The sequence below is a fragment of the Bos mutus genome, chromosome 9, assembly GCF_027580195.1.
Source record: "Bos mutus isolate GX-2022 chromosome 9, NWIPB_WYAK_1.1, whole genome shotgun sequence".
In the NCBI taxonomy this organism is placed as follows: domain Eukaryota; kingdom Metazoa; phylum Chordata; class Mammalia; order Artiodactyla; family Bovidae; genus Bos; species Bos mutus.
Window position 1 is genome coordinate 88,209,250 of NC_091625.1, and position 144,179 is coordinate 88,353,428.

At 40.7% G+C, this 144,179-nt stretch overlaps 1 protein-coding gene across 3 annotated transcripts; it reads left to right on the forward strand.

Moving 5' to 3' along the window:
- The first annotated feature begins 921 nt into the window (after positions 1-921).
- CCDC170 (coiled-coil domain containing 170) lies at positions 922-96,752 on the forward strand. Of its 3 annotated transcripts, XM_070376876.1 has the most exons (12): positions 936-1,328; positions 30,149-30,277; positions 31,544-32,110; positions 32,740-32,996; positions 36,779-36,920; positions 41,959-42,144; positions 60,050-60,367; positions 70,747-70,947; positions 78,098-78,271; positions 81,125-81,367; positions 91,610-91,846; positions 93,983-96,752. In XM_070376876.1, the coding sequence occupies exons 3-12, from the start codon at positions 31,994-31,996 to the stop codon at positions 94,181-94,183; spliced, it is 2,076 nt and encodes a 691-aa protein (XP_070232977.1). In that variant the 5' UTR covers positions 936-1,328; positions 30,149-30,277; positions 31,544-31,993; the 3' UTR covers positions 94,184-96,752. The 3 variants fall into 3 exon arrangements, with proteins under 3 accessions (XP_070232975.1, XP_070232976.1, XP_070232977.1); XM_070376874.1 differs by lacking the exon at positions 31,544-32,110 and having other exon boundaries at positions 922-1,078; XM_070376875.1 differs by lacking the exon at positions 31,544-32,110 and having other exon boundaries at positions 922-1,078; positions 78,119-78,271.
- The last annotated feature ends 47,427 nt before the right edge of the window (positions 96,753-144,179 follow it).

Here is a 144,179-nt window from a genome sequence, read left to right on the forward strand (position 1 = left end):
GAGGTTCTGCTATAAACAGTGGGACCTAAGGCAGGTGACTCCCTTCTCTGTGCTTTAAAGTCTGGGGTCTCATCTTCATTCCGCCACTGACCAGCTGTATACACTCTTGGACAATTTATTTCATTTCCCTGTGATTGTTTCCTCAGCTTAAAAATGGATTATTCTAATATCCACTTCATAATCTTGTTTTTACTAATGAGATCATATTTGGAAAGCACTTAGAACAGCTCTTGAGAGAACACGTGTAAATGTTTTATAACTAGAAGCTGTGGCTGTTACCAACACTAGTCTTACTATTATTTATATTTCCCTGCAGGGTTGTTGAGAAGGTTAAATGAAAGAACTGCTCACCAGGACAGACTACATGATTTGCAGGTCCCAGTACAAAAGGCAAATGTAGGGCCCTCTGTTCAAAAATCACTAAGAATTTCAAGAGTGGAGTTAAAACAAGCGTCGGGCCCTTCTGTGCAACTGCACGGGTTGCACACCCAGCTGGCGGCGGCTGGGCGCTGGAAGAAGCAGAAGCGCTGGCACACAGTGGGCGCTAAATAAATGCTCATGCACCTTCATGACAGCGCACGCCGTCAGCACGGTTATCAGTGACCCCCCTCGCTGTCACTTGTCCCTGACCCGAGGACAAGACCCGGAACTGCGCCCGCGGTGGAGCCCGGCGGTGAGGACCGACCTCCGGCCCCGCCGTCCCCAGTCGCTCAGGCCCGGCCGAGCCTCCGCCTGGCGGGATGCGGCCGCTCGGCCGCCGCGCCGCACCGCCCCCCGGGACAACTTCAGGAGGATCAGGGTCTGCCCGGCGCCCCCCGGGCTCGTCTCGGGGGCCCGGACGCCTCGCAGCCCGGCCGAGGACTCCGGGTCCCGCGGGCGCCGCCAGCGTCCAGGGCCCCGCTGGCCCGCCGCAGTGTTTACCGGTTGCCCGAGGAGACGCGCCCGCGCGCACCGCCGGCTCCCGCGACTGCGGGTCTGAGCGCGCCGCGGGACCCCGGCCGCCATGAGCTCCTCCGGCCCGCGGCGCCCGCCGCCCACTGGCCCCGCCGCCTTCGGCGCCTCGTCGCCCGCGCCCGAGGTACCGTCGCAGCCCGCGGGCGCGCGCCGGGGCGGCGCCGGCGGTCGGTCCCCTCCCGGGAGAGCCCCGGGGAGGCTCGGCCCGGGCTGCGCGCGACGCTCCTCGCCGGCGAACTCTCCTCTCCGTAGTCCGGGTGGATCGTGGTGGGAACGTCCCCGCGTCGGAGAGGGACTTGGTATTGCCAGCGGCCGGCGAATTTGAGGACGTGAGGGGGCAGGTCGTGAGTTTGTGAAATGCGGCTGAACTTGAGGTTGTACCAGTTCGCGTCTCTTGGTCATCGATTCGGGTGACATTCTCAAAGCGGTGTGTCTGGCTCCTGTAGACCCTCCCCGAACCCCCGCCCCTGGAGCCAAGAATTCTTGCTTTTATCTTAAACTTCTTAGCTACTGAGAGACGTGGTTCAGAGCAGTTTCTTCAAAAACCTGAGGTGGTAAGGTTAATAATAAATAATACATACAGTCTTGAGGGAAGTCGCTGCTCTTTTCATTGCTAATCATTTCAGAAACGGTCATTCCGTTGTCGGATCCATTTACTCGTCTACTCCCAGGTGGTACTTGGGCATCGCGGACTTGCAGGCTCAGCCTGGGTTAAGTGTCCCCTTCTGGACCCCGCGCAGGGGCCCACCAGGCAGAGCGTTTGTCAGAGGTTCCCCACGAGGGGGGAACTCTGTTCAGTCGAACTGCTTGCTGACCCCAGAGGTGTACTCAGCTCAGCTGACCACAAAAATCCCTGGGGCACGCTGTTAATTCAAAACTTGGGCTGGATTCTCCAACAAGTTGTAAGGAATTCTAACATTCAGCAGCTTTGATGGCTGCCTTTACATCTGACCGGATAGTGCCTTCCTTCTATTTAGATTTTTTTGATTCTTGATGTATTTGTGGAAAACTAGTGCCATCTTGTACAAATAAAATTAGTTTTTCTTCCACTAGAAAATTTACATATTTTGTCCCTATCTTGTATCCTTTGTGCATTAAGAATATTGGCCCATGCATAAATACGTAGAGTTTTTGTACTGCTTATATTTGTTTGAGGGAACAAATTGAAAGTAAATGACAGACCTCATGGCCCTTCATCCCTAAAAAAATACTCTGGTGTGTGTCTCCTATGGAGAAGGCAATGGCACCCCACTCCAGTACTCTTGCCTGGCAAATCCCATGGGCGGAGGAGCCTGGTAGGCTGCAGTCCATGGGGTCGCTACGAGTGGGGCACAACTGAGTGACTTCACTTTCACTTTTCACTTTCCTGCATTGGAGAAGGAAATGGCAACCCACTCTAGTATTCTTGCCTGGAGAATCCCAGGGACAGAGGAACCTAGTGGGCTGCCGTCTATGGGGTCGCACAGAGTCGGACACAACTGAAGCGACTTAGCAGCAGTAGCAGCAGTGTGTCTCCTAAGAACAAGGGAATTTTCTAACCAAAACACAATGATCAAATTCAGTGTGTTTAACATCCTTATAATATTACCTAACGTCCACTATCTGCTATTTTGCCAGTTGTCCCAATAATGCCATTTACATTTTTTTTTTTTTTTTTTTTTCATTTCAGGATCACACATTGAATTTAGCTGTGTCTTTAGTCTCTGTAAACCTGGAACAGTTCCTCGGTCTTTCTTTGTCTTCAGTGATATTTTTGCAGAATCTTGTTCAGTAAAATAGGTTTATCAGATTGTTCTTCATGATGAGATTTTTGGTAGGAATACTATCTAAGTGATGTGTCTCAGTTCATCAGAGTAGGAGGTTCATGATGTCAGTTTGTCCCACTATTGGTGATGTTCCTAATTGGTGGTATCTGCCCATTTTCTACTGTAAAGGTGGAAAAATAATTACGTTTTAGTAATAAATAAATGATCATATTGAATAATCCTACTGATTAATACTGAGATTTTTAGGGTAAATTTTGCCACCTTATCATAAAGGAAAATATCCACCAAGACCAAGACTTTTTAAAAAATTATTTTTGGCTGCTCTGGGGCTTCATTGTTGTTCTCGGGCTTTCTGTAGTTTTGGAGAGCCAGACTACTTTCAAGTCTTGGCGCATGGGCTTCTCATCGAGGTGACCTCTTGTTGCGGTTCCTGGGCTCTAGGAGAGCAAGCTCAGCAATTGTGACTCACAGGCTTAGTTGCCTGTGGCATGTGGGATCTTCCGGAACTAGGGATTGAACTGGTGTCCCCTGAATTGCAAGGCAGATTCTTAACCACAAGACCACTGGGGAAGCCCCCAAGTCCAAGACTTTAATTGACCCAAAAGGCCTAAATTTTATTGAGAAGCAAAATGCTAGCATTTACTGTAATTACTTTTTCAGCTTCCAAAATACTTATCTGAGACAACCTTATAACTCAGATAGGCAGGGCAGGAATTTCCCATTATACACAATATACAGCTTGTTCAGTTAGCAAATAATGGAACAGGAACTTAAATACCTTTCTTTTGAAAGTTTAGTGCTTTTCCTGCCATACCATTATGCACTGAAAAACAGATTAAAATACTAAGTGGGGATAATAACCAAGTGTCTGAGGAAGTAGAATACTGCAGGGACTGGAAGTATTAGCTATGAGTTCAGGCAGTCCTGATTACACCACTTAACTGTGACACTTTGAGCAAAAAAATGACAGTGTCTCAGAACTTAGTTTCTTCATCTGCAACATGGGATCATAAAGCTTATGACATAGCGTGGTTTGGAGATTCACTGTCAATATATGGAACGCTGCCAATGGAGTGACTGAATACATCACGGTTGGGAATTTGAGCAAGTTTCTTTCCTCTTGGTGAAACAAGAGTTAGTTAGAATAGCTGCCCGATGGAGTTGTTATGAGAAGCAAAGGTAAATAGCAACACGGCCTATCAGCAGCTATAGTTCTTCAAAGCAAAGAGGACTTAAACTGGTCATGTATAATTATGAAAGAAGTAAAGTCAGTTTTTCTTTATTTCCCCACCATTTCAAACATTTAAAAAATTATGGTAAAATACACATAACATAAAATTAACTGTCTTAGCAAAATTTAAGTGTACAGTTCAGTGGCCCTAAGGACAGTTGTTTTATTGTACAACTATCATCACCGTCTGTCTCTGAAACTCTTTTCATCTTTCGAACTGAAATTCTGTGCACACTCAGCAGTAACTCCCCGTGCCCTCCTCTCCCCAGCTCCTGGTAACCACCATTCTTCTTCTGTTTCTGAATTTGACTGCTCTGGGCACCTCGCGTAAGTGGAATCATACCGTATTCATCCTTTTGTGACTGGTTTGTTTCACTTAGCATAATATCCTTGACGTTCATCCATTCATCCACGTTGTATTATTAATAATACGTGCATTAGAACTTCTTCCCGTTTGAAGGCAGAATGATATTCCATTGCATGTATATGTCATGTTTTGCTTATCCATTCATCTGTACAGAGACACTTGGACTATTTTATTGTGAATAATGCTCTGGGTACACAACACATCTTCAGGATCTTGCTTTCAGTTATTTTGGGTATAAGAATTGTAATTGCTGGATTATGTAGCATTTCAATTTTCAATTTTTTATAACTTTTTTTCTTTTAAATATTTATCTATTTGGCTGCACTGGGTCTCAGTTGTACGTTTCAGGATCTTTAGTTGTGGCATGCAAACTCTTAGTTGTGGCCTTGGAATCTAGTTCCCTGACCAGGGATCGCACCTGGGCCCTCTGCATTGGGAGTGCGAGTCTTAGCCACTAGACCACCAGCAAAATCCCCAATTTTCAGTTTTTTTGAGGAACTGCCTTACTGTTTTCCATAGTAGCTGCACCGTTTTACATTCTTATCAGCAATGCACAGATGTTCCAATTTCTCTACATCCTTGTCCATGCTTGTATTTTCCCTTCTTTCCTTTTTCACTTCCTCATTCTCTCCTTCCTTCCCTCCCATCCTCCTTCCTTCCTTTTGCCCACTCTTCTTTTTTTTTTTTCGTATAGTCAGCTTAATGGGTATGAAGTAGGAACCATTTCCACTTTATTCCACTTCCTTTCTCTTTGATTTGTTCTGTTCTTTTTTTATTTTCTCTTCCTTTTAATCAAACTCAAGTTAAGAAAAGATCTGACTCTAATCATATGTCTTCCTGTTTCTTAAGTCAGAAACCTTGGTATTCTAGGTATAAAGGAAAATAACCTGAAGCCTCCCACAAAGGTAAGAAGTGAGAGAGAAAAAACAGAAAAACCAAAGTAAAAGAAAAAAGGATGACGAAAAGAAATATGAATATATCAGTAATTACAATAAGTATAAATGGATTAAATGCTCAGTTAACCAATAAAATTGTCAGATTGAATTTTTTTTAAAAAATTCAGGTATATGCTATTTATGAAACACATATTTAAACAAAAGTGTTTAATATGAAAAGATTGAAAGCAAGATATTTGAAAAGATTTTCCAGATACATAATAAGCACAGGAAACCTTATTGGATATGATAATATTATACAGTACTTTTAAAGCAAAAAAGCATTACTAGAGGTAAAGAAACTCACAATGATGATACAAATTATATCACTGCCACATAATAATAGAAATTCTTATTTATCAGAAAAAGTTGCAACAATTCTAAATGTATATGCATCTAATAAAATGGCCTCAAAATATATAAATCCAAAATAGAAGCAAAAACCTCTGAGGAGACATAGGCAAATCTTCACCTACAGTAGAACAGTTTTAATATACCTCTGTATGTATCTGAGAGACCCACCAGACAAAAATTTGGTAATGGAACTATTAAAAAACTAAAAATACAAAAATGGTTAAGTCATGAAGAAGAAGAAGAAAAGGATATTAAATATTTGGGCTATATATGGCTGTAGAAATTAACCAGATGACTTTTTTTCTTTGCTCAAGGGAATAAATACCTTTAGACTATGAAACAATCAACTGGACAAAGTCCTAGAAAGTGTATTGGTAGAGATTAAACTAGATAAGTAATTAAATGTTTTTCCTTGTTTCAAATAAAAAAGAGCTTTATACAATTAAAAATTACTGATGACAATCTGATCATGAGTTCAGTTCAGTTCAGTCGCTCAGTTGTGTCCAACTCTTTTCAACCCCATGGACTGTATAGCACACCCCGGAGCTTGCTCAAACTCATGTCCATTGAGTCAGTGATGCCATCCACCCATCTCATCCTCTGTTGTCCCCTTCTCCTCCTGTCTTCAATCTTGCCCAGCATCAGGGTCTTTTCCATTGAGTCAGTTCTTCGCATCAGGTGGCCAAAGTATTGGAATTTCAGCTTCGGCATCAGTCCTTCCAATGAATATTCAGGACTGATTTCCTTTGGGATTGACTGGTTGGATCTCCTTGCAGTCCAAGGGACTCTCAAGAGTCTTCTCCAACACCACAGTTCAAAAGCATCAATTCTTCATCACTCAGCCTTCTTTATGGTCCAACTCTCACATCCATACATGACTACTGGAAAAACCATAGCTTTGCTTAGTCTAGCCTAGCCTAGCCTGATCTTTGTCAGCAAAGACATGTCTCTGCTTTTTAATATGCTGTGTAGGTTGGTCATAACTTTTCTTCAAAGCAGCAAGTGCCTTTTAATTTCATGGCTGCAGTCACTATGTTCAGTGATTTTGGACCCCCCCCAAAATAAAGTCTGTCACTGGTTCCACTGTTTCCCCATCTATTTGCCATGAAGTAATGGGACCAGATGCCACGATCTTAGTTTTCTGAATGTTGAGTTTTAAGCCAGCTTTTTCACGTTAGACAAACCCACCTTGAAGGATTTTCTGTTAAATAATTGGCCAATACTCTTCAAAAGTGTCAAGGTCACGATTGGCAGAGACTAAGGAGACAAGACAACTAGAAGCAATGTGAGAGTCTGGGTTGACCCCTGGACCAGAAAAAGGACATTATTAGAAAACTCGTGAAATTTGAATAAGATCTGATGTTAATAGTATTATAGCAATGTTAATTTACTTATTTTAACATGCCTTGGATATGTAGGTAGTTAACATTAGGGGAAGTTGGGTAAATGGTACACAGAATCTTTCTGTTCTAATCTTGCAACCTTTTTCGGGGTCTAAAATAACTTCAGAATAAAAAGTTAAAAAAATGAGTGACAAGCAGTTAATTCTTTGTATATCCAACTTTTAACTGCAACACTTAGTTTCTCTTCGTATCTAATTATTCTTGGACCACCTGGCTGAGGGGAAATGTTCAAATAACAGGTGAATAAAAGAACTTTTTGAACACCAAGCAGAGAGCATGATTGATTTTCCCTTCGTATTTCAAAAAGGTGGTGTGAATCTTTACTTAAAGTTGCCAAATGTGGTGTACAGGATATTTGAAACAATAGTGAGTGCTTCTTGGTTTGTACTTGAATTAAGTTGACTAATTATAAAGACTTACTTTTTCTGTGTTCAAGGACAATTTAAAAATTTAATTGAAAAAGGGAGTAACATTTGCTGTACTTAGAATTATTTATGCTAGGTTCTTTTCCCAAGATTTCTTTTTTCTTTGTTTCGCTTCCAAATTTTTTCCTTTGAAATTGGTGCTTTGGTGGCTTTGATCTAAGGCAGAGAAGTTCAAAGGCATTGCTGAGGTGGACCAGCAGCCCTATACTCTTTCTCTTATTGATACAGCACTGCTATTGATTGTGGCTTCTATCTCTACGTGTTAGATAGTGCTTAAATAAAATATTTTAAATATTGCTAGTAAAAGGAAATGTATGAATTCTATTTCTGAGTAACTGAAATAACTTCCTTTTTGTTGACTAAATTTACTCTTATGCTGTCCCTCCTGACTCTTCTGCATTAGCTTTGTACTGAAATGTATTTTTCAGCATTTCTAGGTCATCATCATCTAATCTCATTGTCAGTGCAAAGGGGAACGACGTCAACCCTCGACTATAGTCACATTTCCCATAAGTCTTTTCTACTTCAGGGTAAATGAAATGGGTAGAGTGGAGAAGCAAAAAGGAAGTCTTAATGTTGAAATTTTGTAACTATTTGGAGTAAGCAAAAGTGAGAACGTGGGAGGAAACCTGAACCAGAAAAACTCTGCTTGGTGAATCATACATTGATTGAGTCACCCTGTGGTGAGTTTCAGGGCACCAAAGATAGGCAAATTCTTTGCTTCAGCAGTTAAAAAATCAGGGTCAGTTCTAAAACAGATGCTGTTTTAGATAAGGTTCCACTCTCATAAAAGTTACATTTTAGTGGGGGAGATAGATAACAAAAGTAAACAAATGGGTAAACAAGGTAATTTCAAAGTGTGGTTAACACTAAAGTGGGATAACAGGATCAAGACTGACTGGCGTAGAGGGTTTGCTTTGGATAGGGTGGGCCCAGATGACTCCCCAAGGAGATGACAGGTATGCTGAGTTGTGGGTGATGCTGGGAGGGAGTGTTTTTAGAAACAGCTTCCCTAGGGGAAGTGTGTTTAGAAAGAGTACACTACCATGTGTAAAATAGATAGCTAGCGGGAACCTGCTGTATACACAGGAAGCTCAGCTCAGTTCTCTGTGTGAACTGAAAGGGAGGGAGGTCCAAGGTTCGGGGGGATATGTGTATATTTATGGCTGATTCACTTTGTCATACACAGAAACTAACATGATATTGTAAAGCAAGTATACCTCAATTAAAAAAAGAATATAGTTGGTAGCACGTTCGTCAGTTTGGGTGTGTCTCATGATTTCTTATCCCTAGATTCAAGTTAATCACTTTTGGCGTTTATCGGTGATCCTATATGAGAGATGGTGTGTTCTCAGTGCATCATGTCAGGAGCCTTACGTCAGTTTATCTCATTGTTGATGTTATAAAAGAAAAAGAAAGGCTGAGAACTGGATTCAACAGACTAACGATACCTGATAATACATGTAATGTATTTTTAATTGCTCTAAGGAATGTTATTGAGATAACTGGTGAGTACTATGGTGTCATTATTAAATTTCTTGAATTTCACAGCCGTATGCAAAGGAAAGTCCTTGTCCTTAGAAATACAGGCTGAAGTATTTAGGGGTTGAAGGCTGTGATGTCTGCGAATTACTCACAAATGACTCAGCTGTCATGATTGTAATGGACAGAGAGAAAAGACTAGATCAAATGTGATGAAATGTTCTCATAGTTGGTGAATCTAAGTGTGGCATATACTTTATTATTCTTGCAACTTTTCTGTAAGATTGAAATAAAGCTTTAAAAAAATTATGTACCTGTAACAAATTAGGATATTGAGTAGAAAATGCTCTTTCTAACTATTGAGCTCACAGTATAGTTAAGTAAATAATAAATGAGATAATAAAGGCTTGGAAAAGGAAGAAGGCAGGTGTGGCTGGAGTAAAGATATGGTGTCAGGCAAGGATCTAGAAGGAAAGGCAAACAAGCAGTTACGGGAGGTGCTCTACTAGATGGGGGTGGGGAGAGCAAGGGGAGGGGATGCTTTGCTGAAGTTACTGGGGCCAATGATGGTGGTGGTATGGAGATGACATTGTCTTTGGAGTACTAACAGGACCTGTAGGTGATGTTCAGTAGCAGTTGGAATCATGAATCTCTAGCTAGAGATGCAGATTGGGGAGCCATCAATTATTGCAGATGGTTGAAATCTCAGGAGAGCATGAAGTAGACCAGTAAAGGTGTCTTATGTGGTGAAGAAGAAGGATTGATGATGAAGTCCAGAGAGTCGCAGGTTAACGAGTGGATGAAGGAGGATGAGCTGCAGGAGGGACTGGGAGAGGAGGGCCAGATGAGCAGAGAAAGGAAAGCTGCTTGGCAGAGTGGTGGTCATGGCTCCCTCCAGTTCTCCTTTTTCCGTATATTGGAGCACCCTTCCCCTGGGTTTATTTAGAATTGACAGAATTTGGGGAGTAGCTGCCCAAAACAATGATTATGGTTTTGTCCATATTGATTATTAAATGTGTCTTTCTGATAGTAATTAGCTAAGTATTTTAAGGCCATTTCTGGTCCATGGTTTAAAAACCATGCCATTTGGGCCAAGTATGTGTATATATATTTATATATGGCTTCCCTGGTAACTCAGTGGTAAATAGTCCACCTGCCCATGCAGGAAATGCGGGTTCAATCCCTGGGTCAGGAAGATCCCCTGGAGAAGGAAATGGCAACCCACTCCAGTATCCTTGCCTGGGAAATCCCATGGGCAGAGGAACCTGGTGGGCTACAGTCCATGGGGTCACAAAGAGTCAGACACAACTTAGGGACTTAACAACTCTCTCTATATCTATATCTATATCTATATATATTTTTTCTAGTTCTGTTTCTCTGGAGGACCCTAATACACAGGATAACTTCACTAGTCCTACCATGCTTGAGGAGGTTGTTAGAACCAGTGGGTTTGTAGTCCATCAGAAAGGACAGTGCAGCAAGGCCACAGGTGCTCAACACAGACACACAGGCTGGCGATCCACAGCAGGAAATTGGGGAGAGTTTGTCATGTCTCCTGCCTGATTTTCCTAGAAGGACAGGATCAACCTATCTATCAGAGGCCCTGGGACCACCTTTAAGGGACCCATGAGCATGTTTTAAACTCTTTTAAAATCAGGAGAGGGAGAAAAAAATAACTTTTAAATTGAGAAAATATTTTAATGTGTAGTATTTTGTTATGTTCATCTTCATGCCAGTAGGTTGTAGAATATAGCTTTAATATCTGTATGGAGGAAAGAGACCACGAAGGTATTAATAAAAGTGCACGGTTGTTGTTTAGTCGCTAAGTCGTGTCCCACTCTGCGACCCCAGGGACTGTAGTCTGCCAGGCTCCTCTGTCCGTGGGATTTCCCAGGCAATAATACGGGAATGAGTTGCTATTTCTTTCTCCAGGGGATCTTCTCAACCCAAGTATCAAACCCATGATTCCTGCGTGTCCTGCTTTGGCAGGCAGTTTCTTTACCAGTGGGCCACCTGGGAAACCCATAGGACCCACAAAAGTTAATGGGGTCACGTGGGGAGAGGAAACTGTGCAGAAGCATTGTTTCGAGAGCATTGTTAAGCAACAGGACAGGTGATAGTGAGACAGATAATAGAACATATTTTTCCCAATTTTACTGATATGATTGACATACAGCACTGTGGCATACAGCATAATGCCTTAAATATATTGTGATGTAATTACCACAATAAATTTAGTTAAATTAACACTCATCATCTTATACAGATACAAAAGAAAAAAAAAGAATGTTTCTTTCCTTGTGATGAGAACTTTTAGGACTTTTCAAAATATCGTATACCAGTGTTAACTATAGTCATTATGTTGCATATTATAGCCCCAGTATTTATTTGTCTTATAACTGGAAGTTTGTACTTTTTGACTATCTTCATCCAGTTCCTGCACCCCACACAACCCCTGCCCCCTGCCTCTGGTAACTGTAAGTCTGATCTCTCTCTTTAATGAGATTTTTGCTTGTTTTAGATTCCACATATGAGATCATACAATGTTTGTTCTTCTCTGACTTATTTCACTTAGTATAATGCCCTCAAGGTCCGTTTATGTTGTTGCAAAGTTTCTTCTTTTCTGTGGTTGGGTAGTATCCATTTTTAGATATAGATATATTTAGATATAAAAAGTTTGTTTGGTTTTCTGTACTATCTAAGGAAAAGCCTGAAGGAACTTTTTGGCCAACCCAGTGTAGTGAAAATTGCTCAGTCGTGTTGACTCTTTGTGACCCCATGGATTGTAGGCTGCCAGGTTCCTCTGTTCATGGAGTTCTCCAAGCGAGAGTGCTGGAGTGGGTAACTGTTCCCTTCTCCAAGGGATCTTCCCAACCCAGGGATCGAACCCAGGTGTCCCGCATTGCAAGAGGATTCTTTACCATCTGAGCTACCAGAGAAGCTCCAAAATATTGGAGTAGGTAGCCTATCCCTTCTCCAGAGGACCTTCCTGACCCAGGAGTCAAACTGGGGTCTCCTGCATTGCAGGCGGATTCTTTACCAGCTGAGCTTCCAGGGAAGCCCCCTAGTTATAACTATATCTAGAGATAGAGATGGGTATAAATATGTCACATTTTCTTCCTTATCCATTCATCCATTGATGGATACTTAGGTGCTTTCATGACTTGGCAATTGTAAATCATGCTTAGAAAATTTTATCTTAAAATTACTTGTTCCTTCTCTTAAAGGTTGACATAAAATGATGAATATTGAACTGAAGTCCAGCAAAATTTAAATCTCCCTACGACAGTTTTATTGCACTAGAGAATTGCTCTTTTGGAAAATTGGTTAAACTGTATTTCAAATTCCTTCTAAGGGAAATATTCCTGAGGAGCCAATTTGAATAGACAACTTGTTAAAAGTTTTAAGCATACCACTCAGCATAGGAACTGAAATATTACATTTTGGAAAAATTTTCACTTTAAGATAATTTATCAAGTGTTTGATAATAGATGGAGTGAAAAAAACCCCACTTGAGAAGAAGTCTAGAATCATTAATATGTGAAAAGATATGTAGGATTCAGATGAATAAAATGTCCCGTTTCTTTGTCAACAGAGGTTTTCATTTCCCCCATTCCACTCAAAGAAGCTATTTGTGACATGTAACAATGTGACATGTGACAGTATTCCCAAATCTGCATTCATTATGAGCCTTGAAAGTTACACCCAATACCTCCCATGGAGCTCTATCCAATACAAATGCTGAGAAATTGTTGTCACTTAAAATAGGACCTGAAATTAATTAATTTGCCTGTGGCTTACTTAACTAAGATGTTATCTTGGTAAAGTGAACAGATTAAAAAAAAATTCAAAGGACTTTCAGTTCAGTTCAGTCACTCAGTCATGTCCAACTCTTTGTGACCCCATGGGGTGCAGCACACCAGGCTTCCCTGTCCATCACCGACTCCTGGAGTTTACTCAAACTCATGTCCATTGAGTCAGTGATGCCATCCAACCATCTCATCCTCTGTCGTCCCCTTCTCCTCCTGCCTTCAGTCTTTCCCAGCATCAGGGTCCTTTCCAGTGAGTCAGTTCTTCGAATCAGGTGGCCAACATATTGGAGTTTCAGCTTCAGTATCAATCCTTCCAATGAATATTCAGGACTTATCTCCTTTAGGATGGACTGGTTTGATCTCCTTGCAGTCCAAGGGACTCTCAAGAGTCTTCTCTAGCACCACAGTTCAAAAGCATCAATTCTTCAGTGCTCAGCTTTCTTTATAGTCCAACTCTCACATCCATACATGACTACTGGAAAAACCATAGCTTTGACTATGTGGACCTTTGTTGGCAAAGTAATGCTTTTAATATGCTGTCTAGGTTGGTCATAGCTTTTCTTCCAAGAAGCAAGTGTCTTTTAATTTCATGGCTGCAGTCACCCTCTGCAGTGATTTTGGAGCCCAAAAAAGTAAAGTCTGTCATGGTTTCCATTGTTTCCCCATCTATTTGCTGTGAAGTGGTGGGACTGGATGCCATAATCTTAGTTTTCTGAATGTTGAGTTTTAAGCCAACTTTTTCACTCTCCTCTTTGACTTTCATCAAGAGGCTCTTTAGTTCTTCTTCACTTGGTGCCATAAGAAGTGGTGTCATCTGCATCTCTGAGGTTATTGATATTTCTCCTGGCAATCTTGATTCCAGCTCGGGCTTCATCCAGCCCAGCATTTTGCATGATGTGCTCTGCATAGAAGTTAAATAAGCAGGGTGACAATATACAGCCTTGACGTACTCCTTTCTCGATTTGGAACCAGTCTGTTGTTCCACGTCCAGTTCTAACTGTTGTATCTTGACAGGCATACACTTGCCTCTCAGGAGGCAAGTCACGTGGTCTGGTATTCCCATCTCTTTAAGAATTTTCCACAGAAGACTTTATATTAAATGAAAATATAAGCTTCTAAATTGACTAGACCCAACCTGTACAGCATATATGAACTTGTAGAAAGCAGAAGGAATCTTTCTTAAATTTATTTTTTATTGAAATATAGTTGATTGACAAGGTGTTAGTTTCTACTGTTCAGCAAAGTGAATTAGTTATACATATATCCACTCTTTTTTTATACTTTTCCCATATAGGTCATTACAGAGTATTGAGTAGAGTTCCCTGTCCTATGCAGTAGGTCCTTATTAGTCATCTATTTTATATATAGTAGTGTGTATATGTCAATCCCAATCTCCCAGTTTATCCCTCCCTCCTAGGAATCTTCCAAAAAGTGGTTGGAAGGAGATTTATGAATTTATCAAAGTTAAATTTTGTGAACTTATCATTAATTTTGGAAATGCAGCTCTTTACTGCAACAACCTGACTTGCCTTGCAGAACAGCAATATTGAATGAAGTTCAGAAGAGAATTCAATTTAGGGAGAAATGATTGCATATCTATATATGACGATAACATAGTGATGAACAGTATAGGCTTTGGAGTCAGATGGGCTTTGGTTTGAATTCTGGCTGTGCCATTTCATTCCTTCCTTCGTTCATTCTGTGATTTTACTGACACCCGTTTCTGATTTTTTTTAGAGATGCGGAGAAGGCAATGGCACCCCACTCCAGTACTCTTGCCTGGAAAATCCCATGGACAGAGGAGCCTGGTGGGCTGCAGTCCATGGGGTCGCGAAGAGTCGGACACGACTGAGCGACTTCACTTTCACTTTTCACTTTCCTGCATTGGAGAAGGAAATGGCAACCCACTCCAGTGTTCTTGCCTGGAGAATCCCAGGGACGGTGGAGCCTGGTGGGCTGCCGTCTCTGGGGTCACACAGAGTCAGACACAACTGAAGCGACTTAGCAGCAGCAGCAGCAGGACCTTCACCCTAACAATGATTGAAAGTTATAATTTTTGTTCCTTCAAGATAAGCATTTTTTTTCAGATGTTTTAAACATTTATTCTCATCTGACAAAATGTGGATGAATAAATAATTCCTGGCTTTTCTTTCCCAGTATATCTTGGTCAACTCTCTCCTCTCCCTCCTAGTTTTTGCTGAAACTCTTATTTCTATTCTAGGTTGATCTCTTGGCATGACTGATTTTAAAAATATGAGACTTGCTATTTTCCATTTTTACAAGAGATGAGTGAAATTCCACCTATATTTGTTCCAACAGGACCATTGTTTAGCAATAATGAAAGTCTCGCAGTCATGTCTGACTCTGCGACCCCATGGACTATACAGTCCATGGAATTCTCCAGGCCAGAATACCGGAGTGGGTAGCCATTCCCTTCTCCAGGGGATCTTCCCAACCTTGGGATCAAACCCAGGTCTCCCGCATTGCAGGTAGATTCTTTACCAGCTGAGCCATCAGGGTAGTCCCTAAACTCACCAGCAGGACATACTTCCACTGATCTCAGCTGGAGGCTGGGTCCAGATGATGAGTCTTAATACAAGAGGTCTCAGGAATGCGTTTCTGATATTAACTAAGTTGATGTTGTCAGATGACATTCAGAGGGTTGACTAAAGAAGCAGCATTCATTCATACTCTGCTCTACTTCAGATTATCCCTGCAAAGTCAAAACTCAAGCGAGATGGCTAATTGGACTTTATTGTTTTGACCCTGCTACTGAAGTGCTTTTACTGAACAAAGGCTTGATGTTATGCCGTTCAGTTGTTCCACGGGTTTGGAAATTTGTGATTTCCTGTAGTGAGCAACTTGTTTGCTTTACGTCATGGTCCTGGTAGATCGTGTGACTCAGGTTGATCTACTTGGAAGAGCCAAGGTAAACTGGTCCATCCCTAACAAGTGCTCGGTACCAACAGTACAGTAAGTCCCCTACTGCAGACCTTTAAGTTACGAACTGTCAAAGATGTGAACATGCATTTGTGTGTCCAGTCATGTAAGTTAGGTCACTTACATACATTGTCACGTGTGTGCATCCTCTACAAGTGGTTGTGCTTTTACTGCACACTACTCTAAAGAGCACAGTACTACAGTGTCTTTGTTTCAAGCCCAGGATGTCTGAAGCAAATGCACAGGCAGAAGTGATGTACTTGGCACTACTGTACTTTGCAAGGTCTGTACTGTAAGATTAAAGGTGTTTTATTTTTTGTGTTTGTTTTTTTAATGTATTATTTGTGTGAAAAGTATTGTAAACCTATTCACAGTACTATATGGCCAATTGTGTTAGTTAGGTACCTAGACTAATTTTGTTGGATTTTTGAATAAATTGGATTCAACAAATATGATTTCGAAATGAAACTCGTTCATATGTAAAGGGTTTATTGTACGTCCAGGATACTTGCTTCCTCTTATTTGTTCTCTCTTTTAACCTTTCTTTCCTGCCATTTTCTTAATTCCTTTTTTTGTTTTTCTTGTTTTGGCACTGGTAAAAAATAAACTTGAGACGTTGGGTGGAAGTTAAAGCCTTTCTCTAAGATCTAGACGTCTGGTAAACTGTAAAGATTACAGGAAACACTAGTGGATTTGGGACTAGCCTTTAGTTTATGCTCCTGCCATGGCTTAGGAGAAGCTATTCAGTGATTAGCTCCCTGATTCTGGGAAAGATTGAAGGTAGGAGGAGAAAGGGACGACAGAGGACAAGATGGTTGGATGGCATCTCTGACTCAATGGACATGAATTTGAGCAAACTCTGGGAGACATTGAAGGACAGGGAAGCCTGATGTGCTGCAGTCCATGGGGTTGCAAAGAGTTGGACATGACTTAGTGACTGAACAACAGTAACAAAATTCAGTGATTGCAAAGTACGTTCCAGAACACCCACGGAGTCAAAAGCAAGACGTTTCTCTTGTCAGGGCTCATAGTTACGTGATACATCCATGGTTTGATGGATGTCAATGCTACTATTGGGCTTCCCTGGTGGCTCAGAGGTAAAAGAATCCTCCTGCAAAGCAGGAGACGTGGGTTCAATCCTTGGGTTGGGAAGATCCCCTGGAGAAGCAAATTGCAACCCACTCTGGTATTTTTGCCTGGGAAATCCCACAGACAGAGGAGCCTGACAGGTTATAGTCCATGGGGGTCACAAAGAATCAGACAGGATTTAGGGACTAAACAAAAACAACAATGCTACTATAGATGGACAGGCTCTGATATTGCAGAGTGGGAGAATCTGCGTGCTTCCTAAACCAGCCCATCATCCCTGGGGCTTGGGGTGCAGTAGAAGTCAGCCAACTCCAGAGGCTGGTGGAACTTGGCATAGCAGATGAGATTGGGGAGTGAATCACACGGGAGGATGGGATATTAATAAGAAGAGCAATATAGCATCCATTCCTTTATTCTGCAGATAATTATCGAGCATTTACATTGTGAGGTTCTGGTTAGGTGCTAGGTATGTCTTAGTGGATATCAAAGACTATTTAAAAAATAATTTTTAAGTTTGTTTTTGGCTGTGTTGGGTCTTCGTTGCTTCTTGGGCATTTCTGCAGTTACTGTGAGTGGGGTTTACTCTTCTTTGCAGTGTGTGGGTTTCTCACTTCGGTGACTTCTCTTGTTGTGGACACGGGCTTAGGGAGTGTAGGCTCAGTTGCTGCGGCTCCTGGGCTCCGGAGCACAGGCTCAGTAGTTACGGGCAATGGGCTTAGTTGCTCCTTGGTGTGTGGAATCTTCCTGGATCAGGACTCGAACTTGTGTTTCCTGTATCAGCAAGCAGATTCTTTACCACTGAGCCATCAGGGAAGCCCTATCACAGAGTTTTAAGGGAGAGAGACCTTACATACTTAATTACACATATCATGTATTCCTTACCACTCTGTAAGTGACCTGAAGGAGAAGCATAGGCTGCTATGAGAGAATCAGTTCAGTTTCAGTTCAGTTGCTCAGTCATGTCCGACTCTTTGTGACCCCATGCACTGCAGCACGCCAGGCTTCCCTGTCCATCACCAACTCCCGGAGTTTACTCAAACTCATGTCCATTGAGTCGGTGATGCCATACAACCATCTCATCCTCTGTCGTCCCCTTCTCCTCCTGCCTTCAATCTTTCCCAGCATCAGGGTCTTTATATAGTGGGAAGATAGTGGTGTGGTCAGGTGGGAATTTTGACTGGTCAAGTCCTTCTGAATACTTGCTGAGGCAATACTGACTTTGAAATGACACCTATAAGAAGAGTGAGAAGATTGCTATGAAGGTGAATACACTGTCTATTAGTTGATTTTCTTGGTGGTCTCCACCCCTCCTTTGATCTCCCCAACCTGCCTTCTGCAGAGCTCTTTATGGTGTGGTGCAGGTCTTGGGGAGGAGAGAGGGTGAGATTAGGGGGTCTAGCTTTAGAAAGGAAGGGCTTCCTAAACAGGGGTCTGTCCACTCTAGTAGACTGTCCTCTAGAGCGGGCTGAGGACATCCATGTCTTCATGATAACTAGTGACAGTTGCTAAGCACTACAATTTCGGATTTGGAATCTGCCTATAACCTGATTTATTCTGGACACAAAAGAGAGAAAAATTCCTTCTAAAAACTTACTGTAGATCTTGCTTTGTTCCCTTGTGAGAATTCTTATAGGGAGGTTAAAAATTATTTGGTTTCTTCCTAACCTGAAACCTGGAGAGATTACTTGTTGCTAACGTGTCCCACTGTCTTCTCATTTTTTACAAAATTTGTCTCTGGAGGGACTTGGTCGCTTTCAGAAGTGTGTATGCTGGAAATCGTGGCTTCCTTTTAACAGAAGAAATGCTGCTAGGGATGATGAAGTAGCATCATTTAGCTGAATTTTCTCTGGGCAGAGTTAAGGGTCACCCCAGAAGAGAGAGCAGGGATGTAGTTGCAACGTACATGTTATTTAGGTTGTTTTCTGTTTCTAATTTGTCCTTTGTTGGAGATCTTTTTACAGTTAATAAAAACATTAAGAATCATTGAATTCTTGTTTTAATCCTTGAAGATACTATTTTGGCTATAACATTGTATTATTCCATTCATTTTTGTGGTGAACTTCCTATCCAAGAAGTAGTCAAAACTTTCTTGTTGAATAAAAAATGCATTCCAAGCATTGCTGGAAATTCAGTAATTCTTTCTACCTCTGCGGTCTTGTGCAAGCTGAGGTTCAAGTTCAGGGTTTCCCACTGCCTCTGCAGCCGGTGAAGAATTTACATGGTATTCAGCTTCTTAAATCTAAAGATTAGGATGTTAAAATTGAGAACATACTGAATTGGACTCTTTAAACATGTTTCCAGCTGTCTCTTAATTAAAAAATTAATTTGAATATTACAATTGCAGCCACTTTTCCTTTAAAAATGAGAACATTACACATTAAGCTGCAGTATCTTTTGTCAACTACCACTAATCTTAATCCCCTTCCCTCATTCTCCAGAGGTAATTATTAAATACATTTGGTGAGTATCCGCCAGATCATTAAAAATACTTTTTGTGTTCATACTTATACCTATAGAGAATATTTTATTTTGTTTAACACTTTTTTAATTTTCCTTTTTTTTTGCTTTTTATTGGTTTTTATTCTTTAAGCTAATTTAAAATAACATGTATTTTTGAAACATAAATGGTATCATACTGTTAGTTTTGTTCTCTGATTTACTGTATTTGAAAAACAGTATGTTTTTGAGATCTATCCATGCTGCTTTAAATAGATTTAGTTCAGTTCTATTAATTGTTTTCTAGATTCCCATTTTATGGATGTACTATTCCATGGATGACTATTCTTATATAATAGTACATGGATGTACTATTCTTATGGATGACCAATTCCTATATTGATGGATACTGTGAACCATGAACATTCACGTAGAATTACAAGTAGAATTGTGTGTTCTGGGGTATATGCTGAAGTGCCTCCTGCAGTGTCAGGAACATTTCATATGCACATTCATTAAATGTCCTTTAAGCCTAACTTTTAAATTAGATAGCACAGAAAAGCTATTACTGCTTTCAGATCTACTACCAGTTGTTTGCTGTTTGAAAAAGGAATTGCCTTTTTAGCCCTTAATTGCCTCATTTTCAGATGAGGGTATAAGAACAGTCTCTACTCATAGGTTTGTTGTGAAGACTGAATTAGAATAGTTCCTGGGTCAGTGAATATTAGATATGTATATGATACATATCTAGTACATATAATTACATATTTAATATTTGTTAGAGTTACATCGGGATTAGTATTTGAAGCAAGCCCTCAGAAAGTTTGGCATCTTAAGTTTTTCTAACTGCGGTCCTTCCCATCCATGAAAAAATAATTCGGTTTCTTTTAGTGGAGCCATAGTATTAAGAACATTTTGGAATACTGTATTCTTTTCAATAAAGATATTGAGATAGAAGGGGTTTCAAATGACACCCAAGAAAAATGTGATTAGAGAACAGTGTCAAAATAATACATCAGCTTTTTCACAAAGCTTGATTTAATGCAGAAATGTCTTCCTCCAAAATTTGCTCCACAACTACTAAGATGATGACACACCGATTTGTTTCCTGAATTCCATACCCATCACACTGTCCCTGGCAAGCACTTAGGAAAACCCAGAAACCAAATGCAGATGTAAGAAAGAAAAGCAGGAAAGTCCTTCAAAGTCTGGAGAAGAACTGATAAGTAGTCAAAATTGGCATTGGTTGGAGAAATACATTTTGTTGAAGTTGTATAGTCACTCAGTCGAGTCTGACTCTTTTGTGACCCCATGGACTGTAGACTGCCAGGCTCCTCTGCCTGTGGGATTTTCCAGGCAAGAAGAGTGGGCAGTGGGTTGCCATTTCTTTCTGCAGGGGATCTTCTGGACGCAGAGATCGAACCCATGTCTCCTGCATTGGCAAGTGTATTCTTTACTGCTGAGCCACCAGGGAAGCCCATAAATACAGTTGCAGTACTTAAGTTATGCACCATGAATTAGGGAAAAAACTATGTGAGGGGAAGAAGTTAGAGAGTAGGGGAGAGAGTCTTAGCGAGGATTGCTCACTGGGGCAGCCCTGGAGGCTTGAAGAGGGAAGGGGAGAGAGAGGGAAGGTGATAGAAAGAAAAAGAGAGACCAAAGGACGCCTTCCCCTGTGAAAGTGCCTCAGTGACACGGTTGTGCAGTGTGGTATGGAATAATGCTGGAACAAAGAGGAGACTGGGTATGAGATGGAAAGACAGGAATGGATTTAGGTACTTTTGTGTGTCAGAGGTTGGCAGCGATTTTCTTCACTCTCTTTCTTTTTTTTTTTTCTGTCCATAGGAAAATAAGACAGCTAAACACCATAGAAGCAAGACTGGCCCAAGGCATTGTCCTCAGGCTGGGTAATTGGACACATTGTGTACCAAGTTATGAATAAGCTGATCTCTTCTTTTTGCCTTTGAGCTTTGAAACCATCTTTATTCTGAAAAGCCTATGAGCCACCCTGCAAGGCAATTTCAATCATTATCATAATATCAGTAGCTGAAGCAAATCATAGGTAGTTGGCTTTCTAAAATTAATGTGAAATTGCTTCATGGATTGGCTGGGAGACCTAATAACTTAGAGTGTCCTCATATGAGGACAAATGGATGAGTTTTAATCTTGCCACTTTGAAATTAGGGTAAAATTAGTTTTTTGTTAAAGTGAAGATTATTTAATATTTATAGAAAAGCTTTCCAAAATTTTTATTAACTCTAGGGAGGCTTAATTAAAAGAGCAAAACCCTGAGAGGTCTGGCCTCACGTACATTTCAATCTCTATGCTACTGGTGGTGTTTCTTTGCCCCTGTGTCCTCCTTAAAGATGCTGCATGGCAGAATTTGTAATTTTTGTGGATTCTTGTCCTTGTTCCTTTTTTCTTTTTTCATTTAAAGGGGAAATATTTACTCTGATTATGAAATTAATGCACAGTCACTGTAAAAGATTTAGAAAATATAAAAACATAAAGAAGAAAATAAATGTAGTTCTATAACTAAAAGATTACCTTAGTAACATTTCTTCCCAGTAATTTTCTTTTAATTATGCTTAATTATGTAATTAATGCATAAATATACCTTCTTGAGAAGAAACCAAAGCCATTCCCCTCCCCAGCTCCAGTACTCCTGTCAGCCTCAGAGATAAGGATTATTATACAGCTGATGTGTGTTCCTTCAGACCTTTTTTTCTTCTCTAAATATATTTGCAGAAAAGACACAGTACTTTCCCTTCATGTGTGCTTTAAGGGGAAAAAAGTATCAAACTATGGATCTATACTTTGTTACTTTTGTCCAGTGGTGTATCTTGGAGATCTGCTTATGCCCAAACATACAGGGCAGTCTCCTCCTGCTTATCGGCAGTATTCATAGTATAGGAGCGCCTTTTTCAGCAATTGCCTTGTTGATGGGAATTTGTATTGTGTCACCCCTTCTCTCTTTTTTGTTATTACCGATAATGGTGTAATAAGTATCCTAAGACCTACTGTTACTCACATATATGACTGTTTTCCAAGGGGAAATAATTGAGAGGTAGAACTGCTGGGTCATAGTACTTACATTTAAATTTTAATAGAGTGTGATTGAGAAGGTATCCAGAGGGCTTAACCAGCTTTATTTACATCTAAGACGAAGTGATACAGAAAGGTTGAAAATTAAAAGCTGGAACAGAGGTATATGTAGTCAGATACAAACAAAAAGAAATTCGGGATCATGATCTCAGTATCAGAAAGGGCTGAATTGTGAGCAGAAACGGTTAAGTGAGAAAGATAATGGCACATTATGGTGTTACGTGGTATAATTTACAACGACTATATGCGATTTCTGAATCTTTGCACCAAGTCAAACAGTACTAGTTTCCATTAAGCAAGAATGCAAGTGCTACAAGGTGACAGAGAATTACAGTAGCAATCAGAGGCTCTAACTGATCTTTCTCGAGCCCTGATCAAGTTAAAGCATAGAAATAGATAAGACTAGAAATGCCTAATTAAAATGATGAGCAAAGTAGAATGAATTAATCCATATTGAACTTGAAGCTCCAAAGAAAGAGACTATACCTTCTTTTTATTTTTTGTAGTACTTGAAAAATTTTTATTAGAGTGTAATTGATTTACAGTGTTGTGTTAATTTCTGCTGTACAGCAAAGTGAATCAGTTATACGTATACAGGTATCAACTGTTTTTAGAGTCTTTGCTCATATAGATCATTACAGAATATTGAGTAGACCTCCCTGTGAGATACAGTAGGTTGTTGTCTATTTCATGTATATAGTAGTATGTATCTGTCAATTCCAATCTCCCAATGTATCCCCCAACACCTTATCCCCTGGTAACCATAAGCTTGTTTTCTCCATCTGTAACTATGAGAATATACCTTCTTTTTATTTTTATTTATCCATTTATTTTGGCCCTGTCCCACAACATGTGGGATCTTACTTCCCCAATGAGAGATTGAACTCGTGCGTCCTGCATTGGAAACGTGGAGTGTTAACCATTGGACCACCAGGGAAATCCTATATCTTCTTTTTAACTACCCATTGGATGTTCATAAAACTGAGCATTCACAAAAACCTTGATGAATTCCCTGAAGTAGAAATAATAGAGACCAGGAAGATGGTGAAAATGTGTAATGACTGGTCTAATAAGGACAGCCTTCCAGTTTGAATGGACCCAGTTCTGAATGGAGACTGGTTCAGTCCACTGGTGTACACCTGTGAATGTCAGCCCAGAATGAAGATGGGTTGTCTGAGCACAGTGTGATAAAACAGGCATCCTAATAAATTCTGAGAACAGAAAGCCACAAACACAATGAAGCCTTTAAAACAACTCAGGTCAAAGGACAAACTCAGTGCACAGCAAAGGAAACTGTGCTGCTGCTGCTAAGTCGCTTCAGTCGTGTCCGACTCTGTGCGACCCCATAAACGGCAGCCGACCAGGCTCCTCTGTCCCTGGGATCCTCCAGGCAAGAACACTGGAGTGGGTTGCCATTTCCTTCTCCAATGCATGAAAGTGAAAAGTGAAAGGGAAGTCGCTCAGTCGTGTCCGACTCATAGTGACCCCATGGACTGCAGCCTACCAGGCTCCTCTGTCCATAGGATTTTCCAGGCAAGAGTACTGGAGTGGGGTGCCATTGCCTTCTCCTAAAGAAACTATAAGCAAGGTGAAAAGACAGCCCTTGGAATGGGAGAAAATAATAGCAAATGAAACAACTGACAAAGGATTAATTTCCAAAATATACCAGCAGCTCATACAACTTAACACAAGGGAAACAAACAGCCCAATCAAAAAGTAGGGAAAAGACCTAAACAGACGTTTCTCCAAAGAACACATACAGATGGCTAATAAACACTTGTAAAGATGCTCAACATCGCTCATTATTAGAGAAATGCAAATCAAAACCACAATGAGATATCACCTCACACTGGTCAGAATGGCCCTCATCAAAAAGTCTACAAACAATAAATGCTGGAGAGGATGTGGGGAAAAGGGGACGCTCTTGCACTGTTGGTGGGAATGTCAATTGATACAGCCACTATGGAAGATGGTATGAAGATTCCTTAAAAAACTAGGAGTAAAATCACCATATGACCCAGCAATCCCACTCCTAGGCATATACCCTGAGGAAACCAGGTTTGAAAAAGACACATGTGTCCCATTGTTCATTGCAGCACTATTTACAAGGTAGAACATGGAAGCAACCTAGATGCAAATCAACAGATGAATGGATAAAGAAGTTGTGGTACATATACACAATAGAATATTACTCAGCCATAAAAAAGAACGCATTTGAATCCGTTCTGATGAGGTGGATAAATCTAGAACCTATAATATAGAGTGCAGTGAGTCAGAAAGAGATAAATGTCATACTCTAATGCACATATTGGAGAAGGAAATGGCAACCCACTCCAGTATTCTTGCCTGGAGAATCCCAGGGACAGAGGAGCCTAGTGGGCTGCCGTCTATGGGGTCGCACAGAATCCGACACAACTGAAGCGACTCAGCAGCAGCAATGCACATATATGGAATCTAGGAAAACGGTTCTGAAGAATTTATTTACAGGACACTAATGAGGTAAAGCGTCTGCCTGCAATGTGGGAGACCCGGTTTCGATCCCCGGGTCGGGAAGATCCCTTGGAGAAGGAAATGGCAACCCACTCCAGTACTCTTGCCTAGAAAATTCTATGGATGGAGGAGCCTGGTGGACTACAGTCCATGGGGTCACAAAGAGTTGGACACGACTGAGCGACTTCACTCACTCACTCACTCAATGGAGAAACAGACACAGAGAACAGACTTATGGTCATAGGGGGAAGGGAGGAGACGGTGAGATGTATGGAGAGTAACATGTAAACTTACATTCAGTTCAATTCAGTTTAGTCACTCAGTCATGTCCGACTCTTTGCGACCCCATGAATCGCAGCACGCCAGGCCTCCCTGTCCATCACCAAGTTCCAGAGTTTACCCAGATTCATGTCCATCGAGTCGGTGATGCCATCCAACCATCTCATCCTATGTCATCCCCTTCTCCTCCTGCCCCCAATCCCTCCCAGCATCAGGGTCTTTTCCAATGAGTCAACTCTTCACATGAGGTGGCCAAAGTATTGGAGTTTCAGCTTCAGTATCAGTCCTTCCAATGAACACCCAGGACTGATCTCCTTTAGGATGGACTGGTTGAATCTCCTTGCAGTCCAAGGGACTCTCAAGAGTCTTCTCCAACACCACAGTTCAAAAGCATCAATTCTTTGGTGCTCAGCTTTCTTCACAGTCCAACTCTCACATCCATACATGACTACTGGAAAAACCATAGCCTTGACTGGACGGACCTTTGTTGGCAAAGTAATGTCTCTGCTTTTGAATATGCTATCTAGGTTGATCATAACTTTCCTTCCAAGGAGTAAGCGTCTTTTAATTTCATGGCTGCAGTCACCATCTGCAGTGATTTTGGAGCCCCCCAAAATAAAAATCTGACACTGTTTCCCCATCTATTTGCCATGAAATGATGGGATCAGATGCCATGATCTTTGTTTTCTGAATGTTGAGCTTTAAGCCAACTTTTTCACTCTCCACTTTCACTTTCATCAAGAGGCTTTTTAGTTCCTCTTCAGTTTCTGCCAGGGCTTCCCTGATGGCTCAGAGGTTAAAGCACCTGCCTGCAATGTGGGAGACCTGGGTTTGATCCCTGGGTTGCCATAAGAGTGGTCATTTGCATATCTGAGGTTATTGATATTTCCCCTGGCAATCTTGATTCCAGCTTGTGCTTCTTCCAGCCCAGCGTTTCTCATGATGTACTCTGCATATAAGTTAAATAAGCAGGGTGACAATACACAGCCTTGACGTACGCCTTTTCCTATTTGGAACCAGTCTGTTGTTCCATGTCCAGTTCTAACTGTTGCTTCCTGACCTGCATACAGGTTTCTCAAGAGGCAGGTCAGGTGGTCTGGTATTCCCATCTCTTTCAGAATTTTCCACAGTTTATTGTGATCCACACAGTCAAAGGCTTTGGCATAGTCAATAAAGCAGAAATAGATGTTTTTCTGGAACTTTCTTGCTTTTTTGATGATCCAGCAGAAGCATAAGATATTAAGAAGAGGTGGCAAGAATACATAGAAGAACTGTACAAAAAAGATCTTCATGACCCAGATAATCACGATGTCACTGACCTGGAGCCAGACATCCTGGAATGTGAAGTCAAATGGGCCTTAGAAAGCATCACTACAAACAAAGCTAGTGGAAGTGATGGAATTCCAGTTGAGCTATTTCAAATCCTGGAAGATGATGCTGTGAAAGTGCTGCACTCAATATGCCAGCAAATTTGGAAAACTCAGCAGTGGCCACAGGACTGGAAATGGTCAGTTTTCATTCCAATCCCAAAGAAAGGCAATGCCAAAGAATGCTCAAACTACCGCACAATTGCACTCATCTCACACGCTAATAAAGTAATGCTCAAAATTGTCCAAGCCAGGCTTCAGCAATACGTGAACCGTGAACTTCCAGATATTCAAGCTGGTTTTAGAGAACCAGAGGAACCAGAGATCAAATTGCCAACATCCGCTGGAAACTTACATTGCTGCTGCTGCTGCTGCCGCTGCTAAATCGCTTCAGTCGTGTCCGACTCTGTGCGACCCCATAGATGGCAGCCCACCAGACTCCCCTGTCCCTGGGATTCTCCAGGCAAGAACACTGGGGTGGGTTGCCATTTCCTTCTCCAATGCATGAAAGTGAAAAGTGAAAGTGAAGTCGCTCATTCGTGTCCGACTGCGACTGCATAGACGGCAGCCTACCAGGCTCCTCCGTCCATGAGATTTTCCAGGCAAGAGTACTGGAGTGGGGTGCCCCTGCCTTCTCCCGGGAAACTTACATTACCATATGTAAAATAGATAGCCAATGGGAATTTGCTGTATGACTCAGGAAACTCAAACAAGGACTCTGTATCAGCCTAGAGGGTTGGGATAGGGAGGGAAATGGGAGGGAAGTTCAAAAGGGAGGGGACATATATATATATATATATATACCTATGGCTGATTCATGTTGAGGTTTGACAGAAAACAACAAAATTCTGCAAAACAGTTATCCTTCAGTAAAAAAAAAATTAAAGGAGAAACTCAGGCTAAACACAAAGAACACTACGTAAGGGTCTGTGAGACAGAGAAGGAAGGGCTAAGAGGAAATGAGTAGGCATAAATAAATTCATGTGTTCTTTCAGTTTTTGTATTGTTTTTCCTTATCCTTGTAATCCTCTCATGCTTCTGTGCATTTCTTCTCATTTCAAGCTACCTCAGAGTGTCTTGAGGGAATGATTTCTGTGGTATACTCCATAGGTAAGCTCAGTGTCTGACCCAGAATACACTTTTCATAAACATTTGCTGATAAACAGTCTCGAGTCTGCTGGACTTTGAAAGGTGATTTAGACCCTAGCAACTGTCTTCTAAGGGCTTCCCAGGTGGCTCAGTGATACAGAACCCGCCTGCCAATACAGGATCTGCAAGTTCGATCTCTGGGTTGGGAAGATCCCCTAGAGGAGGAAATGGCAACCCACTCCAGTATTCTTGTCTGGAAAATCCCATGGACAGAGGAGCTTGGCAGGTTACAATCCATGGGGTCACAAAAGAGTCAGACACAACTTAGCAACTAAAGGGCAACCGTCTTCTAAACTTAGTAACCAAAAGAGTCTTCCTCCTGTAGGCCCTGTTCCAGTGTTAGAGGCAGTAGTATCTTAATGTGCAGTTTCTTTTGCCCATGAGCGTGTGAAGATGCTAATGCTTCTGGTGGTACTCTGTGTTATATTGTAATCTCCTCAAATAAAGGCCCACTTCTGAACTGTCTCAGAGGCTCTTACTATTATGGCCAACGGACACAATATTTTTCATATGAAAGAGATATAAAATTGAAGAATGACTATGTCATGTCCTAAAAAAATCATGTTTGTCAATGAAAGAAATAATCATAGTCATTGAGAAACTTATTTCCCTAAGGAATTTTAGAAAATGTGTGCCAGGCATGCTATAGTTCAAACATCTTGTGAGTGACCTAGGTCCTCACATGGCCTGTTTTGGAAACATGGCTGGAGTGGTTGGCGTGGAGAAATTCCATCTGAATACTGAGTGAGGTTGACAGGATGTGGTTCTCTTCATAGATGCAGTTAAACGCTTTGTGCCTTTACCCCAGGAGTACATACCTACCGTCTTCTTGAATGTGTTGTCATTGGCAAACACTGCCTGTTACTAAGTGCACTGAAGGTTTTGTTTGGCATCTTGTGCGTTGAAACACACTAGTCATGACAACGCTTGTTATGAAATTCAGGGCTTTAAGATGACTTTTGCGTTCATGAGTATTTCCAAACAGTAGTCTTTAGCAGTTCCGTAGCCAGGCAGAGTCATTAACAGGTTTTACTGATGTGGCCCCTGAGGACACTAGATATTCCAGGGAAACCCTCCTTTATATGACCTCTTTCATATTCTTTCAAAAATGAATGGCTTTCCTGTATGTCTTTCACAAAGACCACAAGCCCTGGAAACTTCATAGAAGTGGGTGTCTGTCCAAACTTGGGAATAATTCTTGCAGGAGGCAGATGTTATGGCACCAGCAGGACAGAAACAGAACCAGAGGTTACAGATGCAGACCTATAGTCCAAACTCATCAAATCTCTTCTGCAGATGTGTTTATTGGGATCGTGTTAAAAAAAAAAAAAAAAAAACATTTAAATTAGTTACCCAGTTGAAAAATCTGGGACTTTTTTTTACTTCAGAAAGTCTGGTTAGGACTTCCCCAGTGGCTCAGTGGTAAAGAATCTGCCTGCTGATGCAGGAGACACGGATTTGATCCCTGGTCCTAGAAGATCCCACGTGCTGCGAAGCAGCTAGGCCTGTGCGCCACACCTATTGAGCCTGTGCTCTAGAGCCTGGGAAGCGCGACAACTGCAGCCCCTGTGCCTTAGAACCCTTGGTCTGCAACAGGAGAAGCCACTGCAATAAGAAACCTGGGCACTGCAACCAGAGAGTAGGCCCTGCTCGCTGCAACTAGAGAACAGCGTGCGAAACAACGAAGACCCAGCACAGTCAACAATAAATAAATACAATTTTTAAAAAGTCTGGATGTAGGACTTGTCTTGAAAAATTAGAATAATCTGGCCAGGTTGGGATCCCTATTTTTGCATTGGCAGCCATGAGTGGGGCTGGAAGCTCTTCCCTTCTGGGTGGAGAAGAACTCCAGGCACCACCACTGTCTCTGGCCTCAGGCATTCATTTGAGTCAGCTTCATAACCCTAAGACAGGCGATGAGATTGAGAGTAGATGGCATTGTGGGTGATTATGAAGGAGACAGACTTCTACTCTTAAATCACATGGTCTTTTTGATAAACACTTTATTCAACAGCCCAGAGATGAGTTGATAATCTTTGTAGTCTGGAAACAGAAGAACTATGAAAACTGCCTCAAAGTTAACATCTGGTGGTTCTTTGTCAGTTCTGTCTGTTCTGGTCAGAGGTCAAATAGCACTGGAGTAGGGTGGAAGGAAAACTCTGTAAAATGGCAAAGGCCAACTCTTCACACAGCTTGTGGGATCTTAGGTCCCCAACTAGGGATCAAACTTGTGCCCCTGCAGGGAAAGCAGAGTCTTGACCACTGGACCACCAGGGAAATCCTGGCAAAGGCCAACTCTTAAATGCCAACCCCAGCTACCATCTGGGGAGAGCTGTCATTCATTCCTGGGGGACCCTATCATTGGTTCTCGGGCTGCGTCCTCCTTCACGTAGAATTTTGAGAATGAGAATGAAATAATCTGAACCAAACCCTTCTCTGAGCAGCCTTTCCAACATATTTGGATAACAAAGAATGCGTCTGTACTAATCTTGCGTTGCACAGCTGCACGGAAAATATTGTTTAACTCTCTTCTGTATATTTTGTCTTTTGGGGAACCCTATCAGAAAGCTTATGATCATCTCTTGGAAGTCCCGGTCACTCGGGAGCAGTTAAACCACTATCGGAATGTGGCCGAGGCTGCCCGGAGTGAACTTGCAGCAACGCTGGTCAAATTTGAATCTGCTCAGTCTGAGGTGAGAATCTGTCTTCATTACTCACAAATGGGCCTTGTTAGCTTCCCGTGGAGCGAAACAGAGTATAGGGGTGATTAGAAACAGGATGAAGGGAGGCGGGTTTAAACTTCTTGGTAAATTTTATTCTCTTTTTCTCTTATTGTGCCGCAAACCTCTGTTGGCTTCCCTGGTGGCTCTGTGGTAAAGAATCCGCCTGCCAGTGCAGGAGATGTAAGAGACTCGGGTTTGATTCCAAAGTCAGGAAGAGTCACTGGAAAAGGAAACGGCAACCCACTCCAGTATTCTTTCCTGGAGAATCCCATGGACAGAGGAGCCTGGTGGGCTACAGTCTGTGGGGTCGCACAGAGTTGGCAGTGACTGAAGCAACTGCTAGTGCCCTCTGGTTGGGAGAATTCCTGAAAGACTGTGCATTTGCTGGGCTGGGAGGTGAGGTGAGCTGGGCTGGATTCTGGCTCTCAGGGGAGCTGTCCTTCCTGAGAGCATCAGGGGCACCTGGGGACTTGGGGGGCAATGTGGGCATTGGAGGGCTCAGCATCCTGGGAGAAGCTTTCTTTAAGGTGGATTGCTTGCAATCTGCAGTTCTAGGGGTAGAAATCTGCCTCCCTTTTTTGTGGTGGTTCTGCTCGCCTGGGGGAGATTCTAGGAAGGTGACCAAGATCCATCTACCCTTGGGGCTGGATCCAGTCTATTGTGGAGTTTCTGGGAGATTCTTGCTAGACTCACTGCCCTTATAGACTAGTGGCCCCCAGGAATCCTAGGCTTGCCTGTGAGGTAAGTGACAGTCTCACTAGACTGTCAGGCTCCCATTGAAAGATGAGTTGATAATGTGTGTGTATGTGTATGTGAATAAATGTAGGCATGCATGGTCATAGTTCCAAAAAGTATGGTAGTAGTAATAGTGTAGTATAGTGAGAGTCTCTCAGTCGTGTCAGACTCTGCAACTCCATGGACTGTAGTCCGCCAGGCTCCTCTGTCCATGGGATTCTCCAGGCAAGGATACTGGAGTGAGTAGCTATTTGCTTCTCTGGGAGATCTTCTCAGTCCAGGGATTGAACCCAATCTGCACTGCAGGCACATTCTTTACCATCTGAGCCACCAGGAAAGCCCTTCAAAAAGTATATGTATTCATGAAATTTTCTAATGGGACGGATCTGATATCTTATAAGGCACATACTGTGTTCAGCATTTTAGTGTGAGAGAAAAGTTAATGTGTTTCCTTTGTATAAATCCTATAATGATTTTCTTTTTCTCCTATATTTTTTCCAGACATCCGAATATTATTTTTCTTTATCTCCTGCAATAAGGGTCCAGAAGGCTGGGGAAGAAATTCTGTAATATATTGAATAGTCTGTATTGACTTATGAAAGGGTCGTGGCCGTGAAATTACAAATGGCCTACCTGTAGCTTCCTCGTTTCAGCAGCAGCAGCAATAGCAGTAATACAGATTTAGAAAATGAGTTTCCATTGCAGAATATTTTATTCCTTTTTGCAAAACACACCACACCTGTCTCTTGAGTGAGATTCATTCATCACAGGACATTGCTCAATAGTTTTTTGACTGGAAATAGAACTGCCATAAGACCCAGCAGTCTCACTGCTGAATGTACACACTGAGGAAACCAGAATTTAAAGAGACATATGTACCCCAGTGTTCATTGCAGCACTGTTTACAGTGGCTAGGACATGGAAGCAACCTAGGTGTTCATCGGCAGACGAATGGATAAGGAAATTGTGGTGCATATACGCAATGGACGATTACTCAACTATAGAAAGAACACATTTGAGTCAGTTCTAATGAGGTGGATGAACCTGGAGTGTGTTATACAGAGTGAAGTAAGTCAGAAAGAGAAACACCAATACAGTATATTAATAGATATATATCGAGTTTGGAAAGATGGTAATGACAATCCTATGTACAAGGCAGCAAAAGAGACATAGATGTAAAGAACAGACTTTTGAACTCTGTGGGAGAAGGTGAGGGTGGGATGATTTGAGAGAATAGCATTGAAACATGTATATTACCATATGTAAAATAGATGACCAGCCCAAGTTTGATGCATAAAGCAAGACACTCAAAGCTGGTGCTCTGGGACAACCCAGAGGAATGGTGTGGGGAGGAAGGTGGGAGCGGGGGTTCAGGATGGGGGGACACATGTGTGCTGGTGGCTCATTCATGTCGATGTATGGCAAAAACCATCACAACATTGTAAAGTAATCATCCTCTAATTAAGAAAGAAAAACCATTGCTCAATAGTTTTTTGAAAAAGAATAAGAGGGCCCACTATTTAGGCATAATTTCCCATCTAGTAATACAGAAACAAATATGAAAAAAGAAAGTAAAGTTGGATTAAGTCATGAATAAAAAATTGAAAATTTAAATTACGATTTTGGTTTTTTTTCAAGGTACTTCAAACTTATATCCTTGAAATCTTTTCCCTCTGTTTACTTCTTTCCCATGTCAGCTTCGAGAACTGCGATCCAAGATGCTTTCTAAAGAAGTTTCCTATCAAGAGTTAAAAGCTGAGATGGAGAGCTACAAAGAAAATAATGCCAGAAAATCGTCTCTGCTCATCTCTCTGAGGGACAGAGTTCAGGAACTAGAGGAAGAATCAGCGGCTCTCTCCACTTCTAAAATTAGAACTGAAATCACAGCTCAGTCTGCAATCAAGGAGAACCAAGAGTTAAAGAAGAAAGTGGTAGAACTAGACGAAAAATTACAGTAAGGATATTTCAATATATTTTTCAATGGAGTTAGTGTTAAAACACTAACTCCTGATAGCAGAATATGCCTTTGAAGGTACTGGGGTTTTGCATTATTTGGCCCTGAAACTCCACTTAGGAAAAAAAAATCATATGTGTATATATATATATATATATATATATATATATATATAAAATTTAGAAGATTTCCTCTAAGTAGAGTTTTAACTGGAGGTTGTGGAATAGTACACAGAGCGAGGGGTTTATTCAGAAGCTAGTTGTAAAAATACCTCAGAAGCCCAGAACACACCAGACCACCCTTAACACTCCTCATTAAGTTTTATTGCCGGTTTATGCAGAGAACTCAGGAAATCTAGGTTTTCTACATGTAGTTCTGCCAAAAGGTGATTATTGAGATAAAATTGGGAGCTAACTGTTCTTAAAATATACTTTATAATTCTGTGTATAATAACTTAAATCCCTTTACTAATAAAACACTTGGTATTTATTTTACTTATTTCATCTTAAAAAGATTAAAAACAAAAACCCAGTGCTTCCAGCTCCTGTCCTCTTTCTCTCCTTCCATTCAGAGCAAAATTCCTTAAACATGTTTGTATGTACTCACTGTGCCAATTTGTCTCCTCTCTCAGATCTACTCTGCTGAAACCACTCATTAAGGTGACCAGTGACTGCACACTGCAAATTAAATGATCAGTCTTATCTGATCTTCCAGTACGTCAGTCAACAGTTGGCTTTTCCCCCTGAACCACTTTCTTCTTTTAGCTTCCAGGGCACTGCGCACGCCTGCTTTTGATCTTGCCTTTTAGCTGCTCTGTCATGATCTCTGGCTTTATCTGCCTCATCTCCTTGACTTCCAAGTATTGGTGGGCCCCAGGGCTCAGTCCTTGATTCTCTCCTTGAAAGTGAAACTCACTCAGTCGTGTCCGACTCTTTGTGACCCCTAGACTTCTCCAGGCCAGAATACTGGAGTGGGTAGCCTTTCCCTTTTCCAAGGGATCTTCCCAACCCAGGGATCGAACCCAGGTCTCCCGCGTTGCGGGTGAATTCTTTACCAGCTGAGCCACAAGGGAAACCCAAGAATACTGGAGTGGGTAGCCTATCCCTTTTCCAGGGGATCTTCCCGATCCAGGGATTGAACCAGGGTCTCCTGCCTTGCAGGCGGATTCTTTACCAACTGAGCCATCAGGGAACTCTCTTCTTGTTTCTATCCAAATCCACTCTTTTAGTGCTCTCATCCAGTCTCATGACTTAAAGTATGACCTAAATGCTCATGACTCCCACGTTTCTTCCTAAGACCTGCATATCTTATGACTTACTGGGCATCTTCACGTGGATGTCCAACAGGCATCTCAAATTAACATGTCCAAATTAGTATTTCCACAAATTTGTCCTGTGGTTTTCCTAATCTCACTGAATGATAATTCCATTCCTCTAGTTGTTCAGGGCAAAAATCTTGGATCATCCTTGCTTTCCTTTCCTAGATGCTTCAGTAAATCTCATCATTTATCTCTATCATCAAAATAAATCTAAATTTTTACTACTGTACATTGCCACTAATCTAGTCTGCATCTCCAATTTTACCCCACTCCCCCTAAATGTTTCTTACTCCCTTTTCTGCTTAATCTTTTCCTTCAGCCCTATAATATACTATGCATTTTTCATACATTTATTTTTTGATTATTGTCCATCTTCCCAATTAGGACCTAAGTCCCATGAGGGCAAGGATGTTAATCTGTTTCGTTTACTACTGTATCTTTTGCACCTTTTACAGAGCCTGATGCATAGTAAGTGCACAACAAATATTTATTAAACAAATGATATATTCATTTGTGGGATATATATATTCCCACAAATGTCAAAAAGAAAATTACTCAAAACCTTATGATTCCAGAAAAACTATAGTTCACAGTTTGTTGAACAGATATTCAGACAGTTGTACTTAAATGGCATCATGTAGTGAAATATTTTTCCTGAATAATATGTTATAGATACTAAAAAATTCTTTCATTATATCATTTTTTAATGGCCAGTAATATTCCATTGCATGTTAAAATCATAATTTACTTAACCAGTTCTTTTTGTTGTTTCCTTTAGACACTTAGGTTAGTTCCACTCAAAAAATTATTGTAAACCAAAATGCAATGAGGATCCATATATGTTCATATTTTCACATTTATATGATTATGTCATTATGGTGGATGCCTGGAACTTTGTTAGGTCAAAGTGAAATGCAAATAAAAGTGGTAATAGTTTAGAAGTTCCTGGAATAGAGAAGTAATATTGAAATCTTGGAGTAAATGTATTGAATCACATACATAAATTAATCAGAGCCATGGCATTTACTATGACTTTCATGAGTTAGAGACACTGAATACATACTACTTTTCATATGTTAAAAATTAGAACTCAGAATATTGATGTTGGTCTTTTATTGTTATACATTTTTCTAAATAGAAATATGGCATGATTTTGAGTATATGCAATTACATACTTTGTTAATCTTTGAATTGTGTGAAAGAATTTGCAGTAACATTAGAGTGTTGTTATAAACACTTAAAATGGTAAAAAGAGAAAGCAATAATCATGTTCATTATCTAGGGTACTAAAAATGATGCCAAATTATTGAAATGATTCTAATTTGCCTTTAAAATATGTCTGTTTTTTAATGTTCTCTTAGTTTTTAGCATTTAAAGCATTAGAAATAGACCATGCTATTTCAGCAAACCTATCTGAGATTCGAAATAAAATATTCACAGCAGGGCATAAATTGACTGATTTTCCTTGATTGGCCCATTTCAGTACTCTTTAACAATTCTAGATGTGCAAAAACTAGTTGTGATCTTTGCTGATGACTGAACACCTCTCTTCTCTAGAGGTGGGCACATCCTCTGCTTCTGATGTATTTTTTAATTATATTTAATCGACTTCCCTGGTGGCTCAGATGGTAAAGTGTTTGCCTACAATGCAGGAGACCTGGGATCGATCCCTGGGTTGGGAAGATCCTCTGGAGAAGGAAATGGCAACCCACTCCAGTATTCTTGCTTGGAAAATCCCATGGACAGAGGAGTGTGGTAGGCTACAGTCCATGGGGTCGAAAATAGTTGGACACAACTGAGCGACTTCACTTCACCCTTGGCCGTGAATCAAGGAATGCTCTAAGTAACCCTTATGGATCATTGTATAGTGACCAAAGCTTGGTCTCTAAGCCCACTGTAGCATTACTTTCTTTCTTCCCCCATGAAGCCTCAACTGAGTCATGGATCCGTGTTTGATCTAGAGCAACAGACTCCAGCCTTTTTGGCACCAGAGACTTATCTCATGAAAGATAGATTTTCCATGGATTGGGAGTGGTGGGGGTGGTTTCAGGATGATTCAAGCACGTTGAATTTATTGTGCACTTCATTTCTCATCTAATGCTGCCACTGATCTGACAGCAGGTACTGGTCTATGACCCAGAGGTTGGGGACCCCTGATCTAGAGGACCACCTGCCCCTTCTGCAGATCCTAAAAGGTCAAGGACAGGAGGCAGATAACCTGTCTTCCTTGCTAAGATGACATGAAGATCTCCCTACATTTTTGCAAAGTATAGGTGCTCCAGAGTTGCTTCCACTTTTCTCCTTCTTTAACTAGGCTTTTAAAACAATTATGTACTCTGTATCTGGGAAACTATGTTGTGTTGAAAATGATGATTGGTTATTTCCCAACAGAGGGCTCAAGTACTGAACTTTGATGAATGTTATCTTCTTTGGTGTTAAAACTTACTTCTTATTTGACCAATAGAAAATGTTTAAAGGAAAACGAGGAGAATAAGAATCAAGTCTCACAGAATTGCAGGAAACATGAGGAATTTCTGGCTCAACTTCGTGACTGCTTAGATCCAGAGAAGAATGAAAAAGCATCAGATGAAGATTTAATTCTTAAGGTGCTTGTATGAAGACTAAAATGACTATGCATTGAATAGTTGTTCTGATGTGTGCCATGAAGAGGAGCTGAGGTTAAGTCTCGGGGTGCAGGAGAACAGGACAGGAGCCAGTACAGCATTAACCAACTGTGTGATCTGGGAAAAACCATACCACCTCTCTGAGCCTCAATTCCAAGATTCTTTCTAGCATTATTTGGGATTAATTTTTCTCCACAAGTTCTCTCTGGCTCAGATGGTAAATAATCTGCCTGCAGTGCAGGAGACCCAGGTTCAGTCTCTGGGTTGGGAAGATCCCCTGGAGGAGAAAATGGCAACCCACTCCAGTGTTCTTGCCTGGAGAATGCCATGGATAGAAGAGCCTGGTGGGCTACAGTCCATGGGGTCACAAAGAGTTGAAAATGACTGAGTGACCAATACTTACTTACTTAATTTCCAGAAGGGATTGATTTTTTGCTTAAAATATATTTAGATTGTCAAATAAAAGTAATTATTCATTTAAATGATATATTTTAGGAAGATTTTTGTTTGTTTTAGGTACAGTCAGAAACACATACACACAACTAAAAACCAGAACCAGCTGCATGTCATTTTGGGGATACTTGTGTGTCAGGCTAAGATTAGCTCTATAGTACTTTTTAATTTTATGCTTAAGCCAAAAAATAAAAATCCTGCTGTGATGGTAGGTTGCCATTGAGATGGAAATTAATGATATCAACTGAATAATTCACTTGGCTTGCAGTGATTCATTAGGGAACCTGAAGGTATTTGAATGGGCACCATATCTCTGTACCTACCCTTGCTTCTGAATGGCTTTCCATGCAGCCATTCTTTTTTAAAACAGTGTTTTATTTGTTTATTCTTTAAAATTGAAGTATACTTGATTTACAATGTTGTATTAGTTTCAGGTATACAGTGAAGTGATTCATATACCTATAATTCAGTTACATATACGGGTGTGTGTGTGTATATATATATTCTTTTTCAAATTCTTTTCCCTTACAAGTTACTATAAAATATTGAGTATGATTTTCTGTGCTATACAGTAGATCCTAGTTTTATATACAGTGGTGTGTTTATGTTAATCCCAGACATTATAAAATACTGAGTATGATTTTCTGTGCTATACAGTAGATCCTAGTTTTATATACAGTGGTGTGTTTATGTTAATCCCAGACATTATAAAATATTGAGTATAGTTTTCTGTGCTATACAGTAGATCCTAGTTTTATATACAGTGGTGTGTTTATGTTAATCCCAGACTCTAGGGGTGAAAATCTCTAGGTCCATCAATGTTGCGGCAAATGGCATTATTTCATCCTTTTTTATGGCTGAATAATATTCCTTATATACATGTACCAGATCTTCTTTATCCATTCCTCTGCTGATGGACATTTAGGTTGCTTCCATGTTTTGGCTGTTGTGAATAGTGCTGCCCTGAACACTGGGGATATGGCCATTCTCAAAGGCCTCCCCTCAGTGGTTTATTAGTAAATATCCCGTGTGTACCCTGGGAGAGCTGTGAAATGATTTCATTTTACTTCAGGAAGTTCCACCTCACTGATGAGTTTTGGTTGCTCCGTCCCAGGTCCATCTAATTCCCTCAAGGTGCTAGATTCAGCTCTTTCTCCTCCTCTCTGTTGCTCACACGTGACCAGGAAGGCTGGCTGTAAAAGTCTACTTTGTACTGTAGTTTGGAAGCTTATCTTTAAAGCAAGTGGTGGGGAAAAGAGAAGACAATTAAAATGCTTCTTCCTTAAGACACCCTTTCCCACCTCACAGGCAATCTCCAAGTACTAACCTGTGTTGAAACCATATTAACCTCGCCTTTTTATTTTCTTCTAATGCCTTGACATCTGGGGCCTTGCTGACCTTGAGTTCCAGGGTGAGCCAGTTCCTAGTAAATGACTCTCCTGGGTGCACAGCTTTCCTATGCAAACCACCGAACTCAGAGCAGCCCACACCCCAACCACTTCTTCTAGCAGATTTTTACTCTCTGGGCCACTATCCAACCAATCACCCCAGAGCCAGGTGCCGGATAACTAGAGATGGCTCCCACACTCCAGAACCCACTGAAATTCTTCAAACTAGGCAACCCTAAGCCTGCCCACCCTGCCTCACCTCTTTCTTCCTGTGGAAAACATGTTTTCACCCTGGCTCCCTCTGTCTCCTGCCCAGCCCTGGTGCTCCCTGGGTGGCCCTACATGGCATGGTGTGCCCCCTTCTCTCAGGAGCTGAGAACAGCAAACTCTTTCAGTCTCTCCTGATTTGTTGGCCTCACTGTACCTGAATGATAATATAACCTATATTTTTAAACAGATACTGGGACCCTAGAGCTTTAGCATCTCAATCACCTAGCAACTCCTCACCTTATTTCTTTATTTTGGCTGCACTGGGTCTTCGTTGCAGTGCATGACGGCTTCTCTAGTTGCGGTGCATGAGCTTGGTTGCCCTGAGGCATGCTTCCTGACAAGGGATCTAATCCATGTCCCATGCTTTGGAAGGCCAGTTCTTAACCCCTGGATCATCAGGGAACTCCCGCTCCCCATCTTACATAGAAATCACTGGTCAAGAGTAAAAAGCCTGCTGTCTTCAACACTCACCAGGTGTTCCCTGAGGTTACCAAAACCTCTCCAGTTTCAAAACCATTCCCTTATTCTCTTCACCTCATAAATACATGTATACACACCCTCTAAGGAAACCTGCCTCTTGAGAAATCTGTAAGCAGGTCAGGGAGCAACAGTTAGAACTGGACATGGAATAACAGACTGGTTCCAAATAGGAAAAGGAGTACGTCAAGGGTGTATATTGTCACCCTGCTTAGTTAACTTGTATGCAGAGTACATCATGAGAAACGCTGGGCTGGATGAAGCACAAACTGGAATCAAGATTGCCAGGAGAAATATCAATAGCCTCAGAAATGCAAATGACACCATCCTTATGGCAGAAAGTGAAGAAGAACTAAAGAGCCTCTTGATGAAAGTGAAAGAAGAAAGTGAAAAAGTTGGCTTAACATCACTTCATGGTAAATAGGGAAACTATGGGAAACAGTGGCAGACTTTATTTTCTTTGGACTCCAAAATCACTTCAGATGGTAACTGCAGCCATGAAATTAAAAGACGCTTACTCCTTGGAAGAAAAGTTATGACCAACCTAGACAGCATGTTAAAAAGCAGAGACATTACTTTGCCAACAACAGTCCATCTAGTCAAGGCTATGGTTTTTCCAGTAGTCATGTATGGATGTGAGAGTTGGACTATAAAGAAGGCTGAGGGCTGAAGAATTGATGCTTTTGAACTGTGGTGTTGGAGAAGACTCTTGAGAGTCCCTTGGACTGCAAGGATTTCCAACCAGTCCATCCTAAAGGAAATCAGTCCTGAATATTCATTGGAAGGACTGATGTTGAAACTGAAACTCCAATACTTTGGCCACCTCATGCAAAGAGCTGACTCATTGGAAAAGACCCTGATGCTGGGAAAGATTAGGCAGGAGAAGAAGGGGACGACAGAGGATGAGATAGTTGAATGGCATCACCGACTCAATGGACATGAGTTTGAGTAAACTCCGGGAGTTGGTGATGGACAGGGAGGCCTAGTGTGCTGCAGTCCATGGGGTCACAGAGTCAGATACAACTGAGCAACTGAACTGAACTGAAGGAAAGAAAGATGGTAGAAAAGAAGGGTTTCTAAGAACTTATTTGACATCCATCCATCCACTTCCCAAATATTGAGTGAGTGATTACAATGTGATAGACAGTATTCTGGGTGTTGGGATAGAGTAGTGAATGAGACAAGATGAAGTCTGTGCCCACCTAAGAGCTTCCACTGTTGTGGGTGAAGATGCAGAGGCAATAAACAAATAAGTATACAATATTACCCCCCCGAGTAAAAGGAGCAGTGAAGAAGTACAAATCAGGTTCGGGGGAAAGACCATAAAGCATGTTAGAGGCATGGAATGCTAGTTTAGGTAGACTGGCTAAGGTGTGCCCTCTGGAATGGGGACTTTTAAGGGATATTGAAACCACTGTATAGCACGGGGAACTCTGCTCAATGTTATGTGTCTGGATGGGAGGGGAGTTTAGGGAGAGATTGGATACATGCGTATGTATGGCTGAATCCCTCTGCTGTCCACTGGAAACTATCACAACATAATCAACTATACTCCAATATAAAATTAAAAGTTTTCTTTCTTTTTTTTTTTTAATAAAAGGATGTTGGAAAGGAAAAGTGTTCAAGAGAGAGGGAACAGCTCTGATTCAGGAGCAGGGCACCATGTTGGCAAATTGTTGAGGCTAAAGATGCGTCACTTCCCCAGATTGTCCTAACACACATGCTGGCCATGTCTTGTGGAGTTTCAGGTCTTCCTACAGGCATCCTTGTGCTGTCTGCATGGCTGTTTCCCTGGGGCCAGGAGCCTGGTTGGTTTTATTTTCCCTCCTTCTAAATCATACAGATCTTATTAATGTTCCCAGCTAGCCCCTCAAATGCACAACATGGAGAGTGAAAAGCCCAGCTAGTCCCAATGATAACCACGGTTTGTGCATGTTATTCAGGACTTTTTCTATGCTTATATTAATTAGAAGGACTTTCTTTTGAAATAAAGAGAGTCCTGCCTTCTTCTCTGTATTCCTCCTCTGTGCCAGGTGACGCCTTATAATCAGTTGGTGCCAGCGGACGTGGACTGAATTGAACTTCCTTGCTTGCCTGCTGTAACTCTGTAGAAACATCACCATCCCTGGAGTGTTTAGCAGCCAGGGGCTTGCCAATGCCTGTTCTGTCTGAAAGCTTTTGGCTGAATGCTCATCATTGTTGCCTTGTAGCTACCTTTTGATTAATTTCAATTTGCCTATCCTGTCTGCCCATAACAAGAGAGTTTAGAGGCTGCCTTTGAAAATGTTATGTTTTGAGTGGATGGAGGAACAGTGCCTTTACTGTTTTCATGTGATAATGTGATCACTGGGGTACATAGATCAGAGTTGCTTAGAGAGAGTAGTATGAAATTACCAATTTTTACAGGACAGCTGTAATTGCTTTCTCTTCAGCTTGGAGAGCTGTGCAAGGAAAATGCATTTGTGAAGGGACAAATTGTTGCTCTTGAAGAGACTATAAATGTCCATGAGATGGAGGCAAAAGCTAGCAGAGAGACAATCATGAGGCTGGCTTCAGAAGTAAACAGAGAGCAGAAAAAAGCTGCCTCCTACATTGAAGAGAAAGGCCAGCTGAGCCAGGTACAGTATGTGGAGCACGTGTGTGCATCTGTGATCATGTTTATGAGGCAGAGACTCAAAATCAGGTGTGGATGAGCATACTGGTGTCACCGACCACAATTCCCAAAGGCTCCTCTCTGCAGAAGGGCTGGGGGGCACATGGGACTCTGTGACCTGATCAGGCCTCTGGATACAGCTTTTTTCTAATTAGAAAAAAAGAAATGCAAAACACTTAATAAGTAAAACATGTGTACTAAAGTGTCTTATTTGGTTGAATTATAAGGAGTAAAAATTTTTTTTAACTTATTATTATTTTTTAAACAAAGAGGCAATGCATTCACAAGATGCAAAATTCTAAGTGGACACAGGAGAATGTGGTGAGAAGTGTCCCCCAATCCCTTCCCCCCAACCACCCAGTTGCTCTCTCTAGAGGCAACCTCTGTTAATAATTTCTTATATACCTTTCTACAAATACTCTATATGCATATATTTATTCTTTTTATTTATTGTTTAACACACATGGCAACAACTTTGCACACTCAATGTTTCTCTGTTTATTTTGAAAAATTGGTAAGGTACTACACAGTATTATATACAAGGCCGCTAGGAATAATCCATCATTTTTCATATGTGAGACTCTGTCAGCAAGACAAAAATCCCAAAAGTAGACTTGCTGGCTGAAAGGATACAGGGGTTTTAATTTTGAGAGACATTGCCCAAGGGAAGTGACTCTTACCTCTGAACTTTTATTTATATAATTAGTTGCTTGATCTTTCCAAATGAGTGAGAACCTGTTTGAGCATGGGAATTAATACTGTATGTTTTTTTAAACACTATATAATCCTTTTTAAAATTTTCTGTCAAAGAAACTAATTGTGGGATTAATGATAGGGGTTAATTTCCAAAACCAAAAGTAAGCTAGTGCCATCAGTTAGTAAAATACGTAGGAGAAAATTGAAGAGTAAAGGAGATGGAGTTTAAAATGAAAGACTGACTAATGCTGAGAAAAAGAGGCTCCATGAGGGGTGAAGTTTCAGTGTGTCCCACCGGCTGTGAAGGGGGTTCTGGAATTGGCAGGACTCAGTGAAGGAGCTATCTTCGTGGGAAATCCTGAGGTCTTCCATGTCTATGGTGACATCACTGCCAAGGTGAGGTGACATGGGAAGTTGGAATGTGAAAGTGATCCAGTAATGATAATAATTTCTATTTCTCTCCAATTCCCTGCATCAAAGAGCCCTTCTGACCACTAGATTTCTTCTTCTGTCACATTAACCGTGTGAAAGGAGAAAAGATTTTTACCACCATTACCAAGTCACTCCAATCATTTCAACACCTTGTCTTAGTCTGCTTCAGCTCTCATAACAAAATGCCATACACTGGGTGGCTTGAAAAGCAGACATTTATTTCTCATATTTCCAGAGGTGGGGAAGTCCAAGATCAAGGGGGTAAGAGTTCTCTTCCTGGCTTGCAGACACCCACTGTCTTGCCGTATCTTCACATGGCAGACTGAATTAGCAAGATCCCTGGTGTCTTTTATAAGCCACTAATCCCAACACGAGGACCCCACCCCCATGGCTCCATCTGAAGATAATTATCCCTCAATGGCCCCATCTCCAAACACCATCATACTGGATGTTAGGGCTTCAGCATTTGAATTTTGAGGGGATACCATTCAAATAATTATTTTTTTTCCAGCTTTTTCTTAAGAAAAATGTCAAACACATATAGAAAGGGTGAAGGAATACAGTGAGCATCCATTTATTATACATCCAAATGCAACAATTGTTACCACTTTTCTGTATTTGCTTTATTACCTGGTACACATGTACACATATTTGCAGAATCACTTGAAAATAGGTTTAGACGTTATATGTATTGTTTCTGACCACTGAAGCTTAAGAATAAGGACATTATCCTACATGACCACAATATCATTATCACATCTAAAAGTCAACAGTGATGCCACAGTATCGATTACTCATGGAGGTTTCCAAGCCTCCTTTTTTGTACTCTTGAAAGGTGAAGTTTAATCTCCCTCCCCTTGTGGGCTGGATGAAGTGGCTCACTTCCTGTGACCGGAATATGTCAGAAGTGGTGGTCAAATCTCACTTTGGAGATTGGGTTATAAAAACACTGTGGCTTTTGTCTTAGATACACTCTCTTGAATTCTCTTGAGTCACTGCTTTTGAGGGAAGCCAGGTGTTACATGGGGGGCACTCAGGTAGAAGTTGCATGGCCCAGGAGCCCAGGAACTGAGGCCTATCACCTACCATATGAGTGAGACTGGAAGTGAATCCTCGTTCAGCTGAATCTTGAGATGATAGTAGCCCTGGTCAACAGTTTGATTATAGCCTTATGAGAGACCTTGAATCAGAAACATCCAGCTAAGTCGGTCCCAGATTTCTGGCTCATAGAGCTGTGAGATAATAGATGTTTGTTGTGTTAAGCCATTAAGTTTGGGCTAATTTTTTACACAGCAATAGATAATAAACATCTAATATTGACTTTCAAATGTAATCATTTTCTACAAGAATGTCTTTTATAGCTGTTTTTTTCCCCAAATTGCAGTACGTTCTAGGTTCATCCATTGCATTTTTTGGTTATTTTTAGGCTTTTATAGTTTTTTTTTAATAGCATTAAAAAAGATGTTATTGACTTCTCATACAGAGTACAAAGCAGTGGCCTGATTGTTTCTTCAAGATGTATTTAACTTGCTTAACTATACCCTATACAGGTAAAGTTGGATTTAGAGGCAGTATTGGATTCAGGTTAAACCTTTTTGGCAGGAATATTTCAAAGATAAAGTTGTAAACTTCATATTGAATTGCATTAGAAGCAAATAGTGTTAGATTGTTCCATTGTTGCTGAAACTGTTTGATTGCCCATATCTTCGGTGAAAAGGTACATTTTATTTTCTGAAGCCAAGTAAGGAGAAAAGGAAAGATATAAACATCTGAATGCAGAGTTCCAAAGAATAGCGAGAAGAGATAAGAAAGCCTTCTTCAGCAATCAATGCAAAGAAAGAGAGGAAAACAACAGAATGGGAAAGACTAGAGATCTCTTCAAGAAAATCAGAGATACCAAGGGAACATTTCATGCAAAGATGGGCTCGATAAAGGACAGAAATGGTATGGACCTAACAGAAACAGAAGATATTAAGAAGAGATGGCAAGAGTACACAGAAGAACTGTACAAAAAAGATCTTCATGACCCAGATAATCACGATGGTGTGATCACTGACCTAGAGCCAGACATCCTGGAATGTGAACTCAAGTGGGCCTTAGAAAGCATCACTATGAACAAAGCGAGTGGAGTTGATAGAATTCCAGTTGAGCTATTCCAAATCCTGAAAGATGATGCTGTGAAAGTGCTGCACTCAATATGACAGCAAATTTGGAAAACTCAGCAGTGGCCACAGGACTGGAAAAGGTCAGTTTTCATTCCAATCCCAAAGAAAGGCAATGCCAAAGAATGCTCAAACTACCGCACAGTTGCACTCATCTCACACACTAGTAAAGTAATGCTCAAAATTCTCCAAGCCAGGCTTCAGCAATATGTGAACCGTGAACTTCCAGATGTTGAAGCTGGTTTTAGAAAAGGCAGAGGAGCCAGAGATCAAATTCCCAACATCTGCTGGATCATGGAAAAAGCAAGAGAGTTCCAGAAAAACATCTATTTCTGCTTTATTGACTATGCCAAAGCCTTTGACTATGTGGATCACAATAAACTGGAAAATTCTGAAAGAGATGGGAATACCAGACCACCTGACCTGCCTCTTGAGAAACCTGTATGCAGGTCAGGAAGCAAGAGTTAGAACTGGACATGGAACAACAGACTGGTTCCAAATAGGAAAAGGAGTCCGTCAAGGCTGTATATTGTCACCCTGCTTATTTACTTATATATAGAGTACATCATGAGAAATGCTGGACTAGAAGAAACACAAGCTGGAATCAAGATTGCAGGGAGAAATATCAATAACCTCAGATATGTAGATGACACCACCCTTATGGCAGAAAGTGAAGAGGAACTCAAAAGCCTCTTGATGAAAGTGAAAGAGGAGAGTGAAAAAGTTGGCTTAAAGCTCAACATTCAGAAAACGAAGATCATGGCATCTGGTCCCATCACTTCATGGGAAATAGATGGGGAAACAGTGGAAACAGTGTCAGACTTTATTTTTGGGGGCTCCAAAATCACTACAGATGGTGACTGCAGCCATGAAATTAAAAGATGCTTACTCCTTGGAAGGAAAGTTATGACCAACCTAGATAGCATATTGAAAAGCAGAGACATTACTTTGCCAATAAAGGTTCGTCTAGTCAAGGCTGTGGTTTTTCCTGTGGTCATGTATGGATGTGAGAGTTGGACTGTGAAGAAGGCTGAGCACCGAAGAATTGATGCTTTTGAACTGTGGTGTTGGAGAAGACTCTTGAGAGTCCCTTGGACTGCAAGGAGATCCAACCAGTCCATTCTGAAGGAGATCAGCCCTGGGATTTCTTTGGAAGGAATGATGCTAAAGCTGAAACTCCAGTACTTTGGCCACCTCATGCGAAGAGTTGACTCATTGGAAAAGACTCTGATGCTGGGAGGGATTGGGGCAAGAGGAGAAGGGGACGACAGAGGATGAGATGGCTGGATGGCATCACTGACTCGATGGACGTGAGTCTGAGTGAACTCCGGGAGTTGGTGATGGACAGGGAGGCCTGGCGTGCTGCAATTCATGGGGTCACAAAGAGTCGGACACGACTGAGTGACTGATCTGATCTGATCTGATCTGAAGGTATCTGTAGGGTGAGAGTTGGCAGATTATTTATTTCTGTTCCCCCTTGAGTTACCTAGTGATGTTTTCATCTATTGGTTCTTGCCTGGATTAATTTATATCAGGGGTGGCAAAGTGGTAATATTCAAATTTCATCATTCCTTCTACTTATTAGTCAACATTCTTCCTAAAGAAAAGCTTTTTATTTTCTTTCTTATTATTTTCAAATCTATGGACACATGGAATTTTATTTACTTACTATTAATAATCAATTATTCTCCTTTTGGCTTTCCAAATCCTCCATGTTTGGCCAGAAGGAGTCCCTGCAAGATTGTCTCTGTGACCTTATAACTTGACTCCTTTAGTCTTTCAATGCTTCTGTGCTTTTAAACAGAATATATCTTAGGCTCACTTACAATTTTCAGACCACAGAACTGAAATCAGCCTGTTCTCTATGGAATTTTGGCTCCTTTTACTGGGGAAGAGTGCTTAGCAACCAAGATTCAGGCTTTAGGTATGCTCATTGCTATTGGGATGTCATTGCTTTTAGTGGATAAAGCTAGAAATGCTTTTTTAGAAATGAATTAATGCTGATACTTTTGGGAACTTTTTATTTGATATTGGAGTATAGCTGATTAACAATACTGTGATAGTTTCAGATGAACAGTGAAGGGATTCAGCCATACATATACATGTGTCTGTTCTCCTTCAAAGCCCCTCGCATCCAGGCTGCCACATCACATTGAGGATAGTGCTGTGTAATTCTCATATTTTTAATTAAAAGTAATATTTTAGAGTTTTCTTAATATCCTTTTACTTTATATGAGTTATCTTTTGGATCCTAATAATAATATTTACTCATTTGCTTTGTCTTATAAATATATATATATGTCTTATAAATAAATATAAATAAGATTATTTAAAAATGACACTTTCAGTATTTTACCTATAAGTAAACTTTCTTAGTGAAATTTATGACTTTCAGAGTTTTTACTTTAGTACTGTCAGCAATCATGAGTATAATAGTCACAATTTACCAATCACTTGGAAATTTGGAAAACTCAGCAGTGGCCGGCCACAGGACTGGAAAAGGTCAGTTTTCTTTCCAATCCCAAAGAAGGGCAATGCCAAAGAATGTTCAAACTCCTGCACAATTGTACTCATTTCACATGCTAGCAAAGTAATGCTCAAAATTCTCCAAGCTAGGCTTCAACAGTACATGAAGTGAGAACTTCCAGATGTTCAAGCTGGATTTAGAAAAGGCAGAGGAGCCAGAGATCAAATTGCCAACATCCGTTGGATCATTGAAAAAGCAAGAGAGTTCCAGAAAAACATCTACTTCTGCCTCATTGACTACGGTAAAACCCTTGACTGTGTAGATCACAACAAACTGGAAAATTCTGCAAGGGATGGGAATGCCAGACCACCTTACCTGCCTCCTGAGAAATCTGTATTCAGGTCAAGAAGAAACAGTTAGAACTGGACATGGAACAACGGGCTGGTTCAAAATTGGAAAAGGAGTACGTCAAGGCTATATATTGTCACCTTGCTTATTTGACTTCTATGCAGAGTACATCATGAGAAACACTTGGCTGGATGAAGCACAAGCTGGAATCAAGTTTGCTGGGAGAAATATCAGTAACCTCAGATATGCAGATGACACCACCCTTATGGCAGAAAGTGAAGAAGAACTGAAGAGCCTGTTGATGAAGGTGAAAGAGGAGAGTGAAAAAGCTGGCTTAAAACTCAATATTAAAAATACTAAGATCATGGCATCCAGTCCCATCACTTCATGGCAAGTAGATGGGGAAACAATGGAAACACTGAGAAACTTTACTTTTCTGGGCCCCAAAATCACTGCAGATGGTGAAATTAAAAGACATGAAATTAAAAGACTTTTACTCCTTGGAAGAAAAGCTATGACAAATATAGACAGCATATTAAAAAGCAGAGACATTACTTTGCTGGCAAAGGTTCATCTAGTCAGAGGTATGGTTTTTCCAGTAGTACATGTATGGATGTGAGTGTTGAACCATAAAGGAGGCTGAGCACTGAAGAACTGATGCTTTTGAACTGTGTTGTTGGAGAAGGTTCTTGAGAGTCCCTTGGACTGCCAGGAGATAAAACCAGTCAATCCTAAAGAAAATCAACCCTGAATATTCATTGGAAGGACTGATGCTGAAGTTGAAGCTCCAGCACTTTGACCACCTGATGTGAAGAGCTGACTCATTAGAAAAGACCCAGATACTGGGAACAATTGAAGACAGGAGAAGGGGATGACAGAGGACAGGATGGTTGGATGGTCTTACCAACTCAGTGAACATGATGAGTTTGAGCAAACTCTGGGAGATGGTGTTGGACAGGGAAGCCTGGCGTGCTGCAGTCCATGGAGTCGCATAGAGTCGGACACGACTGAGTGACTGAACAACAACAACGCCAATCACTTGCCATTAGCATAGTCATTTTGCTAGGTGCTCAGAGAGGTTATGTACTGTGCTCAGTATGCACAGCTATTAAGTGGCAAATGATTTGAACCCTGGTCATGATGTTGTCTTACTTTTAACAGTAATCCCCTTTATATATAGATTCACGGCTGCTTCCTACATACAAGTCTGGTGCCAAAAATTATTTGTCAGGGGAACAGTAAAGATGAATAGCTGTGCAAATTTCCTCAGTGAATGAATGACGTTAATTTGATTATAGATAGTAATTACTAACTTTTCAAGCCTAGAAAATTATGAAGAATTGAGTTTGTCTATAAAATGCATTTTTGGAGATGAGCAATAGGAAATGACAATATGTTGTAAGAGCACATTAAGAAGTATAGAATTTATTCCTCTTCTTATGTAAGTGTCTTTACCCTTGTAAATGACCGGTGATGCAATGTTGTTCAGACTTGTGAAACACATTCACTTTGGGATCAAGTTCCTGCCAAAATAATAAAAGTTATAAAAAATATGGGCAATAAAAAGCTTGAGGTCTTTAATAAAGTGCTCATTCATGGGATTATGACTCCAGAGATTTACTACTGAAAAACACTGTCAAGTGGTTTTACTGACACATTAACGGTCTCAGAGAGAACCTTCATAATGCTTTCTAAAGCTCTGTTTTTGGGGTAGGAAACTTACTTTACTAGTAAAGTCCTGAATGACTGCAGAGAAAGAAGTTTCTGAAGGGCTGGGTTGCTGTTTCTACCAAACTCAGCTTTTCTTATTTTATTAATAATTTGTTGTTACTTTATGAAAATTTCCCAAGTAAAAACCCAGGTAGTTTGTTATGTGTATGGAAGATATATTATTTGAAAATCTTTAACAGTTAAAGATTGCAGTACATTTAAAAAAGTATTGAAGTTTGGCACCTTTTTGTTGTCTTGAAGTAATCTAAAGCTGAGAAAAGGAGTCATTTTATCTATATTAGCCATGTACATTTGCTATAGACTAGATGTTTCAATCAATGAATCAGGAATTAAACTTACATAATGGATTTAAAACTGCTTATTTTCCTTCACACTGTTCACATTTTCTTTAACTCTAGTGGCCAGAATTGAAGCTAGGAAAGCATATTGGTTTTGGAGTCAGCAAGCTTGGTTTGGAAGGATGTTCCTTCTGCTCTCTTGGTTTGTTGTCCCGCAGCAGAGTGTTTGTAAGAAGGAAGAGGATAAGACAGACACACCGAGCCGAGTGGCTAAGAGGCCAGGCTCTTGGGTTTTTTTCTAGGCTCCAGAATTGTTTGACTGTGTGATCTAAGGCATATGACTTTACCTCTTTGAACTTCAATTTCTTTGTATGTGAAACTGGAAAATAATTTAAAGGTCTATCTCTTACAATTATTGTTAGGATTGAATGATGTAATATACATAAGGTACTCAAGACAAGCCCAGCATATAATTGATGCTCAGTGTTTTAATTTTCTTTTCCTCATTAAATAATGAGGAATAATAATAATAATAATAAATAACCGTATGTTTATTTTAATCAATACTTTTATCTAGGGATTAAAATAAACATATGGTTATTTTAAGAGTACAGACATATGGAAAGGGTTCCTGTAAGTGAGAAATTATTAGACAGGTAAATTACTAAAGAAATTAAAGATCTCTTTACAGTCCTAGAATCACAGTGTTGGAAGTGACCTTAAGACCTTTTAGAATCTAGCTTATCTAACTCTCTATGTGAAATAAGAATCATCTTTAAAGTGTCCCTCTATAGTTAGCATCCAGCCTTCCCTTGAGCTCCTTAAGAGTCAGGGAACTCATTTCTATACAAGGGGGTCCACCTTCTCTGTGAAGTTCTAACTGTTTGACACTTCTTCATTGTAGCAAGTCAGGATCAGAATCCCTGTAATTCATGTTGTCATCCTGGCTCTATCTTTTTTCTCTCAGTTTTATTGAGATATAATTGATATATGGCACTGTATACGTTTAAGATGTATAGCATAATGGTATGACTTACATCATGAAACAATTATACAGTAACTTTAGTGAACATTCATCATCCTATTAAAGAAATAGAAGAATTCTATTTCTTTAATAAACAAAATTAAATAGAAAAAGGCTTTTTCCTTGTGATGAGAACTCTCAGGATTTTCTCCTAGCAACTGTTATGTGTTACATACAGCAGTGTTATTTGTGCTTATCATGTTGTCCATTGCATTCCTAATACCTGGTTATGTTTTAAGTGGAAGTTTGTACCTTTTGAATGCCTTCCTCCAATTTCCCCTTCCCCTGTGTCCCACCCCTGGTAACCACAAATCTGATCTCCTTTTCTACGACTTCATTTGTTTGTTTTTGAGATATATTTGTCCTACAACACTATGTTAGTTCCCGTTATGCAACCTAGTGATTTGGTATTCCTATACATTTCAAAATGATCATCAGGATAAGTCTAGTTACTATCACGATGAAAAGATATATTACCTGTGCTTAGTCGCTCAGTCATGCCTGCTTCTTGCAACCCCATAGACTGTAGCCTGCTAGGCTTCTCTGTCCATGGGACTCCCCAGGCAAGAATACTGGAGTGGGTTTCCATTTCCTTCTCTAATATATTACTTAATTATTGACTGTATTCCCCACACTGTATATTTCGTACCTATGATTCATTTATTTTGCAACTGGAAGTCTCTACCTCTTAATCTCCCTTACCTACTTTTTTCCTTCCCTCATCCACTTACCCTTGGCAACCACCTGCTTGTTCTTTGTATCTCTGACTCTGTTTCATTATGGTTGTTCATTTGTTCTGTTTTTCAGATTGCACATATAAGTGAAATCATAAACTATTTGTCTTTCTCTGTCTGACTTATTTCACTCAGAATAATACCCCATAGGTCCAACCATGTTGTTGCAAATGGCAAAATTTCATTTTTTTATACCTGAGTTGTATGTATATGCATGTATATATGTATATCTCTTTGTTTATATATCTTTTTCTTTTATCTATTCATCTATATGTAGGCTCTCAGGTTGCTTCCGTATTATAAAAAATGCTGCAAAGAATATAGGGGTGCACATATCTTTTATAATTAGTATTTTAATTTTCTTTGGATAAATATCCAGGAGTAGAATTGCTAGGCCATATGGTTGTTCAATTTAAAAATTTTAAGGCATCTCTATACTGCTTTCCACAGCAGCTGCACCAGTTTACATTCCACCAACCTTGACCAAGGGTTTCCTTTACTTCATGTCCTCACCATTTGTTGCTCTTTGTTGTTCATTGATAACAACTGTGCTGACAGGTGTGAGATAATATCTCTTTGTGATTTTGATTTTCATTTTTCTGATGATTAATGATGTTGAGCATATTTTCATGTGTCTGTTGGTCATCTGTCTGTCCCTTGGGAAGAATATCTATTCAAATTCTCTGTCCATTTTTCAATCTGAGTTTTTTTTTTCCCTGATGTTGAGTCATATCAGTTCTTTGGGTATTTTGGATATTAACCTGCCATAAGATTTATTGTTTGCAAATATCTTCCGTTCACTAGGCTGCATTTTCATTTTGTTGATAGTTTGCTGTGCAACAGCTTTTTAGTTTCATGTAATCCCATTTATTTATTTATATTAAAAACATGTTTTTACAATGTTGGTTTCTGCCATACAACAACACAAACCAGCCGTAGTTACATATACACTCTCTCCCTCCCTAGCCTCCCTTCCCTCCTGCCATCCCATCCCTCTAGGTCATACGGAGCATCAGACTGGGCTCCCTGCTCTGCATAGCAACTTCTCGCCAGCTGTCTATCTTACACTTGATAGTATACATGTGTCAATGCTACTTTCTCCATTCGTCCCTCTCTTGCCCTCTCCCACCGTGTCCACAGGTCCATTCTCTCCATCCTTGGAGCTCCATTTCTTCTCTGCAAGTAGGTTCATCAATATCATTTTTCTTAGAAGGTCTGAGCAGATATTTCTCCAAAAAAGACATACAGATGGCCAAAAAACACATGAAAAGATGCTCAGCATCACTAATTATTAGAGAAATGCAAATCAAAACTACAATGAGGTATCACCTCACACCAGTTAGAGTGGCTATCATCAAAAAACAAAAAAATCTACAAACAGTAAATAATAAGGAGGATGTGGAGAAAAGGGAACCCTCCTACACTGTTGGTGGGAATGTAAACTGATACAGCCATTATGGAGAATAGTATGGAGATTCCATTTATTTATTTTTGAGTTTGTTTCCTTTGCCTACTAAGACTAATGTCAAAGAGCATACTGCCTATATTTTCTTCTAGAAGTTTTGTGGTTTCAGATCTTCAGAAATGACATGAAGACATGTGGTTTCATGTCTTCAGATTAAAGACATTTAAGTCTTTAATCCATTTTGAATTTATTCTTGTTCGGGGTTTGAGGAAGTACTCCAGTTTGATTCTTTTGCACGTAGATGTGCACTTTACCCAGCAACATTTATTACAAGAGGCTGTGTTTTCCCCACATTATATTCTTTCCTCCTTTGTTGTAGATTAATTTCCCATATAAACGTGAGTTTATTTCTGGGGTCTCTATTTTATTCTATTGATCCATGTATCTGTTTTGTGCCAGTACCATACGTTTTTGATTACTGTCACTTTGCAGTAATACTTTGAAATCAGGGAGCATGATACCTCCAGCTTTGTTCTTTTTTCTCAGGATTGTTGTGACTGTCTGAGGTCTTCTGTATTCCCCTACAAATTTTAGAATCATTTGTTCTAGTTCTGTGAAAAATACCTTTGGTACTTTGATAGAAATTGCATTGAATTTGTAGATTGCCTTGGGTGGTATGGTTGTTTTAATTATTTCAATCCATGAGCATGGTATATTTTTCTATCTGTTTCTATTACCTTTGGTTTCTTCACCAGTGTGTTATAGTCTTCTGAATACAGGTCTTTTACCTCCTTAGATTTATGTCTAGGTATTTATTCTTTCTGAGCCAATTGTAAATGAGATAGTTTTCTTGATTTCTCTTCCTGATAGTTGTTAGTGTGTAGAAATGTAACAGATTTTTCATATTAATTTTCTATCCTGCAACTTTCCTGAACTCATTAATGAGTCCCAGTAGTTTTTTGGTGACATCTTTAGAATTTTCTATGTATTAGTATTATGTCATCTGCAAACATGATAGTTTTACCTGTTTATTTCCACTTTAGATTTTTTTTTATATCTTTTTCTTGTCTGATTGCTGTGGCTAAGATCTCCAGTACTACATTGAGAAAAAGTAACTAGAGTGAGCACCTTTATCTGTTCCTAAACTTAGAAGAAATGCTTTCACATTTTCACCATTGAATAGGATGTTAGCTGACATATATGGCCTTCTTTACATTGAGGTATGTTTCATCTATGCCCACTTTCTGGAGAGTTTTTATCTTAAGTGGGTGTTGAATTCTGTCAAAATCTTTTTTGCATGTATTGAGATAATTATATGATATTTATTTTTCAATTTATTAATGTACTGTATCACATTGAATCATTCTTGCATCCATGGGATAAATCCCAATTGATCATAATGTATGATCTTCTTAATGTATTGTTAAAATTGATTTTGCTAGTATTTTGTTGAGGTTTTTTTTACATGTATGTTTATCAGTAATACTGGCTTGTGATTTTCTTTTTAGTGATGTTTTTGTCTGGTTTTGGTATCAGGATAATGCTGGCCTTGAAAACAAGTTTGGATGTGTTCCTTCCTTTGCAATATTTTTTTTTTTTTTGAAAGAATTTGAGAAGGATAGATGTTAACTCTTCTCTAAATGTTTGGTAGAATTCACCTATGAAGCCATCTGATCCTTAATTTTTGTTTATGAGAAGTTTTAAAATTACTGATTCAATTTTATTACTGGTGTTTAGTCTGTTCATATTTTCTATTTCTTCCTTACCCAGTCTGGGAAGATTGTGTGTTTCTAGGAATTTGAGCTGGCCAAGTGGTGCAAGGTGTCCCAGAGCTGGTGTTGGCTCCTTCATGTGGGGGGCCGGGTCCTGCTATGGCAGACTCCTGGGTTACAGTGGTCCTGGGTCTGGTGCCTGTCTGCTGGTGAGTGGGGCTGGTTCCTGCAGCCAAGTAAGGTCCCAGGGGTCCCAGGGCTAGTGAGGTGCACTGGGGGGTGGGGGGTGGTCCTGGGCACTCTGATGGGTGGGTTAGGGAATCACGGGGTCGTAAGGCAGCTAGCCTACTGGTGGTGCTATATCCCTGCGCAGCTAGCTACTTGGCCTGAGACGTCCCAGTCCTGATGCCAATGGGATGGTGGATGGGTCTGCAACCTGGTGCTAATAAGCTAGAGGGAAGATTCTAAAATGGTGAGGCATTAAAATGTAAATGAACACTAAAATAATATCTGCTCATATTATAAAAAATTTAAAATGTTCATAAGACCCCAAAATAAAATTAAGAATCATCTCTCCTTCCACTTCTAGCCACAGTTGACACCCTCATTTTAACTTCTAATATTACCATTAAGACTTTAAAGCAATACTATACCTGACAACCTGAAATAGTACTTTTCTGGATGTTCTGCTATGAAATAAGATGAATGTAATGCCTCCTACTTTTTTCTCCCCTTATTCATTTCACAGTTTTTATTATATCATTATATTTACCTTGTCAAGTTATATAATACTTACATTCTGTTCTGTAACTATAAGTCTTCAGTGCTTTGTCTTTAGGTTCATTCAACACGTTTACAATAAATTGAAACAGAGTTAAAAATAACATGGTTATGTAAATATTTTTATTATGGATCTAATCCTAGCATGTGAGGCAGAACCCAATCCATTTTGACAATGTCCCCCTTTACATTTCAGCTGGGAACTGTCCATGGTCCTCCAGGCACAGTCTGACCAGTTCAGGGCAGAGTGTTTTGCAGTACTGAAGTGAAGCCCAGGAACACACTGGCCTCGTGGACAGTTTAATTCATTGTTAACTTGAGTTTGTCAATAATGAGAATTTCAAATTTAAACTGAATTCTTGTTATTTTCCAAGGTTGATGATGCCACTGGGACAGCTCAGATTTAGGAAAGGCCTTCCTCATTTTGAAGTAAAATGTTACCCTATAGCTTCTTCTCTAACAGATCATGGAACTACAGGACCAAAGGATATTGTGCATATTACATTTTTTAGGTATTTATGCCAAAATTATACCTATTCACACTATCACCAGCAATGCATGAGAGGCATGTTTGGGGGAATTTCTGAGTTTGTTTGTTAGTATTAACTGCAGTAGGTAGAAATAACCAACTAATTTTTAGTTTTATGAAAATTGTCTAGGGTTGGATGAATTAAGCTCAAGCCAGAGGTTCTCTACCCTGATGATAATCAGTCATTTTAGTTCTGAGAGGCAGTTTGATCTCAGACATATCCAAAGCCATAGGATGGTTAGAAATATCATAATAGGAATTAATATATTTTAAAAACACAAACCTTTGAATCATTTCATTATTTCATGCATTTAATTGGGAAGTTAAAATAAATGCCTTGATCATATGATTTATAAATGTTTTTGCTACAAGTAGTCATGAAAGGATCATTATACATTGGTTGCATTACTAGATCTGAAGCTAAAGATTTGTTACATATACACTAACATACGTAAAATAGATAGCCAATGGGAATGTGCTGTATGACTCAGGGGACTCAAACTAGGGGTCTGTGACAACCTAGAGGGGTAGGTTGGGGTAGGAGATGGGCGGGAGACTCTAAAAGGAGGGGACATATGTACACCTATGGCTGATTCATGTTGATGTATGGCAGAAACCAATACAAGATTGTAAAGCAATTATCCTTCAACCAAAAGTAAATAAATTAGGAAAAAATTTTTGTTTAAGTGATTCCCATCACTATTTCCATAGCGCCTGTCCTCATTTGCCCATGCAGTTCCCTCTTGGAAGTCTGTCCTGATTTTGCTCCGAGGGGGCTAGTTGTTTCTTGTTCTGTGAGTCAGTGCGGTCTGACAGCATTCCCAGATCCCGGCCGGTGACACCGATGTCACATTACTTCAGTGTATCCTTGAGGTAGCCATGCAACCAGACCCACTCCAGCTGCTGTCTCCTGCTTAAAGCTCTATCAGTAATTGCATTTGCTGTCCGAGGCCATCTGTTTCCAGCCATTCAGCCCTGCGCCCCCCGAATTCTGAAGCACTTAATCAGAGCGCTGGAGGAGTAGGTCCCCGAGGCCTGGTTGCTGGCTCCCACATTCCTGCATTTCATATGAGAAACAGTATATAGTTAACTGGGCTGAAATGTGTCCAGAAAAAAAAAAAATCTGAGCTGCTGCCATGTGCCACTATATTCTATGACCATGAAGGAATTTTCTGATTTTTTAAAAAAATTTTATTTTATTTTTAAACTTTACATAATTGTATTAGTTTTTCCAAATTAGACATAAGCATCAGTGTTCCAGATTTGTTAAAGAGAACTGTTTTGGCCATGGTCTCTAAGGCAGTGAGACAACAGTCTGATATCAGAGTGAAAAAAATTTCTCATAGCTGAAATATTTTAATTGTGTTTATTGGTCTCTTGGTGTAAGCTGCCAATTGATTAGTTTATTCCAAACTGACAGTACGTCTATAGTACTCAAGTGTCGGATATGTTTTCTGTGTATTTGTAGGAACTTTTGTAAATTCTTGGTTAAAAGCATCTCTCCATTGGTCATGGAAAGGCTCCTCTTTTGCATTAGAGACTTTCTTTCAATGTAAAAGTTGATATATAATTTTCTACTGGGTTTTAGGACTCTGAGGGGATTAGGATTAACTTTCATCCACTGTGTCATCAAATTTAGGACCTCAGTTTTCTTTCTTTTTTAAAAAAAAAATTTATTTGGCTGCACCAAGGCTGAGTTGCAGCATGCGGGATCTTTAGTTGTGGTGTGTGGAATCTGGTTCACTCACCAGGGATTGCACCCTGGCCCCCTGCACTGGGAGTTTGGAGTCTTAGCCATTGGGCCACTGGGCAAGGCCCCAGGACTCAGTTTTCTAACCACACATTAGATTGCAATTTCTAAGTTAATACAGGATGATAAATTCCAATTTATTGTCACCAGTGCTGATGCTAGATTAGAATGTTAGTCTAACTGAACAGATATTGTATTACTATCTAAAAATAAATCTGTGAAGTATTAAAGTATTGTAAATTCTTAAAGTATTGTATTTGTGATAAAGTGTCCTTGACTCTTCATACTATTTAATTCTCGTGGTTAATGGGGCTTCTCTGCAAAAAGAACTGGGTTGGAAAGGGAGTGGAGAAATGGAACAGTCACCAGGAGCCAGAACAGCAAAGCATTTCATGAACTAATTTCCATAATCTTTTTTGATGTGAATTAATTTAATTTGGAACTTGATGTCAACAAACTTTTTTTTTTAATGAATTTTAAAGATATCCTTTTGATGTCTCTTTGGACCATTCTAGATATAGGAAATAGAAGTAGGTACACTGGTAACTTTCTTGGTGCCCTTTATTTTTACAAACCTAAACATACATATTCTTTAAAGTTATTCTTCTCAGTATGGTTCTGTCTCTCCATTTTTAATCCTCCCACCCCAAAATTGACTACTCCTTCCTATTTCCTTTCTTCAGGGCCTACCAGTATCAGTATTGTCTTTATCAGACAGGGAGATACACTGCTGCTGCTAAGTCGCTTCAGTCATGTCCAACTCTGTGCGACCCCATAGATGGCAGCCCACCAAGCTCCCCCATCCCTGGGATTCTCCAGGCAAGAACACTGGAGTGGGTTGCCATTTCCTTCTCCAATGCATGAAAGTGAAAAGTGAAAGTGAAGTCACTTAGTCATGTCTGACTCCTAACGACCCCATGGACTGTAGCCCACCAGGCTCCTCCATCCATGGGATTTTCCTGGCAAGAGTACTGGAGTGGGTAAAAAAGATCTTACTCTCTTTTATACAATGATGTTTTATGATAATTCTACTCTGTTATTTATCTTCATTCAAATAATTTTTAGTGGCTAATTAGGACTCTGAGAGTTGACTGTTTCCTCAACATCAATTTCCATCTATACCAAGCTTGAGAACACATAGCCCTGTAAACATATTCTACCTATGGATCGAATCTACTAGTATGTTAGCCAGTGATGTATTTTCATTAAATCTCTCCAGAGGTCCCTATAGAAAAGTCCTATATGTCAGTTTCCTTTTTTTCATCCCTAGGCCTTATTTTTTTCCACTTACTTTTAAACAAATGTATTTATTGTTAATTGAAGGATAATTGCTGTACAATATCATGTTGGTTTCTGCCATATATCAACATGAATCACCACAGGTATACATATGCCCCTTCCCTCTTGAGCCTTCCTCCCACCTTCTACCCTATCCCGCCTTTCTGGGTTGTCACAGAGCCCCGGTTTGAGCTCCCTGAGTCACACAGCACCTTCCCACTGGCTCTCTATTTCACAATAGTGTTTATGTTTCCATGCTACTCTCAGTTTGTCCCACATTTTCCTTCCCCAAACTGTCCACAGTTTGGTTCTCTAGCCCTGATTTTATATCCCTTCTCTTTTTCAGACACTTAAATTCACCTAACATAGCTTTACAATTTAATGTCTTTATGAAGAGACGATAGGGCACCTAGAATGAAGAATGGAATAAGCATTTAACCCTAACTCCTTGAAGTCATCAGTAAGCAAGATAAATGAGAAGCAAATGCAGCCTCCCCTCGTTGGCTACTAATGCTATTGTCTTCACTTTCCATAATTATTTTAGGACTTGCTCGGTGCCATGGAGGCCAAAGAAGCTCTTGAAAGGGAAGTTAAGGTCTTCCAAGAAAGGCTGCTTGCTGGTCAGCGGGTCTGGGATGCCTCAAAGCAGGAGCTGAGCCTCTTGAAGAGGAGCTCTTTGGAGCTGGAGAAGAGTCTGAAGGCCAGTCTGGAGGCAACTGCAGCCTCCCAGACCGAGCTCTCCTCATTTAGGGAGAAGATAGCAGCCCTCCTGAGGGGCAGCTCGGGCACACTTAGGCCCTCGGAGGATGCCATTCTGGAGAGGATTCGAGAAATGGGCAGCCAGGAAGAGAGCGGGAAACAGGTGAGTGGGGGTTGGGGGCTTACAAGCTTCTTAAGGACAGTCAGCTCCTTCAGTTAGCATATTCAGTGAGTGAGTTGTCTGAATTAGTCAAAGTGTTTCTTCCCAAAGCATCAGTCACTCAGTCGTGTCCAACTCTTTACAGCCCTGTGGACCCGCCAGGCTCCTTGGTCTGTGGAATTCTCCAGGCAAGAATACTGGAGTGGATTGCCATTCCCTTCTCCGGAGGACCTTCCTAGCCCAGGGATCAAACCTGGGTCTCCTGCATTGCAGGCAGATTCTTTATCATCTGAGCCACCAGGGAAGCCCAAGTTAGTTAAAAGTAGCATTTAAATGTGGTTGTACTACTTTCAGGGATTCCCAGGTGGCTCAGTGGTAAAGAATCCTACTTTCAATTATATATTATATTTTTGAAGTCACATCTCGCTGTGAATGATGCGCGTTCTGCACGAAGAGCTACTCATGCTGAATCTTGTCTCTACTGCATGCTCACTTGCTCCAGATGTGAGGTTCTTGTGAGGACAGCCCTCTGAGATTTTTTTTTCCCCTGGCCTACCGTAGAGGGACAGTCCAGGGTCCACACCCCTATCTGAAACCCTTGAGGCCTGCTGTGGGCTTTTTTCTTTTCTTGTTTTAATTGGAGTGTAATTGCTTTACAGTGTTGTGTTAGTTTCTGCTATATGACTGCGTGCATCAGCCATATGTATAGATATGTCCCCTCCCTCTTGGACCTCCCTCCCACCTCACCCCCATCCCAGCCCTCTGTCATCAGAGAACACTGAGCTGAGTTCCCCGTGCTATACAGCAGCTTTCCACTAGCTATCTATTTTACACATGATAGTGTGTATACTGGGAAAGATTGAGGGTAGGAGGAGAAGGGGACATCAGAGGATGAGATGGCTGGATGGCATTACCGACTCAGCAGCTATGAGTTTGAGCAGGCTCCGGGAGATAGTGAAGGACAGGGAAGCCTGGCGTGCTGCAGTCCATGGGGTCACAGAGTCAGACATGACTTAGGGACTGAACAACAACAAAGCATGTATATGTCAATGTACTCTCTTAGTTCATCCCACCCTCCCCTTCTCACCCTGCGTCCATCTGTCTGTTTTCTACATTTGTGTCACTGTTCCTGTGCTGCAGACAGATTCATCTGTACCATTTTTCTGCTGCGGTTTTTGAATTCAGAATTTTTCAGCATTTAGAAAGGTCACATAATCCCCAGGAAGGTAGTGGAGAAAGGACCTTGACACGCTGCTCCTCAGTGGGTTCTGGTTAGCATTCCGTAATCAACCACGTTCTTCTTCTGCGGCGAAAGCTACAAGCAGCTCGGCTTCGTGGGATCCACCAGGACTGTGAAGAGCCGCGGCCACTTCAGGTCAGGGTTTGTTGCCAGATCCCGTCAGGTCAAGCTTTGCCAGCCAATGAGTTTTGAAAAAAAAAAAAAAAAAACCGTCAGCTTTCAGATCCTTTGGGATTTTGGAATTGCAGATAAGAGTTGCTAGGCCTGTAACTGGATCTGCCTCTTAAGGTTATTGTTTGTTGTAAACCTTAAATTAAAAAAAAAATTATTATGAAGTCTTTAACACACTGTCTGGCCAATAGCAATGATAAATATTAACTATTGGTGCCCTGGTCCTGCCTCCTGTCTCACCTCCTCTCTCCTTCTCTTCTTTTCCTGATATACCTGAAACAGTCTCTTAGGGGACCTGTTTAACAAGTGGATTTAAAAGTGGTTTACATCACACATATGACTGAAGCTTGCTTAATTTTGTTATCTTATTTCTATTATTAACAGTTCTCCTTTCCCATAAAGCTTTGCTTAGCCATGTCAAGTTCAGCCCAGACTCTATTTAAATTGTCATTAAATCCAGATTTTAAAGTCCTACTTAATGAGGGTTTTAACTAAATAACATCCAAATTCTATGATATTCATTAATATAATCCTTTAATTCCATTAGGAACTGTTTCTTCTCCTGAGTTCATTCTTTGCTCAAAAGGAGAAAATGAACTTTTTTATCTTTTAACGTTCCTCAAAAACTCAGAGTGAACACTAACACACAGCTCAGGGTTACCTTTGTAAATTTCCTTTAATGCTAAGACAATTTAAATTCTCTTTGAAAACTCTGCAAAATTCACTTGTGCTCCAGCAGCAGCTCCAGTGACTCCTTTGTCCAAGTGTAGGATTCTCTTTGTGGATAGAAAATGTTCATCCCATAACATGTGTGGGGCTTCCCTGGTAACTCAGACAGTAAAGAATCCGCCTGCAATGCAGGAGACCCGGGTGCAGTCCCTGGGTCGGGAAGATCCCCTTGAGAAGAAAATGGCAACCCACTCCAGTATTCTTGCCCAGAGAATCCCATGGACAGAGGAGCCTGGTGGGCTAGAGCCCATGAGGTCACAAAGAGTCGGTCACGATTGAGTGGCTAATTCGCAGGTAACATACGTGGGTCTCTGATGGTCACTCAGTCTATCTTGTGATTCAGTACACATATAGGTCCTGGGTTGGAGGAGAAACCCAGGACTGAGTTTACAGGACTCAGAAAAGGACTGAGAAAAGCTTCATTAAGTGAGTTACCTTGAATAGTAATAGACGTACTTCAATAGCCAATGGATCTTTGCCATTACATTTTATTGCTTCCCTCTTCTATTTTTCCAAATGTTTTCCTCAAACTATTTTAATTCCAGCATGTGAAACATGGCATAAAGTTGTCAGCATGATGTATATGTTTATTTTCTAAAGCAAAATGATGTAAATTGGTTAAGCTGGCTATGCCCTCCCCCTCTCCTCGTAAAAATGAGAATGAGTCAGAGCCTTTTTAGTGCCTTTGTCTGCCATTCCTAGCCTGTAATTTTTTTTCAATAGCTGCCCTCACTCTTTAAAAGCCCGAAATCAAGCCTGTAGCTAGCATCTTGTGTGACTCATTGTCAAGTAAAATCAGGAGAAAACGGATTTTATATATTGTCTTAGAACTGTTTGTGAAGAATGGGAGCTTTACAGATTGATGAATCTGCTGCAGAGGGTGCATCCCCTGCCAGCTGTCGGGGGTAAACACACAGTCCCCAGCTGAGTAACACCCATGTGCCCTGGGCCTGGCAAATCCTCCCCTTCACTGTGACTCCGACTCACTGAACGTTGCTTTTCTTGTTTACCTCTTTGCTATTCATTTTCACTCTCCTGGATTTGCAATTCTAGGTAGAACTCAGGACACCACCCACACGTTTTTCAGTAAGTGCTTTCTACTTGTTCCATGCTCTTCTGATTATAGCAAAACCTAATTTTCTTTTTAAGTACTTTACTATACTTTAGAGCAGGATTTCTCAGCTGTTGACATGTGGGGCTGGAATATCCTTTGTTGTAAAAGCCCAGTTCTGTGCCTTGTTGGATGTTTAGCAACCTCTCCAGCTTCTACCCACTAGATACTGATAGTACCACCTCTTCTCCCTGATTGGTGACAACCAGTGGTGTCTCTGTGCGTGCGTGCTCAGTCGCTTCAGTTGTATCCGACTCTGCAATCCTATGGACTGTAGCTCACCAGGTTCCTCTGTCCATGAGATTCTCCAGACGAGAATATTGGAGTGGGTTGCCATGCCCTCCTCCAGGGGATCTTCCCAGCTCAGGGGTCAAACCTGAGTCTCTCATGTCTCCTTCATTATCAGGTGGCTTCTTTACCACTAGAGCCACCTGGGAAGCCCTAGTGATTTCTGTAGTGTTAATGACTCAACTGTGTCTGACTCTTTTCAATCCTATGGACTGTAGCCCACTAGGCTCTCCGTCCATGGGATTCTCCAGGCAAGAACACTGGAGTGGGTTGCCATTCCCTTCTCCAGGGGATCTTCCTGACCCAGGGATCAAACCTAGATCTCCTGCTTTGCAGGCAGATTCTTTATCGTCTGAGCCACCGGGGAAGCCCCGTGGTGTCTCTAGACATTGCCAAATGACCCTGAGAAGTGAAACTGCCCCTAATTGAAAACCTCTCTCTTAGAGGAATGTTCTACTGTGGAGTTCCCAGGAATTCTAAATGAGTATTTTAGTTATGTAGCCTTGAAATTTCGGCACACTTGTAACAGGTGTTTTTGAAATAATGATTTCTTGCACAATGACAGGAAACTATGATATTTTCAGATTTCAGAGTATTGAGGTGAGCCTTTGTTTATTTGTTTTGAACTTTTAGATATTTCCTAGCTGGATAATTATCTGGCTGAGAATTGACCATGAGTGAGTCCCACGATGCCTCCTTAATTGCAAACAAATTAGTACAGGCTCACAAACATTTTTCTAGGCATTTCTTCTGTTCTGCTTTAGAGCACACACAAGGCTATATTTCCTCCAGTGGAGTTTTTTTAGTCCAGTGTGAGAGCTCTGGGGACTCAATGTGATACCATAAACAACCTGAGATATTTCTACAACTCCCCTACTCCCCCTTTCTGATCTCTTAACTCTGCTCTGTTCTTAATCCTCCAATATTCTAAACCAAACATTTACCCAGAAGCTTCAGATACGCTTGCACTGACATTTCATCATCCAGTATTATGTTACATAGTCACTCCTGGCTCCGAGGGCATCTGGGCAAGTCCAAGGATAGAGGTTTCAGCTCTCCCAGCCTCTGAAGTGTATTAATTTCCTAGAATGGCCGTGACGAAGTACCACTACCTAAGGTGGCTTAGACAACAAAAATTTGTTGTCTCACAATGGAGGCTTGAAGTCCAAAGTCAAAGTGTTTGTAGGATTGGTGTCTTCTGAGTGCCTAGAGGGAAAATCTGTTTCAAACCTATCACCTAGCTTCTGATAGCCTCAGACATTCTTTGGTTTATGGATCACATTCTGGGTCTTCATATAATTTTCCCTCCACTTGTGTGTGTCTCTTTGTCCAAAATTCCCCTTTTAATAAGGACACCGGTCATATTGGATTAGGACCCATCCTCATTACCTCATTTTAACTTATCTCTGTAAAGATTCTAATAAGGTCATATTCTGAAGCACCAGGGGACTTCATCACAACTCTTTTGAGGGGACCCAATTCAAACCATAACAGAAGTTGACATACACATTGGTGGTGGTGTAGGGTCAGCCCAGTCAATAGTGTTGGCCATACATATGACAAGAAGGAAGGATAATTTGATTGGTTCCTGGTAGCTCATTTTATATATTTCTTAAGTGAAAATCTAGCTTGAATAATCAGAGAAGAGTTGTTTCTGTCCAGAAGGCACTGGTCCTTAAGTGACCCAAGTGGCTTTTTCTTCAGCTTAGAGCTCTTGTGCTTCCATTGGATTTAATCTTAGAGCAGAAGTGCCTCTCGGGTGAAATCAACAACTCCTTGTCCTTGGAAAGTAAATTAGTTCTCTTAGGGCATTATTATTTCACTTCCAGAATCCAAGCTGCTTGGTTTTGGAGTATTATAGTTTATTTCAGTGCCTTTTTTTTGTTTTTAAAAATTGCGATGTTGTTTTTCAGTTGCTCAGTCGTGTCTGACTCTTTGCGACCCCATGGACTGCAGCACTCCAGGCTTTCCTGTCCTTCATCATCTCCCAGAGCTTGCTCAAACTCATGTCCATTGATATGTGTTCTTTAGTACAAGCCACCCTCCTTCCCTGCCCATTCCAGGCATCTCTAGTGGTTTGTTTTTTACAGAAATAGAAATTAAGGGTTTAATCAGAACAACATCAGTAGGCAACACTTTTTAAAACATTTATATGCTGTGCTGGGTCTTAGTTGCTGCATGAGGCATCTTCGGTTGCAGCATGTGGGATCTAGCTCCCTGACCAGGGATGGAACCTGGGTCCCCTGCATTGGGAGCTCAGAGTCTTAGCTTCTGGACGACCAGGGAAGTCCCACATCTCTAGTGTTGAAATTCCTAGCACATTTTGTCCCACAGAGTATCAGGGATATGTTAACAGATTATACTAAGAAAAAGGAGAGGGAAAAAAAAAAAGGAAAAAAGTCTTACTGATTCTTTAGATTTGTCGGTGTGAAAAGCACAACACAATTTTGCAGTTTTGATGGGAAACATTCACCTGGTCACTGGTGTTTGATGTTCCCAAGAACTGAGTCAGATTGGAATATTAATTAATTTGAATTAAAATATGTAAATTTAACTTTAAAAAGACCTGGTGGTGTCATATGCATGGAGATCTAGGTAAGCATACGAAGCAAAGTTCTATGGTGCGTAGAATATTGGGAAGTTCACAGTTGTTTGCTGCCCTCTGGACACCAGAATCTTTGCAGGATGGCTGGGGAGATTCTGCCCAGGTCAGCCACACTGGTGTTTGTAAAAGTCATACTCTGCTGAATTATAGTTTCCATGGATCACTCTCAGGATCACACAGGATAAAGATGAAAGAGGGACCCTCTCACCTCCAATTCAACACATTTGTTCCTTATTTTTTCTTTCCCAGAAAGATTTCTAGTTGAAAAACAGCTTCTATGATCTGAAAACAGTTTGAGAAATATGTGCATGCGTGCTCAGTCGCTTCAGTCGTGTCTGACACTTTGCGACCCTATGAACTGTAGCCCACCAGGCTCCTCTGTCTGTGGGATTTTCCAGGCAAGAATACTGGAGTGGGTTGCCATGCTCTCCTTCAGGGGATCTTCCCAACTCAGGGATCGAACCTGCGTCTCCTGTACTGCAGGTGGATTCTTTATCCACTGAGCCACCTGGGAAGCCCTTAAGAAACATGATAGAGGACAATTCCTGAAAAACTCCTCAGACTCCTTATGACAAAAGACTAGGATTGGATGAACCCACATACTGGAGGAGTAATACTGATGATAAAAGTGGGTGCAATGTGTTGAACTTCAATTGGGTATGAGATTCTGTGCTAATCAAATGATCATTAATTTAGCTCATCTACTCATAAGAACAAAGTATGAGTTTCAGTGCGGTTAATTTCTTGCTTCAGTTAACACACTGGTCAGGGGAAGGGTGAGGGCTTGAAATCAGGACTGTCTGACTCTGAAGTCCCTGTGCCACAGTCTGGTCTACATCAGGTGTCTGCCTCTTCCTTCAGGATCATTATCACTCCCTGAGTCAGTTACTGCACTCACTTGTTGTCTTTACTGATTTCTGTGGAAGACTTGGCTCTCCTCTGGTAAGGTGTGCAGCATGCTGACTGTGGCTGAGTGATCACAAGTTTCCCATCTTTCCAACTGAGATTTTCTGCATTTGTTTTCTTTTTGGCTTCTTTCTCTTTGCCATGTCAACTATGGGATAGAAGCATCAAAGAACCTTCAGGTAGAAAGACTTACTTTTGACTTAGAGTCCAATATGAAACTACATTTTCAGTGGCACAGAAACATGTGCCATCTCTCGTACAACATACTATCATTAGAGTTTTGTAGGTTACTTTGTGTATTGTACTTGATGCATTTTTTGCATTAAGATCAGATCTGCTATTAGTAAGTACTAAGGGCATATTCATTGGAAGGACTGATGCTGAAGCTACAATATTTTGGCCACCTGATATGAAGAGCCAACTCATTGGAAAATATCCTGATGCTGGGAAAGATTGAAGGCAAAAGGTGAAGGGGGCAGCAGAGAATGAGATGGTTATATGGCATTATCAGTTCAATGGCATGAGTTGAAGCAAACTCTGGGAGATAGCAGAGGACAGAGGAGTCTGGTGTGCTCTAGCCCATGGTGTCGAAAAGAGTCAGACATGACTTAGTGCCTCAACAACAACAAAGGGTAGAAAATATGAAAGAGGGGTTCTGAGAGCCTCATAGTATATAATGAAAGTAGAAATTTCCTTCAGAAATGTCATTCTTTGGATATGGCACTAAGCAGCTTGCCATCAAATATCTGATTTCAAGCACATTCAGGAGTATAGAATTAATTGAATTATAGACATGGGAACTTGAAAGTCTTAGAAGCACAAAATTAGAGATCAAGTAGTTGAACCTTCCTGACTGTAGCACTTCAGTCCCCCGCGTAACATTATTAACAAATGGTTGGCCAAATCCTAGCCACCTCCAGGGACTGGCACTTCACTACTGGAGATAAGAAGACGCTTAAAGCATGAGGCAAAACATACCTCAAAACTGCACATGTAATGTCTCAACTATAGTTTAGCAATACATGCAAATACATTATTTTAAAAGAGTAATCGTTGTTGCCTCTGGTAAGATCATGGGAATTAGGTTTTGCTTAGTTACATGTTTGTTTTTGTCCGTAATGCATTTTTTACAATGAGTATGTATTACTTTGAAATTATGGGGAAGGAGGAAAATTATTTACATAGAAATAGGAATATTTGATATATACCTGTTGGTCCTCAACTTGAACTCTGAAGGCACAACTCAGAACAAATCTCATTGTTCTTCTGTATAGTAGCCTTTTAAAATATTTGAACATAATATTATAATTGGCCTCCAATTAAAATAAATTAATTAATTAAAAATATTTGAACACAGCTTGATTGTCTTCTTGTCTTTAGGTTTCGTTGTTTGCAGATGGGTGGGTGGGAATTTAAAAAAAAGAAACCATCAAAACCAAATAAACTTATGACCTTAAACTTACTTTTTTAAAAATTTAATTCAACATTTTCTGAAAATGGGATTTGGCGGAATCAGTTTGAATATTCTCTAGGTGTACCCGAGGTGTTTGGTAAATTTAAGTTCTTGGTTTAAGGGAAGGTCAGGACAAGAAGAGAAACTCCTGGAAAGGATGGAAGCACTGGGTAAGGTAGGGGATTGGGGGGAGTTTGGGGTCCTTTAACAGAGGAACAGTGACTTTATGCTCAAAGAGGAGGTGGTAGCTAGATTCCCCTGCCTTCTTCTGCTCTGCTGTTGACCCTATTCTGACTCACTGAATTGAAGGCATTTTGACCTTTCGAATGCTAACAGATGACTTTGCTCCTTAACTGTGCAGCACAGACACAGTACCTCTGCAGTTTAGTGCATGAGTAACCAATACTCAATACAAAGTCCTAAATAAAGCTTGGAAAAATACATTTCTGCACTTAAATTCCCAATTACAGCCCAAGGTTATCTATCAAGTTTAACTTCCTGTGTAATCTGAATGTGCTATATGTGGCAGTAGAGTTTCTCTAGAAAAAGGTTATAGTTTTTCAAAGTACTTTATGTCTGAAGTCTTTTTTCCGGTTAAGCTTTTTTCTTTTTTATTGGAGTATAATTGCATTACATTGTTGTTTTAGTTTTGCTGTACAATGACGTGAAGCAGCTATATGTATACATATATCCCCTTTCTCTTGAACCACTCCCATCCCACCCATTTGTTAGTAGGTCATCAAAAAGCACAGAGTTGAGCTCCCTGTGCTGGACAGCAGCTTCCCACTAGCTGCTGTCTATTTTAGACATGGTAATGTATGTCAATCCTAATCTCCTGACTTGTCCCACCCTCTCCTTCCCCTGATGTGACCACAAGTCCATTCTCTACGTTTCTGGCTCTATTCCTGCCCTGCAAATAGGTTCACCTGTACTGTTTTTCTAGATTCCACATATATGTGTTAATATACAATATTTGCTTTTCTCTCTTTCCAACTGAGCTTTGAAACTCCTAAGTTAATAATGGGACTTCCACGGCAGTCCAGTGGTTAAGATTTTGAGCTTCCAATGAAAAGGGTGTGGATTTGCTCCCTGGTCAGGGAACTAAGATCCCATATGCCATGTTGCCAAGGTAGTTTTCAGTTCAGTTCAGTCGCTCAGTCGTGTCCGACTCTTTGTGACCCCATGAATCGCAGCACACTGGGCTTCCCTGTCCATCACCAACTCCCAGAGTTCACTCAAACTCATGTCCATCGAGTCAGTGATGCCATGCAGCCATCTCATCCTCTGTCGTCCCGTTCTCCTCTTGCCCCCAATCCCTCCCAGCATCAGGGTCTTTTCCAAAGAGTCAGCTCTTCGTATGAGATGGCCAAAGTACTGGAGTTTCAGCTTTAGCATCAGTCCTTCCAATGAACACCCAGGACTGATTTCCTTTAGAATGGACTGGTTGGATTTCCTTGCAGTCCAAGGGACTCTCAAAAGTCTTCTCCAACACAACAGTTCAAAAGCATCAATTCTTCAGTGCTCAGCTTTCTTCACAGTCCAACTCTCACATCCATACATGACCACGGGAAAAACCATAGCCTTGACTAGAGAGGGGTAAGTAAAGGTTTTCCCTCAAGATTTCCCAAAGAACTTGTTTAAGGAATGATGTAAAAATTAAAAATACCAATCAAAAATATTTTGCTAGATAATGAATGTAGATTTATTTCAAGCAGAGGCAAATAACAGCTATCAATTACCTGTTTTTTAAATTTAATTGTTACAAAGAATCTGAACGTTGGAGTTATAAATAGTTGTATCTTTGGGGTTGAGCACTGGATTTTAACACTTTGTTGCATCTGAAACAAGGCTTATCCTTGTTCTGTGTCTTTGTTTCCAGATGGTCTCCCAGCTTGAAGCCCAAATCTCTAAGCTTGTTGAACAGTTGGGAAACGAGTCCCAGTTTCACCAGAAAGCCCTGCAGAGAGCCCAGAAAGCAGAAAACCAGTTGGAGGCTCTTCAGGGCCGGCTGACACACCTGGAGGAAGAGCTGGTCTCTGGAGGTGTTCTGCAAGATGACTTGCATTTCGAGAAGCAAAAAGTAATAACATGAGGGCCGGCTCATGGGTGGAAACCTCTGTTGCAATATAAGATTTTATGTAAATATTTTGAATTTTACAGTACTTTGGTATCTTGGTGAACTTCTGAGTCATGAGTAAATTTCAGGGAGCAATGGATATTGTTTTGGGGTTTCTTCCTATTTTTGGAGCTTCCTTGATCCAAATTAATTCACTTAAATTCAACAGGTATTTATTGAATGTCTATTATATATGAGACTCTGATGGGTTGGGGGTAAGGTATGAATAACACACAGTTCTTTTTTTCTTGACTTTTCCGTGGGGCATTGAGATCTTCCCCAACCAGGGATCGAACCTGTGCCTCTTGCATTGGGAGCACAGAGTCTTAACCACGGGATTGCCAGAAAAGTCCTAACACACGGTTCTTGATCATAAAAGCTCATGATTCAATAGAGGAGACAGATGTTCAAATAATGTGCTGTACTGTACTATAAGGCTGTAAGTATTATAATAGGTATATTGACCAATAGAGTGCTTTAGGAGCCCAGTGAAGGGAATGATAAATTCTGGATAAAGTGGAGATTTTACAGGAAAGGAGACAATCAAGTTCATCTTTGAAGGATAAATTGGATTTTAGTGGAGAGAAAGAAGAGAAAGAGGGGAAATAGTGAACAAAAGTCTGGAAGGTTTCAAGTATTTTCACAGGGCTGCTGCTGCTACTGCTGCTGGTGCTAAGTTGCTTCAGTCGTGTCTGACTCTGTACGACCCCATAGACGGCAGCCCACCAGGCTCCCCTGTCTCTGGGATTCTCCAGGCAAGAACACTGGAATGGTTTGCCATTTCCTTCTCCAATGCATGAAAGTGAAAAGTGAAAGTGAAGTCGCTCAGTTGTATCCGACCCTCAGCTACCCCATGGACTGCAGCCTTCCAGCCTCCTCCATCCATGGGATTTTCCAGGCAAGAGTACTGGAGGGTGTCAGAGTGGCTATTCCCATATGGCTGGAACCTGGCATTCTTGGTGGGGCTGTGGTGGGAGAGCAGATTGGAATGCCTTGGGTTGTGAAGACTGAGCTTTCTTTATTCTGAAGACTCTGAAGTGCAATAAGCAATTTTTGAACATCACAGTGTTTTAGAAAGATCATGTCACCGGGCAGCTGAGATTGCCGACTTAGGAGAGACTCAGAAATGATAGTGTCTGATAACCCAGAGGGAGATAAGGAAAGTAGAGTGAGAAGAGAAGGGGTCTATGCTTAGGATTTGACCCTATGAAGACCATTGGTGATGTCTGAGCAAAAGTTTCAGCAGAATGGTGGAGAACAGAAGTCAGTTTGCATTAGGACGAGGGGAGACTACTATGGGAAAATCTAGAGACTTAGATGACAATGAAGTCTGGTGACCAAAGAGAAAACAGGCATGAAGCTATGAAAAGCAGGATCAAAGAAAGGTTTTGTTGAACAGAATCACAAGATACATGTTTGTACCTTATCATGGACATCTATAGGGATACATAGGTTCATGCATAGCCTCAGGGCTCAGTGGCTCAGTGGTAAAGAATCTGCCTGCAGTGCAGGAGTTGAAAGAGATGCATGTTCGATCCCTGGGTCAGGAAGATCCCCTGGAGGAGGGCATGGCAACCCACTCCAGTATTCTTACCTGGAGCATCCCATGGACAGAGGAGCCTGGTGGGGTACAGTCCATCGGGTCACAAAGAGTCGGACATGACTGAAACAACTTAGCATGCATCATAGGCATAGAATTTGGCACGAAAAATACTCTACAGTTGAAAAATCTGTACTCTGGACACTCATGCATTCATTCTCTGCACTTAAAAAAAAACTGAGGAAGCATCCTGCCTATACTGAGGGTTGGATATGTAAAGATACTTAAGAGATGCCTATGCGGAATCCCAGTGTCATAGATGAGATGGGCAAATCAGGACACGGTACAGTTAGTGCTGTGAGAAAAGTACGCAATTCAACAGGAATTCAGATAAAGGAGTAATTACTTCTTTCCTATCTCATTGTGTGAGGAATGAGCCACATTCACCTGGAGATAACACTGGAGAGCGGCCAGGAAAAAATGAGTAGGAGCTTGTTAGGTAGAAGAGGTGGGGAAGGGATTTGGGGTGGGGGACGGCAGGACTGATGAAGGACTGGAGGGTGACAGGGAGCCTGGACTGTGATGCCCAGTGCGCCAGGGCAGGCTGGTCTTGCGAGGCTTTATCCTGTGGGCGATGGAAAGCCGTAGAGGGGTTTTGACTAAAAGAAAGGTTTCTCTGAAGGCAGGGTGACTCTGAGAATCTAGAGGCTAAAAGGAGGAGCCCTTTGGGTTCTAGAATAAAACTGTTCTTAGAATAGTTTTGATGAGAAGATAATAAGGGTTTGGATCAAGCAGTGAAAGGAATTTCTCAAACAGATGTCTCAAAAAGGTGTGTTGGTTGACATTTTGAGCTTGATAGGAAATCTAGCACCTGAGTCTGACGTGTTCAATTGGAAGAAATCTGATTGCCGGACATCGACTCCCATGGGTTCCACCAATACCTTGCACTAAATATTCAAAAGAAAAATGACTCCCTTCTCAAATTTGTCTCTGTCCTTCTCAGTGATGATGTAATCTGCCTCCAGTTGCTCAAGCCAGAATCCTGAGGGTCATCCTGAAGGCCTCCCTCTTTTCAGTCGATTTCTAAGCACTGTAAATCCTAAAGCATTATATCCCCAATGGATCTCAGATATCCCCTCCCCATCTCTAATTTAGAAGCAGTGCTGTAGTTTGGAGCATTACGATCATTTGCATAGACTGTGGAAACAACCTTCTCACTGATCGCTCCACCATTCCCAGCATGGTCTTAATAAAATGCGTGTCTAATCTTATCTTCCTCCATCTGGTCAAGGGCTCTGTATGGGCCTCCCTCAGGATTAGGTCTTGATTCCTTCTTTATATGGCTGTGACCGGGCCAGTTCATCAGTCCAGGCTCTTCTCTCACCTGCAATCTCTCAGGGCAGTGGTTGCAAAGTCAGAAGCCTCAAGGGACCATCGGGGTACTGGTTGGGTGCAATGAGTGGTCAGAGTCCAAACACATCCACATTCAAATTTGTCCTGTGGTCTAAGGTAAGAAGGCCCCCTCGGCAACCCAAATTGCACATTGCTGGTCTCTCTGAAAAGTGTTCTCCTCATCTTCTTCTCCTGGAGATAAACTGCCCTACTGTCCCATTAGCTGTCCCTTCGGATCCAGTTCCATTGTCATTTCTTCTAGAAACCTTTCCTTAGAGGCTTAGTTCTTCGTGCAACGTGTATGTGGCTCTGTCATGGCACTCACCACCCCTTTTGTATCCATGTGGTTTTTTTTTTTTTTTTTCCCTCTAATTTTATTTTATTTTTAAACTTTACATAATTGTATTAGTTTTGCCAAATATCAAAATGAATCCGCCACAGGTATACATGTGTTCCCCATCCCGAACCCTCCTCCCTCCTCCCTCCCCATACCATCCCTCTGGGCCGTATCCATGTTTTAACTCGACTTTTCCAATCCACTCTGAATTTCTTGAGGCCCAGGAAAATCTTTTTTTCTGGAGTTTTTCCAGGACTTAGAGCAAGAATCAATAAATATTATTTAAGTAATAGAAGAAGCACATCAAAGGCAAGACTTTTAGGTAGATCATTGTGTCTTCCATCCTTCATTATGATGTCATTAATTTGAATAGAGGTTATATCAAAATATAGGCTTTCCTGGTGGCTCATAGGTAAAGAATCTGCCTGCAATACAGGAGGCCTGGGGTTGGGAAGATCCCCTAGAGAAGGGAATAGCTCAGACAGTAAAGCGTCTGCCTACAATGTGGAAGACCTGGGTTCAATCCCTGGGTTTGGAAGATCCTCTGGAGAAGGAAATGGCAACCCACTCCAGTATTCTTGCCTGGGAAATCCCATGGACAGAGGAGCCTGGTGGGCTACAGTCCATGGGATCGCAAAGAGTTGAACACAACTGAGCAACTAACACTTTCACACTTTCATACCAAAATAGCTCTCAGTTATGAAAGCAAGTTGTGTAAACTGATTCTGCCCATGGTGAATCTTCCATAGATAACTGCCTATAAACTAGTAGTAGTATCCTTACTGCCCAATAAGGATAGTAGGCATGTTGTTGTTCAGTTGCTAAGTCGTGTCCCACTCTTGGTGACCCCATGGATTGCAGCATGCCAGGCTTCCCTGTCCTTTACTATCTCCCAAAGCTTTGTTCAAGCTCTTGTTGTTTGAGCTGGTGATGCCATCCAACCTTCTTATCCTCCATCACCCCCTTCTCCTCCTGCCCTCAATCTTTCCCAGCATCAGAGTCTTTTCCAGTGAGTTGGCTCTTCATGTCAGGTGACCAAAGTATTGGAAGTTCAGCTTCAGCAGCAGTCCTTCCAGTGAATATTCAGGGTTGATTTCCTTTAGGATTGACTGATCTCCTTGCTATTCAAGGAACTCTCAAGAGTCTTCTCCAGCACAATTCAAAAGCATCAATTTTTTGGCACTTAGCCTTCTTTATGGATCAACTCTCACATCTATACATGACTACTGGAAAAGCCATAGCTTTGAGTATATGGACTTTTGTCAGCAAAGTGATATCTCTGCTTTTTAAAACACTGTCTAGGTTTGTCATAGCTTTACTTCCAAGGAGCAAATATCTTCTAATTTCATGGCTGCAGTCACCATCTGGAGTGATTTTGGAGCCCAAGAAAATAAAATCTGTCACTATCTCCATTTTCCCCCATCTATTTGCCATGAAGTGATGGGACTGGATGCCATAATCTTAAGTTTTTTGAATGTCAAGTTTTAAGCCAGGTTTCCTTCTCTCTTCTTTAACCCTCATCAAGAGGCTCTTTAGTTCCTCTTTGCTTTCTTCCATTAGGGTGGTATGATCTGCATATATGAGGTTGCTGATATTTCTCCCAGAAATCTTGATTCCAGCTTGTGCTTCATCCATCCCAGCCTTTTGAATGATGTACTCTGCATAGAAGTTCAATAAACTAGGTGACAATATACAGCCTTGACATACTCCTTTGCCAGTTTGGAACCAGTCCATTGTTCCATGTCCTGTTCTAACTATTGCTTCTTGTCCTGAATGCAGGTTTCTCAGGAGACAGGTAAAAATCTGGTTTCCCATCTACTTAAGAATTTTCCACAGTTTGTTGTGATTCACACAAAGGCTTTAGCATTGTAAATGAAGCAGAAGTAGATTTTTTTTTTTTTAATTCTCTTGCTTTTTCTAGGCATGTAAGATTGAAAAGCAAAGGTGTACAGAAATTAAATTTAAATACAGGTAATTGAAACTTACACAGCATAGAATATATTCATGCTAAGTTGTGATTCATTGTGATTCAAATGAACAAAATGTACAGGAATCCTTTCAGCAACTTTAACTTTCTGAGGCTTGGCCAAGATTCTTGAAAAGGCGCTTCCTCTTTTGGGTCTTGGCTCCCTCTTATCTTAATCCCCTTTGGCCTGAGGTAGATCTTTGTCTGCTGAGTGGATGGGCCAATAGAAATAGAAAATGAAGCTTTTATACCTTCCCAGAAAAGTTACCAACTCTATTTTATTTAAAATACAAGCAATAGCAGTTATTTCACTTTCATTTGCATAGATTAGAAATGAAATAGTCCATGCTGGGAGTGGGGTGGGGGGCCGACAGAGCATTTAGAAGTTACAAACTGATGATGCAGAGACAGAAACAGCCTGTGGTTTTGTCACATGATACAACCACGATGCCTGTGATGACTGTGACTTATATAGGAAAGATGAAGTTTTATGTATGCTTTTCAACAAAATTAGAAGATATACACTTACAAATACTTTCATCCTGATGACTGAAATATAGGTAGTTCAGGGCTTTAAGCTGGCATGCTTCAGTCATCAGAAAATGATACTTGTTTCAACATATAATTGCCTAAAAATGCCTGTTGGATGAAGAGCTATTGCAATGAGAAGAAGTTTCAAAGATAGAACCCAAATCATGGAATTCTGTTACAGAAAGCCCATTGGTTGATTTATTCATCTGTCAAGAACTCAGTAAGCATTTAATGTCTGATGTGACCAGATAAGCCCCAGAGATCAAGTGGAGGAGGATCCTAGGCTAGTTTTGTGACTTTTACCGACTAAACTATGAATTTTGACTTTTCTGATACAGCTCTATTTTAGAATGTTGGGACTTCCCTGGTGGTCCAGTGGTTAAGACTTTGCCTTCAATGCAGGGGTATGGGTTCGATTCCTGGATGCTAAGATCCCACATGCCTCCCAGCCAAAAAACCAAAACACAAAACAGAAGCAATACTATAACAAATTCAATAAAGACTTAAAAAAAAAAAGTTGTTCCTTTATCCTTGATACTTAAAACCTTTTAAAGACATTTTCTAAAGAATTTTAATTTAAACAAAAACATTGTCCACGTTTGTTTGTATGGAGAGCTCTGGTTTTAGCGTGGTTTGTAGAACCACAACCCAGGAAGAGTAAAGTGGTTGGCTAAGTGGTCAGTTTCTACCTTGGAGGCCAGGGCTCACTTGGGTGGACAAAATTGCCATGGAAGGTATGTAGATGATTGGTCTACAGAGGCTGGATTAACCAGTAGATCCCAGGGGCTGGGAGGGTCATGGTAGCAGCAGCATCTAGTCAAAGCAGAGAGATGTAGATGTAGTCGGGGACATGCCTCATTTGTCAGATGGCAGGGCTTCCCAGGTGGCTCAGTGCAAATTTTCTGTCTGCCAATGCAAGAGACCTGGTTTGATCCCTGAGTTGGGAAGATCCTCTGAGTTGGGGAAGGAAATGGCAACCCACTCCAGTATTACTGCCTAGGAAATCCCATGGACAGAGGAGTCTGGGGGGCTACAGTCCATGGGGTCACAAAAGAGTCGGACACGACTTAGTGGCTAAACAACAACACAGGGTTAAGAAGACTGTGTGATGTTAGACTAAACATCAAGGCCACTGACCAGAGGAGTCAAGAAAATTTGGACAAGGAACAGAACATGGAGCTCGCAGGGCAGTTTAAGAATTCATCACCAAGCACTGGAGTCAGGGGCTGGGCTCTGTACTGGGTTTAATAAGAACTACCTGTAAGCTTGGGAGAAAGAGAAAGATTCTGTGAGATGGCTTATTAACTGTACTTTTGTGTCCAATTTTTATTTTTGTTCTTGAGTTTAGTATCTTAAATTTCTGGATCAGCTTTCAGAGAAAATGAAGTTGGACCAGATGGCTGCTGAACTTGGCTTTGATATGCGTCTGGATGTAGTTTTAGCTCGCACAGAGCAGCTGGTCCGCCTTGAGAGCAATGCAGTCATTGAAAACAAGACGATCGCCCACAATTTACAGAGAAAGGTAGGGAATGTTGTGGGTGTTGTGAGAAGGAAATTCTGAGAAACTTAAATCTTGAAAAATAATGTACTTCTACCATATTTGCCAATGTGGATAGGAAACATACAAATATGTGTTCAGAAGCTGAGTCTTGATTTCAAGCCTGAAGGGAAAGTAAATGTATTATCCAAGGTTATGTTTAACTATGAGTAATAGAGGCCGAAAGTTGCAGACTCAAGCAATTAGAAGTAGTTTTGTTGTTGTTTTGCTTTTTTTATTTTGGTATTTTTTTTTTCTAACATACATTTCTGGAGGTAGCAGGTTAGGGTGAATGTGACATCTTTGCTCTGTAAAGTTTCCAAGGACCTAGGCTCTTTTCAGTTAGCAGTTTCTCATCCCTGCTGCTGCTGCTGCTAAGTTGCTTCAGTCGTGTCTGACTCTGTGCGACCCCATAGACGGCAGCCCAGGAGGCTCCCCCATCCCTCGGATTCTCCAGGCAAGAACACTGGAGTGGGTTGCCATTTCCTTCTCCAATGCATGAAAGTGAAAAGTGAAAGTGAAGTCGCTCAGTCATGTCCGACTCTTAGCGACCCCATGGACTGGAGCCTACCAGGCTCCTCCGTCCATGGGATTTTCCAGGCAAGAGTGCTGGAGTGGGGTGCCATTGCTTCTCTGTTCCCATCCCTAGGGTGGTCCTTATGACTGTGGTTCACAGAAGTACCTAGGACCAGGCAGAAGTTTAAAAAAAGAAAGGGATGAAGAAGAGAAATGCAAAACAGCATGCATGAACTATCTTTTAAAGGAGGCTCCCAGAGTTTTCTACATGAACTTGTGTTTATCTCCCACAGCTAGAACGTGTTCTGATGGTTAAACCTAGCTGCAAGGGAGGCTAGAAACTGTAGTCTTTACTCTGTAGCCATTTGTCTAACTGAAAAAAATCACTATTTCTATGACTGTGGGAGAAGAGGAGAGTAAAAGCTTATGCCTTTACATAAGCTCTCTTGCAGTAGAAAGTAGAGGGGAGAAGCGCTTACTTTCCACTAACTCAAAGGAAGACTTAGAAACAGTTTAGACTACATAAATGAATGAATGGATGAAATGGATAAAAACATAATTATTAGTTATATAATTATTGGCATTGGGGAAAGAAAGAGGAAAACACAGATGTATCCTTAGAATAGTTCTTAGGAGAAAATTCTGTGGTAGAATTATCATGTATAGGCTGCTTAATGATTCACATCTGGGTTCTCAATTTGGCTCCACCAAGCTGTATGACATTGGGCAAAATTATATACCTTTCTGTCTTCATTTCCTTGTATTTAAGATGGGAATGATACCTATCTTGTGATGTTAATTTTTTAAAAACAGCATTTTTGAACTCTTGGTTCATAGAAGATGCTCTATTCATATATGACTTCCATTTATGGTGTCTTAAGGAATATTTTCTAAAAGAAAGCAGACAACCCCTATTCCCATCAGAGACATGAAACTGAGCTGAGGTTCTTTCTGAAGTTCTCAGATAATTGATTTTCCCTCAATATCCAATACTATTCTTTCTTAAGTGTTGTATAATTATTAAAATGACCAGTGTACAGAATTTACCAGGGTAAATTTGCAAAAGAGTGGAACTTGACATGAAGAAGCTCAGGGAAGGGAGGTTAGTTACAGAAATACTAAAAGAGCCTTGTTAAAAAAGGATATGGGCACGGACATTGCTTGTCACTGTTTGGCAAGATATTTAAGCCCGTGTTTCACAAAGTTCTTCACACTTTACTAATGCAGATTATATAATTGGAGAAAATGGGATTTTTTTTAGCTCTAAGATTCTATATTTCTACACGATTCCAAGTTTCAGTGTCTGTAATAGATGAATGAGGTTCCTATACTTAATATTCCACTCACTAATTGTGGCATGTGAAGACCAAGAGGATTTTTTTCTCCTTTTAGAGTCTGTAATCTTTTTCTAAAAAACATTTCAATTTCTTTCATTAAGTTTGACTGTCAATGCTAAGTGCCAAGTGAAGACCTTGTTCAGCTTGGTTTGAGGATGGTTTAGGTCTGGTGCGTAATAAAGACACTAATGAAATAACACCTTCTTGAAGGTGAATTAACACCTATTTCTAAAATCTTCAATATATAAATAAAGCTTTCCTCAAAATCTCCTTCATGTAGCTTATTTTAAAAACATATCAAATCCCATGTTTGGTGCCACTGAACCTGTTTCTAAATGGTTGAAATTAGTCAGTCTGGGTATTTGGTGCTAATTTGCACTGTATCTTCTTTCAGAAAAGACCAGTGTGAGCATAGTTGCCATGGGGTGTTGGAGAGGATTTTGTCTGTCTTATTATGTTCCGCTCTTGATAAGCTCATTTTAGTAGTTTTAAAAGTAATTTTACATTTTTATTACGATGCACGTCATGTTGGAGGGAATGAGACATTGAAAGCCTACTCCTTGGTTCATTTTCTGTGGCTCTTTTGTCTCATACTTTGCAGCTACCAAATTAATTCTTGGAAAAATAGGGATAAAAAAATGCAATCAGGAAAAGAAATCCTGTAGCCTTTTTTTGATGGTTTACAAATTAGTCTTATTGAAGTATAGATAAAGATCAATATTATCTGAGGAATTCATTTATATTTACTGACTATTCAATGATTATTTTAAAAAATTCCTTGGGGAGGGAGGTGGAAGGGAGGCTCAAGAGGGAGGGAACACATGTATACCTATGACTGATTCATGTTGATGTTTGGCAGAAACCAACACAATATTGTAAAGCAATTATCCTGCAATTAAAATTAAATACATTTAAAAAACCTAAAAAATAAATGAATGGAATTTCACAGCTAAAAAAAAAAAATCCTTTTTTTGTATCAAACCAGCTAAAGACTCAGAAGGAAAGACTGGAGAGCAAAGAGCTACACATGAACTTCCTCCGGCAGAAAATAGCCCACCTGGAGCAGGAGAAGCAGGTGCGCTCGGCTGTGATGGTGGAGCGGGACGAGGCCAATGTCACCATCAGGAAGCTGCAGAAGAAGGTGGAGAGGCTGCAGAAAGAGCTGAGTGTGTGTCAAGAGCTGAACACCGAGCTCAAAGCCAAACTGGCTGACACCAGTGAACTTAAGGCAAGTGCTCAGCTGTGTTTCCTTGTCACTGATTGTGTTTCCATAAAAATGTATGCAAAAGAGTGACAGCCTTATAAGGGCCACACTAGGAAAAAAAAAGAAAGCTGAAAACTTTCTCTGATTTTCTAGAGCTGTGAGAAAATGCAACAAATTTCACAAATCAGCAGGGTAGATCAACTTCGTGTCTCTTCAATATCTGAAATGAAGCCATCCATAGTTGCTGAATGAAAAATCAAGTCAAAAAGGGGTGATGTGATGTACAGAAAATAAAAACATTTCTTCAAAGTGTGGGTGACTATGATATTAGGAATCATATAGACATTTTTTTTTTTGCATTGGCATTTGCTTAGAGAAGATGAGAAAATGGACACACACAAGTGTCCGCTGAGAAGGATCAGATGGCAGTAGGATGTGTGTTATGCTTTGGGATATTGTCACACCAAGCAGGGAAGAGGGCAGACAGGCTGGGGCCATGTGCTTCCTGGATTCAAGGTCTTTGACTTCTAATGAGTATAGAGAAGAATGAAATAAAAACTTAGGATTTAATAAAAATATTCAAATGTCACGTGTGTATGCCCCTGACAATAATATGTTAACTTCATATACACTGGCATCCCTGGCAGGTACACCTGTCGTGCATACTGGCAACAGTGATGTCCTTCCTCTCTGCAGATGAGGGCTTTGAAATGGAATGTTTCTGAGTCTGGAGACAGATCATTTGGGAAAAGGAATCTGGAATAAAGCCAGCAGTTGAATCTGTGTAGCAGAACCATATCTTAGGGCATAGTTCCCACTTGATTTTCTCTTCTGAGTCATTAGCTCTTCCCCCCTCCCTCTTCCAAGCCCTTCTGGCATCAGAACAAGGTAGCTAAACAGAGGTTGGCTTCCCTAGAGAAGGGAAGGGCAGACATAGCCCAGGGGAAGGGACACATTTGCATGTAAAGGAAGGAGAAGCTAGGGAAAGCATCTGATGGGGTCCCTGGGTGAGGAGAAAGTGTTGGAGGTAAGTATCCTGGACACCCTGCTCACACCTTGAAATTGACCTTTAGGGTGTGTGTCTGGTGGGTATGGGGAAAATCCCTGACGTCAGCATGCAGTTGGTTCCACCCTGACTGGCGGGGGCTGCAAGAGTGCTGGGGCAGGGGGCCTAGACTGCACCCTTCCAGAGCCTGAGGTTCCATTTGCACCCATGGGGAATATGCTATGCTATGCTAAGTTGCTTCAGTCGTGTCTGACTCTGTGCGACCCCACAGATGGCAGCCCACCAGGTTCCCCCGTCCCTGGGATTCTCCAGGCAAGAACACTGGAGTGGTTTGCCATTTCCTACTCCAATGCATGAAAGTGAAAAGAGAAAGTGAAGTCGCTCAGTCGTGTCCGACTCTTAGCGACCCCATGGACTGCAGCCTACCAGGCTCCTCCGTCCATGGGATTTTCCAGGCAAGAGTACTGGAGTGGGGTGCCATTGCCTTCTCCTCATGGGGAATATGGAAGGTGGCTAAAGATGCGAGAGGGACAGCATGCTGTGGGAGCAGGCGGGGGTGACCCTCTCAAGTGACAGACACAGTGACCCACCATCAGAGACTCTGGGGCAGATGTTCTAAGTCGTGATCCTGGCTAAGGGTAGTGAGAGTGGCCATAGGACTCCTGGCCCGAGACAACCCTGTGAACCACAAGTGTTGGGTTAAGAGGAGTCACCCTAGTGGTAGCAGAGAGCAGAAGCAGGAAGAGAGAGCGGAAGCAGGAAGACAGAGCGGAAGCAGGAAGAGAGAGCGGAAGCAGGAAGCAGCAAGTGCGAACTGAGGGCTGTGTCTGTAGTTTGTTCCACTTTGGTCTCAGCGACTTAGATCTTAGGTCTTCATCATTTTTTCACTGTGTTATTTTTAATTATTTACAAGCGTCTTTCCACTTAACCTTTTCACAAGAAAGCCTGATTCTTATAATGAAGTTTTGCTTTCTGGATGATGTGATTATACAAGTTGTGTTTCTGGTCACTGTGGCTGGCTTGAGAATTTCGAATTCCAGTATCAACAGTGTAAGCAACGTTTTCAAATGTGGAGCACACACCACTGGTGTGTGCACAGTGCTTCTAGGTGGTACAGGATGGGGTATTATATAATGTTCCATCCTTAAGTGAAAAATGAGTTCCCTTTAACTTTGCTTTCAATTCTTTGACCATCAAGGAGAAAATCTTAATTAGAGGTAATTATGTCCTATAACCTGTTCTGGTCTACGTTTTAAACAATAAGCGTTATACTCAGTGCTGAGTACCAGCTCCAGTGGATCTGCTGTGCTGTGCTTAATGGTTCAGTTGTGTCTGACTGTTCGTGACCCCATGAACTGTAGCCACCAGCCTCCTCTGGGCATGGGGATTCTCCAGGCAAGAATACTGGAGTGGGTTACCATGCCCTCCTCCAGGAGATCTTCCCACCCCAGGGATCAGACCCAGGTCTCTGCATTGCAGAGGGTTCTTTACAGTCTGAGCCACTGGAGAAGCCCACCAGTGGATCTGGGACCCACCCAAATCCAGGATGATTTCACCTTGAGCTTCTTAATTACACTTGCAAAGGCCCTTATTACAAATAAGATGACAATCTGAGGTTCTGGTAGATGTATTTTTTGCATGGGTGGGGGGACACTCTTATTCAATTAAGAATTAATTTCACCATTTATAGATGGTCAATCCAAAATAATCATTTGGACTACATTTCTATGTGTTTTATTTTAAAAATTGAGATTGAAATTACATGCTATAAAATCCACTCTTTGAAAGTACAAAGTTCAGTGGTTTTTGGTGTAATATATTGACAAGGTTGTACAACTATCCCCATTCCCTAATTCTAGAATTTGTCCATTATCCACCCCTGCAAAAAAAAAAAACAAAAACCCAAGAGACAATACTCCATATTCATCCTTTCCTCAATCTCTGTAAATCAATAATCTACTTTCTATCTCTATGATGATTTAGTTGCTAAGTCGTGTCCGACTCTTGAGACCGCACATACCATAGCCTGCCAGGCTCCTCTGTCCATGGGCTTTTCCAGGCAAGAGTACCAGAGATTGAACCCAGGCCCCATGCACTGCAGGCAGATTCTTTAATGATTGAGCTGCTGTCTCTGTGGATTTGCCCATTCTGGACATTGCATATAAATAGAACCATGCAGTAGGGAGCCTTTTGCCTCTGGCTTCTTTCACTTTCTGTGTTTTCGAGGTTCACCCATATTGTGATCAGTACTTCATTCCTGTATTAATCAGAGTTCTCCAGAGAAACAGAACTAATTGGATGTGTGTACACACACACAGATTTATTTTAAGGAAGTGACCTACATAATTATGGAAGCTGGCAAGTTCAGAATCTGCAGGATGAGCCAGCAGGCTGGAAATCCAGGAAGAGCCAGTCCAAAGCCTGTCTGCTGGAAGAGTTCTTCTCTTGCTTCAGGGGAAGTCTGTCTTTTTTCTATTCAGGCCTTCAACTGATTGGTTGAAGTCCACCCACATTACGGAAGGGAAATGTTAATCTTATGCTGAAACAACCTCACAGAAAATTCATGATAATGCTTGACCAAATATCTGGACCTTGTGGCCCAGTCAAACTGACACATAAACTTAACCATCGCATTTCTTTTTAATGGCTGGATAATATTCCATTGTATGGGCATACTGTGTTTTGTTTATTCAGTATCTGATGGGCATTTGGATTATTTCCATTTTTTTTTGTTTATGATGAATAAGTCTGTTTTGAAAATTTGCATGCCAGTTTTTTTTTTTTATGTGTTTCTATGTGTATTGCAAAACATTGTCAAAGACTTTGACTCCTAGCTTACTCAAACCTTTCTTTTAAAGACCCATGTATTAAATTTCCTCCTGAATTCTAGACCAGGGAAAAGCAGACCTTTCCAGATAAATTACTAAATTTTAGTTTAGCAGGCAAACATAAGTATTGCAGAAATTTGCTTTTGAAAGAAAAAGTATTGTCTGTATTTCCCCTTCCTGTGTTGAGCCAGAGTAATTTTATTTTAATATTGCTTGCATATGTACAAACTTAATACTATATAGAAATCTCTTAATCTCATTACATTTTTACCACTGTAAAATCCAAATCAATTTAGAAATCAAAACAAAGTGTAAAACTAGAATTTAAAAATTGGCAATATTGGGGACTTCCCTTGTGGTCCAGTGGCTAAGACTCTGCTCTCCCCATTCAGGGGCCTGTCAGATCCTGGTTGATCCTTATTCGATCCCTGGTCGGATAACTAGATCCCACATGGCACAGCTAAAGATCCCGAGTACCACAGCTAAGACCTGGTGCAGCCAAAGAAATAAATACATATTCAAAGATGGGCAATCGGAGAAGGCAATGGCACCCCACTCCAGTGCTCTTGCCTGGAGAATCCCAGGGACGGCGGAGCCTGGTGGGCTACCGTCTATGGGGTCGCACAGAGTCGGACACGACTGAAGTGACTTAGCAGCAAAGATGGGCAATATTAATTCACTATGCTAGATTTTATTTCACTGAAATCACCATTACCAAGAACGCATAGTACCAATTGCTTGTGTGTGGTATGGGCTCTTTTGGTTCTGACATGTGGACAGTTTATGTTGTCTAAGAGTGAAATTCCATGGACGGAGGAGCCTGGTAGGCTGCAGTCCATGAGGTCGCTAAGAGTCGGACATGACTGAGCGACTTCGCTTTCACTTTTCACTTTCCTGCATTGGAGAAGGAAATGCAACCTATTCCAGTGTTCTTGCCTGAAGAATCCCAGAGACAGAGGAGCCTGGTAGGAGGCTGTCTATGGGGTCGCACAGAGTCGAACACGACTGAAGCGACGTAGCAGCAGCAGCAAGAGTGAATTATTAATTCACAGAGTTAATTATTCTACTATGTGCCTTTATGTTGCTGCTGCAGATGCTTTGTTTGTACATATATCATGACACAGCATGGCCTCCACTTGGCATGAACACATTATTTATGTATTAACTCTACCTTTGCTCTTTCTTCATTAACCTAAGATAATTAAAGGTGTGTTACTAATTGGCAGAAGCATAGCCTTATGCACAAATGCAAACGCAGGGACTGAAACAGGTGGCAGGACTCCAGCTCTTTGCATAACTCATGAAATGCCAGTTGCTTCATAGCTGGTGTGAGTTATGATTAGTTTCAGCTGAAAAGGCTGAAACGCAAAACAGTGGCTTGGTCAGGAGAGATGTTTGCTGCTTTCTCACTGAAAGAAAGCATGGGCGTAGTCATTCCATGTTTAGGAGGATAGCTTCACGGTCATCATTAATCCTGGCTTGTTCTCTCTGCTTTACTGTCCTGGCAATAACTCCTCCTCAAGACCACCTCTTAGGGCAAGCCAGCTACCTGGGCTCTGCCTCATTCCAGGCACGAGGCAGGAAGCAAGGTGGAAGGACACCCAGTACGCCGCTTTCCAGGAACAGTACAACACTTCTTAGTCTTCACTGGCTGGAGCTTAGTCCCTGGAGCTCACTTAGATGGATCTTTATTCTGGGAAGTAATAAAAAAAGGAAGACCAGATATTCAATAGAGCGCTTTCAGACTGTACTACAGGACACAATCTTAGTAGGGAGCTGTGGCCAAAAATCGGTAGTCAGATGACCAGAAACTAGTGGAAAACAACCATTATCTTTCTTGCAGTCTCTCAAGGACACACTCAAAAGGAATAAGAATCTTCAGCCACCAGCAAAGCTCTCATCTGCTTACTGACTCTGCTTCCCATGCTCCTCCCACACTTCAGAATGCTCTCCAATCCAGCCCGTGTGACTTTAGTTTATATTTTTTCCCCTAACCTACCAATCATGAACTGAGCTCTGATTATGTTGACTCATTGACCTTGAATTGCCCTGGACTCACCCAGCTTTGAATGTGTGCATCAAGCAAACCTGTGAGAAAGGACCTCTTGGGTGAGGTAGGGGAGTGGAGGTGAACTCAGCCTGCAAAGTAGAACAGCTTCCTATGGTTTCTGCTATAGTTCCCTCCTAGCAAAATCTCTGGGGTTCTTTGTGGAGGAATGCAGCTTTCCTGGGCAACCCTTCTCCTCTTCTGTCCCACCCTCTTTAGAGAGTGCCTGTACAATTCAGGGCTTCTGCAGAGTCCTGTTTTTTTGTTTGTTTAAACTTTTTATTTTGTGTTGGAATATAGCCGATTAACAATGTTGTGATAGTTTCAGGTGAACAGCAAAGGGACTAAGTCATACATATGCATATATCCACTCTCTTGCAAACTTTCCTTCCATCCAGGCTAACACATAACACTGAGCAGAGTTCCATGTGCTATACAGTAGGTTCTTGTTGGTTATCCATTTTATATATAACAGTGTGTACATGACCTTCCCAAGTCCCTAATTATCCCTTCCCTCCTGGCAATCCTAAGTTTGTTCTCTGCCTGTGAGTCTCTTTTCTGTCTTGTAAGTTCATTTGTATCGTTTCTTTTTTGATTCCACATGTAAGGGATGCCATACAATATTTCTTCTCTGTTTGACTTGCTTCACTCAGTATGATAATCTCCAGGTCTATCCAGGTTGTGGCAAATAGCATTCCTCCTTTCTTTTTTATAACTGAGTAATATTCCATTGTATACCTGTACCGCATCTTTATCTATTCTTCTGTTGATGGACATTTCTTGGCTATTGTAAACTGTGCTGCGATGAACGTTGGGGTGCATGTATCCTTTTGGATCATGTTTTTCTCCAGATATATACCCAGGAGTGGGATTGCAGGGTCATATGGTAGATCTATTTTTAGTTTTTTAAGGATCTTTTATATTGTTCTCCATAGTGGCTGTAACCTTAGGGTCCTGTTTTCTGTACAAGCTCCAGAAAACCCTCCAGGTGAAGATTGTAGATCCACTTGCAGATTCAACAGATCAGATGTTAAATTTAATCACCTTATCTTTCAGAGCCCTTGGCCCTTATAACACAACAGAGAATCGTTCGCCAGATTTGAAATGCTTTTCCTCCAGGAGGCAGATGCCAGATACGTTATTCACCAGAAGGGAAACTCTCAGAATGTGATCCATCCTGGCTGGGGTCTGCATGGTGCATCGGTCCTGTTTATGACCATCTCAGACCCACTGGGAAAACTGAGGGACACAGACTCTCACTGAACTCTGGGCTGGCTCTGAGAAGCTCCCTTAGTTGGATTAAGAAACCCATTTGCCCTGCTCCCCTCCCAGCAATCTTGTTTGACTTAGGAGGCTGAGAACGCCTTCCCAAAGTTGGCTCCCAGTTCTGTCCTGGTGGTTTGGCTTGGACTCTGTAACTTGCTCCCCGACAACAGGAATTCAGGCAGCCCTCAGGACTGTGATAAAGTCTCATATTTTTGAGAAATTCTTGGCTATAAATTCTTCTCATTAGGACTTGATTTATGTGCTTCTAACTCTCCAAGCTGTGTTCCATCTCTTTTGGTAGACGGCCCACTGTAAATGTTTTTTCCAAGCTGAGCAGAAAGGCTGAATATATCTCCTCTTCTGTTAATACAACATTTTTAATTCCATGCAGCAATCCCAGAAACTTCTCTCTTTACCCCATATTTTCTCTGCAGCCCTGAGATTGTTGGCCCATGAAGGGTATCTCTGTGAAAGGGAGATCACTTTGTTTTAAGGTTGATACTGATTTTGCCCCTCTAACGTCCCCTATTTGTAAAATATTTGAAAAAATACAGAATGTATTTTTAGAATTCTTGTTTATATAATTTATAAATAAATGTACATATCTATTCAAAACTTTTTACTTATTGGATACTCACATGCCTCAATCATGCATGGGAAAGCTCCCTTCTCAAGTTTTTATTTTGAAAAATTTCAAATAGAACAGTTTCAAGAATAGCATAACAGACATTCTACTGTTCATGTAGATTGTTAACATTTTACTGATTGTTATATTTTGCATAATGAGAGAGAGACAAAGACAGAGAGAGGAATCATTTGAGAGTACATCACGACACTTCATGCCTAAATACTTCCCAGGTATCTCTTAAGAACAAGAGAATTCTTCTGTGTGACCATAGTAAAATAGCTGCACCCAGGAATCAACACTGAGATACTATTGTAATATACTGGTACTGATTTACCATCTATATTCAAATACGGTTTCGATAACTTGGAGTTCCTGAATGATCTCCAAGGTCAGCCCCCATTTCCTTGTTGCGAATGCTTGCTCTACTGCTGCTATTTCATTGACTAGAAAGCTGACTCAGAACCCCTTCCCCTCGCTGTTGCTTTTATTTCCTCCATGTTTCCCAAGCTATAGCAGTTGTTCTCACACCTTCTCAATCGCAAGTCCCACAGCAGCTGTCAGTTTCCCAGGGATTTCCTCTCTCCTTCATGGAACCAGTAAAAAAATTGGTGAACTTGTGCGAGCGTGTCTGCCATCAACTTCCTCTCTGCCTGGAAAGGAATTTAGTTTCTTAAGAAGTTGTGTGTGTGTGTGTGTGTGTGTGTGTGATGGTAGGTAAAAACAAGTTTCCAGTTTAGGCATTTGACTCAAGCTTTCTCAGTTTAATGACGTCACCCAGACAATATAAATCTGATGATTTTCCATCTGGACATCAGTATCCCAAGCAGGCACTTTTCTTCCATAGCGTGTCATAATCCAATCTGAGAATAGCTTCTACCATTCCTCTGACTTTCCAGAAGTGTTGGAGGACTCTTCAGGGTTTAGGTCAGGTCAGCTTGTGCTCCTTACGCCATAATTCTGGAACTCAGTCTCTGTGAAGATGCGCTCTAACCCCAAGACTCGGTCAAGATTTTAATCTCTGACGGTAGCGTCCAAATGTAGTCTAGGGAAATCACAACAATCTCAAAATCCCTCAGCAATAAACAATCAGCTGTCTGACAAATTAAACGATAGTGGTTGCTTTATTATTGTTATTCAAAAAAAAAAAAAAAAAGAAAAAAAGAAAACCAAAGAAGGATTTCATTCAAGAGTGGCAATATTTTAAAGCATCTTTTATCCATTTCTCTCTTTTTAGTTTCCTCCCTACATGGCATCCTACATCTCCTCACAAGTCCCTCTTCCATCCTCCCAAGTTTCTTCCAAGACTATTTTTTGCAGCCTACTTAACGGAGACTCTTTCCATTCCTCTCTCAGTAGATCAATTTAGTCTCTCAGACTTTCTTCTTCCCTGACACTCTCTTCATTATTCAGCTTCACCCTGGGAACCACAGGATGGGAGTAGATGCAACAAGAAATTATCCTTCCTTCTCAGGAAAGAAGGGTTGTAATGAAAGGGGGAGGGAGGAGACAGCACACACTCATTATTTGGTATCTTTAATTTTTATTACTTTCAGATGTTACCTTTAAATGATTTTTCAATAAAATTGAAACACAAATTCTTGCTTTTTCTTGGAGACTATGACCGTAGGCCTTGTTTGAACTGTTAGGAGGCTCAGAACTAAATTCAGAGCTCTGCTAGTCTTTCTGCTTTGTCCATCCCATATGCACTTCTTAATTTATTTCAAAGGAATTGCTTTTGATCCTTTTTAGAGGCTTCTTTGTAAATATGCTTTCTGATCTCAGTTTTATCAAGATGCAATTTACATTCCATAAATCTCACTCTTTTAAAAGTGTACAATTCAGTGGTTTTTAGTATATTCACAGAATTGTGTAAACATCACTGCTATCTAATTTCAGAATATTTTCATCACCCCAAAAAAGAAACCCTGTATCTGTCAGCAGTTACTCTTCATTCTCTACTCCCACCAGCCCCTGGCCTTTTCTGGATCCTTCCTATAAATGGAATCATACAATAAGTGGTCTTTTGTGACTGACTTTTTTCTCTTAGCATAATGTTTTCAAGGCTTATCCGTATTGTAATATGTATCAGTACATTGTTCCTTTTTGCTGCTGTATAATACTCTGTTGTATGGATATACCACATCTTTATCTACTCATCCATTAATGGATATTCAGGCTATTTTCACACTTTGGTGATTATGAATAGTGCTACTAGAACCATTCATGCACAGATTTTGTGTGGACATAAGTCTTTAGTTCTCTTGGATTTATGTACCTTGGAGTGAAACCGCTGGGTCATAGGTCAACTCTGTGTTTACAGTTTGAAAATGGCCCAACTGTTATTCACAGCAGTTACATCATTTTTCATTCCATTATTTGTTTATTAAAAAAAGTTGTTAAGTGAATTTCATTGACTTCTGGTTTGTCTTGTTTATACAGCTTTCCTAAATAAATGCAGATGAAATTATTAGCATTCTCTTTGACTTCTTAGATTAAAACTTTGGAACAGACCAGAGCCATTGAAGACCTAAATAAATCCAGAGACAAACTGGAAAAAATGAAGGAGAAAGCTGAGAAAAAGCTGCTGTCTGTCAAATCAGAACTGGAGACTACAGAGCATGAGGCTAAGGAGAATAAAGAGAGGGCCAGGAACATGCTAGAAGTTGTAACCAGTGAAATGAAGACACTAAAAAAATCTCTGGAAGAAGCAGGAAAGAGAGAAAGGCAGGTGGGTAGAAATCTGGTGGTGAAACCTTATTTTGGAAAGATAAGACAATTCAAAAGTGTGATACTTATTCATGTATATCTTTATAACTATTTAATCAGGCTTTCTACATAATCCCAACATATCTATATCTGCCCCTCCCATCTTTTTGGCATCAAAACAATCATTATGAATTTACTCCACTAAGAAAAGCAATTCACCTTTTAATGGCTTGCAAAGCCATGGAAAGCCTGTGAAAAGCCAGGTCCTGGCTATGGAGAGTTTTTTTTTTTTATTATGTTTGCTGATTGCCTCTGAAGTTCGAGTTATCCCAGATCTAACGTTATCCAGGGCTTCAGCCTCAGGAGGGAAATTTTATCTCCAGCAGAGATCAGTTGCAGGAAACGGTCCCACATCACAAACAGTGGCACCCAGACCCAATGGCTGGCCGAGCCCAGATGTAAACCATAAAACAGAACTTGTGCGCCCGCTGGGTGCAAGGCGGGGTGCTATCTGGTGAGCCCATCAGGAGGTCAGGCAGAAAGAAACATGTCGTGGGCAGCCTGACCCCTGCTTTTGGCTTTCATCTCACTCGCTCTCTGCAGCCCAGAAGGGCACAGTGAGGACTCTGATCCCAGGATATTTTTTCTCTTTAGCAGCCTCTGCTTTGGCTCATGTGTCAGGCAGAACTGAGGAAGGCCAAAGTCCAAGAGTGAGTGGTCTCAGTGGGAACTTCTCAGCATTTAATAGCTTTGGCCATATTCGGAAGGGGGGAAAAGTTTGAGGAAAGCTTTTTCACTGGGGAGATTGGGCTGGAGAGAGCATTTGCTTTCCCATGTTGGACTCGGCATAGGAAAGGGCTTGGGAAGTTAATGAGCACACGGAGGTGATGTTTGGACGGCACTTCTCCTGGAGGAACATCTGTCTTCGGATGGGTTCACACCTTTTCTGAAATGGAAGGGGTCGCCTGGCCATCTCTAGTTGATCTACTACTGCTTTTGGCTAGAATCACAGCAACCAGTCTGTGAGAATTGAAGGGGTATAAGTCACATGTTGTCCATCTTCTCTGGCCCCAAACTCCCATTTTTCCTTTTGTGATGGACAAATAATTGTCCCAGAGAGTCCATTGTGCTGTGAAATGGCAATCCGTGTGATGTGATTCGATCAACACTTAGAAGTCCTCCATATTCATCAGCTCATACTTCTCCTGCTGTTGGTTCCTCCTTTAGTTGAAGAGGTTCATTGCCCAGTTAACGCCCCAGGGCATAAGCATTTATCATGTGACAGACTGAACCACACCAACAATTGTAAAGCATTTCTTAGTGTGCAGAACACATACACAGTCAACTATCGTTTCATTTGATCTTAACTTCAGAACAGGCATGGGAGGGAGGGAGGGAGGTTGCTCATTAACCCTGGAAGTGAGAAAATGAAATCTTATCAAGGCCAGAGTCTCCTTTATAGTTGCTGAACTGGGTTTCTTGATTTGGTAGCCAATACCACATTAATTGGTAGTTCAGACGGTAAGGAATCTGCCTGCAATGCAGGTGACCCAGGTTTGATCCCTGGGTCGGGGAGATCCCTGGAGAAGGAAATGGCTATCCACTCCAGCATTCTTGCCTGGAGAATCCCATGGATAGAAGAGCCTGATGGGCTACAGTCCACGGGGTGTCAAAGAGTCAGACAGAAGTGAGTGACTTTACTACTACTACCACATTAATTGTCTCATCATAAAAGTGGTTATCTAGAGGGTAGGATGGAGTGGGAGGTGGGAGGTGGATGGAAGGCTCAGGAGGGAGGGGACATACTTATATCTATGGCTGATTCATGTTGATGTATGGCGGAGGCCAGCACAATATTGTAAAGCAATCATCCTCCAATTAAAAGTAAATAAAAAGCAAAGTGGTTATTAAATTGCTGAAAGTTGGTGTCTGAAAGGACTTTAGAGGTAATTTTGTAGGCTAGCCTCCTCCATACTCCCCTTCCTTCTTCTTCTTTATCTTTTTATAAATGAGAGAATTACCTGAAGAGTAAGGAGACTAAGTAATTAGGCTAGCTCATGCAGACCTGGGTTTTCCACAGGTGTTTGGATTGCCTTTGATCTGGCAGTGTTGCTGCAATCTGTTCTCTCGATTCATGTGGTTCTGTTTGCTATTGCAGCTGATGGACTTCAGGGAGGTGGTTTCTCAGATGCTGGGCTTGAACATGATGAGTCTTGCTCTTCCTGACTATGAAATCATCAAGTGTCTGGAAAGACTGATCCATGCACACCAGCATCGCTTTGTCCCCTGTGCCTGCCTCAAAGATGAGACTGCAAAGCAGGACAGGCCCCCACAAGGCCACGTACAACTTCTCCACTGAACACCGTGTCTCTTGAGGGAGGTGGAGATGATGAGAGATGGGATGCAATCCTCAATTTCATAAATTTCCCAATCCTTTGAAATTTGATCAGGGTGTGAATATTGCATTCTCTGATGATACTACAAGAATCCTTCATGGACAAAAAAGGATCTTAAGAGTGCCATCCTTAGGTGTTTGGCACTATAAACAACTATTATTTTATTTGCTAGCACTTTGGGACTCAAGAAAAATTTTACTAGATTATCTAGAACTGGAAATGATGGTAAGGAATGAACATTTATGTGGTCTCTATTATGAGTCAGGGATTCTACTACCCACTTTAATTCTCGTAATAATAATGTGGAGAAACTGTAATGTTTTTATTTCATAACCTCTCTGAGGCTCAGAGAAGTGATCTTGGTTACCTACCTATGATTGCAGTTAATTACTGACAGAACCAGAATGAATACTACACTGGCTATGTATCAAAGGCCACACCTTCTCTGTTATTTCAGTCTTTCTGTTTCTCTTGAATTCCTGTGATTCTGGTGAAAATTACCTGTACCACAAAGGAAGGAAAACATCCTTACAATCAAGGATTGAAGCCCAAAAGTGACTGAGATTTATAAGTGTGACCCATATGATTTCTTTAAAAAGCCATACACCTAATTATTTGACTGAAACACACGTAAGTCTGAGGTCCTGTAAAAAAAAAAAGTACCTCTTTTAAATGTTGCAACCATATCACATATGGTGGTAATCTTTAATGTTTGAACAGAGCTGAGCTCTGTACTTGAAAAATAAAAACTTTAACGTAAAATACCTATAAGATAAAGAAAATCTACACTGTTTATTCACCAATATATCAAATGTAAGGGGCTTTGCTGGTGGTTCAGATGGTAAAGAATCTGCCTACTATGCAGGAGACCCAGTTTCGATCCCTGGGTGGGGAAGATCCCCTGGAGGAGGGCATGGCAACCCACTCCAGTATTCTTGCCTAGAGAATCCCATGGACAGAGGAGCCTGGCAGGCTGCAGTCCCTGGGGTCAGAAAGAGTCGGACACAACTGAATGACTTTCACTTTATATCAAATGTACTGACAACAGGGATAACTTTTTCAAGATGGAGATTATATAGTGCATTTCTATTATTTTATGTCTTCCTTTTAAATTTCTGTTTTACAAATATCTTCCAGGAGACCATATTCTTATCTTCCCAAGAAAAACATGTTCTCTTTGGGCAATATTCTTATTTCTTTCCTCCAAAAAGTTTTTTTTTTTTTTTTTTTACAATCCCTTAACAAAGCATGAGTATCTAATTAAAGGAGAAGGAAGAAAATAGACTCTACCCAAACATTAAGAGAAAATGAAGACTCTAGAAGAAAGGAAATGAGTTTCACACCGTTTGGATGACAGCTGACATGGAGGGAGTGTGACCAAGGGGCTCTGCTGGGGGGCGGGTCATCTCTGCCTGGCTTTTCCCACCACATGCATTCTGCTGTTGCACAGCCCTGACTGAGGACATGGACCAGCTCTGCACAGTGGGGGAGGCAGCTGTGTATTCCTCCAGGGGAAGGTCTGAGGTCTCTGGAGAGCCTTCACGTCTCCAAAGGTGCAGTGGCTGCTGCTCTGGACCACACTCACCTCCGTGGAGAAGGCGACTTCACTCTTGGGTTCCTGGGGGATGGAAGTGCTGGGTGGTTCTGCTCCAACCAGGCCACAGAACACAGTCTACTGACGGGTATGAGGGGCAGGTCCAGGGCAGTGGGAGATCAGTGTTTGTACATTCACTCTGGTATTATTTTCCAAATACACTCTTTGATGAACTTCATTTATTTTCTCTGTACATTTCCTTTCTATACTCTTCAAAGGTACTTTTAACAACATCACTTTAAAAACATAAACTGTCATAATATTATTTTTCCATTTTGATTTATTAATTCTATTCATTAATTCTATTTCTATACTCATATAAGGGATTAAAAAGGGTCTGGAGTGGTTAGTACTGTACTTTCTCTTTATCATACAGAATTACATTCCATTTATCCAAATAGACATTTATATAATATTTCCAATATATAACTCAAGCACAGATACAATCATCTTTAATACACATAGAAATATTTAAAATCTTTGAATATAATCTTTAGGAATTTCTGGTGGAAAGACTATGTCTACATGGGATAAGGAAAATAAACTCTGTCTGTGTACATATGTCCACATGCCCAGTAAGTGTGTGTCATTTGGACACATTGACAACCCTTTAGTAAAGCTATTACCCTCCCTGTTGAAGTGCCAGCTGGGTGTCGTCCTTCCCTCTGTGGCTTCATTCCAGAGTTGGCAGGCCAGCTTCATAAAATTTTGTGTTAGATTTTGTTCTTTTGTAATATCCATGTATATTTTATGTTGTCCAATAAAATGCATTAGTGTGATGTGATTTTCTAAATAGAGTGTTAAAATATTTAACATTAACTATTCTACTGAATCACTTGAGTGATAATTGCTACTGAGGTTGTTATTCTGATCATTGTCTGAGGCATTTGAATGTATGCATAGAATATCTCAATTAGGAAAAATAAATTTAAACCTGATCCATCTAAATTTCCAGTTTTACTTTGTCTTTCAGATGAACAGTGAGTGATTCAAGGACAAAGAGTGGTAGGTGGAAAAGTTGTTAAAGAATGTCTACGTTATTGATATTGTAGTCATATTTAGGACTTAGACATGGAGCCTAATTTTCACTGGGGAAGCACCTCATGGTTACATAACCTTTGACTGAGAAGGCTCCACCCGCAGCAATCTTATCTCCATTATCACACACCCCATTGACTTCTCTTCAGCAAGTGGGGTCTGGATGTTTCCCTTTCCCCTCTGCAACCTCCACCCTATTCTTCTTTCGCTTTTGTATAAAAAGCATCATTCTTTTGAGGCTCCTGCTAACATGTAACTTTCTATCCTTATAGCAGCTACCTACTAACATCTTTTCTATTCTTCCTACCTAAGACTGTCAAAATGGTTCAGAGGTGTCTTTTCCACTCCCATCAAGTACTGTCTTTGTCTTAGGTGACTTTCAAGCCTGTAAAGCAAACCGACGCAACATTCTATCTTTAGTTTCTCAGCCATCTCAGCTGTCATATCTTTACCTCCTTTGTTTCATCCACTTACTTCCTAGACTGAAGATTACAGCAGTGGTAAAGATTCCTCCTGTGATGCAGGAACTGCAGGAGACACTGGTTTGATCCCTGGCTTGGGAAGACCTTCTCTGGAGAAAGAAATGGCAACCAACTGCAGTATTCTTGCCTGGGAAATCCCATGGACAGAGGAGCCTGGGGGGGCTACAGTCCATAGGGTCACAAGGAGTTGGACACGACTGAAGCAACTGAGCACAGTGTTATTTTTAATGTAGACTACCTTGGACAGGGGCTTCCCCAGCAACCCAGCGGTAAAGAATATACAAGGCAGGAGCCACAAGAGACGTGGTTCTATCCCTGGGTTGGGAAGATCCCCTGGAGGAGGGCACGGCAACCCACTTCAGTATTCTTGCCTGGAGAATCCCATGCACAGAGGAGCCTGGAGGGTTATAGTCCATAGGGTCGCAAAGAGTCAGACTCTACTTAAGTGACTTAGCGTGGCATGGCACCTTAAGCAGAGAGATTTTGGGGAGCCCTGTGGGAAGATCCAGGGTTAGACTAGCTTCAGCATGGCTAGATCCAGGGATTGAACATTGTTTTCTGATTCTTTTTTCTTTTATCCATCTTGTGTCTATGCTTGATTTGTTTGTCTTTGTACCTTGGACTCACTTGCTCCTTCTGGAGATGGTTTCTCTAGGCTGCCAAGGAAGATGCTCATAAGCAGTTACAAGATCCTCATAAGTTAGAAACAGCTGAGAAAGAGAGATTTGCCTCTAACATTCATGGAAGAAATCTCAGGGAATGGTCTGATAATCTCTTCTTAGTCATATACCCACCCCTGAGTCAATCACTGTAGCCAGAAGGGTAAGCTCACTGACTTGCACCCGTGCCAGCCCCTGCAGTGAGGGTGGGGTGAAGCTCCAGGATAATCTGTTCAACAAGAACCACGTGTAAAAATAGAAAGCTCCCCAGAGAAAGAGAAGCTGGAAGGACAGACAGCACAATCTATTGCACATGGCCAAATTGAGGATCTTCTAGTCACCTAGAACTTCACCTCTGAAATCTTAAATTCTCCAGAACCTCTTATATCCCAGAACTCCATCTTTTACTCCCAAATAGCTGTTCTTTGCGATCCCTTGGTCCTCATATTTTTCTCCCTACTAGACTTGGTAGTCTTCATCTGGAGCTAGCCAAGATATTTCCTCAATCATTCTCTTCCTAATACCTTAAACTTCTTGTTCCCTTGCCCTTCTTCCCTTAACTTGGAATTAATCCCAACTAGCAATGTTTTTGCTGCTTTTCCTGCCTCACTGAATGAGACTGGAAATCACATGAAGGCACGGCTAAGTGTTATGCGGATCCATGGCCTTTGATCTCACTTGAGCCCTTTGCACCAATTGGTAATCCTTCACCATATTCCTGGTTAGATCTCACTGCCATTTTCCAAAATGACTGTTGCAAATGTTCTCCATTCCCTCAAGGCTCTTCCCTTGTGTCCTCCTTCTTCACTGTCAGCCAATAATCTTGTTTCCTACTTCACCCAGAAAATAGAAGTCATTACAGGAAATACCTTTAATATCTGATCCGAACATAGCCCAGTACATGTGCCCACCCATCTGTGCCTCCTTCTCTCCTCCTGCCTTGGGTTATTCCCTCTACCTGGCTTCTTATATCTTCAGCAACTTAGCCCTATTAGTTGTTTTCCTCTCTCAACTGTTTCCAACCTCACCATTAGTACCTTCTTTCCATCAGCATTTGAATATATTCAAATCTCTTTTGTCTTAAAAAATGTCACTGCTTCTACTCCACAACTTAGAACCTTGGTTTTCTCTCTCTTCACAGTTGAACCAGTGGAAAGTGTGGTTTGTGCTGTTGTCTTTTTCTGGTCTTATGTCCCATTCATGCCATCACCCTTGGCAACCTGGCCTCTGTCTCCCCGCACCCAGCCCTTCCATTTTTTGCTTAACAAATCTGTTTCTTTTAAAGTGTTGGCTCACTTGATCTTTCTGAAACATTTGATGTAATTGACCATTTCCTCTTGAAACATTCTCTTCCATTAACTCCCATACTGTGACATTCAACTCCCTTTCTTTCTGCCTCTCTGGGCACTTGAGTTAGATTATTTTAAGGTTATCAGACACGAAATGAGAGATTCGTGTAAGGATAAGTGTGGATATAACTGTGAATGGGAATCTTGACCTCACAGTCATAACTCAGTGGAGTCGTCATGCATCCCATCAGCTGGAACAAGTTGTTAATCCAGGCACTGGAGTGCCAGTTTCTGGGTACCGTGCGGCCGCCATGGCTGGATCCTTGTCGCATGAGTGCTGGTGTCCTTTGATGCCACAATGACTCAACCTCTCCTTCTGCTGCTTCCGCCCATACTGCCATCCGCGCTCTGTTCCCCTCAGCCTTTAGCATCCATTTCTGCATCTTCAGGGCTTCCCCTTGTCTCTGTTTTCCAGTACTTCCTGGCTTTTCTGCATATCTTCCCACCTTGGCTCCCACCATCAACTCCCCTCATTCTGTCTCTCTCTGATTCTCTTCCTAGGGAGAGCTTGGTTGGTGTAGTCAGTCACTTTTCAGTATGAGCAGCACGTTTACGCAGGGACAAGCCTGTAAACCGGTTCCCCCTCAGATCAGGCCCCCATTTCTGGTCTGTGTACTGTGGTCACGAAAGTGGGGTCTCCTTGTCTGTCTCTTGGATGTAAGTGTTCCCTCAGTCCTGGTCTCCCTGTGCTTCAACTTCCTCATCTGTAAAATGGATGTAAAATGCCTCTCTGTTATGGGTCGGCTTGTGCTCCCCCTGCCAAAGATGTTAAAGTCGTAACTCTCAGGACCTGTGAATGACATCTCATTTGGAAATGGAGTCTTTGCAGATGAACAAGTTAAGATGAGGTGATCAGGGTGGACCTTAATCCAATATGACTGGTGTCTATAAAAAGGGGAAATTTGGACACAGAAAGACACGCACACAGGGAGAACACCCGGTGAGGATGAAGGCAGAGATTGGGGTGATGTAACCACCAACTGAAGAATGCCAGACGTGGCCAACACAACACCAGAAGCTGGGAGAGAAACATGCCGCAGGTGGTTCTCACAACCCTCAGAAGAAACCACCCTGCCAACACCTTGGTTCCACACTTCTGGCCTCCAGAACTGTGAGTCAGTGAATCCTGTTGTTTAAGCCACCCAGTTTGTGGAATTTTGTTAATGAAGCCCGAGGAAACTAATACACTCTAAGATTGCTGTAAGGAATAAATAATAGAAAGTCTTTACAAAATATTCTGGAACATGGGGAATACTCAATGCATGTGAATATCACTAAGCAGTTCCTCCAATTCTCATGGCTTTAATGATCATTTATGTGATGATGATGCCAGCTTTTGTCTCTCTAGATAAGGACTTTGTCCTGATTTTCACACTGACCTAGGCAGCTGAGTGGTGTGAAGGGGATACATACAGGATTTGAGCAAAATAGACTTGGATTCAAATATAGGCTCTCCTGAGTGACTTGAGCTACTTGATTAAACTCTGAGCACTATAGTGCTTCAGGATTATAATAGGATTAGCAAGAGTAGTTTCCTCATAGAGTCCTTATACCAGTACAATGAATTGACATATGTAAGGTACATAGCTTGGAACATGGGTGTTACAAGAGCTCAATGAATGTGATTAAATCCTGTCTGTTCCACCGCTTACCTTCTCCCTCATCTACCTGTTATATACCATTAACACCACGGTTGTTTACACATCATTATCTCTTATTCAGTCTCTGCTTTAATGTTCCTGGCATGAGGCATTGTCCCCTCCCTTCTCCATTGTAGTCTGAGGGATCTCTTAAAAAGTACAGATAGCATCCTATGACTTCTTGCTTTATGCCCATCAATTGTTCTCACTGCGCTTTGGATGGAGGTCAGCCTTCCTAACTCAGCACACAGGGCTCTATTCCTCCCCTTCTCCTCTATGAATGTCATACTTTCTATAAAACCATGTTTGCAGTCCCCACAGTGCTCTTTCCCCTCTAGGGCTTTGCAACTGCTGACCTTTGGGATTGTCTTTTCTTCCCTCACTTGACAGATTCCTGCTTATTCTTAGGGTCTCTGATACCCCCACCAGAGAATTAGCTCATCTGCCTATGGGTTTCCATGGTATCTTGTGGATAACTCTACCGGCACTTAATTACAATAATCCTTATGGTTACATCTCGTTTCATGGACAAAATAACATGAAGACTCAGAGAAGTGAAGGTTGTAGCCACCTCAGCTGGAATTGAAAGCTACACTAGTCTTATTTCTAAATCCACAGTGTTCACTTTCAGCCATGCTGCCTCCTGAAGGGAAAAGAAGGGCTGGCATGCTGCAGTCCATGGGGTCGCAAAGAATTGGACATGACGACTGAACAACAACAGTCAGTCTCAATAGGGTATGGAACAGACATTTTTCCAAGTAGCTTAAGCAAGAAGGGATTTATTACAAGGTGTTGAGTCGCTTGTAGAATCATGTGGAGGCTGAAGGAATAGACTTGAGATTGAATCTCCATAGCAATTCCCAAAGGCCCATCACAGAACTAAACCACCAAGAGAGCTGCCGCTACTGCTACAACCAGAAACTCAGTGGAGGCAGAATCCCATTGCCGTCTCCAAACTCTGGAAGCCGCCATTTTCAGGTTTGCAGAGTGCCTCCCCCACTGCTGTTAACTCCAGAACCTCATTCCCCTGCAGCCATCTGGGGTGCCTTGTGTCCTTCCTCTTGCTACCCATGGATCTTGTGACCATGTGCTGAGACCTCTGCTAATGATGTCCCAGAAGATGCAAAGTGTCAGTGACATGCTTGCTAAGAGAGATAGATGTGGCAGTAGAGCTCTGACCACTGCCATCTTCCACATCTCACCCTTGGGCATCTGATCAACCAAACCCAAATTATACCCGAAATCTTTTATTTCTGAACACAGAGTACTTAACTTCCCAATGTTGGAGGTATAGGAAGACATGTCAGGACAACGTTTTTCACATTTTGGACATACTCTGCTGTAAAATGTATTTGATCCACACATATACAAAATCACATTCATGTATAACTGAAATAAAAGATTCACAAGACAATGCGATGCCCCCAGTGGCTTTTATTCTAATCTCTGCTGTGCAAGTCTATGCTGATCTAGGCTACTCCACTCCATTAAGAAATGCTGGTCTTGACCCACCAAGTTGATTTCGTGACGGACTAATGGATGGCAACTGGTAGTTTGAAAAATACTACACCTTAAGAAGGGACAAATGGATGTTGAGTGCCAGTCCACAGTATCTACTCTACTCTACTGTTCCCTCCCTTGCCTCTGAATTAACAGAAAGGATTTAAGGCTGCTCACAGAATGGATTTAGTAATCTGATACAGAGTACAGTGGGTTGAGAATCAGGAGAGTAGGTTCTAGCCTTTGGGGCAGCAATTTCTCCTTTTGTAAATTTGTACTTTGCAATAGCTCTGTGTGCTTAATAACCTGATTGACACTTGTCTGGGAAAACAGAGAAAAAGAGTGATTGGTACCTTGTAATTTTTCAGTAGAAGTTGGATTAAGCTCACAAGGCAATTTTGATGGCAAACACACTTGTGGATCAGTTGTTGTACTCCTAAAAAATGTTGTTTGGCTTTAATTAAGTTCCTGGTTATACATGTAGGTGTAAAATCTAATGATTTATTCTAAGAGTATGATGGTGTGTATTGAATGTGAAGTGTAAGATTAGTTCACCTGTCGCATGTTTGAAGGTGATTGTTAATTTCATTGTTAAGGTATGTAAAGAATTTAATCCCTTAATGTAGAGCTTTTAAGTAAAAGCTCCTATTTGCCAGTGACTGAGGCTTTCAAGAAGGATTTTTTCCCTAATTCAGTGTAGGTTGGAAGGTAATTGATTTTAAGAAAGAAAAGCCTATTGAGAAGACAGAATAAATAAACATTTAACAAATGCCTATTCTGTGCCAAATAGTGTGCCAAACATTTCATTTGCAATAACTCTTATAATCCTTGCAATAATCTTTAAAGAAGGAATTATGATTCTCATTTTTGCATATGAAGAGAAAAAAGGTTAAAGTGATTAAGAAGGGCTCATTCAAGGTCCTTAAACTGGCAAGGGAAAGAATGTGGAGTTTGCACTCAGTTCTGGCTGAGGTATAGCTCTTGCTTTTCTTACTGTACCAGAATGTCTCCATTGCTTTCATTGTTTGTTCAAGGTGAGTATAAGTGAAAAATGCTCAAAACAGATTTTATCAGGCAGACTGAGCTTTCATGTTTTAGAAAAAGAGACATTCTAATGGGTACTTAATCTGCCCATTTTATCCAAAGCTTTCTAAGACATACTTTGCTCTTTCCAGGGCATTGATGTCCAAAAGTAACTGGGAATTGTGAAGATTATTTGTAGGCATTATTTTAGCATCCTATGGTTTCCTTGTGTTTGTGATAGTGTTTAAAGAAACTAACTGGGAGAATTTATCGTGTGTGCTTAGTCACTCTTTGCTACTCTATGGCCTGTAGTCCGCCAGCCTATTCTGTCCATGGGATTCTCCAGGCAAGAATACTGGCCTGGGTTGCCATGCCCTCCTCCAGTGATTTTCCCAACCCAGGGATTGATCCCACGTCTCCCACAATGCAGGTGGATTCTTTACTGTCTGAGCCACCAGGGAAGAGTTTGTAAGTAACCTAAAAGATTTCCCTAGGAATCTCCATTTTGTAAACTTAACACAATGGCGTATCATGCATATGGGACTTTAGTTGTGTCTGGTTGTAGCAGAGTGAGGAATGCCAAGCTTGTAAAACACGGGAAAAGCATCCACAAAGTCTTTAGGCCTCTTTAAACATCTTAACTCAGTGTTTGTTTTTGGATTTTTCCTGTTTTAGCTAAAATACATAAAATTAAGTAAAATATTTGGTTAAAAAGAGCACATTTCAATGTGATTCTTCATCAGTGCAATTTAATTTTTATTACCCTCAGTACAGAGGTTGAGCATATAAACCAACAGGATATATAATACATGGCTTTGGGACATGTGATTCACATGCTTTCAAGAATCACATTGCTATCCGCCCCCCACCCCAGCTAAGTATCTTATTTAAAAGTTTTCTTTGATTATTTCTAATAAGTAAGCCAATGCTGTTACTTCTGAGGAGGTCCTCCACAGAGGTGATAAAGCCTCTTGGGTGCTCTCATCAGAATATATGATAAGTTGTAAAGAAGTTCTGAAGAACACTTAATCTTTTAAAAAAACTTTTTTTTTATTAAAAATTATTTTTGTTATTAAATTTTTTATTTTATATTGGAGTATAGCTGATTAATATAGGGATTAGATCTGATAGAGTGCCTGAAAAACTATGTATGGAAGTTTGTGACATAGTATAGGAAATAAGTATCAAGACCATCCCCAAGAAAAAGAAATGCAAAAAAAGAAAAATGGCTGTTTGAAGAGTCCTTACAAATAGCTGTGACAAGAAGAGAAGTGAAAAGCAAGGGAGAAAAGGAAAGATATACCCATCTGAATCCAGAGTTCCAAAAAATAACAAGGAGAGATAAGAAAGCCTTCTTCAGTGATCAGTGCAAAGAAATAGAGGAAAACAATAGAATGGGAAAGACTGGAGATCTCTTCAAGAAAATTAGAGATACCAAGGGAACATTTCATGCAAAGATGGACTCAATAAAGGACAGAAATTGTATGGACCTAACAGATGCAGAAGATATTAAGAAGAGGTGGAAGAATACACAGAACTGTACAAAAAAGATCTTCATGAACCAGATAAACATGACAGTATGATCACTCTCCTAGAGCCAGACATCCTGGAATGTGAAGTCAAGTGGGCCTTAGGAAGCATCACTACGAACAAAGCTAGTGGAGGTGATGGAATTCCAGTTGAACTATTTCAAATCCTAAAAGATGATGTTGTGAAAGTACTGCACTCAATATGCCAGCAAATTGGAAGACTCAGCAGTGGCCACAGGACTGGAAAAGGCCAGTTTTCATTCCAATCCCAAAGGAAGGCAATGCCAGAGAATGCTCAAACTACTGCACAATTGCACTCATCTCACACGCTAGCAACGTAATGCTCAAAATTCTCCAAGTGAGGCTTCAACAGTACATGAACCAAGAACTTCCAGATGTTCAAGCTTGATTTAGAAAAGGCAGAGGAACCAGAAATCAAACTGCCAACATCCACTGGATCATAGAAAAAGCAAGAGAGGTCCAGAAAAATATCTACTTCTGCTGCACTGACTACATTAAAGCCTTTGACTATGTGGATTGCAACAAACTGTGGAAATTCTTCAAGAGATGGGAATACCAGACCATCTTACCTGCCTCCTTGAGAAATCTGTATGCAGGTCAAAAAGTTAGAACTGGACATGGAACAACATACTGGTTCCAAATTGGTAAAGGATTATGTCAAGGCTGTATATTGTCACCCTGCTTATTTAACTTATATGCAGAGTACATCATGTGAAATCCTAGGCTGGATGAAGCACAAGCTGGAATGAAGATTGCTGGGAGAAATATTAATAACCTCAGGTATGCAAATGACACACTCCTTATGGCAGAAAGCAAAGAAGAACTAAAGAGCCTTTTGATGAAAGTGAAAGAGAAGAGTGAAAAAGCTGGCTTAAAATTCAACATTCAAAAAACAAGATCATGGTATCTGGTCCCCTCACTTCATGGCAAATAAATTAGGAAACAATGGAAACAGTGACAGATTTTATTTTATTTTTTGGCTTCCAAAATCACTGTAGATGGTGACTGTAGCCATGAAATTAAAAGGTGCTTGCTTCTTGGAAGAAAAAATATGGCAAACCTAGACAGCATATTAAAATGCAGAGACATTACTTTGCTGACAAAGGTCTGTCTAGTCAAAGCTATGGTTTGTCCAGTAGTCATGTATGGATGTGAGAGTTGGACCATAAAGAAAGTTGAGCACTGAAGAACTGATGCTTTGGAACTGTGGTGTTGGAGAAGACTCTCAAGAGTCCCTTGGACTGCAAGAAGATAAAAACAGTCCATCCTAAAGGAAATCAGTCCCGAATATTCATTGGAAGGACTGAAGTTGAAGCTGAAACTCCAATACCTGATGCGAAGAATGGACTCATTGGAAAAAACCCTGATGCTATGAGTGATTGAAGGCAAGAGGAGAAGGGGATGACAGAGGATGAGATGGTTGGATGGCATCACTGGCTCAATGGTCATGAGTTTGAGCAAGCTCCATGAATTGGTGATGGACAGGGAAGCCTGGCATGCTGTAGCCCATGGGGTCGCAAACAGTAGGACATGATTGAATAACTGAACTGATAGCTGACTAACAGTGAATGTTGTGATAGTTTCAGGTGGACAGCAAAGGGACTCAGCCATACTCATATATGTACCCATTCTCCCCCAGACGCCCCTCCCATCCAGGCTACCACATACATTGGGCAGAGTTCCCTGTGAAAAGCGCTTAATCTCAACACCAGTGGTAACCATTTATTTATGTATCAGAGAGTGCTGTGTAAGCTTTATCTAATTTAATCTTCCCCTAAACTCTCCGAGGCAGACACTGTTACTAGCCTCACTTTAGAGCCGAAGAAACGGTCTAAAGCACCTCAAGGGACTAGGGTCAAGTGACCCTGCTGGGCGCTGGGTGTTCTAAGCAGTTCTATCCCTCTTGCACTTCTCCATGGAGGAACCCCTTGCCAGTCCTGAAGGTGGGGACCTGGCCGGTTGTGCCCTGACCTAAAAGAGAGTGAGAGTGGGAGCGTCTTGAAGGTGGATTAGCCAGAGAATCCTCTAGGTGGATTAGCCTAGAGGAGCAGACCAGGAAGAAGGGATATGCTCAGCAGCAATCTTTGTGTGGACAGGAGCTGACGTGGACTCACCAGTTAGGGAGTTGGGACCACTGACTTCAACTGAATGTTAAACGTTAGTTTTGAAAGACAGGCTACTCTGACAGTTATGCCCCATTGTTGCTGTTCAGTTGCTAAGTTGTGTGCAACTCTTTGCAACCCCGTGGACTGCAGCATGCCAGGCCTCCCTGTCCATCACTGACTCCTGGAGTTTGCTCAGATTCATATCCATTGAGTCAGTGATGCCATCCAACCATCTCGTCCTCTGTCATTGCCTTCTCCTTTTTTCCTTTCACCGTATTTGAATTGTAAGAGCTAAGGGCTACTCTGAGTACATTTTGGGAGAATAGTGAAATAAATCCCCAAAGACTCCTTTCTCATGCATTAAGATAGAAAATCCTATGGAATTAGATCCATGTTAACTTCCTAAATTATAACAAAATCTCCATTTTATTAAGTATAATCTGCCTAGCCTTGCATAAAATTAAATACTTAGATGTTAAAAAAAAGACATGCTACTGCCACTACCACGGGGACCTCTGGACCATTGGTTCAGAAGTCTGGTAACTTGGGGAGTAATAGCATGGACTTTGGAGTTGTACTCACTGGACTTTCAACTGAACTCTACCTTTGACTGTTTGCCTCCATACTCAGGCATCAGTTCTCTCCTCTGTAAAATGAGGAATCACAATGGCACCAAATGTTCTGCAGTTGCTATGAAAATCTAGTTAAATAATAATGCACACTGTTTAGTCCAATGCCTGGTATAGCATAATTGTCTGTATATTTATTAGTTATATTAATTAAATTATTGTTAATATTAAACCCTTACTATGCCCAGTTATCATGTTTTCATATTTAATACTTTTGTTCCTAGATTAAATCACTATCATCAAAGACTGTTTTTTTCCCTCCCTCTGGGTGATGTTACATGGATGGCCACCCTGAATCATGCCTCCTGATACCGATGCCACAATATTCACGCTCCACAATGAGTGTGGTCTTGGTTATGTGACTTGCTTTGGACAGTTGGGACGTCAGCAGGGGTAATATAACCAGAGGTTTGATACACACTCGCGTATTGGGACCCACCATCTTGAAACCTAATTGCCATGCCAGAAAGACCAGACCCTGCTAGTCTTCTTGGAGAGATATCCTCAGAACCTGTGGGGAGAGGGGCCCAGCCATCCCAGTGTTCTGAGTGAGCCCAACCCTGAGTCCATTTTCCAGCTGAGTGCAGCTACCCAGGGGACCCCAGTGGTGAACAGAACCCACAGAATCCGGGGATTAATAAACTAGTATTGTTTTAGGTTACTGAATGTTTTAAAAATAGCTTAATTAATTGATTTTATTTTTGACTGTGCCAGGTCTTCGTTGCTGCCTGGGCCTTTATCTAGTTGAGGGAAGCAGGGGCTACCCTCTAGTTGTGATGCCTGGGCTTCTCGTGACGGTGGCTGCTCTTGTGGCAGAGCTTGGGCTCTTAAGCACGTGGGTTCAGTAGTTGCAGCCCCTGGGCTCTAGAGCACACCCCCAATAGTTGTGGCATGGGCTCAGTTGTGCTGAGGCACGTGGGATCTTCCTGGATCAGGGATTGAACCCGTGTCTCCTGCATTGGCAGGTGGATTCTTTATCGCTGAGCCACCAGGGAAGCCCGGCCACTGATCTTTTGGGGGTTGATTTGTGATGGAGAAATAGATGATTGGCTTATCCTCTGTCACGACTGCATAAAACTGTGAGGCCTTACCTTTCATGAAACCTATGGTGATAAGAATGCAGCGTGAATACTATAATCCCAGCGACAAGTGAACAGCTGTGGGGAAAGAACTCAGAGCAGCACCTCCTATGTCCTGTTGCTGAGAAGTCCATCAGGAGTTGCCCAGGGAGTTGCCAGGACATGGGCCTGATGGGAAAGCTATCACTGTGGCCTTGGGCCTGTGGAAATATGAAAAAACTCCACAGGCACTCCAACTGCTTCACCACAATAACTGCTAGTCACATTTCCATTTGCCAACAAAACCAGTGTTTACAACAGAAAAATAAGACAATTTATATTTTCAGAAATGCATGTTTTATTTGGAAAATGTCAGTGCCAGTTGCACCCTAATGGTGTTTTTCCAAAACATGTGGTTAGTAAGGAGAGTGGAGTGAGGACTTGGGTTATTTTAGAGAGCTCTAAGAAGCTGACTAAATAATATTGAATGTTACTGTATTTGAAGGGATGGGAGCCTGTTTGTACCGTGGCTGCCGAATAGACGTGACATGCGACTTATTCTTTCTACGTGGGCCAACCGAAATATACACACAGATGCTGCTGTGTTTCAGTGACTCAGCTTCCCTTCCTGGACCTCTTTTTATTCTTTTCATTTAGATGAAATGAATTGAGTGGTTTGGACATTGAAGAGGATGATACATCTTCAGGGGAAAATACATTTAATCCACGACTAGGATGGAATAGATAAAACAGAATTAATTTTGAATGGACATTAAAAGAAAATTATTTTTAAGAGCTGCTTTAGGTTCATAGCAAAACTAAGGGAAAGGTACAGAGATTTCCCATAGAACCTCTGCTTTCTACATGCCTCGCCTCACCACTGTCAACATTTTCTATCAGAGAGGTCCATTTGTTATAACTGATGAGCCTGCATCACTCAAAGCCCCGTGAGCTTTACAACTCCTGGTGTTGTACATTCTGTGGGTTTTGACAAATGCATAATGACACGTATCCATCAGCATAGTATGATACACAGTAGTTTCAGTGACCTAAAAATCCTCCGTGCTCTGCCTATGCAAACCTCCTACCTCTGAAAATCACTGATCTTGTTACTGTCTCCATAGTTTTGCTCTCTCCAGAATGTCATATAGTTGGAATCACACAGTATGTAGTCTTTTCAGATTGGATTCTTTCACTTAGTTGTCTGCATTTAAGTTTCCTACATGTCTTTTGGTGGCTTGACAACTCATTTCTTTTTTAGTTCTGAACAATATCCTATTATCTGGATGCACCAAAATTTATTGATTGGTTCGCCTACTTGTAGGACATTTTGGTTGCTTCCAAGTTTTGGCAAGTTAGGCTACAAACATCTGTGTATAGGTTTTTGTGTGGACATACATTTTCAGCTCACGTGGGTAAATACCAAGGAGCATGATTGTTGGACCACATGGTAAGAGAATGTTGCTTAATTTTGTAGGAAACTGCCTGTCTTCCAAAGAAGCCTTATTGTTTTGCATTCCCACCAGCAATACATGAGATTTCCTGTTGCTCCAAACCCTTGTCAGCATTTGTTGTTGGTGGTGTTCCAGATTTTGGCCCTTCTACTTGGGTATAGTGATATCTCATTGTGGTTTTAAATACAGTCTCTTAATGACAAATAATGTGGTGCATCTTTTCACATGTTTGTTGGCCATCTGTATATCTTCTTTGGTAAGTGTCTCTTCAGATCTTTTGCTCTTTTTTAAATTGGGCTGTTTGTTTTCTTACTGTTGATTTTTAAGAGTTCTTTGTATGTTTTGGGTAATAGTGTTTAATCAGGTATGTTTTTTACAAATTTTTTTCATAACAATTTTTAAGGTAAATAATCTTTGGGAGATTTAAGTTAATCTTAGCATTGTATTATCAAATTACAAAATTTAAGAACAAATAAAAATACATTAGCTATCATGATCAAATTTTGGGTGAAAGATTAGTAGATTGTTAGTTCTTTAATGAGTCTGATAATTTTATGTGCAGGAGGTATTATAGTAAAAATCTTTGTGCAACAATGTAGTTATGAAAATTATGAAAGAATAGGAGATCTAATTAAGGCTGAGAAATAGGAAATGTTTGTAGAGAAGAGGGAACTGCCAGTGTCTTTCCACTCTGTCACTTCTGTCTACCGTACTGTAATTATTTATGTGTCTGTCTCTTCTGCTTGACTATGAGCTGCTGGGATAGTATCTTCCTGATATGTGAATCTTTATTGCAGCTGAAATGAGACATAGCAGAGCTTAAGTAAATGTTTCTTTGATGAATGAATATTTGAATGAATGTAAACAGACTTAATATTCTAAGGTTTCCATGTAATTGGATTTGTCAGAAACAATCTTAAATGTCATTTGATGACCATCTTGTGGCACTAAGACATTGGAAATCTTATTACACAGTGGTTGAGAGCTTGGGATATGAAATCAGAAAGATTGGAGCTGAATGCTGATTCACCACTTTAAAGCTGTGTGATCTTGGACAATGTATTGCTATTATCCTGAGTAAAATGGGACAAAATGTAATGCCTGTCTCATGGGGTGGTTGTGAAGATTAAATAAGAACATGTCTGGAAAGTGCCTGGCATAGGAATGGGACTCAGGAGATGTTAGTCATGCTTATGTTAAATAAACTACGTGATGCACAAATAAGATTGTGTTTGAACAGCAAAGGGAGGAATGCCAAGTCCTGCTGGTAGAGACAGGGAACCCTTGGAATCCAGAAGCACCGCTAGATTAAGGAGGTGGTGCTAGGAGGCAAGAGTGAGCCTTGCTTTAGCACAGGCTTCTCTGGGCTACAGTGTCTCTCTGTTGATATCCTTTCTCTATATTGTGGTTGGTCTAGGCCAAGGACACTTACATTTATGGAACCCTACAGTCACATTCAGACTGTAGACAGGTCACGAGTGGGTAAAGATAAGATTCAGGACTGACTTCACGTCTAGATGGCCAGCCTGTAGCAATCTGCTAGTCCTTACAGACCCTCCACAAGGTTCCTACCCCAAGTCCCCAGTCCTAGGATTCAGATTGATTAATAACAACCGGTGGTCTCTTGGTTTGCTATCAACAACCATAAAACCCCAAGCACTAAGAAAACATAGTTGCTTACATGATTACTAAATCCTGCTCCATGGTTTACTCCAAGGGCTAACATGGAAGAGGGCTCTAAGGGTGACAAGAACTTAATGAGGAGAGTTACTGTTGTTCTTGAAGGGAAAGCGAAAACATGAGCTCTGGCTGCTCTTAGGATTGATGTCCAGCTCATGTAGTATTAAAAGGTTTCACTGGAGAGATATTAGGAGCAGATGGATAACTGTGGGTGGGTGGATAAATAAACTATCCCATCTTTGGTAAACAGTTCCTACAAAAGTGAGGCTAAGTGGAAAAAGAACAGGCTCTTGGCCTGGGTGAGGGTCTTTGGTTCCAGGCTTGGTCTTCACAAAATGTTTTATCTAGTTCTGAGTCTTGAGGACAGAAGTAGTCCCCAGGTTCAAAGGAAGATGGTTCTTAGAGCTCTTTGTAATCTGTCAGTTCCTTTGTAAAACCTTCTCAGAAAACACAGCAGATTTTTCTCCTTGATGCTTAGTCACATTGACTGCAAACAACAAACAGTAGTGTGATGTATATTTTGATACATCTAGGCAATTATTGAACATATGTATGTTTATTTCTTCTTGTCTATCTATCAATCATTGATCAAGCTATCCACCTATCATGAATGAGTTCTGTCTTATCTGTTAGAAAGTTTACTGGAAGCAGTGTTTCATAGACTCTTCTCTGATAATCATGCGATGCTTTTCTGTGGAATTAGTAGAAACAAAACCCCCAGATAATGTCATTTCTTTGTAACCTTAACCTTTGGAGGAGTTTCTAGATCCTACCTATGTAACACATGCCAATATATGCAATGTTTAGGGAGCCTCAGGTATTCCTCTGTGGGCCATAAGGAGGGGAAAAAAAGAACTGTTGCTATGATTTGAATTTTTAAAAATATACATTTTCCATGAAAAAATATATGAATAGATTATTTTCATGGGTATTAATAAAAAACCAGGTAAAGCTAAAATTTCTTTCACCACTCCTAATTGCATTCTTCCATCCAAATAAGAAGAAGGCAGAGGAACCAGAGATCAAATTGCCAACATCTGCTGAATTATCAAAAAAGCAAGAGAGTTCCAGAAAATACCTATTTCTGGTTTATTGACTATGCCAAAGCCTTTGACTGTGTGGATCACCACAAACTGTGGAAAATTCTTCAAGAGATGGGAATACCAGACCACCTGACCTGCCTCTTGAGAAACCTGTATGCAGGTCAGGAAGCAACAGTTAGAACTGGACATGGAACAACAGACTTGTTCCAAATAGGAAAAGGAGTATGTCAAAGCTGTATATTGTCACCCTGTTTATTTATTTAACTTATATGCAGAGTACATCATGAGAAATGCTGGGCTGGATGAAGCACAAGCTGGAATCAAGATTGCTGGGAGAAATATCAATGACCTCAGATGACACCACCCTTATGGCAGAAAGTGAAGAGGAACTAAAGAGCCTCTTGATGAAAGTGAAAGAGGAGAGTGAAAAAGTTCACTTACAGCTCAACATTCAGAAAACTAAGATTATGGCATCCGGTCCTGTCACTTCATGGCAAATAGATGGGGAAACAATGGAAACAGTGGCTGACTTTATTTTGGGGGGCTCCAAAATCACCACAGATGGTGACTGCAGCCATGAAATTAAAAGACGCTTACTCCTTGGAAGGAAAGTTATGACCAACCTAGACAGCATATTAAAAAGCAGAGACGACTTTGTCAACAAAGGTCAGTTTAGTCAAGGTTATGGTTTTTCCAGTGGTCATGTATGGATGTGAGAGTTGGACTATAAAGAAAGCTGAGTGCTGAAGAATTGATGCTTTTGAACTGTGGTGTTGGAAAAGACTCTTGAGAGTCCCTTGGACTGCAAGGAGATCCAACCAGTCCATTCTAAAGGAGATAAGTCCTGGGTGTTCATTGGAAGGACTGATGTTGAAGCTGAAACTCCGATACTTTGACCACCTGATACAAAGAGCTGACTCATCTGAAAAGACCCTGATGCTGGGAAAAATTGAGGTCCGGAGGAGAAGGGGATGACAGAGGATGAGATGGTTGGATGGCATCACTGACTCATGGACATGAGTTTGGGTAAACTCCAAGAGTTGGTGATGGACAGGGAGGCCTGGGGTGCTGCAGTTCACGGGGTTGCAAAGAGTTGGATACGACTGAGCAACTGAACTGAACTGAATTCAAATACAATCAGTTGATAATCAGTTTATAAATAGATGTATGTGTGCGTGTGTCTGTGTGTGTCTCTATGTGTGTATATGGAGATATAATGGGAGAGAGAAAAGCTATTGGGAGTTTTAAACATAAATGGTATTACATGGTATGCAGTATTCTAGATCTTGCTTTTATCACTTATTAGGATGTCTAAAGATCTTTCAATACGTATAGATTTATCTTCCCTCTCATGATATCTTGTGTGGTATTTCATAACATGGATATTTCATAATTTATTTAATCATGCTGTTGGATATTCTCAATTCTTCACAATTATAAACAGCATTGCAGTGAAACACATTATACTTGTGTTACTGTATATGGTTCAAGTATTTCTTCCGAATGATCATGTGAGCATATAGCCTATATGCGAATGACAGGCATGTGTTCCAGTACAACTTTATTTGCAAAAGCAGGTGACAGGGCGACCTATGCTGTGGTTTCCTGACTCCTGGTCTATGAGGTGACTTTTATGTAGATCTGTTTCTTGAGAGGATTCTAAAATTTTCCTGTAAAGATATTCAGACCCAGTGCTTTTCTTAGGAGAAAGACTTTGACCAACTTTCTAATTTATTCTATGGTTACTGGTGTAGTTAAGTTCATTTACTCTTGTACCAATATTGATAATTCATAGTTTTTAGAAGATCAGACATATTATGTAGATTTCACTTTTCTTACTACCCATTTTTACCTAGTTTGCCCTTACTTTTCAGAATTTCTGTATCACATTTTTAATTCTATATTTTAAAAATTGATGTTTTATTTTGCATAAGCTACATGAAATTTTTAAAAAGCCCTTAGTAGAAATAAATAGAAATCAAATAACTGTATAGAACTCAAGGTGATATCAATTATTTGTCTAAATCATGATTGTTCTGTAGATAAGGAAGAGCAATAGCCAGTTATGATGACATCTTATCAATCTAGCCAGATTTGTTCATTCTTTTCTTTTTAAAAGCCATCCATAAATAAAATAATTTACTGAGTCAAGGTATCCTGTTGCCAGCCAGATTCATGTATTAAAGAAAAATTAGAGTGGCTAAGAGCATAGATTCTGGAGTTAGAATGTATGTGTCCAAGTCCTCCACCATTGATGAGAATTGTGAACAAGAGAAAAGAAACTGTTCTGCCCCAGCTTCTTATTTGTATAGTGTTAGTTGCTCAGTTGCATCTGACTCTGTGCGACCTCATAGACTATAGCCTGCCAGGCTCCTCTGTCCATGGGATTCTTCAGGCAAAAATATTGGAGTGAGTTGCCTTTTCCCTCTTAGGGAATCTTCCCAACCCAGGGATTGAATCCCAGTCTCCTGCATTGCAGGCAGATTCTTTACCATCTGAGCCACCAGGGAAGCCTAATTTTTGTATAATGGACTTCATAATATTTGTACAATGGAGTTCAAACTCCATGTTTGTATAATGGAGTTCATAATCGTACCTGCCGTGCAATGCTGTGACAAATGAAAGAGTTAATGCATGTAGAGAATTTAGAAGCATATCTGGTACCAGTAAGTGCTACTTATTGTCAGTGTGTTATTAGCCCTAGGTGATTATGTGCTCACTTTGTTCCACAACTGTACTTGTAAAAGTTTTACTCTGAATGGTTTCATTCCCTGGAGTCTGTTTTGGTAATTTTTTAAAAAATTGGAGTATAGTTGCTTTACAATGTTGTGTTGCTTTCTGCTGTACAGCAAAGTGAATCAGCTACACATATTTTTTTTATAACTACACCATTTTACTATGAGGAAATAGTTGGACTATTTTTTCCCCAAATACCAAAATATGAATTATTATAGCTTATATATAGACAATTTTTATATTTGTATTTTCATTTATTTTTAACATAACTTATTGGCATATAGTTGCTTTGCAATATTGTGTTAGTGTCCACCGCACAGCAAAGTGAACCAGTTATACGTATACATATATTCCCTCTTTTTTGGATTTTCTCCCCATTTATGTCACCAGAGCGTCGAATAGAGCTCCCTGTACTATAGAGTAGGTTCCCATTAATTGTATAGATTACTAAATGATACAAGAAAGGTGATAGAAACGGCATAATGTAGAGACAAAATTCATATTCCAAATCTTGAAAGCTTTCTACCATCCTATTTGCTGTGTCTTCATTGGCTTGGAAATCCTGTTCATCTCCCTGACCTTCAGATTCATGACCTAAAAATGGATAAAGGGGACAGTGGTTAAGGTAATCATTTCTAAAGTTTCCTCACCAAACATTTTAGGAGTCTACCTTGATTTGTATTAATACCTTCACTTACAGATTAAACATTTTGATAAGTTCACTATGGGCTCTTAATTCTATTATTGAAATTGTGATGAGGGCCAGCTGTTATTCTATGGTAGAATGTGTTTCCATTCATTGTTATAGCTTATTAAAGTGATACATTTGATAGAATTATTTGCTTTCTCTACCCTATATAGGATATTGTCAAAATCATAAAATACAAAATATGGTGAGAGGTTTTTCTTTTTTCTTTTTAACAAGATCGTGTTTTCTCTAACAGAGAGAAAGAATAAGTCAGATTTTGTCCTGTCATGATACCGTCTCATAGTCAAATGTCTGTGTTGATTTGAATGCTGTTGCAGCTCATAATGAGACGTCATAAAATGCATATATTATTTTGTCCTGGCCTGACACTGTCCCATGGTCAAGTGCCAGTTGAGAACCACTGCAGTCCATTAGGTGACATAGTCTGAACCATTTTGCAGATAGCTGTCCTGATTTTGTGACTTGATTTAGGGGACAATTCTCATATCTGTTACTTTTCTGCACATATAGTACTTTTCTTTTGCACACCTAGCCTAAATGATTGTTCAGGATAGAACACCAGTGACAGTCTTGATTTTTGGCATGGGAGGGAGACGATTCTGAACCAGGCAATTGTTGGTGGCATCTATGCTGCTGCTGCTGCCAAGTCGCTTCAGTCGTGTCCGACTCTGTGCGACCCCATAGATGGCAGCCCACCAGGCTCCCCCGTCCCTGGGATTCTCCATGCAAGAATACTAGAGTGGGTTGCCATTTCCTTCTCCAGTGCATTAAAGTGAAAAGTGAAAAGTGAAAGTGAAGTCGCTCAGTCATGTCTGACTCTTAGCGACCCCATGGACTGCAGGCCACCAGGCTCCTCCGTCCATGGGATTTTCCAGGCAAGAGTACTGGAGTGGGGTGCCATTGCTTTCTCCAGGTGGCATCTATAAATGTTATAAGAAAAAGTGGATCAGGAAGAGGAAGTCACAGGGCCTGGGTCAGAATTGTAGTTGTTGAGCCTGGCACCTTCCCCTACCTCAGCACAATGCCTCAGTCTCCACTCATCACAGCAGGGAAAAGAATACGCGCTTTGTCGATTTCGTCAATCTGCTGTGAGGATACAAGGAGATGAAGTATATAAAGTTACACAAAAACATAACGTCGTCTCCATTCTGTTGTCTTTACGGTAGAGGAAGGAACACAATGTTACCTCTTCATTCCTCCTTTTCTTTTTCTCTTCTTCACCCTCTTTTTCTTTTTATTCTTCCTTGCGTTGTTTGATGCACAGCCAAAGGCTTAATGACTCTCTCGCTTCGTGCCTGACACAATTCCAGGTGCAGTACAGAAACTGTTACTTAATTCTCCAAATGATCCACAAGGCAGTGATATAATCTTTCATTTTTGAAGGAGAAAACGGAAATTCAAAGAGGTCAGCTAAGTCCCACAAGCTCTGAACCACCAGCACACAATGGAGACAAGCTTCCAGTCAGCTCAGCTTGATTCCAAAGTGTATGGTCTTACATACAATCAATTTCTTGATGTCCTTTGTCTACATAATGTTCCAGAGAATTGCGAGCACAAGTCTTTTAGTTTTGACAGAGAATTTCCCTGAGGTGAAACCAACTATCTTAAGACTGTCTGGCCGAAAAATTGATCTGGTAGACAAAATGCGCTGTGAAAGTATCAGTCTGGAGACCAGAGACAGAGATACGGAAAATCTATAAAATTTTGGCAGAGTTGGGAAAGATTTTAATTAGAGCTATTATTCAAAGAAACAAGAATCTGTGAACACTAGCCCCTAATTTGGAGTGAGTTCACAGAGGACACATTCACTTGAGTTTGTTTAAAATGGACATGGAGGAGACAGCATTTATTGAGTTATAGTTCTTTGTTTATTGGCTTCAGTAAACTCAAACACAAAAGGATTGTATTGGTTCGGTGCCAGGTAGATCATAGAGTAAAATCACTGGACCAGGACAAGAGTTATTTGGGCACTTGGGAATGAAGAGTCTCCAACCATCTTCCTTTCTTGAGTCACTCTGGTCAGAAGAAAAGTCCCTCAAGAGAGGGTCTGATGAGACCAGCTTGGGTGGTGTCCCTAGGCCTTGGCTATGAGAGGAATTTTCTTGCTGGAGTCATCTGTGATGGATCTTGTGGATGAATTTGGCTTGGAAATTCAAGTCTCCTAGATTAGAACTCCATCAAGACTGTCTGTGCACGGTGGGGGAATATTTACACTTTTATTCTCCAAAGGGAAATGAAGTGATCTCAGAAAGGAGAAATGGCTGCTAAGCAGGATTACCACCCTTTCCGCCCCCAAAATTCTGTTGCAATGTGTACTTTAAAATAAGTTTAGACTCATAAGAAGTTATAAACACAATACAGAATCCCATGTAAACTTCACCTGCTGCTGCTGCTGCTAAGTCGCTTCAGTCGTGTCCGACTCTGTGCGACCCCAGAGACGGCAACCCACTAGGTTCCTCTGTCCCTGGGATTCTCCAGGCAAGCATACTCGAGCGGGTTGCCATTTCCTTCTCCAATGCATGAAAGTGAAAAGTGAAAGTGAAGTCACTCCGTCGTGCCCGACTCTTAGGTGGGCTGCCCGACTGCAGCCCACCAGGCTCCTCCATCCATGGGATTTTCCAGGCAAGAGTACTGGAGTGGGGTGCCATTGCCTAGCTTCCCTCGATGATAACATCTCATATAACCATTATTAAAATAAGGAAATTGACACTGGTAAAATACTATCAAATGAGCTGCAGACTTATTCTGGTTTTGTCAATATTTACATGCATTCTGCTATTCCTATTTGTATATGAACATGTGTTTGTATACATATGTGTGTATATATTTTATGTGTGTATACATACATATATGTTTATATATATATATACATGTATATATATATACACATGGAGAGAGACAACAGACAGAGAGACAAAGAGAGAGACAGAATTCAAATCATATTGCAGGCTAGTTTTGTAAACTGGTTTTAAAAATTTTATCAACTATTAAAGCTGCTTTCCCACACCATTTGATGTTTTTTCTACAATACAATTTAATGGCTACATTGTGTTCTATGTTATAGATACATTGAATCTATTTATTTAAAAATTTACTATGGGCTAAAAAAACTTTCAGTGTTATAAAGATCCTGTGATGGACATGTCTTTCTTTTTTTTTAATATTTATTCATCTGCACTGGGTCTTCGTTGTGGCATGTGCAATGGTCAGTCTTAGTTGTACCATGCAGGATTTTTAACTGTGTCATGTGACTCTTACTTGTGGATGTGGAATCTAGTTCCCTGACCAGGGATTGAGCTCGGACCCTGTGCACTGGGAGTGCAGAGTCTTAGCCACTGGACCACCATGGAAGTCCCTGTGATGGACGTTTCTGTACATAAAATTTCCTGAGATTTGAGTTCTTATACAATGCTGAACTAGTAGAGATTACTGGTTCTGCATCTGGACAAATTATAGAAAGAAAATATTAAGATTTAGAAAAAGAACCGAGAAGATTGCTTTGAACTGGTGTGTGTGTGTGTGTGTGTGTGTGTGTGTGTTAGGGGTGGTGACTGCAGCCAGGTGTGTCTGTGGGATGATTAAATAGGAGATGAGATTTCGGAGTTCTGCTTTAGCCTGGAGCATTCAGTGTCTGCCCCCACGGCTGTGGCTCAGACTGCTGCCGTGTGTATCAGAAGCAAAGTCCGGGCAGTGAGGAAGCTTCCTGGGAGAGCAGGAGGTTGAGGGAAAGAGGAGGTGGTGGGTTGTAATTTAAGGACTGCCTCATCTTAGTGCTGCCTGCCCATAGGTAGCTGAGGATGAAACGCTGACACGAGGAGGTGTTCGGTGGGGCAGGAAATGACTGTAATTTCTGGTACCAGACTCTTCACTGTCACATGCACACAAGAGATGTGTGAAATAAAGATGATCAAGCATCTCAGTAAAGTTTGTTAACTTAAAGATATAATCAATAGCAAAGAATACAAAATGGGAAACTTTACTCATGATTTCCCAGGCTTAAAATGCTAGATCAACATAAAGGGAACTGATGAAGACGTAGGGAAAGATAAGGGATATCAGATTATGCTCAATTCTTAACTTGTTGGAAGAAGAAAAAAATAAGAAAGGGTTAAAAAAAGAAACAGAAAACAGAATCAAATTGAAAGAGTAAAATAAGATGATAGAAAGGTATATAAATATATCACTAATTACGATAACTACAAACGGATTGAATTTACCAGCTCAAAGGAACTTTCAGATTATAAATATGCCAGGCCTATGTTTTTCATATGACTATAGCTGGAGCATAAATACACCCAAAACCAGAAAATAAGAGGATGGAGGAAATGAACAAATATTAACCAAAGGAAAGCAGGTAGAGCTACATTAACATCAGACAAAACTCATTTTTTGACAAAAATCTTTATTAATAATAGAGAAAAGAAATAACTTTCAACTCACCAGGAAGATGTAGTAAATTCTAAACACATATACACCCAATTAACCACCTCAAAATATATGAAGCAAAACATGTGAGAACTATAGATTTAAGCATAAGGTTTGCAAAGAAAGAAAGAAAGAAGTCTATCATTTTCAAATTATATCTTATTTACGTAGCAAAAAAGAACCTTCGGAAAATTACTACAACAGTAGGAGAGACCATAATATGGCTGAATATACAAAAGTTACTATCATTTCAATGTACTAGCAACGATGACAGGGAATAAAGACTCTGACATTAGAGAATATCAAGAATCTGAGAACAGTATAAAATGTTAAAAGTTCTTTGAGAAAGAAAAAGTCATAAAACTTCATTGAGATATTAAAAAGACTAAGAAGGTTCATATCATATTCATCCATGAGAAGATACTATTTTGAGAATGTCAATTCTCAAATTGATCTATAATTTCAATGAAAGTCCAATAAAAGTCCCAACAAGGTTTTTCATGATATGTGATAAATTAATGGATAAATTTTTGTGAAAAAGTAAAGAGCTAAGAATAACTAGAACATTTTAAAGAAGAAAAATAAAAAGAGAGTCTTGCCCTATTAGATATTAGGATTTATTCTGAACCTATCATTAAAAAAGGCATAGAAATAAGCAAATTGACAAACAAAATATTAATATGCGTGACAGCCCATGAACTGAAGTTTGCCATATAACAGAGGTGGTATGCTGGATTATTGGGGCAAGGATGGATTACTCTACTGGGTAAAAATGGTTAAATATAATAGGAAAAGATAAAACTGAAAATTGAATTCCAGTGTCATGAAAGTGAAAGTGGCTCAGTCTATGTCTGACTCTTGGCAACTCCATGGACTGTAGCCCACCAGGCTCCCCTGTCCATGGACTTCTCCAGGCAAGAATACTGGACTGGGTAGCCATTCCCTTCTTCAGGGGATCATCCCAACCTAGGGATCGAACTTGAGTCTCCTGCACTGCAGGCAGATTCTTTACAGTCTGAGCCACTAGGAAGCCCTGTGTGTCATACCACATACAAAAGCCAACTCCAGACGTCTCAAGGGCTTAAATGTCAAAAAACAAAGTTTAATTTTTTTGCAGAAAATTTCGTGACTGTATATTGAACTTTTGGTAGGGAACAATATCTTTTTTTTAAAAAAAGTGCTAAATATGAAAGAAAAGATTCTCATCGTTATTATTTTAAGAAACTCTTTGCTAGTTTGATGAGTACAAACTGTATCTCATTCATTCATTTATATTTCCATTACTGCTGTGAAGTTGAATCTATTTCATGTCCTGTGGCCATTTTTATTTCTTCTTTTGTCAATCCATGGCTATTTTTTGACTGTGATATTTGTTTCTCATTCAGTAATAAGAACTCTTTACATTAAAAAATTCTTTGTCTGCTGTATATGTAGTAAATATTTTCCTTCACTTGTGGCTTTACATTTAGTTTTGCTTTTTGTATTTTTTGTTATATAGAATTTAATAAACAGAACTACACATGAATTAAAGTTTGGTAAATGAGACAGATAAGATGATACATTAAATGATATTTTACTGCTTAGAAAACTCTCCCTTCCCTCAAGGTTATATTTATTTTTCTTCTAGTACTATAAAAATGCTTTTCCATTGAAAATGAAGACCAACCAAGGTGTTTTAGTTTATGCTTTACAACACAGCTACAAATTATGAACTCAAAATAATTCATTTTCTCCCAGTATGTGAAAAGTGAAAGTGAAAGTAGCTCAGTTGTGTCCGACTCTCTGCAACCTGACGGACTAAACAGTCCATGGAATTCTCCAGGCCAGATTATTGGAGAGGGTAGCCTTTCCTTTCTCTAGGGGATCATCCCAACCCATGATTGAACCCAGGTCTCCCGCCTTGCAGGCATATTCTTTACGAACTGAGCCAAAGGGAAGCCAATATTATTCCAAAATAATTTGTTGAACTGATCCTTTCCTCACTGAGTTGATTAGGTCCCATTTGATTTTATTTATGTTGTCTTGGAAGGCTGGCCCAAGAAAATACTGCTACAATTTATGTCTGAAAATGTTTTGCCTATATTCTCTTCTTTCCTCACTTCTTTCAAATGGTTGAAAGGCCATTTTCATCATGTACTAAATTATTAAATATCCTTCATTTTTGTATTTCAGTTTGCTGGGGCTGCTATAACAAATGCCACCAACAGGCCGCAGAAATTTATTTTCTCACAATTCTGGAGGCTAGTAGACCAAGAACAAGTTGTCAGCAGGGTTTGTTTCTGCTTGAGGTCTTTCTCCTTGGCCTCCCTGTGTCTTGGCATTGTTTTGTGTGTGTGTGTATGTGCGTCTAAATTTCCTTTTCTTATAAGAGTACCAGTCATCTTGGATTAGGGCCCACCCTAATGATGTCATTTTAATTTAATTGCTTATTTAAAGACGTGATCTCCAAATACAATCACATTCTGAAGTACTGGGTAGATAAGAATTTTGTGGGGGCGGAGAGACACAGTTCATCTCATAAAAGTGCTGTTTTAGAAGTCCAATGGGTCCAAAAGACTGTTCTATACATCTTTTTCTCTTTTGCTGTCAATGTATGGCAAAACCACTACAATATTATAATTAGCCTCCAATTAAAATAAATAAATTGAAAAAAAAAAAAGTGAAAAAAAAAAAAAAAAAAGAAGTCCAATGGGCTACCCATTGCATGACAGAGCCTGACACAGCAGTACTGTTTGAGACTTGTAATTTGGTGTATTAATGAACTGTTTCATACTAAATCAATATGAGTTTTAAAATAATACTTAGTAAAATGTGCAGGTTAACTTTTCTCCTTTCTTCTTTGAGATATATCTAGGCTACTCTTAGGTGTTTATTCTTCCAGAAGACCTCAATGCAGAGACTGATTTTGGAAATAAGATTACCTTTGCAATATAAAGTTTCTGACTCTATAACATAATGGATACTTTAAGATCTTTTATTCTCCAGGGAAGAATCCCGGATTGAGTAGCCATTCCCTACTCCAGAGGATCTTTTCCACCCAGGGATTGAATCCCAGTCTCCTGCACTGAAGGCAGATTCTTTATTGTCTGAGCCACCAGGGAAAATATAAAGATTTTTGTTTGTTTGTTTTCATGAGTGGGATATTTTTTCAATTATTTTTTCTGAATTGTAGATGAGACAATCAGAAAGATTTTCTTGATTGCTTTGAGATTTTGAACCTAAATTGTTGTTGAGGAAGATTGTAACAATTTATTCTGCCCCCAGCTCTGTCCCATAGGGCCTATTTCCTGCATCATCAGGACTATAAATAGTATTTCAAAGCTGGTAGCAAAGGGTTTTAAAAATTTGTAAGTCTTTGATTACTGATGAGGTAGAGCTTAAAAAATTATATTTATTGGCCTTTAGTATTTTGTCTTTTGTAAATCTTTAGTTAGTTTTCCTGTTCACATGTTTCATTTAAAAAATAGATTTTAGAAAATGAATTTTTATTGGAGTACAGTTGATTTACAATGTTGTGTTAGTTTCAGGTGTATAGCAAAGTGAATCTGTTATACATGTACACATATCCTTGCTTTTTTAGGTTCTTTTCCCACATAGGCCGTTATGGAGATTTGAGTAGAGTTTTAAAGAGCTCTTTATATGTTATGAATATTAACCCAGGGTTTATTATAATTAGTATTGGTTTTGCCAAAAAGTTCATTTGGATTTCCTGTCACATTATGGAAAAACTTGAACAAACATTTAGTCCAGCTCAATCCTTTACAGGATCTCTTTTCTAAATGCATTTGTTTTTGGTTTTAGTTTTTAGCTAAGGCTCGGAATGCAAGCTGGTTATTTGCTATAGCACTTTTTCAGTAACTAGTGATGTATTGGCACCCCACTCCAGTACTCTTGCCTGGAAAATCCCATGGACGGAGGAGCCTGGTAGGCTGCAGTCCATGGGGTCGCTAAGAGTCGGGCACGACTGAGCGACTTCACTTTCACTTTTCACTTTCATGCATTGGAGAAGGAAATGGCAACCCACTCCAGTGTTCTTGCCTGGAGAATCCCAGGGACGGGGGAGCCTGGTGGGCTGCTGTCTATGGGGTCGCACAGAGTCGGACACGACTGAAGCGACTTAGCAGCAGCAGCAGCAGTGATGTATTGATCATGAACACCAGTGACAGTCAGTATTCCCTTTACTGCAAATATTTGCCAGATTTTGGAAAAATTACTGAAGGCTTTTGAGACAGTTGTTTTGAGTTTTCTTTCAGTAAACAAATTTATCTGAAAGCAGAAGTGACTCAGCCAGATATACTATCAATGCCTAAACAACCTTTTTGTGAGCTTTGTCCAAAAAAATTTTGGTTAATAGATTTTATTTTGGTAGATCTAAATTTCTGATCGGTAAGATAAATGAATGTCTAGCTTCAAATGTCTTCAGAATCTGATACCAATTCATTTGATTGGGAATTATATTCTCTAGCTCTCAAAAATGGTTAAGTTTTAATTTTTCTACTTGATGAAATAATAATCTTCAATAATCTAATGTACTAGGAAAAGATATAATCGGATCAAGACCTCACATTATGGGTTACAATCATACAAGACAGAAAGAATTTGGTTCTTATAAAGTGATGCCAAGACATGGATGTGGGCTGTGTGTTTGGTGTCTTCAAGTGCTTGAAAATGCAAGGTTATTAGATTTTCAGAGCTCCTAAATTACGATGACAACGTTTCACATTAGGAGAGTTTTTAGTTTATCAGCAAATGATAAAGTAACTCTTCAACTACGTTGGTCTATCTCTTATTTACAGGGAGCACATTTTGATTGTTTTTTTTAAATCTTTCTTTGTCTATTCAGATCAGGTTATCACATCTTCTTAAAAACTTGGATTTTAAATGTATGGTTATAAGTAAGTTTAATGTTGTGTAGGAATTAAAACTTATTTTGAAAATACATGGCAAAATATAGATGCATTTAAAATTTTGGGATCCACTGTATCATGACAAAAGGGACTTTAGTTAAACTGGACAGCCTCTGAAGACATAAAACTTTAAAAATAAAATTTTCTCCATTATATTACATTGAAATTATTTACAATCTATTGTGAAGTTAAATATTTTGGGTAGAAAGTGTAGCCCACAAGTGTTTGTAATCTGCACAATCTTCTAAGCAAAGCAAGTCTTTCATTGGGGAAAATTATTCTGAAATCTGATTGTTAGTTAATTTCACTGCATTGTACTGTGTCAATAACTGGAGTTACTGGAGAGACTCTACCAAGCACATTAGCACTTTTCCCTTTATGAAATGTATTGAGTGAAACTTCAACTGCACCACTAATCAACTTTTTATGCTAGTTCTTCCATCCCCTGAGTTTAAATATCATGTAATTTTTTTCTCCCCAAATTTACTTTGAATATGAAAAAGCCCCAGAAGAAATAAGCAGGAGTTTAGAGTGGGTAAAATTTATGGGTTACACACTGGCCAATATATATATATATATATATGAGTTTAAAGAATGGCTCACTGAAATTAAACCATAAATAATTTGTGGTTATGCATGTTAAAAAATGGTTGAATATTGACATTTTCATATCATTTGATCTAAATCTTTCTTTTTAAGGTTATTGACCAACATTTTCTGATAATTAGAGAATTCTTTACTGTCTTCCCTTATCATAAGCTTTGTGTTTTAAAATATTTTTCAGTATTAGAGTAATCTGGCCACATTCCCAAAAAAGTGGAAAATTTTGTAGGCTAGTTTTTGTCACTTTTTTTTTTATAGATTTATGTTTATGCTACCTTCTGTCTGCTCAATTAGATTTTAATCATCCAAGAAAGGTACCTTATTGTACACTTCTTAGTAATTTTTCATATCAGTTAGCCATGAATGCAACCCACGCTACAGTGGCTTGAGTGTGGTAGGCACTTTGGTAAATATTTGTTGATGGTTCTGATTACAGTGTAATGAAATATGCTAAAGGTAACTTAAACTCTTGTCAACAAAATTGTGCTTCAGGTTAGTTTGACCTTTTTGGTTTCTCTAAACATTTCCTTCCATGGAGATGAAATGACCCACATAAGCACTTATTGATTATGAAATCCTTTTACCCTTCTACAGTTTTTTTAGGAATTAATTAATTTTAAATTGAAGTTTAATTGATTTACGATACTTTGTTAGTTTCAGGTATATAGCAAAGTGATTCAGCTATATAAATCTATTCAGATTCTTTTCCCATACCGGTTATTACAAAGTATTGAGTATAGGTCCCTGTGCTGTACTGTAGGTCCCTAATGGTTATCTGTTTTATATATAATATATATAAAGTACAGTGTACATAAAATAATAGTGTACACTATTTTATAGTTGTAAGTGTATGTTATTCCCCAATTCTTAATTTATCCCCACCCCCACATTTCCCTTTTGGTAACAATAAGCCACTAAATTTTTGAACTCTGAATTTAACAAAGATTTCATAATCTTTACATACAAACACAGTTAGTGCTGTTACTTGCTAATTTTATTAAAATCATGCTTATTGACACCGCTTATCTAATAAAAATAGTTGATTCCCAGCATGCACAAAGCACTAAAGACCACTAATTTCAATGTGTCAGCAACCTCGCACTGTTTTTCCTTCCATGCAAAATTCAGATGCCAATATTAAATATGTGTTTATAAATAATATGTGCTTATAACATTTTTATTTAAAATGGTGATTGATGTCATATAATAAGCACCTCCTATGTGGTAGGCACTGTTCTTAGTGCATTAAAGTTATTATCTCATTTAGTGAAGTGAAGTGAAGTCGCTCAGTCATGTCCGACTCTTTGTGACCCCATGGACTGTAGCCTACCAGTCTCTGGGTCCATGGGATTTTCCAGGCAAGAATACTGGAGTGGGCTGCCATTTCCTTCTCCAGGGGATCTTCCCAACTCAGGGATCGAACCCGAGTCTCCTGGATTGCAGACAGACACTTTACTGTCTGAGCCACTAGGGAAAACCTTATCTCATTTAATCCCTACATAATCCTGAGAGAAAGGAATATCATTCTCACTTTACAGATAAGGAAACTCAGGCTTAGAGAATTTATGTCTAAGACCGCAGAGCTAGGAAAGCAGCCCAGCCTGGGTCTAAATCCAGGTTTTAAATGCCAGAGTACATATGCGCATAAGTCTACTAGAAAAGGTTTCCTGAAAACAGCCCATCTGGCTCCCAAAAGAAAGCCCCAGGAGTCTGTTCCAAGACGTGAAGGCAATGGCAAAGCACTGACTGGCAGAGGGGGTGACTGGAACCCCAGACTCATTCAGCCCCAGGGGGAAGTCTTTCCTCTATAGAATCAGCCAGCAACTCTCTCCTTTTCTGGTTCCTTTGTTTATCCTGCAAACTTCCATTCATAAAATGGTTTGGCCAGTGATGTGAGTGTCCCAGCCCTTTTTACCATCGAGATCTTATGACTAAGGAATAAACTGGTGGTATCCAGGCTGAGCTATAGGACTCTGTGAGCCAGCCTCTGAAAAAAAGCTCCATGCCCTGGTTGTTGGCAAAGTCTAGGGATTGGACCCTTGATAGGGGTAAGTCATCAAGGCCAGAGTCTTCCTTGCCAACACTCCAACCTCACCAAGAGCTTTCTCTTCAAAGTAACAGTTAACAGTGTGAATCTCAACTAAGCTAAAAAACAAAGAACAGAAAAAGAACATGTGTGATATACATGTCAATTTATAATGTTTACCCCTAAAATTTATAGAAGATTTTGGCTGATCATTAAAGCCAAATTAAGGTGGTAACAGGTATGGAAACATAAGAAACTATTCAGCATAGTTTGTCTTGAAAAATAACACATTTATACTGACAGTTGTTTGTGGGAAAGGCATCTTTATTTATGATGGTGAAAAGAATAAGAGAATTACTAGCATGTATCTATGTGCAATATGTCCATTTTATAATAGATGTGTCTGCATACTCATAAGTTCAGCACTTTGGAGTTCAATACTTTCAAAGAAATCAGAATGGAACATCAGTTCTGTATATTTAACTAGTTCAGTTCAGTTCAGTTGCTTAGTCGTGTTGGACTCTTTGTGACCCCATGAACCACAGCACACCAGGCCTCTCTGTCCATCACCAACTCTTGGAGTTCACCCAAACCCATGTCCATTGTGTCGGTGATGCCATCCAATCGTCTCATCCTATGTCGTCCCCTTCTCCTCCTGCCCTCAATCTTTCCCAGCATCAGGGTCTTTTCAAATGAGTCAGCTCTCTGCATGAGGTGGCCAAAGTATTGGAGTTTCAGCTTCAACATCAGTCCCTCCAATGAACACTCAGGACTGATCTCCTTTAGAATGGACTGGTTGGATCTCCTTGCAGTCCAACGGACTCTCAAGAGTCTTCTCCAACACCACAGTTCAAAAGCATCAAGTCTAGGTGCAATGAATGTATATAATGTGAAAAATGTATATAAAATGTATATGCTGCTGCTAAGTCACTTCAGTCGTGTCCGACTCTGTGTGACCCCATAGACGGCAGCCCACCAGGCTCCTCCGTCCCTGGGATTCTCCAGGCAAGAACACTGGAGTGGGTTGCCATTTCCTTCTCCAATGCATGAAAGTGAAAAGTGAAAGTGAAGTCGCTCAGTCGTGCCCGACTCTTAGCGACCCCATGGACTGCAGCCTACCAGGCTCCTCCATCCATGGGATTTTCCAGGCAAGAGTACTGGAGTGGGTCGCCATTGCCTTCTCCGAAAATGTATATAATTCTCTATAATTTCTTCAAAGGACTTTATGACTTGCTCTGGCAACTTCAGTGACCATTGCGTAGCTAAGGATGATTAGTATAAATATGTGTCATTCTTATACTCTCAACCTGGTTATCCCATGACTTCATTTCTCACATTTTTTATGATTCCGTGGCAAGTTCAGTATAATGGTTGGTCAGTATAGATCAGTAGCTAAACTTTGAGATGAACAGACCTACGTTCTGAAGACACAGCTGTCACTGTTAGGACATGACTCTGGTCAAACTCTTTGCCCTTTTAAGTGTGTATTTCCTCATCTTCCAAACCTCATTTATGGGATTATTGTGAGGATTAAATGAAAAACGCATGTAAAATTCTTCAAAATATAAATTTGAGTTAAAAGTAGGAAGTCTCGTTAGAATGTATCCGGTAGGAATTCAGTCACAGTGAAAAACTCCATTTCTTTAGCTGCCAGCATACAGTTTATGGGCAACAACACAGTTTTACTTCCGGCTCTAGGAAATAATAATGGCTAATATGTTTTGAGAACTGATTTTCATCTCCTTTTCATATCAACCTTGGGGATAAGCACCATGGTGAAAGACAAGGAAACAGAGGTTAATAAACTGTCCTCCATCAATGGTTGGGAAATGAAAGAAGCAGGATCCGAACCCAAGTCTGTCTGGGTCTTGGGCTGAGCTTGACATCTGTGCCATATTGCCCAGGACTGCTGCTACCAATTCTCTCCATCTCCTCATCCCTGACTTTTGTGTCAGCAAATCCGTGGGTGGTGACTTGAAGAGCAGAGAAGACCACAGGTGAGCAAGTGGCACCAACCAGAGGGCACGGGCCACGAGGAAGTGTTTGGAGGTTCTGCTTCCTCTCCTGTGAGGCAGCTCTCAACCCCAGGGTCCAAAGGAGTCCCAAGTCCACCGCGTCTCAGTTTCTGTTCAACATCAGTTGCAAAGAAGAGTTTTAAAAGTTTTTAGTGTGTTATTTGGAAGATGAAGGGGTTTGTTTATAAGAAAAAATATGTGGAGTGTTGTTCCATGCTTCTCTGGAAAATTCTTGTTAAATTTTTGTGCAGCTAGTAAATTAAGTCATTGTTTATTCTATAAAGGAAAGCATGCCTCAAGCGTGACTCAGGAGACCTGGGTCTAGGAATGGCTTGGCCCTGAACCCAATGTAATGGTGGGTAAGTCTCTAAAACTACCTGAGGGTCATGACGCTCACTGCTTAACAGATGGTTTGGGCTACTCCACTGGTAAGGTGGATTTTTGGCTGCATACTTTTGGAGACATTTTCTCACCTGTTTGAGCCTCAGTTTCCTTTTTGATGATTATTTGGTGATTATTCAGTTACATGCGGCATGCTTTGTACAGCACCTGGGATCCATGGTGTCTGAGACTGTGTCTCTATTGCAGGAAGGAGTTGGTTTAGAAATGAACTTGGGCCTGTAGACCTCCCAGTGGGTTGGGTACTTCAAAATCTCATTTATAATATTCTACTCAACACTTTTATTTTGAGACCTATTCTTCCGCTGCGTCTAAGTGAGATTTCTGGACTACAGTCTAAATGTCAGCACTTTCCCTCAATACATTTAGTAAGACCTGAGGAATATAGACTCAGAGTTGGTTCTCGCCAATGGATTGGTGCCTTTGGTTTCAATTTTTTTTTCCAGATTGATTGCCCATAGTAATCAAAGGATTAGTGCCTTCAATTGGTGCCTAACTACCTCAAATTGTGGTTACTGTAATTAGGGAAACGCATTAGTGTCTTTGGGTTATGAATCACTGACCTGAGAATTAGGTTTGTGTCCCTTCTTTGTTCAATCCCATTCATTTCCTGGGAGAGTTTTCACCGTGTCCCCAGGACTGAGAGAGGTACTACAGTGGCTCAGAAAAGTACAGTCTGATATTTGGGGAGACAACAGTCTTTTTGGAGAAAAAGCCTTACACAGGTGACGATTAGAGACCAGAGGAGAACAATGCACAAGGGAAGCTCTGACTACGTGTTTTGTGGCTGTGGTCTAGAACAAAGCACCCATTCTTCCAGATAGCGAAAAAACAAGACTGTGAAAGAATCAGCAATGTAAAAGTGAAGGAAATAAACTCCAAAGGGAACTCAGAGCGTGAAGGTTTTCACCGAAACCCTATGCTTGGCGGGGTTCTCTTTGTGGTGGTGGTTTTGGCTCACTGCCTCAGACCCTGTTCGTCAAAGATGTCCACTCCAGGAAGGATCCTGGGTGTATTTAGCAGCTTCCAGGGCTTCCCTAATAGCTCAGTTGGTAAAGAATCTGCCTGCAATGCAGGAGACCTGGGTTCGAGTCCTGGGCTGGGAAGATCACCTGGAGAAGGAAATGGCAACCCTCTCCAGTACTCTTGCCTGGAGAATCCCATGGGCAGAGGAGTCTGGCAGGCTACAGTCCATGGGGCCACAAGAGTTGAACACGACTGAGTGACTAAACTACCTCCACTTCCCTCTGGTTGCCTCTGATGTCATGCCAGTTGCATCACACTCTTGGTACGCGGATAAAGGTTACCATGATTTGAAGTAAAAAAAAAAAAAAGAAAAGATTAAACTGATGATTTAGCAGGGAGGTAATATGTCGGAGAAGGCAATGGCACCCCACTCCAGTACTCTTGCCTGGAAAATCCCATGGACGGAGGAGCCTGGTAGGCTGCAGTCCATGGGGTCCCAAAGAGTCGGATACGACTGAACGACTTCACTTTCACTTTTCACTTTCATGCATTGGAGAAGGAAATGGCAACCCACTCCAGTGTTCTTGCCTGGAGAATCCCAGGGACGGGGGAGCCTGGTGGGCTGCCGTCTATGGGGTCACACAGAGTCGGACACGACTGAAGCGACTTAGCAGCAATATATCCTGTAATAAACCATAATGGAAAAGAATATGAAAAAGAACCTGCATATATGTATAACTGAATCACTATGCTGTACGCCAGAAACTAATACGACGGATGTTGTAAATCAACCATACTTCAAAAGAAAAAGAAGTGTTGAGATGTAGATCCCACAGAGAAAACCATACTTAGACTGTAGAACATGCTGAAAACTGTTACCACCAGATGGAAGTGAACACTGCTTTTACGGATTACTGGGAGAAGGTCAGACTTCCCAGAGAGCACATTAAACCAGGACGCCATTACCGTATTTTCAAGTAAATTAATTTAGAGAACTTAATACTGATACTGACTTAGTTTCTAAATGATCTACTAGTAAACCCAATAACATATTTAAAAAAGGATTACCAAAGAAATAAGTATTAAAAATGTATCAGGTATGATAAGGATAATGTTTCAGATAACACGAGAAGGTAGTTTTTCTTTAGGCAGAAAAATACCAGGTACAGATTTATCTTTGCCGGCGTGACCTGCCAAACACCCAGCTCTTTAGCCCATCTGATAAAGGTCAGTGATGGAGAACCCAAACAAGTCCATACACACAGCACCTGCCTGGCAAAAACAGTAAAATTATTTTTTTCAACCCGGACTGCACCGTTTTCTTAAAGTTTGAAAAACAGTCTAAATCTCCCTATCCTGTGTGTAAAGTTTTATTTTCCATTTTTTCCACGTGTGAGACTGATCAGTGTGGTTGCTTAAAGTCAGTAAAGAGAAATCTGATGTCTTTTTTTTCTGCCTTTGAACCCTTTCTTTCCCTCAACAAAACTCTCTCACTGCTAAACTTAGAAGGAAATAGGAAAGGAAGACAGAGTTGCCTTGAAGATGGTCTTAGGAGAAACAATGATAACACTCATAATCCTTTTATCATGGGTTTACAAAGCAATAGAGGAGCTTGATGGGCTACAGTCCATGGGGTCGCAAAGAGTCGGACATGACTGAACAACTAAACCTAAGTATTTTCCAAGTTATTGCTTTCAATTATAGATTAGGTAGAAGACATGCCAAATCTAACTGCCAAAAACTTGTAGTCCTCAAAATATGTTTTTCTTGTATTGCTATTATTATTATGAACAGAAATAGCAGTGATAAAAATCAGAGCGAGCTTTGTGAACACCCGAAATTCTTTGTGGGAGGGGGTGTAGTTCAGAATGAGCAGAATTAATATTCTTCCTTGCTCGCAGCTGTGTCCTGCGCGGTCGCTTTCATGCTCTTATTTTCCTGGCTGGGAGCCTCCTCTATTAAACAAGAAAATGAGGTGGGTTGGGTCAGAGAAATAGCAGGGTAACAGGGAATTGGACTTGAACCTAAGCTCCATCCAGTCCACTGATTTTTTTTAAGTGGTTTGTTTTTTAGAAGCGTCTGTCATGAAACATAAATCATTGTTAATTTCATCATTAAATCTGGCCTCGGAGAGCTTTTTGTTTTAAAGAGACAATGCGGGGAGAGGATTGTGAACTCGGAACTTGGATGCCACTGGACCAGCGAAAGCCCCCCTCCGTGGTCCGGGAGGTGGGAGGAGGGGCGGCTTTTGGCTGCTGTCTGCGTGGCCTCCTCTGTCTTCTGCACACAAGCCTGCTCATCGCTGCCCTTTCGTCTCCCCTTTCCTTTCTTGGGCCACTCGGAGCTTACTGAGAGTAAACACTGATATTTTACTTTCAGGCTGAACTCTGACTTTGGCAGATACAGAACAAGTCCCCTGATGCCCTAGCTGAAGGTGAAGGGGCTGGGAAGGGGGTGAAGCTGGCTGGCCCCAGAGAGAGGGATGAGCATCCTCGTGGTAACAGTCCTGGCCAGCGCTATTCTTTTCGTCCTTTCCTGATTCTCTTTCTTCTCCTTTTTAAAAACAGAGCTACCCTCCCTTTTCCCATGCCAAGACTTAAAAGGTTTCAAATACTTCAAGAATAAATGATTTCTAAATCATCTCACATGGCTAACATAAAATGTTTTATCACATTTTCTAAAACAGAATGGCATATTAAGAAATGATTTCATTCTTACCCGTATCTTCTTTTAGGGATGTAGAGATATTATCTCAAATGATTACTCCAAAGAGACAGAGACAAGAATTTTTCCCCATTTTAGTTCTCAAATCATTTAGGTTATTTTATTTCAATTCTCCTAAATCTCTTGGACGGTTATTTCCTGCTGTATTTCCTTGTATCACTTAAAAATTACATTTTACTTTGTCACGGTCTAAAGAATTGCATTGAAAAACTAAGAAATTATTGAAAAAATTCCATTAGTACAACTATAGTCATCAGAAGAAATTGGCTAATTTCAGTGTCTTTCTATGGGCTCTTCATAGAAAATTGTTGAAAGGGGTCTGCCATAAGTAACTGGCATTCTGAAACTGATTTAAAGCTGCAGTGGGGAAGAAAAACTGCACTGGAAAAAAATTAAGCCCGAGATTTGGAGATATTACAAAAAATAAAGTCCCTTTCCCAGGGGATCCCAAATACGGGCCCTCTTTTTTTCAGCTTTTCAATGAAGAAAAGAAGTTGCACAGCTGGCCTGGGGGCAAAGACAGGTGCATCTTCTGGCCATCATGATACTTTAAGAGCATCTATTGGATAATTTTTAAGAGTGTCAACTACTTCTATGGCGAAAACTACGTGTTCCCCCCATCCTGTGGAAGCAGCGATCGTGTTCCTAGTACATGAGTATGACAAAAGGGCCACCGCTCTGGGATCACTTGTCCCCTCCATCCAGTCTCCACCGAGCAGGCCAGGCCCACTGCAGTTTCCTCCTTGACATGCTCCAAGACCCCTCAGGTCTATAGGAGCCAGAGCAGATCTCTGAGCAGGGTGTTGATAACAGCTGCACTCTAGAGACATTCACAGCAGTGGTAGGGAAGTTGTATGGGAGGTGGGAAGCTTCCTGGAGGGCTTACATCAGTGGGGAAGCTGCCGTCCTGAGATCTGGGTGTGGTGCTAATTTCTGGAGATGGGCTAATGTTCCCAGGAAGGGAGAGGAGGGGAGAGGAGACATGGGAGGAGTGAGTCCCACCACAGAGAAGTTTTTCAACACTATGAAGATGACAGAAATTTAGGAAGGTAGAGGAAGAAGGGACAGTGACAGCCTTGAAAAAAATTGCTTGAGGGACCCGAGAAGACAAAAATTTGCTTCAAGGAGCAAGCCCCAGGGGCACCGAGCTCAGATTAAGAGGGAAGATTCGGGCACCAAATGTTTGAGTGGGAATCTTGGGATTGCCACTTGTTAGTGGGCTGACCTTGGGCAAGTTATTAACTACCCCCGCCTCAGTTTCTTCATCTGTAAAATGGGCATCACCAGATAATGGCATCACCAGGTTGTTGTGAGGGTTAAAAGAGTTAATAAAGATAAGGCTCTGAGAACAGAGCCAGGCATCATAAGTCTTATGTGTGTTTGACATCTTTAGGAGGTTTTATAGTGGTGTAGTGAAAATGGACACAAATGAGACTGATTGGAGTGAGGAGGGAATCCAGGGAAGTTTATTTCTTTTAGTTCATGGGAGATTTTAAAGAATGTGTCAAGTTGAGGGAAAGGGCATATGAGAGAGGGAACAAATGAAAGAAACTGAAGGTAAACTTAGACCAGAGGCTATGGATCAAGTGCACTGAGGAGGGTGTGCGGCGGGGTGAGGGGCACTCAGTATTGCAGGAGGAAAAAAATGGCCTTGCTTTGCACTTGGCCTTGCTTTGCACTTGGAATAAAATCCAGGCTCTTTTCCTGGACCTCCACAGCCCTCGTGAACTGGCTCCTATCTGCCTTTCTAGCTATACTTCCTATTGTCTCTATTCTCTTTTACACCCAGCCCTTCACGTCCACAGGTTCTGTGTCTATAGATTCAACCAACTGCATATCCAAACTGCTTTCCAAAAGTTTCCAGAAATCTCCAAAAAGCAAAACTTGAATTTTCCCCGCACTGGCAACTATTTACATTGCATTAGGTAACCTGGAGATGATTTAAAATATACAGGAGGATGTGTACTTCCAGATGTGAAAGCTGGTTTTACAAAAGGCAGGGGAACCAGAGATCAAATTGTCAACATCCATTGGATTATCAAAAAAGCAAGAGAGTTCCAGAAAAACATCTATTTCTGCTTTATTGACTCTATGCCAAAGCATTGGACTGTGTGGATCACCACAAACTGTGGAAAATTCTTCAAGAGATGGGAATACCAGACCGCCTGACCTGCCTCTTGAGAAATCTGTATGCAGGTCAGGAAGCAGCAGTTAGAACTGGACATGGAACAACAGACTGGTTCCAAATAAGGAAAGGAGTCCATCAAGGCTGTATATTGTCACCCTGCTTGTTTAACTTCTATGTAGAGTACATCATGAGAAATGCAGGAATGGAAAAAGCACAAGCTGGAATCAAGATTGCCGGGAGAAATATCAATCACCTCAGATATGCAGATGGCACCACCCTTATGGCAGAAAGTGAAGAAGAACTAAAGATCCTCTTGATGAAAGTGAAAGTGGAGAGTGAAAAGTTGGCTTAAAGCTCAACATTCAGAAAATAAAGATCATGGCATCTAGTCCCATCATTTCATGGCAAATAGATGGGGAAACAGTGGAAACAGTGGCAGACTATTTTTGGTGGCTCCAAAATCACTGCAAATGGTGACTGCAGCCATGAAATTAAAAGTCGCTTACTCCTTGAAAGAAAAGTTATGACCAACCTAGAGAGCATATTGAAAAGCAGAGACGTTGCCAACAAAGGTCCGTCTAGTCAAGGCTATGGTTTTCCCAGTCATCATGTATGGATGTGAGAGTTGGACTGTGAAGAAAGCTGAGTGCTGAAGAACTGATGCTTTCAAACTGTGGTGTTGGAGAAGACTCTTGAGAGTCCCTTGGACTGCAAGGAGATCCAACCAGTCCATCCTAAAGGAGATCAGTCCTGGGTGTTCATTGGAAGAACTGATGTTGAAGCTGAAACTTCAATACTTTGTCCACCTGATGGGAAGAACTGACTCATTTGAAAAAACCCTGATGCTGGGGAAGACTGAAGGCAGGAGGAGAAGGAGATGACAGAGGATGAGATGGTTGGATGGCATCACCGACTCAATGGACATGAGTTTGAGTAAATTTTGGGAGTTGGTGATGGACAGGGAGGCCTGGTGCGCTGCAGTCCATGGGATTGCAAAGAGTCGGACACAACTGAGTGGCTGAACTGAACATTTTATTTTGTTTATTTTTAATTGGAGTAGAGTTTCTTTACACTGTTGTCTTAGTTTCTACTGTGCAGCAAAGTGAATCAGCTATACATATACATAGATGCCCTCTTTTTTGGATTTCCTTCCCAACTGGGTCACCAGAGAGCCCTGAGTAGAGTTCCCTGTGCTGTACAGTCGGTTCTCATTAGTTATCTACGTTATGCATAGTGGTGGATATATGTCAGTCCCGGTCTCCCAATCCGTTATTCCCTTCACACCCCCTTCCTCTCTTGGTGTCTGTACATTTGTTCTTTATGTCTGTGTCTCTATTTCTGCTTTGCAAATAAGTTGATCTACGCCATTTTTCTAGATTCCACATATATGAGTTAATATACAGTATTTGTTTTCCTCTGTCTAACTTACTTCACTCTGTATGCACCATTTTATGTAAAAGACTTGAGCATCCGAGGATTTTGGTGTTCATGGAGGTCCTGAAATCCGTCTCTCCCAAATCCGAGAGATGACTGTATGTTTCTTGCATTATTTCGCCCCTGCCCAGGCTGTGCTCACCTGGATCTTTGCTCCAGCAAGTCTCTCTTCCCGCAGTGCTCTGTTTTCAGACCCTTTCTTGGCTGGCTTCTTTGCAGCACCCAGCTCTCACTTTAAATTCATCAAGGCCTCCCTTGACCATCCAACCCAAAGCAGCCAGTGTCCATTCCAATACCCACATATCCATGTCTCACTGCATTTATTACCACTTGATGTTCTCTTGTTTATCTCTTGTCCGCCTCTCTCCACTGGCACACAAGCTTCACTGGGGCAGAGACCGCTTCTGCTCCGTCAGCACAGGGTCCTTTGCTGCTGGCACACAGTAGGAGCTCAATGAAATGTTTGTTGAATGAACCAATGGTTCTTTCTCTAATAGGTGAGAAAAATGGGAGGCACGTCTAGGTGAAGAACATACATATTGGAGAGGAAGGAGTTGAGGAAATGGCTCATCTTACCTATCTTTTACCTTTTTCACAGAAAAAGATGTAATGAAATAACATGTAGAAAGTGAGGTGGGATGGAACTCAAAATAGATCTCAGAGGAATATGTTAAAGGGATCAAGGAGGAAGTGGAGCAGAGACAAGAGAAGAAGATATGGTATAGCTGTGCCCCCAGGGAATGGGACTCGATGGACGTGAGTCTCAGTGAACTCCGGGAGTTGGTGATGGACAGGGAGGCCTGGCATGCTGCAATTCATGGGGTCGCAAAGAGTCGGACATGACTGAGCGACTGATCTCATCTGATCTGAGGGAATGGGAGAAAGTTCTTGGAGAATTCCCAGCACAAGGTGATCAGGAGTTAGAAGTCCTTGCTCTTTTAAATTTTCATTTATTTTTGGCTGTCCTGGGTCTTCACTGCTGCGAGCGGGCTTTCTAGTTGCAGAGAGCTGGGGTTACTGTCTTACTGCTGGTGTGGGCTTCTCATTGCAGTGGCTTCTCTTGTTGCGGAGCACGGGCTCTAGGGTGAGTGGGCTTCAGCAGTTGTGCATAGGTTTAGTTGCCCGCTGGCATGGGGCATCTTCTCAGACCAGGGATAGAACCTGTGTCCCCTGCATTGGCAGGTGGAGTCTTATCCACTGCACCACCAGGGGAGTCCAGAAGTTCTTGCTCCTGATGGCAGCTGTTCTCTTGTTACTTTTTGCTCTCTTTTATTTGTGTATTTATTTTTGTAGTTTTCTACAAAATAATAGTTAACACTTTCTGAACATGCCATGTGCTTGGCATGGTGGTAAATCTTTGCATGTCTTTACTGCTCATCTCATCAACACAGTAACCCCTGAAGTGGGCACCTCTATTAGTCCCATTTTATAGATGAGAAAATGGAGGCTTTGAGTGGAGCCAATCCCAGGCCCAACTGCTGCACCTACTGTCTTAACCACTCTGCTCCACCAACTAGCTGTATTTTCCCAAAAGTGGTCAGGCAGGCTTTCCGGCTGCTCCTCGTGGTGGCCTGGCTTCAAGTTTCACTTATGCTTTGGTGCCATCAAATAAAGGTGGGAATGTGGGAGGAGTGTTCGCTGCCTCTGGTCCCACCAGACCCCAACTCCATGCCTCTGGCCTGTGAGGAGTGGGGAGCTGACTAGGGCATTAAGGGAATGAATTCATGTTTCCTTTATGTGTTACACAGGAATCAGTGGTGATCCTGTAGGATCGTAATCTCATTTTCTTTTTCTTTTTTTCCTGTCTGTGCTGGCTCTTCCTTGCTGCGCTCAGGCTTTCTCCAGGTGCAGAGACAGGGGGTTACTCTCTGTTGCCATGCGTGGGCTTCTCATTTCAGTGGCTTCTCTTGTTGTCGTGTGGAGAGTGGGCTATAGGGCCTTCCGCAGTTGTGGTGCACAGACTTAGTGGCCCTTCGGCATAATAGGATTTTTCCTGGACCGGGGATTGAACCCTGGAGTTCCTGCATTGGCAGGTGGGTTGTTTACCACTGAGCCACCAGCGAAGCCCCTCAGCCCCACTGTGTGGTAATTTGCCTACTCAACTTTCCCACAATTTCTTGGGTCAATTTTAGTAATTTAGATTTTTTCTAGGAAGGCCTGCCAGGACATTTTTTATATTGTTTTAGGTTTGTATGTGTAATTCTTTTAAACACTACTATTTTCTCATTGCTAGTTTGATATATTTAATTCTTTCTCTCTCTCTTTTTTCTTCTGTATCAGGTTTACAAGAACTTTATCTATTTTATTGGTCTTTGCAAATAAACAGCTTTCAGATTTATTTATTCTTTTCATTTTTTTTTGGTCCTTCCTTAACTTCAGGTTCTGATTTATCTTAAATTTTTGGATTTATTTTGCTCTTTTCTGATTTCTTAAAATGAGCATTAAATTGTATATTTGTATATATATATAATATATAATGATATATGTTTTCATACTGATACGTTGTATGTATTATATTATTATGTATGATTATATATAATATAAAATCACATATATAATTATAATGATGTCTATATAATATAGATATAATTATACAGATAATTATAAATATAAGATACAATTATATAGATATCCTTATAATTGTATATAACTTATATAGACTGTATCATTATATATGATGTATAAAAAAACTTCATTTAAGTCAGCTTTTTTGTGGCCCATAGGTTTTGGTCTGAAGCATCTTTTGCATTGCCGTCAAGATAGTTTGAGCATCATCTTTGATTTCCTCAATTCTAAAGGTTAGTTAAGCTTATATATCTTAAAAAGTGAAAGTGAAATTCGCTCAGTAATGTCCGACTCTTTGCAACACCACGGACAGTATAGTCCATGGAGTTCTCCAGGCCAGAATACTGGAGTGGGTAGCCTTTCCCTTCTCCAGGGGATCTTCCCAACCCAGGGTTTGAACCCAGGTCTCCGGCATTACGGGCAAATTCTTTACCAGCTGAGCCACAAGGGAAGCCCTTATATATCTTAATTTTTAAGTAAAAACTTTATCTTTTATATTCCAATTTTATTGGATTATTATCAGATTATTTCTCCTGTAGACCTATACGTTTTCCGAAAAAAATTTTTTAGCGCATTCTTTGTGCCTAAGTTCATAATTAAGTTTTATAAATGGTTGATGGGAAAATACTCTGCAGTTGAATCTCAGGGTCTCTATGTCATTATCAAATGTAGATAATTGAATGTAACACTGATTTTCTCCTACTAGAGATCTATTGACATCTTCCACTATAACTGCATTTTAATCAAATTCTTACACTTCTAAAGAACTTTTGCTTTATGTATTTATCTATTACATTGTTTGAGCCCTTCAGTCTACCGACTGTTATACATCCTTTATAAAGCATACTATTTATATTTCATAAAATCTCTATCTTTTTTGGTCAGTTTTCCCATAAATAATTAAAATGCCATGGTATTAACATTACTTTTTCAAACTAGCATAGGCAGCTCTGCTCCCATCATGTTGTACTGGGCCTTTGGGTTTATCTTCCTAAGACATACAGACACAATCTTGAGTCTATCAAAATAAACTACAAAAAATTTCATGTTACTTTTTGCCATTTAAAAGACCTATCACTTAATTTGGATGTTAATTAAAGCCAAATGCTTTTTCTCTGTTACAAAAGATAATGAATAATTTTCTATTGAATCTAAGTTGCAGTTCTGTTCTTGTCTAAGGTCATCAGACTTACCAGCCCCATTAAATACCTTCCAGACATTGGTGCAGGACCTGTCAAAGGCAATAGTAGTAAGACTGCATTCGATTTCCATTGAGAAATACTATGCTTTATAAAGAACAGGAAATGTAGAGATGTATTTTTAGATCACTGTCTTCTGAGCCACTGTCTTCTGAAACCACTTTCTTTGAAATGTTTTGGTGATTTATAAAAATAAATACTTTTCCTACTCCTAGGCCCATTTTTTAATAATTGAAGTATAGTGTATAACATCACGTAAGTTACAAGTGTACAATAAAGTGGTTCACAAATTTAAAGGTTATACTCCATTTACAGTAGGGCTTCCCTGATAGCTCAGTTGCTGAAGAATCTACCTGCAATGCAGGAGACCCTGGTTCAATTCCTGGTTTGGGAAGATCCCCTGGAGAAAGGATAGGCTACTCACTCCTGTATTGTTGGGCTTCCCTTGTGGGTCAGCTGGTAAAGAATCCACCTGCAATGTGGGAGACCTGGGTTGGATCCCTGGGTTGGGAAGATCCCCTGGAGAAGGGAAAGGCTACCCACTCCAATATTTTGGCCTGGAGAATTCCACAGACTGTATAGTCCATGGGGGTCACAAAAAGTCGGACACAACTGAGCGACTTCCACTTTCCATTTGTAGTTATTTTAAAATATTGACTATATTCTCCATGTTGCACAATGTTTCCTTGAACTTATTTTATACATAGTAATTTGTACCTCTTAATCCTCTACCCCTATATTTCTCCCCTCTTCCCTCACTGGTAACCACTAATGTTCTCTCTGCATCTGTGAGCCTGTTTCTTTCATGTTATGTAGACTAGTTTGTTGTATCTTTTAGATTCCACGTGTAGGTACAATCATACGGTATTGGTCTCTCTCTGTCTGGTTTATTTCACAGCATAATAACCTCCAAGTCCATCCATGTTGTCATAAATGGCGAAATTTTATTTTTTCATGGCCCAGTAGCGTTCCATTGTCTTCTTTATCCGTTCATCTGTTGATGAATGCTTAGGTTGCTTCCATATCTTGACAATTGTAAATAATGCTGCTTTGAACATTGGGGTACACATATATTTTCAAATTAGTGTTTTTGTTTTATTTCAGGAGGGAAACTGATGGGTCATATCGTGATTCCAGTTTTATCTTTTTGAGAAACCTCCATACTGTTTTCCACAGTGGCTGTGCCAATTTACATTCCCATCAACAATGTAAGAGGGTTCCCTTTTCTCTACATTCTTGCCAATATCTGTTAATTATATTCTTTTTGATGATAATCATTCTGACAGGTGTGAGGTGATATCTCATAATGGTTTTGATCTGCATTTCCCTGATGATAAATGATGTTGGGAATCTTGTCATGTGCCTGTTGGCCACCTGTATTTCCTCTTTGGAAAAATGTCTGTTCAGGTCTTCTACTCATGTTTTAATTGAATTGCTTGATTTGTTTGTTGAGTTGTATGAACTGCTTATATGTGTTGGATATTAACCCTTTATCAGTTATCATTGTTGTTCAGTCACTCAGTTGTGTCGGACTCTTTGCAACCCCATGGACTGCAACATGCCAGGCTTCCCTGTCCTTCACCATCTCCTGGAGCTTGCTCAAGCTTATGTCCATTGAGTCTGTGATGCCTTCCAACCATCTCATCCTCTCCTCCTGCCTTCGATCTTTCCAAGCATCAGGATCTTTTCCAGTGAGTTGGCTCTTTGCATTATGTGGCTAAAGTATTGGAGCTTCAGCTTCAGCATCAGTCCTTCCAATGAATATTCAGTCATATCATTTTCAAATATTTTCTCCCATTCAGTAGATTTTCTTTCCATTTTATTGATGGTATCCTTCTCTGTGCAAAAGCTTTTAAGCCCTGGGTCCATTTTTGACTGTAATATAGAAGGTGAAGGCAGGAGTAACTAAGGCTGTAAGATGAAGGAGCGTGGTGCATGTAACTGTCGTGCATTTGTGCATATGGCAAGTGGTCCTGTCATTTCCCGGCGATATAAATTAACAAACAGAGTTTACTAAGTGAAGGTATGGATTACAAAGTGCTGCTACTTACATATGCATTCATTGATCTATTCAACAAATACTTGAAAGTCTACTGTGTACATGACTCCAGCCAATGTGCTGGTGATGTGTGGGTGAACACCTGTTTATGCTCCTGCTGTTCCTTTGGTTGTGAATGGCTGTATGGTTAAGTCAGTGGCTTCAGATGCTGCAAGTTATTCTAACAAGTTTCTGAGCTGCTTCACAAACCAAGAGTCTTTCTTCCTCCTTCTTTTCTTTCTTCTTCCCACCCTGTTTATTATAATCATAGGAAATTTGAA

Coding starts and splice junctions, on each gene's coding strand:
- CCDC170 (XM_070376874.1), top strand. CDS start 1,004: ATGAGCTCCTCCGGCCCGCGGCGCCCGCCGCCCACTGGCCCCGCCGCC. Junction 70,948..78,097: donor TGCATTTCGAGAAGCAAAAA/GTAATAACATGA, acceptor TCTTGAGTTTAG/TATCTTAAATTTCTGGATCA. Junction 81,368..91,609: donor CTGACACCAGTGAACTTAAG/GCAAGTGCTCAG, acceptor TTGACTTCTTAG/ATTAAAACTTTGGAACAGAC.